At 43.8% G+C, this 144,179-nt stretch overlaps 2 protein-coding genes across 2 annotated transcripts; both read left to right on the forward strand.

Moving 5' to 3' along the window:
• The first annotated feature begins 30,691 nt into the window (after positions 1-30,691).
• On the forward strand, positions 30,692-87,940 carry LOC121571872 (zinc finger protein 40-like). Its single transcript, XM_041883639.2, is given in 9 exon segments — positions 30,692-31,199; positions 61,183-61,239; positions 73,328-79,137; positions 79,345-79,481; positions 79,576-79,751; positions 81,439-81,537; positions 83,145-83,603; positions 83,605-83,690; positions 86,053-87,940. Coding segments are annotated over 9 exon segments (8,124 nt in total). The 5' UTR covers positions 30,692-31,081; the 3' UTR covers positions 87,235-87,940.
• A 4,829-nt stretch (positions 87,941-92,769) lies between these two features.
• Positions 92,770-96,267, forward strand: LOC121572880 (endothelin-1-like). Its single transcript, XM_041884913.1, has 5 exons — positions 92,770-92,982; positions 93,274-93,442; positions 93,541-93,690; positions 94,079-94,201; positions 95,235-96,267. Exons 1-5 carry the CDS (start codon positions 92,922-92,924, stop codon positions 95,353-95,355), a joined length of 624 nt encoding a protein of 207 aa, XP_041740847.1. The 5' UTR covers positions 92,770-92,921; the 3' UTR covers positions 95,356-96,267.
• The last annotated feature ends 47,912 nt before the right edge of the window (positions 96,268-144,179 follow it).

A 144,179-nucleotide genomic window follows, 5' to 3' on the forward strand; every position in this document is an offset into this window, starting at 1 on the left:
GGTTTGTAGGCCTCCTTGCTCGCACACGCCTTTTCAGTTCTGCCCACAAATGTTCTATAGGATTGAGATCAGGGCTTTGTGATGGCCACTCCAATACCTTGACTTTGTTGTCCTTAAGCCATTTTGCCTTTTAAGCCATTTACAACTTTGGAAGTATGCTTGGGGTCATTGCCCATTTGGAAGACCCATTTGCGACCAAGTTTTAACTTCCTGACTGATGTCTTGAGATGTTGCTTCAGTATATCCACATAATTTTCCTTCCTCATGATGCCATCGATTTTGTGAAGTGCACCAGTCCCTCCTGCAGCAAAGCACCCCCACAGCATGATGCTGCCACCCCCGTGCTTCACGGTTGGGATGGTGTTGTTCAGCTTGCAAGCCTACCCCTTTTTCCTCCAAACATAACGATGGTCATTATGGCCAAACAGTTCTATTTTTGTTTCATCAGACCAGAGGACATTTCTCCAAAAAGTAACTTTCTTTGTCCCCATGTGCAGTTGCAAACCGTAGTCTGGCTTTTTTTATGGCGGTTTTGGAGCAGTGGCTTCTTCCTTGCTGAGCGGCCTTTCAGGTTATGTCGATATAGGACTTGTTTTACTGTAGATACTTTTGTACCCGTTTCCTCCAGCATCTTCACAAGGTCCTTTGCTGTTGTTCCGGGATTGATTTGCACTTTTCGCACCAAAGTACATTTATCTCTAGGAGACAGAACGCGTCTCCTTCCTGAGCGGTATGACGGCTGCGTGGTCCCATGGTGTTTATACTTGCATACTATTGTTTGTACAGATGAACGTGGTACCTTCAGGCATTTGGAAATTGCTCCCAAGGATGAACCAGACTTGGCTGATTTCTTTAGATTTTCCCATGATGTCAAGCAAAGAGGCACTGAGTTTGAAGGTAGGCCTTGAAATACATCCACAGGTACCCCTCCAATTGACTCAAATTATGTCAATTAGCCTATCAGAAGCTTCTAAAGCCATGACATCATTTTCTGGAATTTTCCTAGCTGTTTAAAGGCACAGTCAACTTAGTGTATGTAAACTTCTGACCCAGTGGACTTGTGATACAGTGAATTATAAGTGAAATAATCTGTCTGTAAACAATTGTTGGAAAATTACTTGCGTCATGCACAAAGTAGATGTCCTAACCGACTTGCCAAAACTATAGTTTGTTAACAAGACATTTGTGGAGTGGTTGAAAAACAAGTTTTAATGACTCCAACCTAAGTGTATGTAAACTTCCGAATACAACTGTATACACTACCAGTCAATGGTTTGGACACACCTACTCATTCAAGGGTTTTTCTTTAATTTTACTATTTTTTTTTACAATGTAGAATAATAGTGAAGACATCAAAACTATGAAACAACACATATGGAATCATGTAGTAACCAAAAAAGTGTTAAACAAATCAAAATATATTTCATATTTGAGATTCTTCAAATAGCCACCCTTTGCCTTGATGACAGCTTTGCACACTCTTGGCATTCTCTCAACCAGCTTCATGAGGGAGTCACCTGGAATGCATTTCAATTAACAGGTGTGCCTTGTTAAAAGTTAATTTGTGAATTTCTTTCCTTCTTAATTCGTTTGAGCAAATCAGTTGTGTTGTGACAAGGTAGGGTATACAGAAGATAGCAATATTTGGTAAAAGTATTAGGCTTGGTGGGGGACTCAGGTGCAGAGACGGACACACGGACAACAGAGGGTGAATTAGGATGTCGTTTATTCAGCGTGAATTGGCAGAGAGAAACAGTTCAGGGTGGAATAGCTTCAGACCGGGGTAGGAGCTGAGTGGGGGGGAGAGCCAGTAGTCCGGAGAGCTGGATGACGAGGATATCAGACAACAGATGAGCAGGTTGCGGCGTGGGAATGGCAGGTAGGCAGGCAGCAGGAACAGACGGGATCTGGTCGAAGGAGAGACAGGTTACAAAACGTGGCAGAAACAACTATAATGCTGAGATAGTAACAACTAGACTGAGATTGCTGTACGGGGCCAAGTTACCACAGGTAGTGTAGGAACGAACTGGCGCTGGAGAGGTGTCCAGCCCGGGTAGATAACTGCTGGTTGATTGATGACAATGAGCCGCAGCTGGAAGTAACGGAGCATGAGAGAGAATGGCCACGCCCCTGACCTAGATCCTCTGACTGGGCTGCACAGCAGGGGGAGACAGACACAGACAACACACACACACAGGGGAAAAAGGAAAAGGGAAACAAGCGGGAACCGGACCAACAGTGCCGAACCGTAACAGTACCCCCCTCAACGGGCGCCACCCGGCGACCCACCCGGCTTGTCAGGGTGGTCCCTATGGAAGTCAGCCACCAGCTGCGGATCCAGTATAAATCGTCGGGAATCCAGGACCTCTCCTCGGGACCGTATCCCTCCCAGTCCACCAGGTACTGAAGCCCTCTACCACGCCTCCGGACGTCCAGCAGTCTCCGCACCGTGTAGGCTGGATGGTCGCCAATAACGCGGTGGCGGAGGGGGATCCACAGGCGGACACAAAGGGCTGGAGGAGACCAGCTTCAGCTGGGACACGTGAAATGTAGGATGGACTCTCATGGCCTGGGGAAGCTTCAACCGAACAGCCGAAGGGTTGATGATGGAGTCGATCTCGAAAGGACCCAAATACCGGGGCGACAGCTTACGGGAGTCAGTGCGCAGGGGGATGTTGCTGGAGGAGAGCCAGACTCGCTGACCAGGCTGGAACTGGGGGAGCGACTACCCTGTGCCTGTCCGCCACCCTCTTGTTACGCTCTGCTGTCCGTAGAAGGGCCTCACGGGTGTCCACCCACACCTTGCGGCAGCGACGAAGGTTATCCTGAACTGACGGGACGGCTAACTCCTTTTCTTGAGACGGGAACAATGGCGGTTGGTACCCCAAAGCCGCCTCAAAAGGTGAGAGGCCGGTGGCAGATGAGGTGAGGGAATTGTGGGCATATTCGACCCACGGGAGATGTTTGGCCCAGGTGGACGGGTTCTGGGACGTCACACAGCGTAGAGCAGCCTCCAGGTCCTGATTGGTCCTCTCAGTCTGGCCATTGGACTGGGGATGGAAACCTGATGAGAGACTGACAGAGGCACCCAGAGCCGAACAAAACTCCTTCCATACCCGAGAAATGAACTGTGGACCTCTATCGGACACTATGTCCACAGGTATTCCATGGGGACGGAATACATGTAGGACAAAGAGGTCGGCTGTCTCACTGGCAGACGGTAATTTTGGTAATGCAACAAAATGGGCAGATTTAGAGAATCTGTCCACGATGGTGAGTATGGTGTCATTACCCTCAGACATAGGAAGTCCAGTGACGAAGTCCAAGGCCACGTGAGACCAAGGACGACTCGGGACTGGGAGAGGCCGCAGCAGGCCCGAAGGAGCCCTGTGGGAAGCCTTATTTTGGGCACAGATGGAACAGGCCGCCACGTACTCCCGGACGTCAGCCTCGGCGGATGGCCACCAAAAGTGCCTCTTAAGTAGCGACAGTGTACGGTTCATACCAGGGTGGCAGGAGAATCGTGAGGTGTGGATCCAGTTGAGCACTTGCGGCCGCACGGCTGCGGGAACATAGAGAAGGTCGGGGGCCATCGGCCGGTCCAGGTTCCAACTCTTGTGCCGATCGGACGAGGGACTCGATTTCCCAGTGAACAGCCGCCACCAAACAGGAAGCGGGCAGAACAGGTTCAGGATTGCTGAAGTCTTCATTGTCTGTAAACTGGCGAGAGAGAGCATCAGGCTTGACATTACGTGTGCCAGGACGATATGTTAAAATAAACTTGAACCTGCTGAAGAACAGAGCCCATCTGGCCTGACGGGAGTTCAGCCTCTTGGATGACTGGATGTAAGCCAGGTTCTTGTGGTCTGTCCAGACTATGAAGGGTTGCTCTGCTCCGTCTAGCCAGTGCCTCCACTCCTCCAACGCCAACTTGACAGCAAGCAACTCCCGGTTACCCACGTCGTAGTTCTTCTCAGCAGGGGTCAATCTCCTGGAGAAAAAGGCCACAGGATGGAGCTTCTGGTCCGTGGGGGAACGTTGTGACAGGACTGCCCCCACCCCCGAATCAGAGGCGTCCACTTCCACAATAAACTGCAAACTAGTGTCTGGATGAATAAGAACAGGTGAGGTGGTGAACAGTTCCTTCAATGTACTCACAGCTGACTCGGCCTCAGGCGTCCACAGGAATGGCACCTTAGGGGAGGTGAGCTTGGTCAGGGGGCAACCACTCGGCTGAAACCCCTGATGAAGCGGCGGTAGAAGTTGGCGAAGCCCAGGAAGCGTTGTAGCTGCTTCCGAGACGTGGGTGTGGGCCACTCCACAACCGCTCTGATCTTGTCAGGGTCTGGTGACACTTGTCCCCGCTCGATAATAAAGCCCAAAAAGGGGACGGACTGACGGTGGAACTCACATTTTTCTGCTTTCACATACAGTTTATTTTCCATGAGGCGTTGGAGAACCAGACGGACGTGGGAGACGTGTTCATCCTGTGACTTAGAGAATATTAGAATGTCATCCAAATAGACAAACACAAAACGGTGTAGAAAATCCCTCAACACATCGTTAACCATGGCCTGAAACACTGCTGGGGCGTTAGTGAGACCGAATGGCATGACTAGGTATTCAAAGTGTCCGAGAGGGGTATTGAACCCAGTCTTCCATTCGTCTCCCGGCCTGATCCTAACGAGGTGGTAAGCGTTACGTAGGTCGAGTTTGGTAAACACGGTGGCACCATGAAGGGGTTCAAATGCTGAGTTGATGAGAGGCAGGGGGTACGTATTTCTGACTGTGATGTTATTAAGTCCTCTGTAGTCAATGCAGGGGCGTAATGTTTTGTCCTTCTTCTCTACAAAAAAGAACCCAGCACCAACAGCGGAAGATGAGGGACGAATGATGCCAGAGGCTAGGGGAGTCGCCTATGTAGGTTTCCATAGCTTCTCTCTCAGGACGGGACAGATTGAAAAGCCGACTGGACGGCAAAGGGGCTCCAGGCAGTAACTCAATAGCGCAATCGTATGGCCTATGAGGTGGTAATGAAAGTGCCTTGGACTTACTGAATACCTCGGCCAGGTCCAGGTACTCCTCAGGGACTGAAGAGAGGTCTGGGGTTTTGACAGGGGAAGCAGGGGAACCTACCGAGGGCGGAATAGCCGACCCAAGGCAAACAGAATGGCAGTGAGTGCTCCAACTGTGTATTTTGTGGTTTTGCCAGTCAATATGGGGGTTGTGAATGCTAAGCCAAGGGAAACCGAGGATAAGGGGGGAGGCCGAGGAGGAGACTACTTTAAACTGGATGGTTTCTTTGTGATTGCCGGACAGCATGAGAGAAACGGGGACAGTTTGATGGGTGATGTTGGCAAACTGATGGCCGTCAATAGCGGTTACTGTTATAGGCTTAGGCAGGGGCTTAACAGGGATCTCAGCCTGAGTGACCAGGTTAACGTCAAGGGAAACTATCCTCAGCACCAGAGTCGATGAGAGCAGCTAGTGGGAGAGATAGATTCCTGAACTGGACTGTAGCTGGGATAACTAGACGGGGTGCTGTGGGCATTGAGTCAGGTGTAGCACTCGCAAGTATGCCCACTTTTACCTGCGAGCTTGGTCTTTTGGGCGAACCGGACAGTTAACCAGGAAATGAGTGCGGTCCCCACAGTACATGCACTCACCAGCCCGCATGCGCCGTTCCTTTTCGGCAGGGGACAGACGAGCACGGCCCAGCTGCATGGGCTCGTCTAGTTCCGTGGAGGGATCCGCTGCGGTGTGTGGGCGGTGTCCGAGTGGTGGTGTAGCTCGGGCTGCAGAAAGCGAGGGGGCCCCGCCTGCGGTGTGGACCCGACCGCCCCTCTCCTGTCTCCTCTCCCGTAGCCTGTTGTCTATTCGTGTAGCAAGGGAAACGAGAACATGAAGGTTAGCAGGCTCATCACGAACAGCTAGTTCATTCTTAATCGTGTCACTTAGACCGTTAACAAACGCTCCCTGAAGAGCTTCGTCATTCCACTTGGAATCGGCTGCCAAGGTCCAAAAATCAATGGCGTATTCAGCCACGCTACCCGTGCCCTGTCGTAGCTTCAATAGTCTCTTTGTGGCGGTCCCGGCATGGTCCGGGTGATCAAACACAACTTTCAATTGAGAGGAAAAATCGTCAAACGACAGGCTGGCAATCTGCTGAGTAGAACAAGCCGCTTCTGCCCAAATCAAAGCTTTGCCCCTCATTAACCCCAGTGCGTAATGTACCTTTGAGGATTCCGTGGAGAAAGACAGGGGCTTCTGTTGGAACACCAAGCGGCACTGAAGCAGGAAACCACGGCATTTGTTCAGGTCCCCGGTGAAAGGTTCGGGTGAGGTTGTAGGGGGGTTCCCGAAGGGCAGGAGCGGAAGCCGAGCCTGGAGCCACTGTAGGAGGAACAGGCGGAGGAGAAGCAGAGGGAGGAAGGGTAGTGAGTGTTACCAGGTTAGCTACCTGAGAGGTGAGATGAGATACTTGATCCAACAACTGCTGGTTGTTATCCACAAGAGTCCGGATGAGTTGGTCGTGTTGTCCCAATAACATTCCCTGTGAATGGAGGGCGCGTTGTACGCCATCACCCGTTGTTTCATGTGGCATCTCTGCTGAGTCCATGTTTGGCCAGTTCGTTCTATTAGGCTTGGTGGGGGACTCAGGTGCAGAGACGGACACACGGACAACAGAGGGTGAATTAGGATGTCGTTTATTCAGCGTGAATTGGCAGAGAGAAACAGTTCAGGGTGGAATAGCTTCAGACCGGGGTAGGAGCTGAGTGGGGGGGAGAGCCAGTAGTCCGGAGAGCTGGATGACGAGGATATCAGACAACAGATGAGCAGGTTGCGGCGTGGGAATGGCAGGTAGGCAGGCAGCAGGAACAGACGGGATCTGGTCGAAGGAGAGACAGGTTACAAAACGTGGCAGAAACAACTATAATGCTGAGATAGTAACAACTAGACTGAGATTGCTGTACGGGGCCAAGTTACCACAGGTAGTGTAGGAACGAACTGGCGCTGGAGAGGTGTCCAGCCCGGGTAGATAACTGCTGGTTGATTGATGACAATGAGCCGCAGCTGGAAGTAACGGAGCATGAGAGAGAATGGCCACGCCCCCTGACCTAGATCCTCTGACTGGGCTGCACAGCAGGGGGAGACAGACACAGACAACACACACACACAGGGGAAAAAGGAAAAGGGAAACAAGCGGGAACCGGACCAACAGTGCCGAACCGTAACAAAAAGTCCATATTATGGCAAGAACAGCTCAAATAAGCAAAGAGAAATGATAGTCTATCATTACTTTAAGACATAAGGTCAGTCAAACTTTGAAAGTTTATTCAAGTGCAGACTCTTTCCAGGGACATGAGCAATCATGTAGAAGTATCTCATAAGTCTCATCCTGAAGCGTTGGATTCGTGGGGGAAGGGTGTCCAAGGTTTGGTTCCCCAGAAGGCTCAGGAGCTGTTTGTGATCAGTTTCCTGTTGAAAGTGTTGACCAATGAGAAAGTCTCTGAATCTTTCATATGTCCATGTCAGCCCCAGAGCTTATTTTTCCACTTGAGCGTATCTCTGCTCGGTCGGTGTGAGAGACCGGGAAGCATAGGCAACGGGTCTCCATTCCTCGCTCTTCTTCTGCAGCAGCACTCCTCCTAGTCCGTAGGAAGACGCACCGGCTGACACCTTGATCTCTTTGTTTGGGTTGTACAGGGCTAGCACGGTGTGGATGTCAGCTCCTCCTTCAGCTCTTTGATGGCTCTGACTTGGTCGGCCCCCCAGTACCAGTGGTTTTGCTTTGAGAGTAGGTCTCTGAGAGGTTTGTCCTTTTCTGCTAACTGAGGGATGAACTTTCCCAGTTGGTTAACCGTTCCTAGAAAACTCTGCAGCTCGCTGTCGTTGGATGACTCTGCCATCTCCTTGACAGCCTCTGTCTTTGTCGGGTTGGGCTGTACTCCTTTGTACGTGATAATGTGCCCCAGGAACTTCACTTCCTCCTTTGACAGGTCACATTTGTCAATGTTCAGAGTTCAGCCGGCTTTTTCCATCTTCCGCAATGCGGCATGAAGTCTTGAATCATGCTCCTCCTGTGTTTGGCCCCAGATCAACACATCATCCATGTGACAGACCACACCTTCCAGGCCTTCAGTGACCTCTGTCACCATTCTGTTCTGGAAGTGTTCAGGTGCTGAAGCGATGCCAAAAGGCAGACGGTTGAAGTAGTTATGTCCGAAAGGTGTGATGAAGGTTAGCTTAACTGACTCCACGGCTAGCGGGATCTGCCAGAAGCCCATGTTCATGTAGAGCTTGCTGAAGATCTTTACCCCGGCTAGTGAGCCAAGGGTCTGTTCGACAGTGGGAAGTATGTATTTTTCTCTACACACTGACTCATTGATACTGGTGAAATCGACACATGGAAGAAAAGCAGTTACATCAAATATTTCATATCACACCCTCATGCTCTCTCTTTCTCTGAAATAATAAAACATTTAGCTCCGTGGGTGGGAAGACAGTGGTGAATGCAAATTAGGTTATTTATTTTCGAGAAAATGAGACGGATGTGTGGGAGAGTGCCCTTTAGATCATATCGGTGCTGCATTATCGTCTTCTGTAGTCTGTGTTATACAACTGAACTCCTAATAGCATACACCTTATAATATTAGATAGAGAGATCAGCCCATTATTTTCCCCCTAATTATTCAAAGTATTATGCATTTGCTCAAGGTCAAGGAAACACATAACATACTGTACATACTGAATAAATGTACATATGTGAATATATTCACTCAAATAAACTGACCTACACCAACATAAACTTGATATATTTAGCAAAACTTGTCTTTGTCAAAATGTACTAATATCACATACTGTATTCTATAGGCTATGTTCTGTGTGGTAGGATGCAGTGGAAAAAGGTTAGTCATAATGGGTGAGTGGGCTAGTCATGCTACTCTACAGGTAGTCTGAGATGTGATGGTGGGCAGATCTCACAGGACCACCTTTCAATGGACCTTTCAATGGAAGATTGACCACACTCTGTGACTAGTGACACTGGTGTAGTGTCAGAAAGTGTACCAGTGCATTGACTGTAGAAGGAGCATGTGCTTTCTTACTTCTTTCTGTACTTTGACAGAAAACACAATTTGGCCACCATTATAGAAATGAACAAAAAAAAAATTTATGGGAGTAATTCGTAAATCTTTACTGCCTTGTTGAGTTTTCTAAGACCGAAAAGCAATAACGACAGAAACCTAGAGATATTAGCAGGGTCGTTCCACCAATTCGGTAGTCTGGTTAGCACCTAACTATCACAGTCCTTCTGACTTCAGAGTCTGAAATGGCTCTTTGATGTTGTCGGGATGTGGTTTTACTTGTTGGCTCTCTGTGTCTTTCTCAAACACCCACAGCCACACACAGCCCCCGAGCGCCGCCCCCTTCTATTACAACGGTTGGATTTTCAAATTCAAACAAAGAAAGGTCTCAACATTTGAGAGAACCAATCAAACCCGTCGCACAATTTCTGAGCGACTATTGCATTAACAAACACACTCTTTTCCAGACCAGTGTGGTCACAGCTCTTCTGAGATGTGTAACTTGGTGGAAAAAAAAACTTTGCATTTCACCTAGTTTTAACATTGTCATAAAGAGCACATGTTCAAATTCATAAACAACATGTTTATCCCATCTCAAGAAGCAAAAAAAATAAAAAAAATAGCTATAGTAAGTGCCTATGAAGTGCCAAATAAAGTGACAGGGTTGACTGTAACAGGTTTGAGATTTAATCTGAAATCAGCCATACATGGGCGGCAGGTAGCCTAGCGGTTAAGAGCATTGGGCCAGTAGACGAAAAGTCGCTGGTTTGAATCCCCAAGCCGAATAGGTGAAAAATCTGCCGATGTGCCCTTGAGCAAGGTACTTAACCCTAATTGCTACAGGGTTGCCGTCAATAATGTCTGATCCCTGGCTATGACTCCAGTCTCAGAGGGTGTCTCAGGCGGAGTGGGATATGCAAAAAACAAATTTCCAACCCACCCATGTATAATTAACACTTGTACATGAGTGAAATAAGACAAATGTAAGCACCCACCTAATTATTATAAATCTCCTTGTGGCAGGGGAAATGGAAGCTTATTATGTGGCTAACCCAGGCCCTGTAGCCCCCAGTATCACTCCTACTCCCCAGGAGCTATCATTTGTTGACTTCTGTAATCGCAAAAGTCTTGGTTTCTTGCACATAAATATCAGAAGTCTACTTCCTAAGTTTGAGTTATTCACTGCGTTAGCACACTCTGCCAACCCTGATGTTCTAGCAGTATCTGAATCCTGGCTCAGGAAGGCCACCAAAAATTCTGAAATTTCCATCCCCAACTATAACATTTTCCGTCTAGATAGAACTGCCAAAGGGGGTGGAGTTGCAATCTACTGTAGAGATAGCCTGCAGAGCTCTATCATACTATCCAGGTCTGTACCCAAACAGTTTGAGCTTCTACTTCTAAAAATCCACCTTTCCAGAAATAAGTCTCTCACTGTTGCCGCTTGCTACAGACCCCCCTCAGCCCCCAGCTGTGCCCTGGACACCATATGTGAATTGATTGCCCCCATTTATCCTCTGAGTTTGTACTGCTTGGTGACCTAAATTGGGATATGCTTAATACCCCAGCCATCCTACAATCCAAGCTAGATGCCCTCAACCTCACGCAAATTATCAACGAACCTACCAGGTACAACCCTAAATCCTTAAACATGGGTACCCTCATAGATATCATCCTGACTAACATACCCTCTAAATACACCTCAGCTGTCTTCAACCAGGATCTCAGCGATCACTGCCTTATTGCCTGCGTCCGTAACGGGTCCGCGGTCAAACAACCACCCCTCATCACTGTCAAACGCTCCCTAAAACACTTTAGCGAGGAGGCCTTCCTAATTGACCTGGCCCAGGTATCCTGGATGGATATAGATCTCATTCCGTCAGTAGAGGATGCCTGGTTGTTCCTTAAAAGTAATTTCCTCTCAATCTTAAATAAACATGCCCCATTCAAAAATACAGAACTAAGAACCGATATAGCCCCTGGTTCTCCTCAGACTTGACTGCCCTTGACCAGCACAAAAACATCCTGTGGCGTACAGCATTAGCATCAAATAGCCCCCGCGATATGCAACTTTTCAGGGAAGTTAGGAACCAATATACACAAGCAGTCAGGAAAGCAAAGGCTAACTTTTTCAAACAGAAATTTGCATCCTGTAGCACTAACTCCAAAAAGTTTTGGGACACTGTAAAGTCCATGGAGAATAAGAGCACTTCCTCCCAGCTGCCCACTGCACTGAGGCTAGGAAACACTATCACCACCGATAAATCTACAATAATCGAGAATTTCAACAAGCATTTTGCTACAGCTGGCCATGCTTTCCATCTGGCTACCACCAACCCGGCCACCAACTCTGCACCCTCTGCTGCAACTTGCCCATGCCCCCCGCTTCTCCTTCACACAAATTCAGACAGCTGATGTTTTGAAAGCGCTGCAAAATCTGGACCCCTACAAATCAGCTGGGCTAGACAATCTGGACCCTTTCTTCCTAAAACTAGCCGCCGAAATTGTCGCAACCCCTATTACTAGTCTGTTCAACCTCTCTTTCATAACGTCTGAGATCCCCAGAGATTGGAAAGCTGCCGCGGTCATCCCCCTCTTCAAAGGGGGTGACACTCTAGATCCAAACTGCTACAGACCTATATCCATCCTGCCCTGCCTTTCGAAAGTATTCGAAAGCCAAGTTAATAAACAGATCATCGACCATTTCGAATACCACCGTACCTTCTCCGCTATGCAATCCGGTTTCCGAGCTGGTCACGGGTGCACTTCAGCCACGCTCAAGGTCCTAAACGATATTATAACCGCGATTGATAATAGACAGTACTGTGCAGCCGTCTTCATCGACCTGGCCAAGGCTTTCGACTCTGTCAACCACCGCATTCTTATTGGCAGACTAAATAGCCTTGGTTTCTCAAATGACTGCCTCGCCTGGTTCACCAACTACTTCTCAGATAGAGTTCAGTGTGTCAAATCGGAGGGCCTGTTGTCTGGACCTATGGCAGTCTCTATGGGGGTGCCACAGGGTTCAATTCTTGGGCCGACACTTTTCTCCGTGTATATCAATGATGTCGCTCTTGCTGCTGGTGACTCTCAGATCCACCTCTACGCAGACGACACCATTTTGTATACATCTGGCCCTTCATTGGACACTGTGTTAACAAACCTCCAAACGAGCTTCAATGCCATACAACAATCCTTCAGTAGCCTTCAACTGCTCTTAAACACTAGTAAAACTAAATGCATGCTTTTCAATCGAACGCTGCTAGCACCCGCCCACCCGACTAGAATCACCACTCTCGACGGGTCTGACCTAGAGTATGTGGACAACTACAAATATCTAGGTGTCTGGTTAGACTGTAAACTCAACTTCCAGACTCACATAAAGAATCTCCAATCCAAAGTTAAATCTAGAATCGGCTTCCTATTTCGCAACAAAGCCTCCTTCACTCATGCTGCCAAACATGCCCTCGTAAAACTGACTATCCTACCGATCCTTGACTTCGGCGATGTCATTTATAAAATAGCCTCCAACACTCTACTCAGCAAATTGGATGTAGTCTATCACAGTGCCATCCGTTTTGTCTCCAAAGCCCCATACACTACCCACCACTGTGACCTGTACGCTCTTGTTGGCTGGTCCTCACTACATGTTCGTCGTCAAACCCACTGGCTCCAGGCCATCTATAAATCACTGCTAGGCAAATCCCCGCCTTATCTTAGCTCATTGGTCACCATAGCAGCACCCACCCGTAGTCTGCGCTCCAGCAGGTATATCTCACTGGTCACTCCCAAAGCCAACACCTCCTTTGGCCGCCATTCCTTCCAGTTCTCTGCTGCCAATGACTGGAACGAATTGCAAAAATCTCTGAAGCTGGAGACTCTTATCTCCCTCAATAACTTTAAGCATCAGTTGTCAGAGCACCTTACCGATCACTGCACCTGTACACAGCCCATCTGAAATTAGCCCACCCAACTACCTCATCCCTATATTGTTATTTAATTTGCTCTTTTGCACCCCAGTATCTCTATTTGCACATAATCTCTTGCACATCTAGCATTCCAGTGTTAATACTATTGTAATTATTCTGCACTATAGCCTATTTATTGCCTTACCTCCATAACTTGCTACATTTGCACACACTGTATATATATTTTCTGTTGTATTTCTGACTTTATGTTTATTTATTTTTTTTACCCCATATGTAACTCTGTGTTGTTTTTGTTGCACTACTTTGCTTTGTCTTGGCCAGGTCGCAGTTGTAAATGAGAACCTGTTCTCAACTGGCTTACCTGGTTAAATAAAGGTGAAATAAATAAAAAAAAAAAAAAAATGTGCAACAGGAAGGGGCCATTTAATGTAAGCTTCACAATTGTTTTTGTAATTGTTAAAACATTTCTAGCCTGTCTATCTATGGGTAACAGGGTTGACTTGTTATGCTCGACCCACTCAGTTTTCCCCCACAAAACACCAGAAATGTTACAAAAAGAGTAGAACTAGCTCACCTGCTTTTACACTATGATTTGACTATTAGATGTTCAATGTTTCTTTTGAAAATAATATAATATATAAAAAGGAATAGTTTCACCATTTTAAAACGAGAGTTCAGTTCACCTAACAGGGTTGACCTTAATAAAAATATGTTTACCTTACAATGAATCACGAATCACATGAAATAAAAATAATCTGCAGAAATTACTTTGTCAAAGCAACAAAATAACTACGGCTTTACAATGATGGTGAAAAGTTGGAGAAATGTTGGGGTTAAATGGATTAAAATCTTCCTAGAAGTTACAGGAGGTGCATGGAGTGACATGTCAAAATGCTGAATTTTGGCACTTTAGCAAGTCTTTATTCATATAAAAAATTGTATTCATTGAATTCTCCATGTGGTCTATAATAAAGGGAACTTCATGGAATATAACAGGCTTTTAAAATTCAATCGGTGCACAATTTCTACTTAAAATATTAAAGGGGACGCAAAAGTCACTCATTTCGTGGAACGACCCAGCAGCTATTCATACAGTTAACACAATATATAAATTAATATATTTCGCAATGACTGAAGATGCAATTAGGTCGAGTCCAGAAAACATTTATCACAGTGGGCTATTTCCTCCAACAAAAATAGCTTGGCCTGGCAACATGCCCTTAAAAATAGTACATTCACTGTGAAGCTATTTTGTATCCATTCGTTATCTCCCTCCCTCAAAAATGCACGTTAGTGCACATAGGTTGCGTCCCAAACGGCACCCCATTCCCTACATAGTGCCTTACTTTTGACCAGGTTGTTGACCATTGTGTGGGGAATCTGTGCCACAGAGAAAAACTGCCACCTCTGCCACGCACGTTCATTAGTGAGGTATTTCTGTTAGCAATGACAAAAATATACCTTGACCTTTTTCATTAGGTGATGTGTCATAGCTGAACACACAGTGGTAGCCATCATGATTTGAGGCACACAGGCATGGGTTAAAAATAACCCACACACAGCATCATCTGAATTCACATGTATCTTCTCTTAGCAGACAATGGGGTGCTGTGACTCAATTTATTGCAGTAGCAAGAATTCCAACTACTGTATGTTGAAGTATATCTCCATTAGATAAAACTCCCATAGATACAATTCCCATAGTAGCTTATCTTACTTGACCTGATGTGGACATCAAATAGGCAACACATTTTATTGTGTGAGTAAAATGTACTATTTATAAATGTAGGAACCTGGAAAGTCATGTTATACAAAATAATTAGGAAGTAGAAGGCAGACTCTATCCAAAGTCAAGATGTATGTGCAGGATACAATTCCATGGGGAATAGGCCTTCTTAGTTTGCATAAATGCAATTCAGTAACAGTGAAGTATGAAGTATTCTGCTGGGTGCATCTTATACGATTTATTATAGAAGTCTAGTATACAATTTCATTTTTAATTTCATTAAAATGAAAACAAGTTAAATTAAATTGGATTTATACTCTGTCTATGATTGGGGAAAAAACAATAATGCAGGCTATACAAAACCCGACCGCAATCACTGTATGGCACCCTAGTGTTGCTTTGAACTATGCTATATAATCTTCGATTTTCAAACTCACCCTTCCTCAGTACCTCAGGCAAGGTCAAAGTCTGTTAGGCTTTAAAATAAAGGTTTAGTAATTGCTATGGGAGATCTTCATGGGAAAGCCCAGTCGGCAGTGGATGGGCGCAACTTGACCTGACAACAAGGAACCTCCGGGAAAACCGTCAGTCCCAAACTATGTGCGAAGGGAAGATCTTTAGGGGGTGCACGACAAACGACGCTTCAAAGAAACACTATTTTAGACAGGTTTTCAGTCGTAAATGTGGTCTAAACTTACTTGATATACGTTTTAAATATATTTTTATTAATATGATAAAAGATAAGGCCCTGTTGATATTGTTTTTAGTAATTTATCCAGTCGTAGTTCGATCGTCGCATACCTCCCGGTGATGACATCCTGTGGTTGGGAGGCGGAGACGGGACCCCCGTTGACGTCAGTGGGCCTGTCTGTTTCCTGCAATAGAAAGTGAGAGAGAGGGAGAAGAGACAAAAACAGACCTTTACCCTAAGCGTTAAGGTGTGTTACACCAGAAATCCCTGACAATTATTAAGACCTCACTTGTAAGTATATATATGAATTTAGTTTGTGGATATTTATTTGACGTAAATGTGGTTGCCACTTCGGGCTGCATGCATAGGGAGGTGTTCTGGGGCAGTGCTCTCACGGGGCGCTCGTGTAGGCTTCAACGCCTGTCGGTGACGTTCTTGCTGGTTCGGCTAGTTATTTTCTCAATGTATTCACCGTTTTGTTTATTTTAGCTCACGCCTGTGCTTTCTCGTTTGCAAAGAAGGAATGTGAAATTTTAGGATCAAACAAGTCAAGCTTTCAGAACAGTCGTTGCTTACCATAGCATCGTTGTTTTGGTGTAACGTTAGACGTCTGCAGCATTCTAATGTGGTGTGTGTAATGTTGCTATCTTGCTTGCTACGCAAAGTGCTACTGAATGTGCCTGTCTTTTGCGCCAATAGGTAAGCCTGATGTATTGCCATTTATCTGATACATTAGCTAGTATTTACCTAGATATTATGCAACAGATGACAAAGTGTTGAAATAATGTTGAATTAGGGAAGTGCCGCGGTAGTGTTGCAGAGAGCGAGGGGTTTTCCCTGACTCCTCCCTCAGTTAAAGCGCGTTCATGTGTTGTTAGAAAATACGCTATTCCCAGTCATTGTTTTTTATTTAGACTGCATTCCCTCACAATAAGATGGAAATGTTGTGATGTAACATGTATTGTATAAGGACATTGATGAATGGCTACAAGGAAACAGGGTTGTTTACCTGTTTAGATGTGTCACTTGAAGCCAACGGTATTGGTTGGATAGATAGAGGAATTTGATTATGTCACAGGGGTTTGGCTATTCAGTATTCATATTTCATAATGCAGGACCTCATGTCCATTGTTTTACATGCGGTTACAATGTTGCTGCAAGGTGACTGGAAGGAATCCTCCAAGGTGTGTGTTGAATGAGGCGTAAATCTGTCGTCAGGGATTCAATGACAGCATTCATTTCGGGCAGTTATAGGACTAGGCCTAGTGCATCATTTACTCAGCCGCTTATTGTGGCATCCTCATCAAGCTGTCAGTTTCGGGGTGTTTACTCAAATATTTTTCAGCTGACACGCGCGCCGCACACGCACGTCTCGCTCTCCTCCAAATCAGCAGCATCGTCTGAACTGAAGGTATTCGACCTGTCCTTCGTTCTCGCCGCGAGCCAGGTGGGAGCTTCTAAACATGTTTGATTGTATGACTTTCACTGTCGATCATACTGGGCTCCGTGACCTAGTGCATGCGCTGTGTACATTACTGTCGACATATTCTTCGAGCTCAATGATGTCATTGCTGTAGCAACGCACGTGTAGCAGTATATGGTGAAAAATCCTACAGCTGTAGTAAGTGACTGTTATGTAACATTGGTAAACGGAACAGACTGGATGGTGGAACATAATGTACAGTGGATGGGATTGATCTAGGTTGATTGTTATGACCAGGCAAGAGGTTCTTTCAGGAAGATCATGTAGGGAATTATCTATAAGCATAAAACAGAATAGAATATGTAAAAGGTTTTGTCATTTTCAATGCATTTATTTTTATGTATAGATAATATATAGACTAGAGCAATGTATGTGAATTGTATGTAGGCTATAGATCATGTCTATAGCAATGTATCGGGAGGGACTGAGGGAGCTCTGCTGATCGTTCATTCTGCTTGTGCTTTGCTTTGCCTTGGGTTTTTGAAAGGTCGAGATTTGGTAACATTTAGCTTCAACGTACTGCTGATGTTGTCTGCTGATGTTTCTTTTGCAGAGCTCAGATTTGCATAAAGCCTAAAATTAGTCAATTTTCATCCACTGTAAAAAGGGCATCATTAGCAGCAATACAATAAGATCAAACAGATAACGTACATCTATGAGATCACAATGCCCTTTCAGTGTTTGCTTAGGTCTGATGGTGATGCAATGATCTATGGAGTGTTCACTTTTACAAGAAGATCCGTCTGATAGTAGCCCTGCCCGCTAACCGCCTAAGCACCCTGGAGCGCTGACTCCCCGCCAGACACTTATTGTTCGTCATCTGAAACGTGTGTCGTCAAAGCGAAGGGCAGGGCAGCATATCTGATATGAACTTGTCAATCAGTTGTTTACCAAAAATACAGCCATCTCCGCTTGGCTTGGATCAGACTATAGATAGCCACTCCAGGGTTTAGATTTATATGGAGAGAGATGCATTCACATCTCAGTGCCTGTCCAGAACTCACCTGATATCGGTCAGAGGAGCACCCTGTCAATGGTGCTGTATTGCATATTGTTATGCCATGCCATCAAACTTAGCGGGAGCCTCCCTATGAGCAAAATATGTTGACAAGACGTTGATAAACGTCTTTTCAACGTCTTGTGCTCACTGGACTTTGTTTTTGTGTATGTTTGGAATGGAATAAGAATTAAGACTGTACATTTGGACTGGAATTATAATTGATACTGTGTACGTTTGGACTGGAATAAGAATTTAGACTGTACGTTTGGGCTGGAATTATAATTGATACTGTGTACGTTTGGACTGGAATAAGAATTTAGACTGTGTACGTTTGGACTGGAATTATAATTGATATTGTGTACATTTGGACTGGAATAAGAATTTAGACTGTGTATGTTTGGGCTGGAATTAGAATTGATAATGTGTACGTTTGGACTGGAATAAGAATTTAGACTGTATGTTTGGGCTGGAATTATAATTGATATTGTGTACATTTGGACTGGAATAAGAATTTAGACTGTGTACATTTGGGCTTGAATTAGAATTGATATTGTGTACGTTTGGACTAGAATAAGAATTTAGACCGTGTACGTTTGGACTGGAATTAGAATTTAGACCGTGTACGTTTTGGACTGGAATTAGAATTTAGACCGTGTACGTTTGGACTGGAATTAGAATTTAGACCGTGTACGTTTTGGACTGGAATTAGAATTTGGATAGGGACAACTGTTAAACTGACAGACTCAACAACAGCAGTGTCCTTTCTGATTCTTGCCAAGTGAGAGGACGGGAGACTACACACATAGACAGCCACAGACGCACACGCACACACACTTAGTAAGAAGATAAGGGCTGCTTAGTGTTTATTGATCTTCGGTGTGTTGAGCTGACACTGACCCTCTCTGGTGTGTGTATGTGTGCTTTGTAGATTAACCCAGAGGGTGTTCTCGAGGTTCACCTGCATTAGATAATTGACCACCTTTCAGAAGATGTGTCAGTGAAACAACCAACAAGAAAAGATGCCGCGAACCAAGCAGAACAACCCGAAGAACCTTAAAGGTGAGTTGCCAACCCGAATTGCTGCGTTTTAAATGCCTGAATGTGTAGGTCTGTCATTTCATGCTACTGTGTGCTGTGTTGTTTAAAAAAAAGTATATATGTAATGTGTATGTTTTTATAGATTTGATCAAACCCAGGACTCCCTGTAAATTGTTAAGTGTACTATCCTGGGTAAACAAATGAAAGGTCTTTAAAATAGAAAGAAAGGTAATCTTAGTTCAGACTTTAATTTAATATTGAAAAGCGAGAGATGGAGGGAGAAATAGATAGATAGAAGAAGGGATCACTGAGCCACTTGTCCTACCCCAGTCCCCTAGTCCCCTACAGACTTCTGTCCACACTTGCCCCCTACCCACTTCTCTGTCCACACTTGCTGACCAAATGTCTATAGAATCTGCTGAGTCATGGTTGTCCACTTTCCTTATGTGATTTTTCCGTTTTGTCTTTTGTTACACAATTGTCTTCACTATTAGTGCTTAGTTTTCCAATCAGTATGTGCTGTGGAACCTATAGTAAACAACTAGAATCAATTGTGTCATTCTATGGTGGAACCTCCCTTTATGTCGTTGGAGTCCATATGTTAGTGTGTAGGCTATTACGGCTTATGTTTACAATTGCTTTGAGCTTACTTGGCCAAACAACATAAATAATGTAGTTTTATAACAGCAGATTACCCAATGGAGGACTGTGGAATAGTACATTTCCCCAGCCACATTAGACCAGTTACTATTTTATAGAGTGGAAACCGCCCAGTTTTATTAGTAGCAGGGCTAGGTAATGTAAATGTCATGTAATGTGGGTATATCCATGCCAGCTGTCCATATGTGGTACAAAGGTTGGGTTTGGGGCAACATCATTTTGATGAGCTGTGAGAAATGTAGGATCAATCAATGTGAATGAGCAAATTAAAAAGAAGAAATGTTTGTCACTTAAAGGCAGGACCTAATTAATTAAGGAATGGAAGGAAGATTGATCTTTCCTCAATTGTTTCCTCTGGCAAAGTATGGATTTTGTTTTGTTACACATGCAAGTACTGCAGTGAACAAGGATGTCCCATTCTCTCTGATGCATTCCTCTGTTCCTCTTACCCCATAGTCTCCTCTCATACAGAAGTAGGATCTTAATTTGATCACCCTTTTGCAGGAGAACTTTCCTGCAATGGCGGAAATTTAACTTAATAATAATAATATGCCATTTTGCAGACGCTTTTATCCAAAGCGACTTACAGTCATGTGTGCATACATTTTCACGTATGGGTGGTCCCGGGGATCGAACCCACTACCCTGGAGTTACAAGCGCCATGCTCTACCAATTGAGCTACAGAGGACCACCAACTTGTACTGTATTTGAGCCTTCTGAAGTTTGTAATTTCCACTTTGAAATTTCAGACTTGATTTTCCCTTATGAAAAATGTATCAACCCCTACAGAAATATCCATGCATTTTTATCCACATAATAATCCACATTTCCTGATGCTGCAGGATTTTTTTCCTGCTGTAGCAAACTGGCTGAAATTAAGATCCAACATCTGTAGTCTCCCTCTCTTTTTCCCTCTGAAGTTTCTCAATACTAGTTTCAATAGGAGCTCAAGGAAATGAGAGGATCAGATATATTAAAAAGAATAGTGCTTATTACTTGGTGCCTGTAGATGTAAATCCACCATTACAAATAGTAGAAGAGTATCTTACAGCTTCTGGTACTGTATATTGAATAGACATGGGGTAGTTTACAGCTTCTGTATTGTGGCTTTTGACCTTTGACCTGTTCCATCACATCTCCTCTTCAGGGGTTGATTAGTCAGACAGGAAATGCTATGCTGCTCAGTGCGTGGCGTGGCATGCTATCACAGGCAAACTAACATTCTCTACTGAAGTGAGTGTCATACCACTCAGATCCTTGTAACATTCTTCTTGGGAACTCCATGCACCCTCCTCCCATTCCATTTTATTTTGTGCGTGTGCAACATTCAGTAGCGTCTATGAATCACATGATTATGAAGGCAAAAGTTTGAAGGTTTAATGTCACATGCACAGGTACAGTGAAATGCCTTTCTTGCAAGATCTAACCCCAACAATGCAGTAATCAATAACAATGTAATACTGAAAATAATAAGGTAGAGCAAAAACACAAAATATAAAAAAAGAAGAACATGATAAAGTAAGTAAGCATACTATATACAGGGTCAGTTCCAGTACCATATTTACAATGTGCAGGCATACTGGATCGATAGAGGTAGATATGTATAAGGGTAAGGTGACTAGGCATCAGGATATATGATAAACAAAGTAGCAGCAGCTTTTGTGAAAGAACACAGTTAGAAAGATATGGCATATAGAAGCAAACCGGATGGACATCATGAAAATGATCGGAGAGGTTGAGGGTAGAGGAAGTTCAGCAGTAAAAACAAACAAAATATAATTATTGTAAAATTGACTGTGTCCATAAAATGTATATAGTTTGTATAAACTGGAAGTAGAGGCCTAAGCATTGTTGTTCACTAGTTTACTCCAATTAGGGAAGGGGTGGTGGGGTTGGAAAGTAATAAAGGGAAATATATTTAAAAAAAGGATATGTATAGATATGTATGTATGTATATGTGTGTATGAGAGAGAAAAAAACATATGGGGGATTGGAAGTGATGCAGACAATTACATTGATGGAAGTTACAATCTATCTGCAATATTAAAGCTGATCTACCCCCTAAAAGAAAAAAGTAGCAGCAGTGTACAGTACCAGTCAAAAGTTTGGACACCTACTCATTCAAGGGTTTTTCTTTATTTTTACTATTTTCTACATTGTAGAATAATAGTGAAGACATAAAAACCATGAAATAAAACATATGGAATCATGTAGTAACCAAAAAAGTGTTAAACAAATCAAATTATATTTTATATTTTAAATTCTTCAAAGTAGCCACCCTTTGACTTGAGGACAGCTTTGCACGCTCTTGGCATCTTATTATTGGCCAGTAGAATGGAGTGAAGAGGTGGCCGGGTTTGCCTTCGCCTTAATCTTGCCAGGATCCCCCCCTCTTGCCTCTGTAACGTTGGCGTTTCCTTCTGGGTAGCCCGTAAATTGGGTCAGAATTACAGAAAGAGCCCAGGGCCGGTAAGTCGAAGTTGAAGCCGGAATTGAGTGAAGTAACTGCCATTCTAAATTTAAGTAGTTCGGTCCTAGTGATGTACAGTACTTGCCTATTAATGTTATGTAATATGTCATGTTTTGTGTGGAACCCAGGAAGAGTAGCTGCTTCTTTAGCAGTAGCTAATGGGGATCCTAATAAAGTACTAAAATACTCCCCAAACTGCCTCGTGCCATCACATGATAATGCTCAGACCTCAAGGCAACATTACTGTATGTAGCCTGACGGAATTGATAAGATGGCTAGTAAAGTTGCTTCTTTTTAGTCTAATAAAGTGTGATAAAAACATATTATAACAAATATCTAACTCCAGGAAAAAAAACAGTGGCTTTGGCCATTTAAATAGTTCAATATTTTTGAAAATAATCTAAATCAGTTTGTCAGTTTTGAAGGCCAAAGTTCCCTCCATTTTATTTTTGTCTTGAAGCTCTGTACTGACTACTGGTACCATGATTACCAACAATCATGTCAGTGAGGGAACCACCCTTGTGTGTGTGTCTGTGTGTCTCCATGTATTCTCTTTAGGTTCTCACATTGGGTCCTGTCGAGATACACAAGATTCTTTGTTTTATTGACTCTCAACCCAGCTGGATGGGTAGGGTGCAAACAGGTGAAGTTTAAAACAGGGTGAAGCTCCTGTGCGTGTGCGTGTGCGTGTGCGTGTGCGTGTGTGTGTGTGTGTGATGTCAAGATGACAGAAATACTGTGACGCAGTTTGCGGGTAGGCAAGCAAGAAGTCAGGAACTCCGGCCCCCCATCCAGGTCTTCTGTTTACTTCAAACAGCTGGTTTCCAAGCAGCTCTGGCTTGGCATGCGCCAGTAGTTTCCCCTGGTCTAGCCTGCCACTTCCCCCATCACTGACTGACAGATTCACACTCTATGGCAGTCATACATACATTCACCATTGAGACACAGCTCCTCGGGATCTGCTTTTTTTTATGATTAAAAATTCTATATATTTGCTGAAAATCTAATTATTCTCAATAACAAGTGTCCATGACCTTGGATTATTTCTTGTGTTGGATTATTTATGTCACTGGTCTTGTAAACGTTATGATGTGTTGACTGGTACTGTTCAGTTTATGTGGTGTTTTTTGTCTGTATTGACTTGCAGTAGCATAGCACCTCAGCTCACCCTCTAGCTACCCTCACCTCATATTCCTTTTTATTGTGCTGCTGAAAATGCCCAGCCTTGTTAACCACACCAGTTTTTATTATAGCACCTAGCTTGCATTCATTCTGTCATATAAAAGGTTTCATCTCACCAAGGCTCAGTATGTCTGGACCCCTTGCTTTAGCAACCAAAACACTGTCTGCAAAATGGTGAACAATTGCTATGCAGGGGCCCACACATTTAACAAGGTGTTACATTTTTGTACCCTTTTAGAGAGAGAAATCAATTGAATCTCTGCAAACTGTATAGGCTATTGCATTAACTGGGTAATAGCTTAGGTTGATATAGTGTGTGATGTGTGTGTAACGGCTCTGTTAGCCAGTTGAATATTTCACCAATACGGTAGTTTCTGACCATACCAACATCACTCTGGCTGTGTCCCAATAAGCACCCTATTCCCTATATATTACATTACCCTATGGTCCCTGGTTGAATGTAGTGCACTACATAGTATAGGGAATAGGATGCCATTTGGGATGTAGTCTGTTAATAATCAACCCATGGATCTGCAATCAATGACTTAATTCCTGCCAGGTATTTTGGGGTTAGAGTCCCTGATCTAACTCACACGGTAAACTAGAGATATGGGAGAGACACAAACACACACACACACACACACACACACACACACACACACACACACACACACACACACACACACACACACACTCATTCTCACTTGTTTATGGTTTCAAGACTACAGTAATGTGTTTTTTCTTCCTGCTTGGTGCGTGTATTTACAGTATTAAGGGTATTCACTGGGCTTTTTATGGTTTCAAGGACACAGTAATGTTTTTTTTCTTCTTTGTGTAATGCATTTGCTGTAGTTAGGCCTATTTATTTATTTACAGGATTCTATTTCCTTAACCAAAACTAGCACACTCAGAAGGGGGAAGGGGAACATGATATCTTGTCTCCTCTATTTGGTCAAGAGGTTAAAGAGCGACTGCCTTTAAAAGCAACGAATCCCTTTGAAAACATCCTATGTGGTAGCGATATGAGTCAGAAACAGTTATTCTAGTGTCAAAATTTAGAGCAAAGTGTAAATAGGATAATTTTGGTCATAAAGTCAGTCTTGTCTAAAACGGGGTTTGGAACATCCATGCGTCACAACGGGTAAATGAAGGTTGGGTTTTGATTTGACAATGTCCATTTTCCCTCTAACATGGGGTGAACAGCTGCGGTGATTGCTCTCTATCCAATAGCAGACTGTTTACATAAGACAACACGTCACACATTTCTTTACTTGAGAAATACTGCACCACACACCTTAGTTGTACAATTGCGCCACTAAAACGTCAATTAATTACAGATTTCTTGAGTTATGTTAGATTCATTCTGGGGATTTTCAGGAAGTGAAATAGGCTTCTGTGTCTGCAGTGTCTCATGGGGGACAAACATCATTAACCGAACGCGGAATCGGTCAGGAAACAAGTCTAGTTTTGAGCAACAGAAAAACACACGTGCCAATCGGCGTGTTCAGTGGATCTTTAAGAGTGCTCTGTGCTGCTGATCTGGCTCCTCTCCTCTGTTAGCTCTATGCCCTACCAGGCCTCTGCTGACTGCTCCCCTGCCCTGCTCTGTCCTGATCTCCAGTGAATCCCTCTGAATTCTCAGCTCAGGGTCACCGCAGGGTCAGGGTCTGAAAAGTCACTATGGGCCCAGGTCAAAAGTAGTACACTATAAAGGGAATAGGGTGCCATTTGGGACGCAGTCTGGGAGATTCCCTCTCCCTCCATACTTACGTCCTCCTCCAGGAGAGGAGACCCCACCCTGTAAGCACTTAGGTCAGCTTAGTAAGCACTTTCCCCAGCGCTGGATTGGACCCTGGATGATTGACACCAGATTCTTAATATTCTAAATAAATAGCCCAACAAGCATGCCCTATATTACTGGCCAAGTCTCTCTTGTAAAATAGGTCTCATGATCTCAATGAGACGTCCTGGATAAATAAAGGTTAAATCAATCAAACAGTATGTTGTATAGTATAGTGTCTGTCTATCTACTGTAAGTTGAGTCAATGGTGCAGAGAAAGAGCTAACCCTGACTCCTGTGCATGGATTTCTACACGTTGTGTCATGCTTAGGAAGCCAAACCAGTCCCTCTGCACTGTACAGTACCTCCTCCTTCAAATGAGTGTGTTTGAAACTAGCAAGATTCCCACGAAGGGAACTTCTGCCCCAGAGGCAGGAAGAACACAGGGTTTTAGCAACAGTAACTAGTACAACAGACAGGCAGGGACGGGTTCAGGGATGTCTGTTTAACTTAGTGGTGACCTCTGAGAACGGGAGAAGCCTTTCACTTTGAGAGTAAAGAGGAAGGGAGGGAGGGAGGGAGGGAGGCGAGAAAGACAGGGAGGGGACAAGGGAGACAAAATATACTTTTTATGGTCATATTTTGTGTGAATGAAATTGAATACGTTGAAAAAACACACCCCGGCTGTTCACTTTGTCATCCGTAATGTGGGTTAAATTCTAACCCGTCTCCTTTACAAGAGGGAAACGGCAGTGTGTTTTACTGTTCACTGGAAGCCACCACAGAGACCGTAGCCAATGTGATAGATTTATATTCAACAACGGAAAAGTAGACCTATGATTTTCAACATGTAGTTTAGCCGTAACTCTTAACAACATTAGAATACCTTTTTTTCCACCATTTGGTCGGGACTCAAACCATCAGGGGTCTCTCTCCAGTTGCCAAGAGCAGCTTTTTTATCACGATGGGGGTGTTTCTTTCTCTAAGAGGTGGGAGTTCACTGACAAATCACCTAGCCTAGCCTAGAGGAGAGGAGAGGGCAGGTCTAGGTCTGCTCTGAGGACCTCTCCATTACCGGCGAACATCTGTTCTTGAGGAAGCACTTATCCGATGGCCAATTTCCAACAATCTCCGATGACAGCAGTCCATTCAGGTAATTAGATATTTTTGGATGTGAATTTCCAATGAAATAGGCCAGAACTCGTTGGTAGTTACTTGGATGGGAACCCAACCCACGACTTGACTCTAAGGCCCTTGAGCTGCAGTTGAGTTGACTTTCGTACTAGTTCATTTTTTAAGCTGTGGGATTGGAACGCTTGTGTTATTTTATTTCTCTCTCTCTCTTTCTCTCTCTCTCTCGCTCTCTCTCGCACGGTTTGAGGCCTACTTTTGCTTTTATTGCTCCTACCTCCTCTCAAACCATGCGCTCTTTTCAGACGGTTTCGGTTTGAATGTCTTGTCAAACACACTGCCTGTTTATCAGACGCTGTATGGTGACTAATAGCAGTGCTCACACCACCCACATGTCTGCGCAGAGAAGGCCCTGTGTGTGTGCGTCGTACTGAGAAGGCAGTGAATTTTTTTTTCTTCTGTATCTGAAACCAATTGTTCAGTACTTCTCAGAATGTGCCTTACCCTTTAACTGAACTCAAGACAGTTTTCATTAATTGATTACCAACTGTATAATTTACTTGTCAGAGTTGAGACATCCTGTTCTTAGCCAAGGCTGAGGGTACATCCATTTGAACTCAATCCTCTTTTGATTTGAACGAAACCTTCCATACATACAGTATTTTCCCATTGTAGAAGTACTCAGAAAGTTACTTTTTGGACTTGAATGCCAAAACATTCAAGAGATAAAAGTGCTCAAAGTTTACCCTTTTTGCATACCCCACCATACCATGAGACATCCATGTCTTCGTCACTGGACAAGATAAACGGTTGAGATTTGTTATAATTTAAAAGCTTACAAACAGGGTTGTCAAACTATTTTATAATTTCTTGAAAAATGTTTTTTTATGAACATAAATGACATTTTTTAACCATTAATGTCAATTATACTGTCAGTCCTCCATAGAAAACGTGTTGAAATCATAGAAATATAGATAATAGAATAGACATGACCATTTACTCTGAACAAAAATATAAACGCAACATGTAAAATGTTGGTCCCATGTTTCATGAGCTGAAGTTAAAGATCCCAGAAATGTTCCTTACCCACAAAAACCTTATTTCTCTAAAATGTTGTGCACAAATTTGTTTACATCCCTGTTAGTGAGCATTTCTCCTTTGCCAAAATAATCCATCCACCTGACAGGTGTGGCGTATCAAGAAGCTGATTAAACAACATTGATCATTACACAGGTGAACCTTGTGCTGGGGGCAATAAAAGGCAACTCTAAAATGTGCAGTTTTGTCACGCAACATAATGCCACAGATGTCTCACATTTTGAGGGAGCGTGCAATTGGCATGCTGACTGCAGGAATGTCCACCAGAGCTGTTGCCAGATAATGTATTGTTAATTTCTCTATCATAAGCTGCCTCCAACATCATTTTGGAGAATTTTGCAGTATGACCAACTGACCTCACAACCGCATACCACGTGTATGGCATCGTGTGGATGAGCGATTTGCTGATGTCAACGTTGTGAACAGAGTGCCCCATGGTGGCGGTGGGGTTATGGTACGGGCAGGCATAAGCTACAGACAATTGCATTTTATCGATGGCAATTTGAATGCACAGAGATACGAGATCCTGAGGCCCATTGTCATGCCATTCATCCACCGCCATCACCTCATGTTTCAGCATGATAATGCACGGTCCCATGTCGCAAGGATTTGTACACAATTCCTGGAAGCTGAAAATGTCCCAGTTCTTCCATGCCCTGCATACTCACCAGATATGTCACCCATTGAGCATGTTTGGGATGCTCTGGATTGACACGTACACAGCGTGTTCCCGCCAATATCCAGCAACTTCGCACAGCAATTGAAGAGGAGTAGGACAACATTCCACAGGCCACAATCAACAGCCTGATGAACTCAATGCGAAGGAGATGTGTCGCGCTGTATGAGGCAAATGGTGGTCACCAGATACTGCCTGGTTTTCTGATCTACGCCCCTACTTTTTTTTTTAAGGTATCTGTGACCAACAGATGCATATCTGAATTCCCAGTCATGTGAAATCCATATCCTAATGAATTAATTTAAATTGACTGATTTCCTTATATGAACTGTAACTTATATTTTTGTTCAGTGTAAATTTACATTCAACAGTCGGTGTGCAGGTGGCCATCTTTGTGGTATTAATTAGAAATTACGATTTCAATAACATTTTAAATTCAATGGTGTACCAGATAAATTGCAGTTGTCTGAAGGGATATGCCCATTCGAGTTATATTTCTATGATTGAAATGACACCCACCCATTTTTCAAGAGCATGTTGTGTCTCAACCGATGGTGGGCACAACACAAAAACCTCAGATTATGTAAAATAGGGTCTAAGCTACAACATATGCGAATATGAAATCATAGATAATTGACGTTAAAGGTAAAAAAATATATAAAAAGAAACGGAATGGAGCTAAGCACAGGCAAAATCCTAGAGGAAAACCTGGTTCAGTTTGCTTTCCAACAGACACTGGGAGATGAATATACCTTTCAGCAGGACAATAACCTAAAACTCAAGGCAAATATATACACTGGAGTTGCTTACCAAAATGACATTAAATGTTCCTGTTTGGCCTATTTACAGGCTTGAAAATGTATGGCAAGACTTGAAAATGGCTGTCTAGCAACGATCAACAACCAACTTGAAAGACCTTGAAGAATTTAAAAATAATAATGTGCAAATATTGTACAATCCAGGTGTGCAAAGCTCTTAGAGACTTACCCCAGCGTTCTTGAGGTGCTTAAAGTACTTGAATTTGGCACTCTGAAATTCAAGTACTGGAATACATTGAAAATCTGACATTTTCTCAAGTTGGTACTTGAAAAGTACTTGAGTTAAATTGAGAGGAGAACAGAAAATGACCAAATAAATGATTATGAAAAATATTAGAAAAATGTATTGGTCTTGCATTTTATTTCTTCAAGTGTTTCGCGCTCTGGTTGCCAGGCGAGCTTGCTCATTCCACCCAGACTGCCACTCAGCCAGGCAGGTACAGAACTGACTGATTAGGCGCCGCCAAACGTTACATCGAAAGTTAAAATGCCAGGCAAATGTAGATTCAAACCTGCCTTTTGTGCATATGGAAAACTTCTGGGATCTTTTATTTCAGCTCATGAAACATGAGACAAACACGTTTTTGTTTTGTTTTTTAACCTTTATTTAACTAGTCAGTGAAGAACAAATTCTTATTTACAATGACGGCCTACCCCGGCCAAACCCGGACGACGCTGGGCCAATTATGTGCCGCCCTATGGGACTCCCAATCACGGCCGGATTGTGATACAGCCTGGAATCGAACCAGGGTCTGTAGTGACGCCTCTAGCACTGAGATGCAGTGCCTTAGACATGTTGCATTTTATATTTTTGTTCATTATAGTTTACCCACTTTTTTTTACCACTACATCACTGGACCCAACCAAATGCGTCAGACTTTGACATTGCGAGCATGGGTGAATCGGCCCTGAAGAGCCACATGAAGGGGGAAAGACACAACGCTGCATCCTGCGCTGGCGCCAGTTCTACATTATGTGACTTTTTCTCTGCAACAACTTCCAGAACTTTTTTACCAATCGCCCCTTTCACGGGGCACCCACGATATTCCGCTTTGTTAAGCGGCAGCCGTGCTCCTCCGTTCACGTGCCGTTTTCCTCACACAGCCCACCCGCCCTTCTCCCGTCCGGCGACACTAAAGCTGCCAGTCGGAAGCAAGACACTTTTTCGTAGCTATTAAGTAGTAGATTTCCAAATGCCCAATAAAAATACAGTCACTAAGCTGGAATTGTGTAGTAATGCGAATAGGAAATGTGTGTTCACCAGTAGGCATGTCCCAAAACTCTGCTCATCACTACTCAAATTACAACATTATCAGTACTGACTTGCCATTCATGTATGTAGTGAAACAAGGTATTATTGAGTAGAACTTGTAAGGTAGTGATGAATAATAAGTTAAATGTTTTTTTTATGAGGTTGTGGCAATATACTTCCACCTGGTGGCGACTACAAACAATTGCATAATAGGAACTATTACCAATTGTTGGTCCTCGAAAATAAATATTAGTGCTTCAAAAAGTACTTATAAGTCCTTGAATTTGACTTGCCACTGTCTGTATGAACCCTGTTACCCAGAAAGACTCACAGCTGTAATTGCTGCCAAATGGGATTCTAACCTGTATTGACTCAGGGGTGTGAATACTTATGTAAATGATATATTTCTGTATTTCATTTTCAATAAATTGGCAATTTTGTAAATATATTTTTTCACTTTGCCGCTATGGGGTATTGTGTGTAAAAAAATATATTTAATCAATTTTGAATTGAGGCTGTAACACAACAAAATGTGGAATAAGTCAAGGGGTATGAATACTTTCTGAAGGCACTGTATATAACACTATCCTCTGATGCCAGTAGGTCTGACCTCCTGACTGTCCCTCCCTATAGTGTGTGTGTGTGTGTGTGTGTTTCTGTGTCTTCTGATTCTGTGTGGTTAGTAATTGCGACTATTTGTCAATTTCTCAATCCGTTGAACTGAATCATTGTGCAATTGTTTGCTAATTTTAAACTGAAATTCAAGTGAAGAGCTGGCGAACAGGGCCCTCCCCACTACACCCCCCGTTCGCACACACGTACGTAGACATACACACACAGACACAGACACAGACACACGTTCCCTCTTTGCTCCACAGGTGAGCTCAGCAGCCCGGGGTTCCATTCCAACACCACTTCCTGGAACCTTGGTAGAGCGGCATTGATGTTGGCATGCTTAGAAAGGGACATGTTTGCATTTTGACCGACCGGGACTGAGGAGGGGAAAGACCGCGTGGGAGCCGCCGAGCCGCCTTTCAATTGCACCCGTCTGCGTCAGCACCATGAACCTGGAACGGTGGGAGAAGTCCCCTGCTGTCATGAAACGGTCCAATGGTTGGACCTCGGTTGGACCTCGTGTGGTTTTGACACCCGTTCAGGAATCACGACACAGCGGGGGAGGTAAAGTAGATCCTCCCTCTATCTGATCTGCTTTAGAGAATGTGTCATTCCCAGAGAAATGCCTCTTGAACAAAACACTATGCCTCTGTGTGAAGTTCACACACTGCGTTCTGTTTTCCGCCAGGCTCCTTTTATGATTGGGGAAAATGTGTTAATTCACTGAAGTTCAAATAAAAAAGGGTTTGGAAAAACAGCTTCGGGTGAAAAAGAAAGGCAGTAGAACTGACGTATGCCAGCCGGAAACCCTTAATAGGGTGGGTGCGTGGGGGTGCATTTGTGTGTTTTTGTGTGTGAGCGCAGTGTGCTGGCAATGCCTAATGGTTTGCACAAGCGAAGCCTGATGTAGCAGTTGCCAGGGCAACGGAGCAGCATGAGTCTTAGTGTGCAGGTGCTGTTCCTTGTGTCCTACTCCTGGAGCCTCCTACGATGAGAGAACGAGAGAGAGGGAGGGAGGAGAGGGAGCACTGAGGGCAGCTCAGGAAAGACTGATAAAATGGGTTTGATAGAAATAGTGAAGTATATAAACGAGAGAGAGAGAGTGATTTAAGAAAGCCTAGTTACAACACTAGCAGGGGATGAAATAAAGGTGGAAAAATAACAGAGGGAGAAAAAGGGGAAGGGGGTAAGAAAGCAAGAGGGAGAATAATTTCACGCAAAATGACTCCGGAGTCCTTGATGACAGTCCTGGACCTTAGCTGACGCTCGGTAGGGGCCATAACCAAAGTCACACTCCTGCAAAGAGCAGAAAGGGGGGGATGAGGAATAGAATGAGGGAGAGGGAGCGAAGGAGAGAACGGTGGTTAACGGAGTAGGTGCAACAATGCAATAAATTCAGCAAGCCAGAGTGACTGGCGGAAGAATAGCGGTGCGGAGACTGGGGGGGGCGTTATGGCTATTGGGAGGGTTGGCACAGTGACAAGACAGAGTGTGTGGAAGCACGTCAGTTTAGATCTACCGGCCAGAGAGGACAGCCATGCAGTGTTACCCCCCCCACCCCCAGAGTCTCTTTTCGCTTTCCGCTCCACAGTGACATACTGAAGGAGAATAATAACAGCCAGTCTCCTCGCTGGCAACAATGACATGCTCTCTGAGTCCATGGGTCTCTCGGCTGGGGTTTGAATCACCACTGTTCTCCTAATGGTTCCCTCTTTTCCTCCTTTTTCCATTCACCTTCTCTAGTCCAATAATGGCTCTCCTCAAATCATCAAATAGCATGTATTCATTGGCCTGTCAGTGTACCGTGTGGCTTTTTGGTGATAGGGCTCTGGTGAAAAGTAGTGCACTACGTAGGGAATAGGGTGCCATTTGAGATGCAATCCATGTCAACGAGCCATTGGCAGCGGTGGACATTACTATTAATGACACATAGTTAGCTGCCTGAACTTAATAGCTGAGCAGATCATTCATTCAATGTCAACATTTATATTCTGCATTCATACACCGTCTGACGCACCCACATTAAAGTGCCGTTACATACTTGGGTTGAACAACACACACACACACACACACACACACACACACACACACACACACACACACACGCACACACATACACACATACGTTAGCATATGTAGGGCTATATGACTCCTGTCTCTCTTTTTCATGCACGCATGTACACACACATCCCCCCTTTCTCCAGCCTTGCCATACTACCTTGTCCTTGACTACAGGTGACAAACAGGTTTTGGCCGGTGGTGTGTGTGTGTGTGTGTGACAGTAGGTGGTCTCGGCCTACCAGATGTTGGGGCTGACACTGGTTGAGAGGGGCAGGTGGACGGACAGAAGGGTAGTTAGGTGGAGGTTGTGTGGTGGTTGGGTGAAGGTCGTGCTGAAGGCTGAAAGTTGTATTTCTAGCGACGCGGCTGTACCGATGCACCAAGTCTGGAACCAACAGGACCCTGAACAGCTTCTACCCCCAAGCCATAAGACTGCTAAATAGTTAGTCCTGGTAGCTATTGGTTACCTACATTGACCCTTTTTGCACTAACTCTTTTGACTCGTCACATACACTGCTGCTACTGTTTATTATCTATCCTGTTGCCTAGTCACTTCCTATCTACAGTGAGGGAAAAAAGTATTTGATCCCCTGCTGATTTTGTACGTTTGCCCACTGACAAAGAAATGATCAGTCTATCATTTTAATGGTAGGTTTATTTGAACAGTGAGAGACAGAATAACAACAAAAAAATCCAGAAAAACACATGCCAAAAATGTTATAAATTGATTTGCATTTTAATGAGGGAAATAAGTATTTCAAAACATGACTTAGTACTTGGTGGCAAAACCCTTGTTGGCAATCGCAGAGGTCAGACGTTTCTTGTAGTTGGCCCTTCCTTTATGTACATATCTTCCTCAGTTACCTCGTACCCCTGCACATCGACACGGTACTGGTACCCCGTGTGTATATAGCCAAGTTATCGTTACTCATTGTGTATTTATTCCTTGTGTTATTATTTTTCTATTATAAAAAAAGATACATGTATCTCTGCATTGTTGGGAAGTAAGCATTTCACTGTTGTTTACAAAGCATGTGACATATGACATTTGTGTGTTAAGGGGTTGGTGTTGCATGGGCTGTCACCACAACACTGGACTGTAAGCTCTCCTCTCCTCAGCACACCTGTGTGTGTGTGTCTCTCAGGTTGCTCTGAAATGATTCCCTATGTACAGTAGTGCACTACTCCTATTCCCTATTTAATGCACTACTTTTGACCAGAGCCCATTACTTTTGACTAGAGCCCTTGACCAGATCCCTGGTCAAAAGTAGTGCACTAAATAGGGAATAAGTTGCCATTTGTGACACAGCCTCCGTGGTGTGTTGAGAGGGAGGACATTCTGAGGTTAATTGCCTTCATGGTCCAGTTGAAGGTTCTCTATAATAAGCAGCACAACAAGCCATCTATCTGACATTGTGAAGGAATTGTTCTACACAGGTTTTGTTTTGTTAACTGCTGCTGTGTATGTTTGTTTGTTGTAATGTACTGTTCAAGGTCCTGTCGAAGGATGGTCTGAAATTAACAGCACAACAAGCAATCTAACGCTGTTCTCTGTAGATAATTGCTCCATGATGCTTATGTAATGTTAACTGGTGCTTTGTGTGTTTGCTGGTGTAACCCTACAGGTATTCCTGCATGGTTTTGTAAGGATTAGTGCTGAGCGATTAGTGCTTTTTGAGGTTGTTTCGGTTCGATTATAAACAATCTAAAGAATCACGGTTTCGGTTTCAATATTTATTTTTTACATTTAATGCATAATGAAAGAAGGACATTATAACTATTTTTTTTAGCTTTTTAAATGAAATTCCAAAGTCAAAAATAGTGAACATTAAATTGCCAAAACATTGAAAATATTATATTGTCTCTGTCAGGTCCACATTGGGTAGACATCAGTAAAAATATAAGAAATTACTATGAAATAATAAAATATTTCAGTTGTGTATATTACTTTAGCATTTATTTGATGACTATTATTTTTTATTCCTTAAAGTCATAATCTCATCTTTACTCAGGCAGTAGCAGTCAGCCAGCCAGACCATCTTATCTATGTGCTCCCAATACTGTACTGTCTTTAGTCATCCTATTTAGCTAGCCTGCCTAAGTATGCTGCAGAACTGTCTGATGAAATCATTTGACTAGTTCTTCAAAGTAGATAAGACATACTTTCACCAACTGTCTCTGTCCCTCTCGTCGTTGTGTTGTGTACATTCCTAAATTAGTTGTTTAATACCGGTAATGATCGTCTTGTGTGTGTGGATTTGTAGGAAGGGAGAGGATGTGGAGGAGGAATTGAGTGTATAGGCCTGTGGTCTAAAGTGTGTGCTGGTGTCAGCATGGCCCCGTCCTTGGTTGTGTGGGCCTGATGGGTCGATGTTGATAGATTGAAAGACCCCCCACTGTGGGTGTGTGAGTCATCAGGAACATGTGTGTGGGGTCAGCAGGGTCAGTCAGGTCAATATTATACACACACACTCACTCCTGAGGGATCAGACGGTTCCTGACCTTTCACCTCTCAGACAGTGTTCTCCAATGACTGCAGGCAGCAGAGCCCGTACTGCCAGGTGGCAGTCAGGTGTAAGGGGTTGATGTATTGTCTGGACTTTGGAGGATCTGGTTTACGATGGGAAACTCACGCTACACTCCTCCTGACAGGTCAAGCGCTGGCGTCAAGCCTCCATCAGCTATCGTTTGCTTCCCAAATGGCACCCTATTCCCTACATAGTGCACTACTTTTGACCATAGTCCTGGTCAAAAGTAGTGCACTAAATAGGGAATGGGGTGCCATTTGGGACATACCACTTCGGTTTGTTGACCAGACTCAATGTGGAAACAGCCTTTTCTAATGGAGAAGCCAGTCAGCCATGACACCAGGGTTTCTTTCCAAGCTGCCTCCCAAATGGCATCCTATACCTAGTAAATAGTGCACTATGTAGGGAATAAGATGCCATTTGCCAAAGGCAGTCTCCAGAATAAATGTATCCCACTACCACCAGCATTAGCAGCAAGTGAGAGACTGAATCAGTCTGATAAGAGAGTGGGAGAGAAAATGAAAGGGGGCGAGAAACAGTCCAGGACACGGATTGAGAAATGGAAAGATGGGGGAAGAAAAGATGAAAAATGTTGACCAAGGTCCTGGATATTGAGGGTGTGAAAGAGAGCGAGTAGGAGATGAGGTGTTGGAGAAAGAAAGAGAGAGAGAGGAAGCGAGAGAGAGAGTGAGAAAGGGGGGGTGTACTGTTAAAGGGGTCTACACAAACGGAGCCGACTGAGGTCCGTTTGTGTCGCTCTACGTAGTTCTACGCACATTTGTGCGGCTGTGTCTGCTCTGTTTGCATAGACTTTGTTGAGCCCTTAAGGAGGCAATGGAAATAGCCGTATGAGTAAGGGGGGGGTAACATGTGGGCCGTCTTCCTTTAGCAGCTGTTGCCATGGGGAAAAATGGCGAGGGGAGGTGATTTCTGAGCTCACTACGCCTTGCTCGCTAAATCAGGAGGGAGATACTGACTGTCTGGGGATTTCTAAGCTGCCTGCGACTGTCCCTGAACGACTTGTGTTGTTTTCTTTTCCTCTGTTTTCCTCTGTCTCTCTCTTTCTCTCGCTCTCGGGAGGGAGGGAGGGAGGCTGGGAGAAAAGGTGCTTAAATAGTTTTTTCGAGATACTGTAGATCCCACTGAAACTGGATTGTGTTTCTAAACCCTGTCATTTAAATATCCCAATGAAGCTTGTTGCCTGGATGTTATCATGAACTAGACTAGACTTAGTTTATTGTTTTATAGAGCAAGAGAGTGTGTGTGCTCTCACATGTTGTGTGTGTGTGTTTATGACTACAAATTCCGCAATGAAACTGCTGGGCTGTGACTCAATGCTCCCTCAGGTGTGCCTTATAAAAAAAAAAAAAAAAAAATCAAATACAAATACAGTTTGTCTCGTAATTTTTCCATGTTAGTGAGGGTGGGTGTGCCAATGACTAACGGGAATGGGTCTCAGGAGTGTGTGTTGGTGGAGTCACTCTGTAACCAGGTGCCCGACAGACAAACAGACAGACAGACAGACAGAGAGAGGAACACAGCTGAGACAAGGCAGCAGGTACACACACACGCCACACAGCCCTAAACAGCCAGGGTACACGGTACACAATGTTCAGCACTCCCTCTACTGAAACTTCCTGGTGTGTTTCTGTTAGAGAGAGGGAGAGAGAGTGTGTGTGTGTGAGAGAGAGAGGGATAGTGTGTGTGTGCGCGTTTCCCTGTGTCTGTTTCTCTTTCTTTGTGTGTGTGTGAGAGAGAGGGAGAGTGTGTGTGTGTGTGTGCACGTTTCCCAGTTTCTCTTTCTGTGTATGTGTGAGTGTGTGTCTGTTTCTATGTGAGAATGTGTGTTTGTGTGTGTCTGTTTCTCTGTGTCTATTTCCGTCCTGCTATGTGTGTATTTGTGTGTTAGCTACACTCATTAGTCCCTGTTTGTGTATTAGCTACGGATGTCCTCCTCGGCAGGAGCAGATAGGATCAATGCACAGGACAGATCGATCACAGGACAGATCGATGTGTATTCAAAGCTGCTGTGGGGCCGTGGGAGGTTGTTGTGCACCACAAGTGGGTTAGCGGCTAATCTGCTCTGCTGTTGACAGTGTGTGTGCAGAGGCATCATGCCCATAAGGGCACGCTCCCTCAGATGTATCAATTTTTTATGTTATTTTTAAGATGTTAAATTAATTACTAAACTTCCTTTTTAAGCCCACGTTTTATCATAATGATTTATAATCAGATCTGATTCTCCCTAGTAAGTGATTCCTTTCAAGGTGCACCACGGAGAAAAGACACACGTTGTTTGATTTGACTTTAGCTGCCAGTGATGGGCAGGACTCGCAGGAGGTATGCTTGTAAATTAATTTTCTCAAGCTATGTAGCTTATGGATTCTTTCTTGATTAATAAATATAATGAAAATGTTTTGTTGTTTCTCTGTAATACTAGCCACGTAGCCATTTTATGAAGTTGGCTTTAGTTAGCCAGTTAGATAGGTTCCCAATCTCCCAAACTCATAACTAGCTATCAAACCAATTCAGGCTATCAATGAAGTTCGAGTAGCTTGTCTAACTATCTTAGCTGCCATGTCTGCTGGCAAGGTTGCTGGACTTTAGAAAAGCAAGCAATTACTAAATGTACTGAATAAGACTCACATTCCTTTCAATCTTTTACCCAGATTTTACCAGAGATGCAGAGAACCATATTTAGTTTATTTAAAAAAAGAACCACCAGTCAGGAGGATACAGACAGTCCAAGAGGTATGCTTAGATATGGAGATCATACTTGGTTTAAATGTAATCTGGCATTTTATGATATTGTGATATTTGTGTATTAATTAAGATGCCATGATATGTGCCTGTATTGATGATATGTGTTATGATCCCATGTACTGTGTTGTAATGTGGATGTAATATCCTAGGCATGTTAGTGCAGTCTATTGATATGTGTGATTAACAACAGTCAGTATGACACCCTCATTAAAATTACAATTGAACATAATGACTATGGCTCTAGATTGCAGGAAAAAGCTGTTTCAGGTGTTTGAAAAATGCTAAATTCTCCAACTTCCATCCCCCCTCCATCCTCACATACTTCATGCCCCCTCTAAAATAATGGGTGTATTACGCCCCTGTGTGTCTGTGTTTGTGTGTGTGGCTCCCTCTCCCTCCCCGCACATGAAGCGGAATTAGGCACCGGATATTTTTTTGGGCCCTGCATCCTGCTTTGTTTAGATTTCTTTGAGAGAGAGAGAGATAGCTCAGCTGGTAGAGCACGGCGCTTGTAACGCCAAGGTAGTGGGTTCGAACCCTGGGACCACCCATACACAAAAAATGTATGCACGCATGACTGTAAGTCGCTTTGGATAAAAAGCGTCTGCTAAATGGCATATTATTATTATTATTATTATATTATATTATATATTATTATATTATAGATATAGCCAAGTTATCATTACTCATTGTGTATTTATTATGACTTTTATTATTACGTGTTTTACTTTTCAATTATTCTCTATTTATTTTCCTCTCTGCATTGTTGGGAAGGTCCCGTAAGCATTTAGTCTACACCTGTTGTTTTACGAAGCATGTGACGAATAACATTTGATTTGATTTGAGCGAGCGAGAGAGCTGACGCTTTGCTAGGGGTCGGCACAGTGGCAGCCAGGGCTTTCCCTGATTTAGAGCAGGGATTCAAAAAACTGGACGAGAGCGGGAGAGAGAGGGACGAAAAAAAGGAAAGCGACGGCAGAAAGAGAGTGCAGGAAGGGAAGAGTGGCTGCATGCTAGCTGCTGCTCCAGCAAAAGGAGAGGCAGGCAGAAGTGAAAAGAGAAAGCGCCGACTCGTCTCACTCAGTGGAGTTTTGAGTGAGTGAGTTCTCAGACTGACAGACAGACGGTGGCCAGACGGAGGCTCTCTCTGCGTTCCACTCTGCTCCGCTGTGGCATTTCAGGAGTTGAGGAGGGGGCAGGAAGGAATCTCAGCCGGTTATTGGTCTGGAGGAGCGTGTCTGACTGACTGACTGAGTGGGGAATGTTAGGTCAGGTGTTCCCCAGTAAGCTACGTGTTGTCTGACTCCAAGGAAAGACGTGAAGAGAAGACAGAGACTTCAGACTACACAACAGAACAGAGTTCTCTGCCTCTTGCACAGGTATTGTGATGTGTGTGCGTGTTATTGATTTATGGCGTTGATTTATGGCTGCGTGTTATTGCAACAGGATTATATACTCATATAGAGCTGGTTGAGTTGATCAGTTTCCTCTACTGTATCCATGGTTCACATTGATCCCCTCTTTCTTTACCTCATACTGTATCCATTGTTCTCATTGATCCCCTCTTTCTTTACATCCTACTGTATCCATGGTTCATATTGATCCCCTCTTTCTTTACCTGCTACTGTATCCATGGATTTCATTTAGAGAATGACAGATATGGATTTCTTTAGGGCCGATACCGATTTTTGGGGTCAAGGAGGCCGATGGCCGATATTTTAGGCTGATATTCAATAGCATTACATTTGTAAATGTTGATGACATGTTCCCAGAGACAGCCATGTATGCATTAATGCATATATTTCTTAATCAAACAATACATTTGACATTAAAAAAATAATAATGTTTAACTACATAACGTAATGGTAATAATTTTATTTGAATTGTAAATCTCTTGATAAACTGGATAAATTAAGATGGCATAGGCCTACTCACAAAACAGGTGAATGTATATTCAATAGGAGTTTGTGCATGCATTGAGTTATTGAGCTTGTTTTGGCTGATCAGTGGAGTCTGGTGTTACAGATGACAAACAATCTGTTTGCCTTCCATTTGAAACTTACACCGAGTGTACAAAACATTAAGAACACCTTCCTAATATTGAGTTGCTCCCCCCCTCAATTCATCGGGGCATGGACTCTACAACGTGTTGAAAGCGTTCCACAGGGATGCAATCCATGTCTCAATTATCTCAAGACTTAAAAATCCTTCTTTAACCTGTCTCCTCCCATTCATCTTCACTGATTTGAAGTGGATTTAACAAGTGACTCAATTGGCTAGTTCAGCTATCTGTCAAGAAATGGGCGTATTGGAACTTGATCCTACTGCTACATCTCTCCCCATCGCTCATATCACTTGCTGCTGTTTACTGATATTAGCTCAAAGGCAATGACATTTGCTACCAAGCCATAAATGTGCATAATATCTAACAAGCAGACTGTGGGTAGGAAAAAATCTTCAGAAACGATGCACGTTCTGTCTGTGACTCAAATCTGCCCATAGTTTGAGAAGTGAGAATGCACATATGCGCGCGCTGATCTACAGCTTTCTTGGCCCCTAAACATGCAGGAAGATTCTTGGGTTGCTAAACCTATTTCCAACCTTTTATTTAGGCATTTTAAAACACTTCCTTCTTTCCCTATTACGACAATCATCTAATCTGACTATCAACTGTCAATTTATGGATACGATTGCGGCCGGTCAGATCAGCACATCAGTAAATAGCTAACGTTACACCCCAAGTCAGATGGCTCGTTGCCAAAGATTGTGCATGTTCAAGGGGTTGAAGGGTGGTATGTTATGGATGATGGGTAACATCTTAAAGAGTGCCTGTGTCTTTAAGAGTGTGTAATAAGGCATAATAGCCTAGCGGGGATATGTTGTTTTCATTATATCTGCCCATCCAGAGGATGCAGCCTACTCTCGCTGTCTGTTGGCCTTGGCATTGGCAGGCTGGTTGATGTTGGTCAGGGGCTAAAAAGGATAAATGCTAACTCCACTCTCACTAACTCCTCAGTCTGTCCATTCAGTCAGTGAGTGACTCCTTAAGCAGGGCTTACTTACTGCACATGTCTGTGGTGTGTTCTCCATGGGCAGAGTGACGTAGGACCAAGGAGGACGGGGTGAACCCAGCAGGATGAGCTGCTGGATGGGGGGTGGTTACATAACAGACGGCGAAGTCCCACAGATGAGAGATGCGTGTGTTTGTGCTCGTGTGTGCATGTGCGTATGTGTGTGGAGGAGAGGAGGTGGTCTTGACTGACTCTTCCACCCACCATGAGCTCATCAGCTCAGTTAGCTCATTCAGACACAATCCCTGCTATGCATGGTTTAATATTAGCTAGTCCCTATCATAGCAATAGGGTGATGTGTGTTTGTGTGCATGTGTGTCTGTGTGTGGTGCATGTGCACACTCATGTTTGTGTTTCTGTGTGTGTGTGTGTGTACGGTTGCACAGTTATTTGTGTGTGTGAGAGAGAGCGAGAGACAGGGAGAGAGAGATCTCCCTCCCTCAGTGTTTTGTTCCACGTAGCCATGGTCTCCCTGCTTTATTTCATCATGATATTTTAATGACATAATCATCCTACTACCTCTGCTGAAGGTACAAGGACACCTTAATCTCATTTGCTAGACTGAGTCCCAAATGGCACCCTATTCCCTTTATAGTGCACTACTTTTGACCAGGGCCCACCATTCACCATGATGAAATTAAATGGTGAGGAAAACAAGCTTACATATTGTTACGATCTCTTTACCATCTGGGTGCAGTAATACTCTAACAGTGGTCTGATACACGACATCAAAATGATGTTCAGTGGATGTCTTTGTTTTGTTATGCGGGTGCAAAAGAGATGGAGGGGAAAAAAGACAGTGGAAAAGGGAGAAGGCAAGAGAATGGGGAGGGGGAGAGAGATGGAAAGAATGAGGAGTGAGAGAGTGTGGGTGGGGTAGAGAGAAGGCTCTCCTCTGTCAGTGGTGTTCTGCTGGGTGCGATTATGTAACGTTACCTCCTGCCTGCCTGTCGGAGATTGGCAGAGGAAGGCACCGAGTAACAACGTGAGGCTGAGGCATGGCAGCAGCAACAACAACAACATCAAGGTAGCTAGCTAGCAGGGCCTCTCTCCTCTTTCCTTCTTTCCTTCCTTCTTTCATTCTGAATGTGGAATAGTGTCAGATTCCACTGATTTTATGCCATTTTGCAACAGTAACACAAGCTTAATAGTGTACGTTTTCGACACTCGTATTGTCTTCCTTATATCTTTCATATTTAGCTATAATAAGGGAAGAAGAACATGTATTTTTTGTGCACAGTTGTTCAAAAGACAGGATACCTTAATGTTTGATAAAGGTCTTGGCGGAGCAGTTAATTTCAGATGCATAAAGGAGCATTTGAATGTGGCCTTTGTGTCCAATTCATGCAGTTCTGATCGCAAGAGAAAAGACTGATAGAAACGCCTCTCATAGGGAATGTTATTAAAGAAGAAGCAGGCTTCTTCAATATAGTCTTTTTTCATCTGTCCTATTGTCACTTTGGATGGGAGGGAGTCTCCTGGAGTTGTGCACAAAGAGGTCAGAATAATTTACTGTAGCCTATGATGCATGCTGATTGTGTATTGGTCTCAATTCTCAACGAATGCTGGAATTCAGGCAGTTGTAAAATGTAACCCTATGAATATCACACACACACACACACATTAACTCAGATGTTCATGTCCTGCCATGAACCTACCATTAACACACACACACACACACACACACACACACACACACACACACACACACACACACACACACACACACACACACACACACACACACACACACACCCACACACACACACCCACCCTTAATAGTCCATTAACACTCTCATGGATGCACACACACATAGTTCTTTGTTGTTTACAGGCAGAGCCAACCCCTTATTCCTGTCTAAAATTACCATAGTACACTACTGCCAAATGATCCGAGTGTTTCCCTAATTAGTGTTGTGTTTGGGGGTTTGTTTTCACTGTTTGGGTTTTGTTTTGCAGTGATTTATTGGAACACATAAATGCCTATTTATTTACCACCACTTCACAGTGACTTTGCAAAAACCAGTGTGGTTACTCACTAGGGCGGTGTCCCAAATGGCACCTTATTCCCTTTGTACAGTAGTGCACTTCTTTTGATCAGGGCCCATAGGACTCTGGTCAAAAGTAGTGCACTGTATAGGGAATAGGGTGCCATTTGGGATGCAGTCTGTTTGTCCCTGGCCTTGGTAAATATTTCTCTGATTGGGTGAAGCCACTTGTTTAGGTTGGCTGGTTATTTTAGCCTTCAGGACTTCCCATAATAGCCCTTTCCTAAACTGAAACCCAGGGAAGTTCCCTCTTTTTATATAGCCTCTTATTTCATGACCACAGTAGGTAGGTACAGAGTGTGAGTGTGAGTGAGACACAGTCCCCAAATGGCCTGAATGCTACCACACTGTTAAGTTCAGTTCGCTCATTTCCCTGGCAATCAATGTTGAAGTAGTGCTTGGTGCATCCCTAGTTTGAAAGTTTACTTTTTTCCTACATTTCCCCCACATGGGCCAGCCCCCTAGCAATTTGGGTTCTAGCCAATGAGCTTCAGTCCATCGCTGTTTGAGTGACATCTATCAAGATGCACACACAGCAGAGCGAGAGAGGGAGCAATGATGTGGTGCACATATCTGCACAAATGTGACATAGTACACCATTTTCGGGGACCACTTTTGGCTAGTGAGCGCTTCTTTCAGAACTACTGGCTAAAAAGTATACAAAAGTATTGGAGAATCTCTTTAAAGGTACAATGCAGCTGTTTTTATTTCAATATCAAATAATTTTGGGGTAACAAAAATAGCTTCTTGGCAAAGAGCAATTTCTCAAGAAGAATTTTGCTAGGACTGTCTGGAGTGGTCTGAGTGGGGAGGGGGAAACTGAAAACTAGCTATTATTGGCAGAGAGGTTTGGAACTCTCTTTCTTATTGGTTTATTAACTAATTTACCGCCTTGTGATTTCACGAGGCATGCCAAAATTCCATCCCACCAAAACAGACTGAAATTTCAGGTGGTCTTTTCAAACAGCTCTCACTAAAAGGGCATTATCATAATTTTCACAATTTTCAAACTCATAGTGTGGAAATATACAGGTATATTGGAAACACTTTAGTAAATGAAGGATACAATGTATATTGAAAGCAGGTGCTCTCACACAGGTTTGGTTCCTGTTTTAATTAATCAATGAACATCCCATCATGCTTAGGGTCATGTATAGAAATGCTGAGCAGGCCAATATTTTGGCCATTATTTTGGCTACCGTGGCTATGCCCCCATAGGATGACAATGTCAGGGCACGAGTTGTCACTGAATGGTTTGATGAGCATGAAAACGATGTAAACCATATGCCATGGCCGTCTCAGTCACCAGATCTCAACTCAATTGAACACTTATGGGAGATTCTGGAGCAGGGCCTGAGAAAGCGTTTTCCACCACCATCAACAAAACTACAAATGATGGAATTTCTCGTGGAAGAATGGTGTCGCATCCCTCCAATAGAGATCCAGACACTTGTAGAATCTATGCTAAGTTGCATTGAAGCTGTTCTGGCTCGTGGTGGCCCAACGCCCTATTAAGACATTTTATGTTGGTGTTTCCTTTCTTTTGGCAGATACCTGTATATAAAACACAGGAAAATCACGTTTTTGACTATACATGGCCTTTAAGTAGTTTATTTAAGTGTAGATTATGTTTTAGTTGAACAACAAATTGAATGATTCATTATGAAAGATGCCTTTAGGAAGATGCCACATTAATTGTGTATCCCCAGTTTTGCTATAGGCCTACAATCTGTTAGATTTCCCTCTAAATAAGTAGGCCTACCTAATTAATGTTTTTGCGTATATAGTAAGTTTACACCACAGCTGCTAAGACAAAGAACAGAGTCTGAGTTGTTTACCAGGTCTGAGAGAGAGAAAAAAATTAGCTGGCTCACTCAACACCTGTATCTCCTCCTCGTTGAGTCAGAAGTTGGGCTGAAGGCAGTTGGCAGAGCCTACCTCCCCTCCTCCCCCCTCCGCTCCTCCCTCCCTTCCTCTTTCCTTCACTCTCCTCCCACCATTGCCTCTGGCACTTCAGAGGAACTCTGTTGCTCCACAAAGAGAGAGAGAAAGAAAAAAGTGAGAGAGCTGAGAGCCGGAACCCCTGGAGGATACCAGAGCCTTTTCTAGTGACGTCACCATCCTCCACCACTGTGTTTTGGCTGGCGCAGCTCCCCTCCTCCCCCTCCCTCCTCTCCTCCCTCCCTCTCTCCTCCCTCCTTCTCTTCTGCCCTGACAGGAATTCCCCTCCTCGTCGCCCAGTTACTGTGGCTACCGCTGCAGCTCCACAGCTGATTGGCCAAAAATTATGACTTACGACTGAGTGTGTTGACTTATGGATGAGTATGTAAGCTATACAAAGGCTTGTTGTTTCTGTTTGTGCTTCAGGACAAAGGCCAGTCGCCAAGTGTTTGTTTAACGTGAGAGATCAGACTATGTTAAGAGGTGAACATTCTGTTCTATATAGTATCTGGATGGAGAGACACATACTGTACAGTAATCAGGCTAGTGGTTAGAGCGTTGGGCCAGTAACCGAAAGGTCGCTAGTTCGAATACCCGTGCCAACAAGGTGAATAATCTGTCGATGTGCCTATGAGCAAGGCACTTAACCCTAATTTCTCCAGGGTCACCATTGATAACGGCAGACCCTGGCCGTGACCCCACTCTCCGAGGGTGTCTCAGAGGGAGTGGGATATGAAAAAAACATATTTCCATTTCACACACATGTATAATACACACTTGTACATTTGTGAAATAGGACAAATATAAGCACCCACTAATGCTATTATAGAGTGCATTCGGAAAGTATTCAGACCACTTGACTTTTTCCACATTTTGTTACGTTACAGCCTTATTCTAAAATTGATTAAATTGTTTTTTTCCTTCATCAATTTTACCTCATCAATCTACACACCATAATGACAATTTTTGTTTTGTTTTGCAAAAAACGGAAATATCACATTTGCATAAGTATTCAGACCCTTTACGCTGCGATTTTTTTCTTTAAGGGGGTAGATCAGCTTAATATTTCAGATAGATTGTAACTTCCATCAATGTAATTGTCTGCATCACTTCCAATCCCCCATGTTTATATATATATATATATATATATATATATATATATATATATATATATATATATATATATATATATATATATATATATATATACAACATACATATATATATATACACATATACACATATACACATACATACATACACATACACATACATATATATATATATACACATACATACATACACATACATATATATATATATATATACACACATACATATACACATACATACATACATACACATACATATCCTTAAAAATATATATATATTCCCCTTTTTTACTTTCCAACCCCACCACCCTTTCCCTACTTAGAGTAAACTAGTGAACAACAATGCTTAGGCCTCTACTTCCAGCTTATACTTACTATCTACATTTTATGGACACAGTCAATTTTACAATAATTATATTTTGTTTGTTTTTTCTCCTGTACTACTTCTACTCTCAACCTCTCCCATCATTTTCATGATGTCCATCCGGTTTGCTTCTATATGCCATATCTTTCTAACTGTGCTCTTTCACAAAAGCTCCCAATCTACAAACTATATACAGTGGGGAAAAAAGTATTTAGTCAGCCACCAATTGTGCAAGTTCTCCCACTTAAAAAGATGAGAGAGGCCTGTAATTTTCATCATAGGTACATGTCAACTATGACAGACAAAATGAGAGAAAAAAATCCAGAAAATCACATTGTAGGATTTTTAATGAATTTATTTGCAAATTATGGTGGAAAATAAGTATTTGGTCAATAACAAAAGTTTCTCAATACTTTGTTATATACCCTTTGTTGGCAATGACACAGGTCAAACGTTTTCTGTAAGTCTTCACAAGGTTTTCACACACTATTGCTGGTATTTTGGCCCATTCCTCCATGCAGATCTCCTCTAGAGCAGTGATGTTTTGGGGCTGTCGCTGGGCAACACAGACTTTCAACTCCCTCCAAAGATTTTCTATGGGGTTGAGATCTGGAGACTGGCTAGGCCACTCCAGGACCTTGAAATGCTTCTTACGAAGCCACTCCTTCGTTGCCCGGGCGGTGTGTTTGGGATCATTGTCATGCTGAAAGACCCAGCCACATTTCATCTTCAATGCCCTTGCTGATGGAAGGAGGTTTTCACTCAAAATCTCACGATACATGGCCCCATTCATTCTTTCCTTTACACGGATCAGTCGTCCTGGTCCCTTTGCAGAAAAACAGCCCCAAAGCATGATGTTTCCACCCCCATGCTTCACAGTAGGTATGGTGTTCTTTGGATGCAACTCAGCATTCTTTGTCCTCCAAACACGACGAGTTGAGTTTTTACCAAAAAGTTCTATTTTGGTTTCATCTGACCATATGACATTCTCCCAATCCTCTTCTGGATCATCCAAATGCACTCTAGCAAACTTCAGATGGGACTGGACATGTACTGGCTTAAGCAGGGGGACACGTCTGGCACTGCAGGATTTGAGTCCCTGGCGGCGTAGTATGTTACTGATGGTAGGCTTTGTTATATTATTATTTATTATTACTTTGGTCCCAGCTCTCTGCAGGTCATTCACTAGGTCCCCCCGTGTGGTTCTGGGATTTTTGCTCACCGTTCTTGTGATCATTTTGACCCCACGGGGTGAGATCTTGCGTGGAGCCCCAGATCGAGGGAGATTATCAGTGGTCTTGTATGTCTTCCATTTCCAAATAATTGCTCCCACAGTTGATTTCTTCAAACCAAGCTGCTTACCTATTGCAGATTCAGTCTTCCCAGCCTGGTGCAGGTCTACAATTTTGTTTCTGGTGTCCTTTTCCAGCTCTTTGGTCTTGGCCATAGTGGAGTTTGGAGTGTGACTGTTTGAGGTTGTGGACAGATGTCTTTTATACTGATAACAAGTTCAAACAGGTGCCATTAATACAGGTAACGAGTGGAGGACAGAGGAGCCTCTTAAAGAAGAAGTTACAGGTCTGTGAGAGCCAGAAATCTTGCTTGTTTGTAGGTGACCAAATACTTATTTTCCACCATAATTTTCAAATAAATTCATTAAAAATCCTACAATGTGATTTTCTGGAGAAAAATTTTCTCAATTTGTCTGTCATAGTTGACGTGTACCTATGATGAAAATTACAGGCCTCTCATCTTTTTAAGTGGGAGAACTTGCACAATTGGTGGCTGACTAAATACTTTTTGTCCCCACTGTACTTATTATGGACACAGTATGCTTACATTATTAGTTATCTTGTATTCAGACCCTTTACTCAGTACTTTGTTGAAGCACCTTTGGCAGTGATTACAGCCTCGAGTCTTCTTGGGTATGATGCTACAAGCTTGGCACACCTGTATTTGGGGGGATTCTCCCATTCTTCTCTTCAGATCCTCTCAAACTCTGTCAGGTTGGATGGGGAGCGTCGCTGCACAGCTATTTCCAGGTCTCTCCATAGATGTTCGATTGGGTTCAAGTCCAGGCTCTGGCGGGGCCACTCAAGGACATTCAGAGACTTGTCCCGAAGCCACTCCTGCATTGTCTTGGCTGTGTGCTTAGGGTTGTTGTCCTGGTGGAAGGTGAACCTTCGCCCCAGTCTGAGGTCCTGAGCGCTCTGGAGCAGGTTTTCATCAAGGATCTCTCTGTACTTTGCTCCATTCATCTTTCCCTCGATCCTGACTGGTCTCCCAGTCCCTGCCGCTGAAAAAGATCCCCACAATATGATGCTGCCACCACCATGCTTCACCGTAGGGATGGTGCCAGGTTTCCTCCAGACGTGACACCTGGCATTCAGGCCAAATAGTTCAATCTTGGTTTGATCAGACCAGAGAATCTTGTTTCTCATGGTCTGAGAGTCCTTTAGGTGCCTTTTGGCAAACTCCAAGCGGGCTGTCATTTGCCTTTTACTGAGGAGTGGCTTCCGTCTGGCCACTCTACCATAAAGGCCTGATTGGTGGAGTGCTGCAGAGATAGTTGTCCTTCTGGAAGGTTCTCCCATCTCCACAGAGGAACTCTGGAGCTCTGTCAGAGTGACCATCGGGTTCTTGGTCACATCCCTGACCAAGGCCCTTCTCCCCCGATTGCTCAGTTTGGCTGGGTGGCCAGCTCTAGGAAGAGTCTTGGTGGTTCCAAACTTCTTCTATTTAAGAATGATGGAGGACACTGTGCTCTTGGGGACCTTCAATGCTGCAGAGACGTTTTGGTGGCCTTCCTCACATTTGTGCCTCGACACAATCCTGTCTCGGAGCTCTACGGACAATTCCTACGACGTCATGGCTTGGTTTTTGCTCTGACATGCACTGTCAGCTGTGGGACCTTATATAGACAGGTGAGTGCCTTTCCAAATCATGTCCAATCAATTTTGCATTCACCACAGGTGGACTCCAATCAAGTTGTAGAAACATTTCAAGGATGATAATTGGAAACAGGATGCACCTGAGCTCAATTTCGAGTCTCATAGTAAAGGGTCTGAATACTTATGTATTAGGTATTTCTGTTTTTAATTTTTTATAAATTAGCAAACATTTCAAAAAATCTGTTTTCACTTTGTCATTATGGGGTATTGTGTGTAGATTGATGAGGAAAACAATTAATTTAATCAATTTTAGAATAAGGCTGTAACGTAACAAAATACAACCCCCCCCCACCCCACACCCATGACTTGTACACAGTGTGTGTTTTGTGCGCTGTATGGTTGGACTGCTCTGCTGTTAGAGAGAGACAGGCTCCCCAGGGGTTGAGGAACCGTTCAGGGTTGAGTGCCGCTAACTGCCACCGTCCACAGCAACGTGTTTGATGAGAGCAGAGGTGACAGGGAGCAGCTCGACCGCTGTCACTCATAGAGCAACTGTAACAACAACGGCAACAAATAAAAAATGGACAGTCGTATGGTTAAGGGGCCAGAGCTGAGGGAACGGACATGTTAGGAATGAAATAGAGTTCCTGTAGCCTTCAGTTTTTGCCTCAGAAAACTACTGCTGTCTGTTTTTAAAGTTTATCCACAGGAGACCTATCTGAAGCAAATGTTAAATTAACATGCAATGTCTGGGTTTGTTTTAGATAGAACAGCTTGTTAGGCATAGTTTTTTTTGTCAAGTGTGCAGACGACATGGCAACCTCGGGCTAAAGTATCTAATTAATTAATGTGATTACGGAATGCATTAAAAAACCCTTTATCTTAGTCTCAGCCGTGCGACAATCTCCTAGCCCCCATCTTACCTCCGCTGGTCCGAAGAGCTTGTGTGTGTGTGTGTGTGTGTGGTTTGTTGTGTGTGTGTGTGTGTGTGTGTGTAACTGTGTGTGAAGTTTGTTTTCACACTGAATCTAATGAAACATGCTTCCTGCTCCGCGCGGCCCCTGTTGCCTTGGTCGCCTTGGCTGGCTGTCAGTCCGTGGAGTCAGTTGTGTGGAACTGCAGTCTGGATGTTTGTTCTGTCACACACACACACACACACACACACACACACACACACACATGTTAGTTCTGGTTCACGGCCTCCAGAAGAACCAACTGATGGGGAACTTGAGATTTTGACCCGATCAACTTTGACGTGTGGCTTGTTTTGTTTCCCGTTTTGGGGTTTTATGCAGAGAAAGGAAAGAGTGGATGACTGTGTGTATATTTGGGCTGGCTGTAGCATTTCAATTATCATTTCTCTCCCCTGTTGTAATCAATCAGGAAGTGACAACAATCACATGTACTGATTTCTCTATTTTATTTTCCCTGATTTCTTTACTTAATTTGTGTCTTGTTTTATTTGATTGATTGATTTATTTATTTCAATTAGATCAATCTTTACCCATTCCACAGTTACAATATATTTTATGACATTTACATTTGTAAGACACATAGAATCACATACCTATTTGATGTGTTCCTGATTGCTTGTTAATTGAAAATATGAACCAACAATGCAGTTTAGAATTCTCTGTTTTCTAGAGGCAGTCTGAATCATCATTGGGTCTATTTCAGCACCATAATCACACCTTCCATGAACGGCAACTGAGAAAGAAACAAATCATAATTTAGCTCTGCTTGGCCATGTGTTTTGCTTTGGCAGTCTGTCTCTTTATTCACACAGGCCAGATTTTTGGAGGCAAAATGTGTCTTGTCTAATAGCGATGGAAGTTGCAGAATTCACATTCGCCACCACCCGGGCCATTACGCACACGCACACGCGCACACACACACGCACACACACACGTTTTTTTGTTCTTCTATCCTTGTGCAAACCTAAAATTGATTTTCAATCAAAATCCCATTTTCCCTAACTCTAACCCTTACCCTAACCTTAACCCCTAATCCAACCCCTAAACCTAACTCCTAATCCTAACCACTAACCCCTAACCCTAATTAATCCTAACCCTAAACCTAACACCTGAGCTTAAAATAGCCCTTTTCCTCATAGGGACGTGGGAAATGGCCTCACGAGGGACTTGTTTTACAATCCTTGTGGGTCTTTGGGGGATTTTAGGTCCCCACAAGGATAGAAGAACCAACACACACACACACACACACACACACACAGCATATGTTTTGCTGTCCTTGTGGGGACCTAAAATGTATTTCCATTTCAAATCCTATTTCCCGTAGCCTAACCCTAACCCTGACCTTAAGCCCTAACCCTAACTCCTAACCCTAACCCTAATTCTTACCCTAGCCCTAATTGTAACCCTAACCCCTAAGCCTAACACAGCCTTTGTCCTCGTAGGGACCTGGAAAATGTCCCCGTAAGGGAGAATTTTCCTTGTTTTACTATCCTTGCAGGGACTTTGGGGGATTTCCGGTACCCACGAAGATGGTAATACAAGCCCACACACACCCACACAAACCCCCCAACCAACCCATCTCCATCTGACACAAGGAAGGATCCCACCAATCAGTGGATGCCTGTTTGCTGCCTGCCTGTCTGTCGGTCTACTGCCTGCCTGCCTACCTAGTTCCCACTGTTTCCTGTGGGGCCAACCGCACTGTAAAGAACACACACCAAAACCTGTGTGTGTGGTGTGGTTGTGTGTGTGTGTGTGTGTGTGTGTGTGTGTGTGTACATGTTCGAAACCAAACGTGTATGTTGTGACTGGGTGTTTGTCTCAGTTTGTGCATAATGCATGTTGTGTCCATTCACTGCCTTGCCTACACACACCACACCACACCACACCACACCCCAACTGTCTCCTTCCCAGTCTCTCCCAATGGAGCGAGACGCGCCCCAACAGGGAATGCTGCACCATCCCATCCTCCCACACTGCTTCCCCTCCCTCTTTCCTCGCAGAGTGCTTAGTAGTCGGAAGCTGATCCCGTAACTGCAGAGAGAGAGAGGGAGACAGACAGCGGGATTCGCCTGAATGATTTGTTTATGCCGTGCTGCACAGCTTTTGGGAAGCGAAACTCTCTCAGACGTGCACTCAGCACTAAAGTCTGGGTGGTTCCCTTTTTCTTTCTTTATTTCTCCTCTCTCTCTCTCTCTCTCTCTCCATCCCTCCCTCCTTGTCTATTAGGATTGACGGAGAGAGTCGGAGCACTCAGCACAGCAGTGTAGTCTAGCGCAGGGTAGTCTGGGTGGTTATGTCTTTCTTTCGTTCTCATCCTCACACGCTCTCTCCATCCCTCCTGGTGTGTTAAGGCTGATAGAGCCAGTCCCTCCAGTGAGTGTCTGTGTGAGTGGGGAAGGAAGTCACAGCAGTGTGCACTAGCCTGTAAGTCTGCTGCTGCTGCTGCTGATGATGATGATAGACTGTTGGGTAATAGGATACTGTAGTCACTGGGCTTCCTCATCTCATCTATCTGTGTGTGTGTGTGTGTGTGTGTGTCACCCACTGACCGTAACCAGGAGCTGACTGTACTTCCTAGAATACTGAGTGTCTGTTCTTTTTTTGGTATCTTTTCTTGTCTGTGATTGGTTGTTTGGTCTTTTCTAGTCTGTGATTGGTTGTTTTCTCCAGACCATGGGAGTCTCCTGTGGTTTCTTGTAAGGGTGCAACCTAAACATGTGTGTCAGACAGACCATTCTGTACAGTAGCTATATGCTTCAGGAGGCAGAAAAAGCAACATCTCATTTTCAGATGACAGGAAGAGTGCCTGGTGGAGGAGGTAGCTCCTTGAGTTACACAATGTTCATCTCCCTTCGGGGGGATGTCTGTTCCTGTCTCATCTACAGCAGCAGCATCAGTCTCTCTCTCTCTCTGTCTCTCTCACTCTCTCTCTCTGTGTACTCTCTGTTTAGTGTACTCTCTGTTTGGTGCCAGATACATAGTGCCCTATGGGCCCTGGTCAAAAGTAGTGCATTATATAGGGGATAGGGTGCCATTTGGAATGCAGACAATAATAAAACCATCTTCCATACTGTCTGCTCTGCAGCCCACCAGGCATTGTGCTCCATTGTTGACCTGAACACACATATGCCAAGCACACGTGGACTTAGTTGTTTGGCAAGGTGGGCATGGCTAGGCCCAGGCCCCAGAAGGGCAGAGCAGGCAGTTGAGTTGAGCTAAATGTGTTACTGCCTGGCAGGCAGCAGGGGAGGTGGGCAGGCAGGGGACGGGCAGGCTGGTGGTTTTCTAGTAGCAGACTGAGGCGGGTAGCAGGTAGTGGGTGCTGCCTGACATGAGGAGAGCCTTAGTCCGAGCCAGGCCTCTGCTGCAGATGTGCCCTGCACCTCGTGGGCACACTCCTCCGATTGTAGTAATTTGGACCTAATGCTGACAGGGGCCCTGTTTCATTGAAGAAATTGAGTTAGATTAGATAAGGGCTCATTTTGAGAGGCGATGTGAGGGACACCGCTGTACTCGTTTTGATTGTACCGTCCTGTATTGTTTGGGTGTCAGACAAGGAATCTCTTTAAATTCCTTGGTGTCAGGTAGCTAAATGGGTCCTAAACGGGTTTCCCATGTTCCCAGCAAGCTATGCTCCTCCTCCTCCTTGCTGTGGCTTGGGGTTTTGGGAATTCACTTACATGTGGGCATTGTAGCCCGGTCAATTATGTTTAAAATATGGCGCTTGTGACGTCATTATTGGTCCATGGGGACCAGTTTAATCACATTCCACCCCACACTGAATCGAGCAAAGAGGGGGCGGGGTGTGTGTGTGTGGAGGGGGCGGGGTGTGTGTGGGGGGGGCAGCGTGCAATGAGGAGTAGGATTCCTGGTTGTCATGTTAGGGCCAACGATGAGACTCGTTCTAGGCCCACGGCTCTGCAGCTTAATTGACATGCATCCTGCCCACACCAGCCCCTTCCACTACCAATCTGATCCCCAGATATAATCACGTTGCCTGGATCAAAGTTTGACATGAGGGTCCTCTACCTGGAGACACTCTGTCTGCATCCCAAATGGCACCCAAAAGTAGTGCACTAAATAAGGAATAGGGTGCCATTTGGGACGCAGCCTCTATTCGTGGGCTGCTGACTGGGCTCATCCTCATCATATCAACCTTGGTTTCTTCCTCTCCTTTACTTTGTCCTTTTCTTTGAATTTCCTTTCTCTGATCCTTTTATTTGCATCACCGTGTTTCCTGAAGTGCCGTATTAGGTTAAAGAACGTTGTGTGGAGGAGGAAAGAAGAAGACTGAGAAAGAGAGGGAGAAGGAGGAGAGGGAGAGAGAGGGGGGCAAAGGGAAGGAGGGAAAGGGAGAAAGAGAGGAAGAGCAGGAGGTAAAGGGAATAGAGGGAGGCAAAGGCAGAGAGAAATGCGAGGAGAGAGATTTGAGTGAGTGAAAGGTAAAACCGAGTGAGAGGTACTGTAAAGGGAGTAAAATAGGGAGAGAGAGGGGTTAAAGGGAGATGGAGAGAGGGAGGGGAGAGGTAAAGAAATAGGAGGTACAAAGAGAGGGAGGTAGGGTGAAAGAAAGAGGTAAAAGAGAGGGATAGAGAGGGAAGCCACTTGAGGATCAGAAGCCATCCATCACACCTCTGCAGCTGATCCATCTGCCCTGTAGCAGCTCTGCCCCCCAGGATACAGAATTGCAATTCGAATTTGAGTTAATGGAAATAGAATGCATTAGTTTAACCCTCAAGTTGACCATAAAGCCTTAAAAAGAACAAACAAATTAAATGGTTGGTGGAAAAATAATTGGCTATTCTAAGCACAAAGGTTAAAAGAGTATATGAACATTGTTTCCAGATAAAAGTGATTCATTTTTTGGTATCTGGAAGTGTGACCTGGCAGATTCAATGAAACTTTCATGTTCTATGACTGAGCAGAATTTATTTGAATTGCACTGTCACTCAAACTAAAATTCTAATTCTACATCCTGTGGGGGTGTGGACAGTTCAATTTGAATTTCAACTCATGAGTTGAATGAGTTGAATGGGAATCAATTCTGAATTTATCACAACCATGACACACACACACACACACACGTTGGTATTACTATCCAAGTGGTGACCAAAAAATTTATTCCCATTCAAAATCCTATTTTCCCTAAACCTTAACCTAACCCTAACCTTTAACCCCTAACCCTAAACCTAACCCTAATTCTAACCCTAATTGTAACCCTAATCCTAAATCTAACCCCTAAGCCTAAAATAGCCTTTTTCCTTTTGGGGACCGGCGAAATGTCCCCACTTTTTTTCTTCTCCTTGTTTTACTATCCGTGAGGAGTTTTGGATCCCAAAATGATAGTAAAGTTATACCACACACACTGTAGATACGTTATACTGGGTGTTATGTTCCAGTGTTACTGCTTGAATATATGTGGTGAAAGCAGCTGTCTAAGTTAATTATTAACAAATAAAAATTAAATAATGAATCTATGAAAGGATAACCAAAGGGTGGGATAGGCTACTACAGACTGCCTAGGTTGGTGCAGTGCCTTGTGTCAAATGGAAAACAGCTGCATTGAACTGATTTATAGTCTCTGCTTTCTACTGGCTTCACTGTGTCTTGTATGAACGCATCTTATAAACTTCAGATTTCTCTGTTTTCCTTAAACCTGCAGTCAACAGCAGTCCAGTTACTGGCAACCATAACATAGCTTAATGAGTTCAATACCCTAAAACAATGTTGACCCTCCCTCTGTTTAAATTCCAGTAAGGCATGTGTCCCAAATGGCACCCCATTCCCTATATAGTGCACTAGTTTTAGAGGGCTCTGTTCAAAAGCAGTGCACTATATAGAGAATAGGGTTCCATTTGGGACACAGCCCATGTTACAGATGATTGTGCTCTGTTCATCGTCACTGGCAACATAAATGCAGTGTTTATTTTTTATGTTTTATTATATTTTATTAATCATGTAGAAATTGTATGATTAACGTCTCTCTACTGTCTCCCTCTCGTGAAACACATAGCTGTTTGGCTGTCATCCCGACCATGTCAAACATCACATCATAAAAGGCTCTTCTGAAAGCCTGTGTTGTTCACCATGGTTCAGAGACTGTGTTGTTCACCACGGTTCAGAGGCTATGTTGTTTCACCACGGTTCAGAGGCTGTGTTGTTTCACCACGGTTCAGAGGATGTGTTGTTTCACCACGGTTCAGAGGATGTGTTGTTTCACCACGGTTCAGAGGATGTGTTGTTTCACCATGGTTCAGAGGCTGTGTTCACCATGGTTCAGTGGCTGTGTTTCACCACAGTTCAGAGGCTGTGTTGTTTCACCACGGTTCAGAGGCTGTGTTGTTTCACCACGGTTCAGAGGCTGTGTTGTTTCACCACGGTTCAGAGACTGTGTTGTTTCACCACGGTTCAGAGGATGTGTTGTTTCACTACGGTTCAGAGGATGTGTTGTTTCACCATGGTTCAGAGGATGTGTTGTTTCACCACGGTTCAGAGGATGTGTTGTTTCACCACGGTTCAGAGGATGTGTTGTTTCACCACGGTTCAGAGGATGTGTTGTTTCACCACGGTTCAGAGGATGTGTTGTTTCACAACGGTTCAGAGGTTGTGTTGTTTCACCACGGTTCAGAGGCTGTGTTGTTTCACCACGGTTCAGAGGCTGTGTTGTTTCACCACGGTTCAGAGGCTGTGTTGTTTCACCACGGTTCAGAGGCTGTGTTGTTTCACCACGGTTCAGAGGCTGTGTTGTTTCACCACGGTTCAGAGGCTGTGTTGTTCACCACGGTTCAGAGACTGTGTTGTTCCCCACATTTCAAAGGCTGTGTTGTTCACCACTGTTCAGAGGCTGTGTACACTCAGTACTGGGCGTAGTGTATTTAAGTTAATGGGTGTCTGTCAGCAAGAAGTTGTTATTGTGTGTGTGTGTATGTGTGTGTGTGTGTGGTAGGTGTAATCTGATCTATGGCGAATGCTCTCCCTAGTCTCATACCCCATATTACCACTCAGATTGTTCTGTTGTAGTAGTAATCAGTGAAGATTAGATTGCCAGTGTGGTCTAACGCATTACATATACAAACAATAAAGCATAGTAGTAAAAGTCTACCCTCAAATCCCCCTGTATTTATTATTATTTCAAATTAGGTTGCAATAATATAATTTGTGGTATGCTTTAGGGAGCTTTGGGGGGTAGTTATAGTGAATGCCTGGTAGGCAATGTGGTTCTATGAACTGAAGCTGAGGGAAGTGTGTGTGTGTGTGTGTGTGTGTGTCGGAGGGATTCTGTTACTCTGTGGTTACTGATCCTGTCACTGGAGGCGTACCAACCAGGCCTCAGTGCCAAGAACATGCAGTCAGTCTGTATCTCCTGTCAGAGGGTGATCTCAGTTCACACACTCATTCATTCACACACACACACACACACACACCGTATGCACATACATGTGCCACAACATGCTCCCAAATAGTCAGGCAGGGAGGCAGCGCTGGGATGGGGACACTGCATTATGTAATCTGTGGCGTAGAGACGCAGAGAGCGAGAGACGCAGAGAGCGAGAGACGCAGAGAGACAGAGACGCAGAGAGACAGAGACGCAGAGAGACAGAGAGAGAGACAGACAGATTGCTCAGTTTGGCCGGGCGACCAGCTCTAGGAAGAGTCTTGGTGGTTCCAAACTTCTTCCATTTAAGAATGATGGAGGCCATTGTGTTCTTGGGGACCTTCAATGCTGCAGAAATGTTTTGGTACCCTTCCCCAGATCTGTGCCTCGACGTAATCCCGTCTCGGAGCTCTACGGACAATTCCTTCGACCTCATGGCTTGGTTTTTGCTCTGACATACACTGTCAACTGTGGGACCTTATAGAGACAGGTGTGTGTGTGCCTTTCCAAATCATGCCCAATCAATTGAATTTACCACAGGTGGACTCCAATCAAGTTGTAGAAACATCTCAAGGATGATCAATGGAAACAGCATGTACCTGAGTTCAATTTCAAGTCTCATGTAAATAAGGTATTTCTGTTTTTTATTTTTTTATCAATTTGCAAAAATGTCTAAAAAAACTGTTTTCGCTTGTTCATTATGGGGTATTGTGTGTAGATTGATGAGGAAAAAATTGAATAAGGCTGTAACGTAACAAAATGTGGAAAAAGGGAAGGGGTCTGAATACTTCCCGAATGCACTGTATGTGTAACCTCCTACATAGTCGATATGTAGCATATTAGACCTGCGGGAGTGTGGGTGGTGACGATGACAAAGTATGCAGCCCAAATGGCACCCTATTCCCTTTATAGTGCATTACAGTGCCTTCAGAAAGTATTCATACCCCTTATTCCACATGTTGTTGTGTTACAGCCTGAATTCAAAATTGATTAAATAGATGTTTTTGTTATCACCCATCTGCACACAATACCACATAATGACCAAGTGAAAACATGTTGTTGTTCTTTTGTGCAAATTTATTGAAAATGAAATACAGAAATATCTCTATTTATGTAAGTATTCACACCCCTGAGTAAATACGTGTTAGAAACACCTTTGGGAGCGATTACAGCTGTGAGTCTTTTTGGGTAAGTCTCTAAGAGCTTTGCACACCTTGATTGTACAATATTTGCCCATTATTCTTAAAAAAATTATTTAAGCTCTGTAAATTGGTTGTTGGTCATTGCTAGAGAAACATTTTCAGGTCTTGCCATAGATTTTCATGCATATTTAAGTCAGAACTGTAACTCGGCCACTCAGGAACATTCACTGTCTTCTTGGTAAGCAACTAGATTTGGCCTTGTGTTTTAGGTTATTGTCCTGCTGAAAGGTGAATTCATCTCACAGTGTCTGGTGGAAAGCAAACTGAACCAAGTTTTCCTCTAGGATTTTGCGTGTGCTTAGCTCCATTCCATTTCTTTTTTATCCTGAAAAACTCCCCAGCCCATAACATGATGCAGCCACCACTATGCTTGAAAATATGGAGAGTGGTACTCAGTAATGTGCTGTATTGGATTTGACCCAAACATAACACTTTGTATTCAGGACAAAAAGTAAATTGCTTTGCCAATTTTTTTGCAGTATTACTTTAGTGCCTTGTTGCAAACAGGAATATTTTTATTCTGTACAGGCTTCCTTCTTTTCACTCTGTCAGTTAGGTTTTCAGTAACCGTTTACTTGACACCCAGCATCATAAGACGTTTTGACACGGTTATAACCATGTCATAATGTGTCATAACATCTGACATAACTTGTCATAACCTGTCATAATATGGTCATAACACTGTCATGACACATTTATTTTCCCTTATATTTAGACCTGTTGTCACATATATTGCATTATTTTATGGCTGGTTATGACACCTACATAAGAATGTCAAAACCCACTAAACCTATTGTACCGTGGTAGTTATTTTATGGCTGGTTATGACACCTACACAAGAGTGTGTCAAAATCCACAAAACCTACCACACAAGGCAAAACATTCCATTACACCTTAGCCTACTTGTTAACAGTATGTTTATGTTATATATATATTTTTGAAATTGACCATATTAAATTATAATTGTAATTGCGCACACATTGATGTCATACATGCACCTACGCCAATGCTCTGTTTCTGATGACTGCAATTAATGCAGGAGCAGATTTCAAGAGCAGGACAAGACGCCCTCTTTTTGACTGATGACTGACAAAAAGATGGAGGAAGAGAAGTGTTTTCAATTAAATCATCAACCAATTAGTAGGCAATGTCTACTCATAACTGGTTAAAATCACAAGATGCACACTGATGATGTCATTGGAAATACTTACTGTATCTTCCTTCCTCTATATTTTTTACTAAAAAACATAGAAACGTGCCATTTTCACATATGTTGATGCTCAAATGGATATTCATTGTCTACTTCTTTTTTTTTTTTTACCCATCTACCAATAGTAGTCCTTCTTTGCGAGGCATTTGAAAACCTCCTTGGTCTTTGTGGTTGAATCTGTGTTTAAAATTCACTGCTTTACTGAGGGACCTTACAGATAATTGTATGTGTGGGGTACAGAGATGAGGTAGTCATTCAGAAATCATGTTAAACACTATTAATGAATTTTAAATTCGGGCTGTAGCACAACAAAATGTGGAAAAAGTCAAGGGTGTGAATACTTTCTGAAAGCACTGTATATAGGGATTAGCATGCCATTTGGGACAAAGACATACAGTATAAAAGGTCTAATTGAGATGGATGGATACACAGCCCAATGGGTTGTGTTGTGACGTAGCCTAGGTTGTGCTTGATTTTATCAATACATAGATCCTCATGGAATTCCTTCAGTTTCTTAAGGGTACTTAGAATTACATTATCACTGCGTTGATTTGTTTAGCTCATTTCCCCCTAACATTTATTATGCATATTCTGTGGAATTGAGGCATTTTAAGAGCTCTCAACACTTTGTGTCCCAATTAGCACCTTATTCCCTATAGTGCACTAATTTGGGAAATGGCCCATAGGGCTCTTGTCAAAAGTAGTGCACTAAATTGGGAATAGGGTGCCATTTGAGACAATACCTATGTGTACTAGCCCTAAGTGCTGTTCTCATAATGATGGTTTCCGTAATACTCTGGTGTTCTCCCAAACCATGGAAGAATGTCTGGTTCTTATTAGAATAAAAAACCTCTCCATCCCACAATACCAGTTTGGGAAGCATCCCCAGGATCATTAGTTATTTTCTACAATCCTATAGTGTGGATAATAATCAGCCTCTTACTTCTGTGGTTTGTTTCTTTGTGCTGAAAACCAACGGGTATCCTTCCTTTCTTGTGTTGCAGATAAAATCGAAGAAGCACAGAATGAACTGAAAGAAACCAAAGCCAGCGCACAGAAAGGTATGATTTCTAATTGATGAGTAACGATCAAAGGGAATTAATGGAATGCTTTCACTTACAACATATGCTAGTTAGCTAAGTGTATGCTGTGGGGAATTTATGTAACTGTTCATACTCACAGTAACCCAGTGTTTTGTAAAGAACGTACTGTGCCATTTTACGTACTGCTGCAATTGCCGGTGTTCTGTGGTAAATGCTGTAAGTGTCTTTTTGAGCTCTTAATAGGAAAAAGTATTGGTCCTTTGTGCGGTGTGTCAGTGGAGTCCAGTCATTACATTATGGAGATTACATTTTTAACGCAGGAGAAACTGCCTGGATGTTTTCCGTCTGCCTTTCCTCAGGCAGTCAGTGGTTGCGTCTGAAATGGCAACCTATTCCCTATATAGTACACTACTTGAGGTAGCTTAAGTCAACCCTAAAGACGTATGATAATACTGATGTATACATCAGTCAATTCAAAATGTTCTTGTTTTTTGTATGATACATGCAAGGAACATTTTAATTGGTCAATCACAGTAGCTCATGAGGTGGAATAAGGCGAAGGCTTTGTTTTTGAAAGGGGTTATGTGAACTGTAAAAAGACAGAGAGCTGTACAGAAGGGTATCCTATGAAGCAAGCTAGATCTACTCAGTGTTTTCTAAAGCTAACCAGCTTCAGTTAGCTTCACATTCCAGCTCAGGCTTCATCTGTACTCAGCGGTGGATATTGCTCGTCCGCCTGCCGCTAAGTTTAGCAGGAGTGTAACTGCACGTGCATGTCACACATGGCTAGTCGAACACCAAACTCTTCATGGAGACAATGCTGAAACATCAATCCATGGGCAAGTCATTGCCACATTTTCATTTGTGTCGAAATCTAAAAGAAAGAAAAGTTATCTTGCAAATTTAGCAGGGTATGGTGTGAAATAGACTTTTAGAAGTGCCATCTTTATTTTATTACTTAAAGTTAATGTCATTTTTCGTTGTGCCTATCAATGCACAAGCACCTTTTTCCAACTCCTATTGCACCTTCTATCTGTGGAACAGCTTGTTGCGTAGTGGCCATAGACATACAGTGCCTTCAGAAAGTAGTCACACCCCTTGACTTTTTCCACATTTTGTTGTGTTACAAAGTGGGATTAAAATGGATGATCTACACAAAATACTCTGTAATATCAAAGTGGAAGAAAATTTTGAAAAAAATATATATATTAGGAGGTTGAATACTTATCTTGATTAGATAAGTATTCAACCCACTAAGTCAATACATGTTAGAATCACCTTTGGTAGTGATTACAGATGTGAGTCTTTCAAAGTACAGAGAGGTCCTTGATGAAAACCTGCTCCAGAGTGCTCAGAACCTCACACTGGGGCAAAGGTTCACCTTCAAACAGGACAACAACCCTAAACACACAGCCAAGACCATGCAGGAGTGGCTTCGGGACAAGTCTCTGAACGTCCTTGAGTGGCCCAGCCAGAGCCTGGACTTGAACCCGATCGAACATCTCTGAAGAGACATGAAAGTAGCTGTGCAGCGACGCTCCCCATCCAACCTGACAGAGCTTGAGAGGATCTGCAGAGAAGAATGGGAGAAACTCCCCAAATACAGGTGTGCCAATGTCACGCCCTGGCTCTAGGGACTCTTTTAAGTTGAGCCAGGGTGTGTAGAGTTTATGTTTTGTGCTCGTTGTGTCTAGTCTAGTTTTGTATATCTATGTTGGCCAGAGTGGTTCTCAATCAGAGGCAACGAGTATCAGCTGTTGCTGGTTGTCTCTGATTGGGAACCATATTTAGTCAGGTGGTTTTCCCACAGTGTTTGTGGGATCTTGTTCCGTGTTGGTTTGTGTTTTGCACCTGTGGACGTCACGTATCGATTTGTTGTTTTGTTCGTGTATCATTTAATAAATAAGTATGTTCACCTTCCACGCTGCGCCTTGGTCCTCTATATCCGACGATCGTGACAGCCAAGCTTGTAGCGTCATACCCAAGAAGACTTGAGTCTGTAATTGCTGCCAAAGGTGCTTCAACAAAGTACAGAGTAAAGGGTCTGAATACTTATTTAAATGTAATATCAGTTTCTTATTTTTTATAAATGTTCAAAAATGTCTAAAAACCTGTTTTTGCTTTGTCATTATGGGGTATTGCGTGTAGATTGATGAGGGGAAAAAACAAAAAACGTTTTAATCCATTTTAGAACATAACGTAACAAAATGTGGAAAAAGGCAAGGGGTCTGAATACTTTCCGAATGCGCTCCATGTCTATGGTTGGTTTGCAGCTGTCAGTTTGCCTTTAGCAAATTTCTAAATACAATCGCGCTAAAAACATGCAGTTTGGAAAGCAAATGCTGTCATTACTAAACGTGTAATGTGATATGTGTTTTAACATGACCATTTCTTTACACAGAAACAAACATTTGATTAGTAAAATATTTATTCAGTCAAATGAAGGGGATGATGACACAATCTTTGCAACAGGGAGGGTATTTGATTTCATTGGCCCTCAACTCGTGGCTCAGACATAAATGGTCCAAACACACCAACACAGTCGTGAAGAGGGCACGACAATGCCTATTCCCCCCCAGGAGGCTGAAAAGACTTGGCATGGGAGCTCAGATCCTCAAAAAGTTCTACAGCTGCACCATCGAGAGCATACTGACTGGTTGCATCACCGCTTGGTATGGCAAATGCTCTGCATCCGACCTCAAGGTGCTACAGAGGGTAGTCCGTACGGCCCAGTACATCACTGGGGCCGAGCTACCTGCCATCCAGGACCTCTATACCAGGCAGTGGCAAAGGAAGGCACTAAAAATGGTCAAAGACTCCAGCCACCGTAGTCATAAACTTTTCTCTCTGCTATGGCCCGGCAAGCGGTATCTGAGCGCCAAGTCTGGGACCAAAACGCTCCTTAACAGCTTCTACCCCCAAGCCATAAGACTGCTGAACAGTTAATCAAATGGCTACCCGGACTATTTGCATTGACCCCCTTATTTTATTATTATTTATTATATACTTTTTTATTATAATCTCTTGCACAGGCTCGATGTACACTCACTGGACTCTAACCACACACACATTCCTTCACACTCTTCACATACTCTGCTGCTACTCTCTGTTTATTACCTATGCATAGTCACTTTACCCCTACCTACATATACATATTACCTCTACTACCTCGTATCCCTGCACATTGACTCGGTATCGGTACCCCTTGTTTATATCCTCGTTATTGTTATTTTATTGTGTTACTATTTTTCCTTTAGTTTATTTAGCAATTTTGTATTATTTTTTTTAAGCTGCATTGTTGGTTAAGGGCTCGTAAGCATTTCACTGTAAGTCTACACATGTTATATTCAGCGCATGTAATAAATACAATTTGATTTGATTTGAAATTGAGTTATTCCTGAGTTAACCTGCCCTGGAGCAGGTTAGTTCTGAAGGATTCGTTGCCATTCGTAGGATTCCTCTCTGGTCAGATGGTCCTATGGGCCAGTGCACTATATAGGGCAGTAGTTTTCAAGCGGTGTGCCGCAGAACTTTTCCTAATCTAGATTTTTAAAATGTAACACTCACTTATAAACGTAACCTGTGGAATGAATGTGACATTTTGATTTGGGAGCACCAGTCCCGCTAGAAAGAATATCACTCAGATAATACATTGAATGGCACAAATGGTTACATCTGTATAGATGATTTGTAGTATGTACCAGGTGAGAGGGAGGTCATCACCACTAAATAAATTCATAGGGACATTTGGGGGAAGTTTTAGGTGCAGAATATTTATCCCATCAATGTGTGCCACGGTTAAAAAAAGGTTGGGAGCCACTGGTATAGAGAATAGGGACGCAACCATAGACTAAATATTTACTCCTGAAACTGTAAGGCTCCTTGAACGCTGTAAGGCTATGTTCCTTAGCTAGGAAGATTAGTGTTAGTATGCCAAGGAGATTAATACACCAGGAGGGTTCCGGTATTTCCTCTATCCCATTAGATCCCTCTGCTCTCTGAGCAGTCCCTACATAGGATGCATCCCAAATGGCACTCTTTTCCCTTTATAGTGCAGTACTTTCGACCAGGGCCCAAAAGTAGTGCACTAAATAGGGAATAGGGTGCCATTTGAGATGTAGCCTCAGTATCCTTCTGAATGAGGTTGGGTGGGGTTATGTGATGAAGCGAGAGGATTCGGAACTAACAATATATAGAATGTCTAAATCCCCTCTCCAAATACACCGCTGGTGATGTCACCAGGCCTGTCAATCACAGGTTAATCCCCCTGGAAAGGCATTAGCAATAGGTGCTACTAGGACACCATGACACAACTTTTTCAATTTCTGAATGGCCACTCATTTTCCATGCCTTTCAGTCATTTTTCCCCCTTGCATTCTAACTCATGGCCATTCCATGCAATGTACTATGTAATCCAAAATAGAAATCATTGATTTATATATTTAATATTGCAGATAGATTGTAACTTCCATCAATGTAATTGTCTGCATCACTTCCAATCCCCCATATGTTTTTTTCTCTCGCAAATAAATAAATATATATATATACAGCTGTGGAAAAAATTAAGAGACCTCTGCAAATGTTTCTAAAATCAGCATCTCTACATGTATGACATCCATTCCATTCCAGTGTCTGTTGAATTCCAACACAGGCACACCTCATTCTACTGAATTAGGTACTGATTAGGTGATCACATGAACCAAATCTTATTTAACGAGGAAAAGTATAAAAACCACTGCTGTGGTCATCACTATCCTCTTGCAATAGGACCAGCTGGATGGCAAAAACAGTGCTAAAAGTTCCTCAAAAGTAATATTAATCAAAAAATAACTATTGACCATGCCAAAAGAGTTGAAAAGGAAAGTTTTGAGTGAGGAAAAGAAGGGTTCAATTCTGGCTTTACTGGCAGAGGGATACAGTGAGCGTCAGGTTGCTTCCATCCTTAAAATGTCAAAGACGGTGGTTCATAAGAACAAGGTCAAGCAGCAGACATTGGGGACAACAAAGCTACAGACAGGCAGAGGGCGAAAACAACTCTCTACTGACCGGGATGACCGCCAACTCATTCGAATGTCACTCAACAGGATCAAGTGACCTACAAAAAGAAAGGCAAACGGCAGCTGGGGTGAAGTGCACGGCGAGGACGGTTCGAAACAGGCTCCTAGGGGCACGGCTGAAGTCGTGCAAAGCTAGAAAAAAGCCCTTCATCAATGAGAAGCAAAGAAGAGCCAGGCTGAGGTTTGCAAAATACCATAAGGATTGGACCGTAGAGGACTGGAGTAAGGTCATCTTCTCTGATGAGTCCAATTTTCAGCTTTGCCCAACACCTGGTCGTCTAATGGTTAGACGGAGACCTGGAGAGGCCTACAAGCCACAGTGTCTCGCACCCACTGTGAAATCTGGTGGAGGATCAGTGATGATCTGGGGGTGCTTCAGCAAGGCTGGAATCGGGCAGATGTGTATTTATGAAGGATGCATGAATCAAGCCACGTACAAGGTTGTCCTGGAAGAAAACTTGCTTCCTTTTGCTCTGACATTGTTCCCCAACTCTGAGGATTGTTTTTTCCAGCAGGACAATGCGCCATGCCACACAGCCAGGTCAATCAAGGTGTGGATGGAGGACCACCAGATCAAGACCCTGTCATGGCCAGCCCAATCTCCAGACCTGAACCCCATTGAAAACTTCTGGAATGTGATCAAGAGGAAGATGGATGGTCACAAGCCATCAAACAAAGCCGAGCTGCTTGAAATTTTGCGCCAGGAGTAGCATAAAGTCACCCAACATCAATGTGAAAGACTGGTGGAGTGCATGCCAAGACGCATGAAAGCTGTGATTGAAAATCAGGGTTATTCCACCAAATATTGATTTCTGAACTCTTCCTAAGTTAAAACATTACTATTGTGTTGTTTAAAAATGAACATTAACTTATTTTATTTGCATTATTCGAGGTCTGACAACACTGCATCTTTTTAGTTATTTTCTGCAAATAAATGCTCTAAATGACAATATTTTTATTTGGAATTTGGGAGAAATATTGTCAGTAGTTTATAGAATAAAACAAAAATGTTATTTTTACCCAAACACATACCTATAAATAGTAAAACCAGAGAAACTGATAATTTTGCAGTGGTCTCTTAATTATTTCCGCAGCTGTATATACATATACAGTGGGGAGAACATGTATTTGATACACTGCCGATTTTGCAGGTTTTCCTACTTACAAAGCATGTAGAGGTCTGTAATTTTTATCATAGGTACACTTCAACTGTGAGAGACGGAATCTAAAACTATATATATATATACATATCCTTTAAAAAAATATATTTCCCTTTAATACTTTCCAACCCCACCACTCCTTCCCTAATTGGAGTAAACTAGTGAACAACAACGCTTAGGCCTCTACTTCCAGCTTATACATACTATATACATTTTATGGACACAGTCAATTTTACAATAATTCTATTTTGTTTGTTTTTACTCCTGAACTTCCTCTACCCTCAACCTCTCCGATCATTTTCATGATGTCCATCCGGTTTGCTTCTATATGCCATATCTTTCTAACTGTGCTCTTTCACAAAAGCTCTCAACCTATAACCTATATACTTATTATGGACACAGTATGCTTTACATTAGTTATCTTGTTGTTATTAGTTGTTGTCAGTTGTTATTAGTCCCATCCTTCAGCTCCATTCAACACCTCCCATCTATCTCTTAACACCATCCATATTGGATTTCTATTTGCCATATATTTTTCAACTGTACATTGTTTCTACAGATTGTAAATTGAAAATAATTTTTTTTGCTAAAAGTATTATTATATTATTGATCGATTGATTAACTATGACTTTTTTCAGATCACCCAGTAGTGCTATCTGCAGGGTTAGCTCCAGGTAAATATTGCAATCCTTCAGCCATTCCTTTACCTGTGACCAAAAACATGCTACAAATGGACAGTACCAAAAACAAATGATCTAATGATTCTGTCTCTTCGCAGCAAAATCTGCAGAGCTGGGAAGATTGTATCCCCCATATAAATAACATTCTATTGGTAGCAATAATTTTGTGTAATAATTTAAATTGAAAAGTTCAAAGTTTTGAATGTATACTTATTCATTTATAAGACCACCAAGCGTTACTTAGTGTCTTTTTAGAAAGTATTCACACCCCTTGACTTTTTCCACATGTTGTGTTACGGCCTGAATTTAAAATTGATTAACTTGAGGTTTTGTGTCACTGGCCTACACACAGTACCCCATAATGTCAAAGTAGAATTATGTTTTTCGAAATGTTTACAAAGTAATAACAAATAAAGCTGAAATGTCTTGAGTCAATAAGTATTCAACCCTTTTGTTATGGTACATTCAGGAGTAAACATTTGCTTAACAAGTCACATAAGTTGCATGGACTCACTTTGTGTGCAATAATAGTGTTTAACATGATTTTTGAGTGACTACCTCATCTCTGTACAGGTCCTTCAGTCGAGCAGTGAATTTCAAACACAGATTTAACCACAAAGACCAGGGACATTTTTCAATGCCTCGCAAAGAAGGGCACCTATTGCTAGATGGGTAAAAATAAAAAAGCAGACATTGAATATCCTTTGAGCATGGGGAAGTTATTAATTACACTTTGGATGGTGTATCAATACACCCCGTCACTACAAAGATACAGGAGTACTTCCTAACTCAGTTGCCGGAGAGGAAGGAAACCACTCATGGATTTTACCATGAGGCCAATGGTGACTTTAAAACAGTTACAGAGTTTAATTGCTGTGATAGGAGAAAACTGAGGATGGATCAACAACATTGTAGTTACTCCACAATACTAACCAAATTGACAGAGTGAAAAGAAGGAAGCATGTACCGTAATTTTTCGACCCTGCGGCGTATATAACGGTGCGGCTAATCTATGGATTTTTACAGCTAACGGCCACTAGAAGACCTCCTAAATCTATGGATTTTACAGGTTACAGTCCACCAACTTTAACTCTATGGGCTCTATGACCGGTCCGCGCCCCCCACCTTTAAGCGGCGGGCTCCAGCAGGAAAAGCTGGAGGCCGGAAAAGAGTGAGAAAGGTAGCGCGCAAAAGTAAAAGTGGAACCGAGAGTGGTACGAGAGACAGAACGAGAGCAAGACAGACAGACATTACGAGAGCGAGACAGTTTGTCTCTTTCCCGACAATCCCCTCTGTGCACGAACCCTTACATATGGTAATTAAACATTAAAACACCTACGGCTTATAGTCCAGTGCGGCTTATAGTCCAGTGCGGCTTATATATGTACACATCATTCAATATCATTCAATTTAGCTGCTGCGGCTTATACTCCGGTGCACCTTATAGTGCGGAAAATACGGTACATAATAAAAATATTCCAAAACATGCATCCTGTTTGCAACAAGGCACTAAAGTAATACTGCAAAAAGTTTGGCAAAGAAATGAACTGAATACAATACAGCACATTACTGAGTACCACTCTCCATATTTTCAAGCATAGTGGTGGCTGCATCATGTTATGGGTATGCTTGTAATCGTTAAGGACTGGGGAGTTTTTCAGGATAAAAAATTAATGGAATGGAGTTAGGCAAAATCCTAGAGGAAAACCTTGTTCGGTCTGCTTTCCATCAGACACTGGGCGAAGTATCCACCTTTCAGCAGGACAATAACCTAAAACACAAGGCCAAATCTACACTGGAGTTGCTTACCAAGAAGACAGTGAATGTTCCTGAGTAGCCGAATTACAGTTTTGACTTAAATTTACTTGAAAATCTATGACAACACCTGGAAATGGTTGTCTAGTAATGATCAACAACCAATTTGACAGAGCTTGAAGGATTTTGAAAAGAATAATGGGCAACTTTTGCACAATCCAGGTGTGGAAAGCTCTTAGAAACTTACCCAGAAAGACTCACTGCTGGAATCGCTGCCAAAGGTGCTTCTAAAAAGTATTCACTCAGGAGTGTGAATACTTATGTAAATCTGATATTTCTGTATTTAATTTTCTATAAATTCAGTAGAAACATGTTTCATTATGTGGTATTGTGTGTAGATTTGTGAGAATAAAATATATTTAATCAATTTTGAATTCAGGCAGTAACACAACACAATGTGGAGTAAGTCAAGAGGTATGAATACTTTCTGAAGGCACCGTAGGACCAATATCTATCTATATCAGGGACTAATAGGAATCCTGACATCATCTTATGGGTAATGGGGAATTTTTTTTTAAAAGCCAGGAAATCATGACAGGCCTATAGGCCCTGGTCAAAAGTTATGTAATATATAGGGAACAGGGTGCCATTTGGGATGCACACAGGGTAAAGCTAACCTTATGTAATGGGCCTCTAAAACCACACTCTCTTTACCCTTTTGATGCATACAATCACATATTTGTGATCATTGTTGAGTGGTCCCTGCAGCGTACGATCACAAATATGTGATTGGAACAGTAGCAACAGAACGTATGATGCAACAAACGCGTCTAAACAACATTGTTGTCTGAAAAGCATATAAACAATGTTTTGTACTGATGGGAAATAAAGGTCTTCACAAATTTATTCCTCAATTTCACCTTTGTAAAAGATAAATGTGAACTTCATCGTCCAAGCATCACATGGAACACATCCACAGCCAAACTCATTCCATAAACCAGTCTAAATAACAGGTTGTGCTGAACATTTTTTTTCTCCGTAAGTTAGTGACCTAACAGCTAGACTTGTTTACAATGTACTACATCTCTGGTGAGCACAAGATAGAAATGTAATTTTGTTTAGAAAAAAGATGTGTCAGCTAAGCTAACAGCGGCTAAATTCGTTATGATGACAGGAGGAGATGGCTGCTGTTTTACGGGCTCCTCACCAATTGTGCTATTGTGTGTTTTTATGCTTTATTTCGAACTTATTTTGTGCGTAATGTTTCTGCCACAGTCTCTTACGACCGAAAATAGCTTCTGGATATCAGGACAGCGATTACTCACCTTCAGACACACGACAAGGCCCAAATCCCTGTCTTTCGCAGGAGAAAGAGATGGAGATATCGGGGACGTAGGTCGGGGTGCCTTTTAAGGAGTGGGTAATCGGCGAGTGGGTAATCTGCCTCTTCCATCAGTCCTATTAGCCAACGTACAAACATTGGATAACAAAATTGATGAGCTAGGATCACAAATATCCTACCAACAGAACATTAAATACTGTAATATCTTATGTTTCACCGAGTCGTGGCTGAACAACGACGTGGATAACATACAGCTGGCGGGGTTTACGCTGTATCGGCAAGATAGAACAGCCGCCTCCAGTAAGACAAGGGGTGGCGGTATGTGTCTATTTGTAAACAACAGCTGATGTGCAAAATCTAATATTAAGGAAGTCTCAAGGTTTTGCTCGCCTGAGGTAGAGTATCTCATGATAAGCTGTAGACCACACTATTTACCAAGAGAGTTTTCATCTATATTTTTCGTTGTTGTCTATTTACCACCACAAACCGATGCTGGCACTAAGACCGCACTCAATGAGCTGTATAAGGCCATAAGCAAACAGGAAAACGCTCATCCAGAGGCGGTGCTCCTAGTGGCCGGGGACTTTAATGCAGGGAAACTTACATCTGTTTTACCTAATTTCTACCAGCATGTTAAATGTGCAATTATGTTGAAATTTAAACATCTCTTTCAAGGCCAGATTTCGGAGTTATGGGACAGCCCTCTGGTGTATCTGGTTTAAACAGTAGAAGCTTTATTTGGTTGGGTAACTGACTGACAGGACACCCACAGGATAAATGCTGCAATTTCACTGAATTGTGTGGTAATGTAGTAATGAAATACACCAGTTTTTTCCCGTTACTGTATTTTGTGTTATGTAATTATCTGGCACAATAATAATTAGCACTGGTTCTCTCTAGGATTAAGTGCAATTAGGGATTGACTTCATTACTTGTCACGTTTGCACTACATATTTAATGTATGCATATGCAATGTATTTACAATAACATTGCATTAAGGTACACATTTATAGAGAACAGTTAGCTTTTTATTAATCTATCCTCAACAAATCCACATCATCATTATGAAAGGGAACATTTTAAGGAATGGTTTGAAACGGAGTGGGAATGAGGAAGAGAGCGACGGAGAGGGTGGGTTTTATACATACTGTAATGATGCGTGGGCCTCAGTGGCTTCAGACACACAGCTAGCGCGGCTGAGGAGAACTTCCAGAGCCCAAAACAAGAATCTGTGAGAACGAGCTGTCGGAGACAAAGGGCAGTGAGCGTTAAAGGTTGGCTAGTGTTGTTGTTGAGGATGGAGGTTTTACAGATCAAACGTCCAACATAGACAAGTTATTTGCTGTTGCGTTAAAAACCTTGATGCACAAGAAGAGTACAGCCATTTATATTTGGTAGAAAGACAGATGGTTAATGCAACTGGTGATGATGATTTGTTTTATTTTGTGAAATACCCTAATTGATTCATGCTCTGAATATTTTGTGCAAGATAAAAATTAACTAGGAATATGTCTGCGAACAGAATTGTTTGGATGAAACTGTCTGAAAAATGTGAGAGGAATTCGTGCATTGGGGAGTGTTGCATAACAAACTTCACTTCCAATTGATCAACAAACGGATGCTTTGGTAGCACAGTTCGCAGGGTGGTTTCTTCTAACACAGGCCTAACTATATTTTTATCTGGTTGGTGACTCTCCATGTAGTGAATCAAATCTATTGTTCTCAGTGAAGATCCTCATAGCATATCGGAATATTTTTATTTTGCATCAACTATAAACTGTAGCTCAGTCGGTAGAGCATGGCGCTTGCAATGCAAAGGGTCAGGGGTTCGATTCCTGCTAGGGCCACCCATACGTAAAATGAATGCACGCATGACTAAGTAGCTTTGGATAAAAATGTCTGCTAAATGGCTTATTATTAACATTTGACATTTAGCAGACACTCTTATCCAGAGCAATTAGGGTAAAGTGCCTTGCTCAAGGGCACATCGACAGATTTTTCACCTAGTCGGCTCGGGGATTAGAACCAGCGACCTTTCGGTTACTGGCACAACGCTCTTAACCACTAAACTACCTGCTGCCCATGCTAATTTCTCTTTTGTTTGCTTTACAGGGATTCATGAGGGCGGTCGTAGAAGTGCAGATAACATAAAGGCACTGAAGAGGAAAAAGGTTGTGGCAGAAAACCAGCTGAAGAAAATACCCAAATCTCCTGTGAAGAAGCCCTTGCAGTCCAAGACCTCCGTGGCAACACTCCAAGCAGCCTCGTCCAAGGAAGCCGCACCCTCTTGCTCCTACCCCAACAGCCCTTCTCAAAACCCAGCCAGCTCACCAAGCCAGAACCAAGATACGGAGTATGTCCAGCCTGTTGCTGAATCCTCTGAGGGAGTGACATCCTCCATTGACAATGATAGGCTAAAGCAGAGCGAGGCGTCCTTCTCAAAGCCACAGTCTCTCGATCCCATCAGTGGTAAAGAGGAGTCTGTCTCTGGTGTTGGGGAGTCTCAGCAGCTCAAGGACAGTAAGAGTGGCGAAAAGAGCTGTGAAGGTGACTCTCCTTACCAAGCTAGCGCTCCCCTTGAGGTCTTGCTCAAGGCTATGGAACCGGACTTCAGCTCCTTGGCAGAAAAAAAAAACTCCTTTCCAGTCACAGCCGTTGAAAAACCTGGCCGAACTCTTTCTGCTCAGTCTATTAGTGAAGTAAATGCTATGCCAGCTATACATTTTGGACTCCAAACTCAGCCTGTACATATGCAGAATTACTTTGTAAATAAACAAGAGAACTACACAATAGAGTCCTCTACCCAGGCTGTTCCCTTGCAGACTTTGCAGCATGCTACACAGCATTTCAGCAACTGTGGGGAAAAGCCTGGCTTGCAGATGATCTTCAGTACTGGCTCCTCCGATACCCTAACTCATGCACCTGTTCCCTCAGGCTCCAATTCCTTGCCCCAGAGCCAGCCACCGGTGGTGCACACATGCCAGTCCCTATCTGCTAGTGTCCCTAGCACCAATCAAGTCCCTGTTACACCTGGTTCCAACCCAGTCCAGATGGCCACGGTTGTGAACTTTGGGCTTGAACAGATGTGTAGCATCTCAGCAAAGGACCAGAAGCCTAAGAAGCAGGGGAAGTATGTGTGTGAATACTGCAGTCGGGCATGTGCAAAGCCCAGTGTGTTACTCAAGCACATCAGGTCTCACACAGGAGAGCGGCCCTACCCATGTGTTACTTGTGGCTTCTCGTTCAAGACCAAGAGCAATTTGTACAAGCATAAGAAATCCCATGCTCACACAATAAAACTGGGGCTTGTGGCGCGTTCCGACTCTGGAAGTGGGTCCCTCTCCGTTGATTCTGACAAAGCACTCGGAACACATTCAGATGTGGAGGAAAGTGGGGACAGCGATGAGGAAAGTAGCACAGCAGACCTGGACCCTGACTCGTCACAAAGCAGTGTTGCGGCGTTCTCTGAGAGCAGCACAACACAAGGCAATCATGGGGATGCAGGGGACCCATCAGCTGTTTTCCCCCTGAGTCAGAGGGGCTATGAGTCCAAAGGGACAGCTGGCCTCCCAAAAGTGGTTGTCTACCCTGTCAATGTCTCCCCTCAGCGGGCGGACAGTCCAAGAGTCACAGACTCCAGCCCTGACCAGGCTACTGCCCAGCGGCAAAGGGACTTCCAAACGGCACATCTCAGATCCAGCATCACCGTCCTGTCGTCCTTGAAAGAGGTGGATTGCACAAGCCCCCTACAGGATGCAGGAAGTGAGGACGAGGATCAGCTGTGTAGGACTCCACCAGGAGGCGGACATGGTCAGCTTCAGAGGCAGCAAGCCACAGACTTTTCTCAGCAGCAGCAGGGCAAGTGTCTGCTTAGTCCCCGCAGTTTAGGCAGCACAGACTCTGGGTACTTCTCACGTTCTGAAAGTGCAGACCAGGCCATGAGTCCCCCAAGTCCCTTTGTCAAAATAACCCCACCAACAGACATGGATGTCACCAAAAATGCACTTCCTAATCTCCCTGCAGTGGTTGCCACTGCCATGCATGTGGCTTCCGTGGAGAAGCTATGTGTTGTGCAAGGACAAATGCGCCCGCCGTTAGAAACAAAAGCACTCTCTCTCGAGGAACGAATCTCAAAGTTAATATCAGACAATGAGGCAGTGGTTGACGACAAACAGCTGGACAGTGTCAAACCAAGAAGGACTTCTCTTTCCAGGAGAGGTAGCATAGACTCCCCCAAATCGTATATATTTAAAGACTCTTTTCAGTTTGACCTTAAACCAGTGGCGAGAAGGTCAAGTTCCAGCTCAGACATACCCAAGTCCCCCTTCACCCCCACAGAAAAATCTAAGCCAGTATTTCTTCTATCTGTACCCAATCAGTATACACCAATGGACTGTTTACCAATAACAAGAAGTAATTCTATGCCCACAACTCCAGGGCACTCGGGTCTCCCACCAAATATTTCCCAGCAACCCCACCCACTACGGATCTGCCAGTCTTTTGATGACAAAATGAGTTCCTTAAACGATGATGTGTTTTCATCTGCCCCCTCTACCCCAAATCCAGCAATACATTCTCGTACTCTTGTACGACAAGTAGCAGTGGAGGATTTCTCCACAAGTGAGGGCCTTACTTCAATCCGTTCCATGGATGAAGGTTACCATGGGTCTAGCATCTCCACTGAGTTAATGCAAAGAAGCAGGTCTTTTGAGCATGCACAAGACCGAAACCGAAAGCCTCAGCAGAGCAAAGGCACAATGTATGAATGTGAGACCTGTCGCAATCGTTACCGAAAACTAGAAAACTTTGAAAATCACAAGAAATTCTATTGTTCAGAGCTTCATGGTCCGAAAAACAAGCCGGTATCTGTCAGAGAGACTGAGCAGGATGTTTTTCAACATGGTATGCAGCAGCCATTAGTCCCCAGAACAGGTATTTCAGGCATAATGGACCAACAGCAATCATTTAGAAAAAGAAGGAAAATGAAGAGTGTTGGTGACGATGATGACCAATCACCAACTGACACCAATCCCCCATGCTCTGTCAGTTTTGATTCTTGCCAACTATCAACAGCCAGTTCAGGTCGGCCATTTTCTCAGCACTCTATCATGGTTGATCTACAGCCTAAAAGCAACCCACCGCAAAAACCTCAAATTCAGCTAGTAGCAAGAGGTACAGATGCAGCAGAATCAAGACTGTCACCGATCAGAGAAACCCAGGTTAACACCTCTGGTAAAGTGAGAGGTGACCTACAGAGGCAAGGCAGCGGTACATCAGTTATTAGACACACCAACTCTTTAAGCAGGCCCAATTCCTTTGAGACCTCTGAATCTATTGACAGGGCCTCTCCTGTTGATTTCATGGACAAAGATGGCCATAGCACAGGAAAAACTAAGGCCGATGCTACTGTCAATCTTTCATTAGAGAGCTACCATGAAAAGATGTCCATACCTAAATGTGCCGACCAGGGGAAACAAGGGATGGAAAACCGTGTCGACAGTACATTAGCAGCAGTGGCTGAGAGCTGTGCTGCTGTCCAGCAGTCTCGTCTGGTTCGCCAAAACAACATTCCTGAAATCCTGGTCACAGAGGAACCTGATCGGGAGCATGACGGTCAGAGCACTGAGCAAGGGGAAAAGGCTGCAGATACATTCAACTGGCCCCAGAGGAGCGAGAGCCTGTCCAAGCTACCAACAGAAAAGCTTCCACCCAAGAAAAAGAGAATTCGTCTGGCTCAGATGGAGCACTCCTCTGGAGAATCCAGCTTTGAGTCCTCACTGTCTCGTAGCCTCAGCAGGGACAGTAGCCTCTCAAGATGCTCCAGTATCTCAGCCTCCTTCGACCGGGATGAGTCATCCAGATCAGAGAGCCCCTCCAGAGGAGAATTTGTCAACAAAATATCTGAGCCTCAAGGGCTACCAAAAGCCTTGAACACCCTGGGGGTCCCTGGCATGATGAGACGTGCTGCCTCAGAACAGATCAGTTGCACTCAACCCTCTGTGGAGATCTTGTGCGACTATCGCAGCAAGTCCTTCGACTGTGGCAGTGTGTCTCCCAGCAGGTCTATGCCACCCAACAGGTCAATGTCACCAATGGAACTGCCAAAGTGTGCTCAAGCCTCCCCGTCTGTACAGGTACCTCTCATTGAAAGGCGAAGGGGGCCCTTGGTTCGCCAGATGTCTTTAAAGATTGGGCCGGAGAGTCAGCAACATGTCGGGAGGCATGCCATACCTCTCCAGAGACTCCCCACTGTATTCTCTACATCTCAGCAGAGGCCTCAACAGATGCAACAGACTGCCGACAAGCCTCCCCTTGCCCAACCCTTTATTGTGCATTCTGGAGAAACTCTCCCGCAGAAGAATGAAAAAATGGTGCAAAGCATTAACTTGGGCAGCCAAAGTCAACTGCCTCAAGTTCATGGCCTTCCACACCCTTGGCACCTAACGTCGAGGGTTCAGACATGCCAAAATCTACAGAAATCTGTGGTTCATGTCGTGGTCGGCCAAGGAGATGCTCAGTACAAATCTGCTGACTCTCAAGACAAGAAAAGCTTTGTGCCCAAATACCAACTGCAGTGTCCTGCTCTGAGACCAAGCCAAACATACTCTTTCTCTAGCACACAGGGTACTCAGACAACCTTGCCAGTCTTAACAATACCTATTGCCAACCAGATGCAAAGTATTTCAAAGTCTTCAGATGTTCTCCACAATGTTTATGTGGCACAACCGTGTTTTCAGATTGTAAGGAATAAGACACAATCAATAGTATTGCCTCTAGGCCTACAAAACAACCCACCTTCTCAAAACCAACCAGGTGCTCCCCAGTTGCCACAGATACTGATAACCCATGAGCAGATGCACCCTTCCCCCTCTGTGGCCAGTAACCTGTATATTGTAGATACTGACACAAAGACTGTACCAGAAATGAACAAGGACAGGCCTCCAGCATCTGCTGGCCTTCAAGTAAAACATGGTTTAGTTTCCAATACTCAGAACCATATTGGTAAAATTCAAAGATCTCCCTCCCTGGGCTCCTTACACTGCACCCAGAAAATGGCAGCTGTGACCCTCTGCCCACAACAGGAGCCCATTGCCTCAAGCAAGAGAATGCTCTCCCCTGCCAACAGTTTGGACATCGCCATGGAAAAACATCAGAAGCGAGCAAAGGATGAACATGGTGCTGCATGCCTCACTGATGGCAGGTCAGTCAACTACCTGAACTCCAAGATGGCGGAGGTAACTAGGCAACGGAAGCTGATGCTAGTCCGGCAGGTGTGCACCACTGAACCAGTTGACAGTCCCATTGAAACTGAGGCCCCTCCACAGCAGCACGAGAAGCCAGTAGGGGAAAAGGACGCACAGACTCCTAAGAACTGCAAGACTATGACACCTGAAAGCACCGGACAGGATGAATCATCTACTGTAGTTCCCCAGGAACAGCCATGCTCTACATTAAACACCACTCCAGGAAGTCAGGTCTCCTCCTCTGTGCCAGCTAACGCCTCCCTGAAGCCTCAAGAAAAGAGTGAGGAACAGAGATGCTCTCTCGCCAAGTCTCCCATTAGGCCCTCGACTTTTCATGGACAGGTGAAATTATCCTCATCTGTATCTGTCGTCAACACACGAGACAGCCACCGCCTGTCTTTCCCCAGCCTGAAAACTGCCACCACCTTCACTTGGTGTTACCTGATGAAGAGGAGGCCTCTGCATGTTCCCCAGACGGACCAGAAGGTCTCGGCCTACTCCACCTGGGCAGTGAGCCCCAACAACCCCAACCCACTGGGCCTGCCCACCAAAGTGGTGATGTCTCTCTTTGACTCCAAGCAGAACTCCAAGAAAATACACTACACAGAGGCCATAACGACAAGTATGAAATCCGACATCTTGGCTTATTCAAGCAAGCTGAAAGACGTCATGCCTAATGTAAGAACCAAACAATATTTGTCAAACGTTAATTGCATTTTGCACATTTATTTGTAGAATTATCTGTGTTCAATTTTTCATAATTTAATCTCTTAATCCAATCAAATGTATCCATCATTTCATGATAGGAATTTGTGAAGGGCATGTTATCACATTATCTTTGTTGTCTTGTACTTAGCTAACTTCTCAAATCAACTTACTCCATAGGTCCTAAAGCCTCAGAAATCTGTAACAACTGAGAATAACAGCAAAGTGCAACCTGAGAGTCAGGTGAGCAGCGAGTCAGACAAGGATTCTTCCTTATCCAAAATAGAGCCACGGAGAGTCAAGATATTTGATGGAGGGTAGGTGTCTTAACCGTAATATAAATTATTGTAAGGATTCAGTCATGTTGAGCGATTGCACTGATTGTTTTTCACCTTCTTGTCAACCCTGCAGATTCAAATCTAACGAGGACTATGTGTATGTGCGTGGGCGTGGTCGTGGTAAATACATCTGTGAGGAGTGTGGTATCCGCTGCAAGAAGCCCAGCATGCTGCGTAAACACATCCGCACCCACTCCGACGTCCGGCCCTACCACTGCACCCACTGCAACTTCTCCTTCAAGACTAAAGGTCAGAGCTTACGGCAGCAGTAGCGTGGTTTGGTTTCTAAGAAATTAATCAATAACTGTTATATCTGTAAACTACTTATAAACCCTTTATAAATATAAGTTATATTATACCGTAATGTATATTTTACATTATACCAGCAGCAGTAGCATGGTTTGGTTTATAATCAATTAATCAATGTGATATTGCTTTTTGTAAATTATCTATAAGCATGTAATAAATTATAATCATAACAATTAATAATAATAATAACTCTAAACTATCTATAAACTAATATGTTTTACAATTTGTGTTATTTATAAACCATTTATAATGTGTAACATAATGTAAACTGTTACCATTATTTGTAACTCAAGATATCTACTTTTTATTTGATCATCAAACCCCTTTTTAAATGTTAGGAATATTATACCTTAATGTATACCTTAAGGTGTATCTTAATATATAAGGTACTCCTTATATACCTTTGGTTTACAATATATTTACCAATGGGTTACAGCTTGTTTATTACAGATTTATAAATCAGTAATATCTTAAAACAAATTATCATAAAGTACTTATAAACTTTTTGTAAATATAAGATATAATATATATCTTAAAGTGTTAACATTATTTGTAACTCATGATAGCTATTTGCTTATCTACAGGGCTGGGATCAATTCAAATTGAAGGCAGTCAATTCAGGAAGTGATTTTAATTTAAAATTCAAAAATGGAATAACATTTGAAATTATTAGCTTCTACTCCTCAGTTTATTGAGAAGTCATTTTTTATTTAAATGTACTTCCTGAATTGACTGCCTTCAATTTGATTTGACCCCAGACCTGTAGATAAGCAAATAGCTATACTGAGTTACAAATAATGCCTAGCAGTAGCTGCTGGCTATGTCAGGCTTTGCTGTCATAAGAGATATGCACTGAAAACAGTCATATGGTCATATTTCATTGGGCAAGAAAACATGCATTGTGAGGCCAATAACGCAAGGTTCAATCAAATTACAGGATAATAAATCTTAAATTCCATATGTGGGCAGACATTAATTGCCCGCCAGATATTGCACTTAATTCCTTTGTTTCTACTTTTTAAGGCACTTTTTAATTTCAATAGCTCACAACTGAGTTTACTCTAATCTTTTTCCTGTTAGAAGCCTCTATGGTTTTGAAGACTTTGTCTCTCTCTCTCTGTCTTCTAAAAGAGGCAGGATGATTCACCATTCTCGAACCTGACTGCCCACACGACACTGCAGAACAGAACTCTGTGTCAGCGCATCATCCCACGTTCCTTTAAAAACATTTCTTTATCAATTACTCACCCTTTAGATGCAGCCTGCCTAGAGACAGTGTCTGCATCTCAAATGGCACCCTATTCCCTATGTAGTGCACTACTTTTGACCAGACCCCTATCGGCCCTAGTAAAAAGTAGTGCACTATGTAGGTAATAGGGTGTCATTTGGGGCACAGACAGTGTTCTCGGACTTACGTAAGCTCCTCCTGTGGTGTGTAAGCTTCTCTCACCTTAACGACCCTGAGGCCTTCTTTCTCAAAAAAAAGAAAAGAAGCCCTGTATCTTTGTGGTTGTGATGTGATTTTTGGTTTTTATTTCAGAATGGTCCTCCACTTGTAAAGAGCATCTCATTTTATATTGCTGCTATGCAATGATGTTTCCATTAAAACTTAAATCTCTTCTTACAGGGAATCTGACCAAGCACATGAAGTCCAAGGCCCACAGTAAGAAGTGCATGGAGATGGGGGTGTCTGCAGGCCTCGAGGACCAGGATACAGAGGACTCAGGTACTTCACATTTCAGCATTGACTCACTGTCGTATGGCCCCTATGTGCTGGGAAGACATACTATATAGTTGTTCTGCCTATTTATAAAGTGAATTCACCACAGGTCTGTAATACACACAGGCAAGGATGGGCAAAAATTACAAAATACAATTACAAAATACCATAAATATCAATGTATCAAAATAAACTACAAAATACTTTAATATATTTTGCATTTTTAAATAAAGAAATACATTTGCTAGTAGCCGGCCCGAAGAGCAACAACATTCTCAGTAACGGTTACAGAAACGTTTTACCTGCGATGACTGTGATATGTTGTTGTTCATCTACCTTAGTTGAATGCACTGAATATAAGTCACTCTGGATAAGAGTGTCTGCTAAATGACCAAAATGTAATGTGAAAATGAACATACCAAAATGAACTGCAAAGCACTCTGCGTATTATTATTGGCCTTGTTTTGGGGCGGAGCTCATTAGAATAATACTCAGAATGCTTTGCAATTGTTAATTTTTACATATACATTTATATTTAGTTCATTTAGCAGACACTCTTATCACACCATAGTGCCATCAGACTTCTGATACCAATGCAGGGTGAAAGGGGGGCAGAATATGGTGAACCGCTAAAAACAATTGTATAGGAAAGTATTTTGTATTTAGACATTTGTAGTAATATTTTAGCTTTTTTCACTTTGTGTCAGATCCCTTAATCAACACAGATCCGCTAGCTAAACTGGGATGCACTAACATTCAGATTTAAGCCTGTGTTTATAACACAAAATGTGAATTTGATTAGGAAGGTTTTTAAAACAGCTTTTGGTTAAGAGGTGGCTGTTACATTCATTGTCTCCCTGTCATTTTGATTTAAACAAATAGATACTGTGGGTTTGAGACAGAATGTGAAATTGGATAATACACACAAAGAAAAATGTATGCTCAAACAGAAACTCAATGTGTCATCATCATTGGGTGTACAGCACTTCTCTCTCCCTATGTTTACACCAATCTCCTATGGATTCTAACAACAGAATCACTCTTTCCTTTAGTTCCTGATAATGACTACACACAGCTATGAAATGTCAATTCCCTGTCTGCGTTGTGTAGCCATGCCAATCAATAGCCATGATGCAACTGTAGGGTTCTAATTAGACATTCTAAATGCAGCTTCTTTACCAGTTAACTGGGAGTGCACGTGGGCGGCATGCACAGCCAGCGTTTAGAGGGGAAATTGCTGCGTCTAATTTTAGAAAAAGAGAGAGAGAGAGAGAGAGAGAGGATAAAAGGCTTTCTATGGTCCCAGCAAAAGAGCATATTTGTTTTTCTCCTTCTGCCTCCTTCAATGCTAGGTTGCATCCCAAATGGCACTCTATTCCCTATATAGTGCACTACTTTTGACCAGGGCCCTATGCCCTTTCGGATGCACCCATTGTGTACTCAATCTTAATGCTATTCATTGCCAGATTTTCTTACTTTAGGAGTGGGATACATGGAAACAGTGCCAGATATCTGATTTCCAAAGCCCCCATGTGACTGTGTTAATGTTGGATAATATCTGTACATATTGACACTGCTGTCTCGGATACTAAACCTCTACCTCTCTACCCCAGGAGACCGTAGCCAGGTGGGCAGTGCAGACCGCCCAGATTCAGACGGAGAGGACTCGGAGGGCGCTGACGATGACAACGACGATGACAATGAAGAAGAAGAAGAGGACAGCCAGGCTGAGTCGGGCCTGTCCACCAACCCCTCGGTCTCGGCCAGCCCCCAGCACATCCCCTCCTCTCTCCAGGCTGAGCTCCCTCCCAGCTCACTCCTGGCTCAGATGTCCATCCACCACCACCACCCAGCTCCCCTGTCCCTCCCCCAACTCCCCGCCTCCGACTCCCACACCCACCACACCCACGTCGCCTCAGACACAGAGTCCGTTCCCATGCTGAGCCCCGTCTCCCTGGTCAAGCAGATGTCAATCTCCAGAGGGTGCTCAAGCCCCGGCCCCCCTGCCCTACTCCCCACCCCCCCACACCTCAGACACAGAGTCGGTGCACATGATGAGCCCTGTCTCGCCGTGCAGGCAGATGTCCATCGACTACCCCGACTTTGACATGCCCCCTAGTCCCCCCGTACCGGGCAAGGGCTGCTCCAAGCATGGCCAGGTGAGACCCACCATGTTCTTCTCCTCCCATCCTCTCTCTCTCCATCCCTCCCTCCATCCCTCTGTCCCTGTCTCTCTGCACTTTCATACACAAACCGTTTGCTGTGAATCCCTCATGCGAGACACTTCAGCAAAGTTGCTCTGAATGCTTGAAAAGGTGAATGCATTTCTGATGAGCACCTTGTTAGATGGCTTGTTTTCTAGTAACAGATTATCTTCTCATGTTTTTCCTGTGAAAAGATACAGTGGGGAAAAAAAGTATTTAGTCAGCCACCAATTGTGCAAGTTCTCCCACTTAAAAAGAGGGAGTTGAAAGTCCGTGTTGTCCAGCGACAGCCCCAAAACATCACTGCTCTAGAGGAGATCTGCATGGAGGAATGGGCCAAAATACCAGCAACAGTTGTGAAAACCTTGTGAAGACTTACAGAAAACGTTTGACCTGTGTCATTGCCAACAAAGGGTATATAACAAAGTATTGAGAAACTTTTGTTATTGACCAAATACTTTATTTTCCACCATAATTTGCAGATAAATTCATTAAATATCCTACAATGTGATTTTCTGGAAAGAATAATCTCAATTTGTCTGTCATAGTTGACGTGTACCTATGATGAAAATTACAGGCCTCTCTCATCTTTTTAAGTGGGAGAACTTGCACAATTGGTGGCTGACTAAATACTTTTTTTCCCCACTGTATGGGGAGTATGTCCAGTGTTTGTCCTGTTTCCAGTGATAAGACATGTACAGTCGTGGTCAAAAGTTTTTAGAATGACACAAGTATTGGTCTTCACAAAGTTCGCTGCTTTAGTGTTATGAGATATTTTTGTCAGATGTTACTATGGTATACTGAAGTATAATTACAAGCATTCCATAAGTGTCAAAGGCTTTTATTGACAATTACATTCATTTTATGTAAAGAGTCAATATTTGCAGTGTTGACCCTTCTTTTTCAAGACCTCTGCAATCCGCCCTGGCATGCTGTCAATTAACTTCTGGGCCACATCCTGACCATTCTTGCATAATCAATGCTTGGAGTTTGTCAGAATTTGTGGGTTTTTGTTTGTCCACCCGCCTCTTGAGGATCGACCACAAGTTCTCAATGGGATTAAGGTCTGGGGAGTTTCCTGGCCATGGACCCAAAATGTCGATGTTTTGTTCCCCGAGCCACTTAGTTATCACTTTTGTCTTATGGCAAGGTGCTCCATCATGCTGGAAAAGGCATTGGTCGTCTCCAAACTGTTCTTGGATGGTTGGGAGAAGTTGCTCTCGGAGGATGTGTTGGTACCATTCTTTATTCATGGCTGCATTCTTAGGCAAAATTGTGAGTGAGCCCACTCCCTTGGCTGAGAAGCAACCCCACACATGAATGGTCTCAGGATGCTTTACTGTTGGCATGACACAGGACTGATGGTAGCGCTCACCTTGTCTTCTCCGGACAAGGTGTTTTCCGGATGCCCCAAACATTCGGAAAGGGGATTCATCAGAGAAAATGACTTTACCCCAGTCCTCAGCAGTCCAATCCCTGTACCTTTTGCAGAATATCAGTCTGTCCCTGATGTTTTTCCTGGAGAGAAGTGGCTTCTTTGCTGCCCTTCTTGACACCAGGCCATCCTCCAAAAGTCTTCACCTCACTGTGCGTGCAGATGCACTCACACCTGCCTGCTGCCATTCCTGAGCAATCGCTGCACTGGTGGTGCCCCGATCCCGCAGCTGAATCAACTTTAGAAGACGGTCCTGGCACTTGCTGGACTTGCTTGGGCGCCCTGACGCCTTCTTCACAACAATTGAACCTCTCTCCTTGAAGTTCTTGATGATCCGATAAATGGTTGATTTAGGTGCAATCTTACTAGCAGCAATATCCTTGCCTGTGAAGCCCTTTTTGTGCAAAGCAATGATGACGACATGCCTTTCCTTGCATGTAACCATCGTTAACAGAGGAAGAACAATGATTTCAAGCACCACCCTCCTTTAAAAGCTTCCAGTCTGTTATTCTAACTCAATCAGCATGACAGAGTGATCTCCAGCCTTGTCCTCATCAACACTCTCACCTGTGTTAAGGAGAGAATCACTGACATGATGGCAGCTGGTCCTTTTGTGGCAGGGCTGAAATGCAGTGGAAATGTTTTTTGGGGATTAAGTTCATTTTCATGGCAAAGAGGGAATTTGCAAATAATTAATTAATTACAATTCATCTGATCACTCTTCATGACATTCTGGAGTATATGCAAATTGCCATCATCAACACTGAGGCAGCAGACTTTGTGATAATTAGTATTTGTGTCATTCTCAAAACTTTTGACCACGACTGTAGAGTATGTAAAGGTCATAATTACTCATTTTTATAAATGTTTGCTCTTTCCCAGGATGGCTCTTCGGCTCCACCCACCCTGCCAATGAGTGAGCCAGGTGTCCCTGTCGGCACAGACGTCAGCACTCAGACCGCCTCTTTCACCCCCCAGACCTCTTCCTACAGCCCCTTGCACTTTCCCTCCCAAGGCCCAACCCAAGGATCAGGGGCCACACAAGGGACACACACCCACCTCTTCAGCCACCTGCCACTGCACTCCCAGCAGCCCACCCGCTCCCCCTACAGCATGGTCCCCGTGGGGGTCATCCAACTGGTGCCCGCTGGCCTGCCAGCCTACTCCACCTTCGTGCCAATCCAGGCCGCCACTGTCCAGCTCACCATCCCCGCAGTGAGTGTCATCCACCGGAATACCAGCCCCCTCCCATTCCCCAACTCCTCTATCTCCCCCCAGCCTGAGGGCTCTGGCTTGTCCCCCACCAACCAGCCCATGGTGGTTCAGGAGCCCATCAGCAGGATCATGCCCTGCTCCCACCAGACACTGCAGTCCATGGGTCTGGAGACCCTCAACGTAATGGGACTGACCAGCTCAGGAGGCCTGACCTCCACTCAGCTGCTGTCCCAGCATGGCCTGACGCTTAACGCCACCCTGGGTCTGCAGGTCCTGACTGCCAGCCCCAGCTCCCAGAGCAGCACGGGCCCCCACCATCACCACACCTACCACACACCTATCCCCGGCCTGCAGATCCTCAACATCGCCCTGCCCGCCCTCATCCCCTCCCTCAGCCCCCTCTCCGCCCTCAGTCCCCTCCCCGGACCCTCTGAGAGGCAGGGCAGCCCTGAGGCCCCAGGGACCACTCGGCCCTCCTTTCAGTCTGAACTAGGACCCTCGGTCAGCTGTCCATCTGTTGCATCATCCCCTCCCACCTCCACCCTGAGAGGAAGTCCCACCCAGGAAGTTACATCATCATCGGGCAGCAGACCCAGCAGCTCTGGGCACGGGAGCTCCGGAGGCTCTGATCACACGCAGACTCCAGAGAAGGAAGAGAGGGTTACAACATCTCTACCACAGCCCTCCCCGGCTCCAGCTCCTGAGGGGGGTGTTGAGGGGGCAGGGGGAGCCAATGAGCCTGTCACGCCTCAGAGGCAGCCGATGCTGTCACGGCAGCAGGTGACGGAAGACTACATCGATGACTCAGCGTCCAGCGATGACGAGGATAGACTGATCATCGCCACCTGAAACCCCAAATTGAATAGCCTGGTCAAATCAAACCGAATGTTGAGCTACAATGGTGATCGCAGTGTTCAATCTGGGTTACCAGGCTACCTATCGAAAAGCTCTTTCTTTGTTCTCTTTTTGTAATGCTTGTCACTTTCTAAGACTGAAAACACTTCAGGGCGGGTTTGTTTCTCTGCAAATCGCCTTTCAAAGCACAGTTTCTGACATTCATATTGTATGTGCAATCATAAATGATGATTATTGATTATTATGATGATGATGACCAATCATTTTTTTCTTTTTACTTTTTTTGTCAGCTCCAGACAATTTCTTTTTTTGTACATGTTGTATAGACAATTGTGCCTTTTTGGAGTTACTTGTTTTAGTAACCTGTAAATAATACCTTAAAAATTCAGCAGTTGCTTGTGTTTATTTCGATGACATGGAAGTAAAAATAGAAGAAAATGGAGAATACCAGTTTTATTTTGGAAAGTTTTATGTCAATCGTAAATTTATGGAGAAAGAAATGTGTTGTATTGGTATATGTACATTTCTATGGATATGGGGCATTGTTTCTGTGTACAGATGTTGTGTTCAACTATTTATTATATTCCATGTAGTGCCCATGATGATTCATACGTCCATAGGTATGTGTAATATGGTAGCTTTACATTGCGGTATCAATATTATTATCAACTGTATCAGTAAAACTTTGTTTACAAATGTACAAGTGGTATTCATGTTTTTTGTCTCAGATGCACTTAACCACGTTTTCACAATTAATAAAATGTCATACTGTTTAGAAGATGGAGAAGAGTTCTGGACCACATTTGACAAAAGCATTTATCTTGATTTTATGTACAAACACTACGAGAACACTTTATCTCGCATGCAACATATTTTCACGGATTAAAAACAAAATGTCTACATCCATCCAGATGTAATTCAACACGCAATCATACGGTAACAGACTCATTTAACAGTTCAACATTAGCCTCTTTAACGCCACGGTACCCAATGCTGTACATCATTTCCAAATCAGCCTAATAGTGGCTTTCATATTCCGTGGGAAATAACCATTTTCATCAGGAACGAGCAGCTCTCGGAGGGCACTGACCAAACAGATGCAATCAGACCTCTATCACACCAGACCAGAGAGAGAGGGAACATCAGTGAGGAAGAGGACTTATTGCTAATCTCAAGAGGTTTTACAGTAAGACTCCTCATTACTCCAGTAAAACTGTGGATGCGTCCCAAATGGCACCCTATTCCCTACATAGTGCACTACTTTTGACCAGAGCCTCATGGGCCCAATATAGAGAATAGGGTGCCGTTTGGGATGCAGATGGTGACTTATCTGCCTGTCAGGGTTTGAGAGAGAGAGTCTGCCTCTGTTATTCAGTTAATTAGTCATTTTTGGGGCCTGATGAGGATCCTGGATCCTGGGATGAGGCAACAGAGACGCCTAGAGGGCAATAGCCCTCACTGCTAGAGCCGTGGGTGTAGTGTAGTGGAGCGGGTGGGGGAGATGTTGCCAAGCTAGAATACCCACCAAATCAGAGACGCAGAGAGAGAGAGGTTTAGAGGGGGCTACAAAAACTCAAAAATATCCCTAGCCTTTTTCCTTTCAGAGCCTGCCTTGTTTGTGCAACACCAAAACAGCTTCACGGTCTGTTATGCTAGGTCCACTCCAAAGCCCTTTGAGATGGCGGCTATAATAAGGCTGAAAGAAGCTGCTTTATAGGGCTCTTATGAATAGGAAAATGAGGTTCTGCTCCCTCCATCACAGGCTGATGTCCTGACTGGAAAGGGGCCAGACAGGCTCTCCTGTCCTGCAACCATTAGCACAAGCTTTTCCTTGGCCAATGGAAACTGTCTAACACCAAGCCCTTGATTAGGCCTTTCAGAACTGTGTGACTCAGGATGTTTTACTTGAGGTTTTTCCACATTGCACCGCTTTGTACCCCCGTCACTTTCCATCATTAGTACATGTGTAGCTCGACCCCCCATCAAATAGGTTACAACAGTAAAATGTGGCACAAAAGCCTTCCATAGGGCTGTTCAAATTGGGATCAAATGGAGCTCAGTTGGTAGAGCATGGCTCTCTAGTGGGTTCGATTCCCAGGACCACCCATACGTAAAAAATGTATGCACGCATGACTAAGTTGATTTGCATAAAAGCGTCATCTAAATGGCATATATTATTAAATGGCATAGATAATCGGTGGTGATGTCATCATTAAACATCAACTTTGGGACCCGCCTTTGCCTAAGGTTACAAACAAGCACTTGAGATTAATTGCATTCTTTGATAACTTCTTTAATGTATCTATTTTTATTTTGGCTAACTGTTGCTAATAGATTGCCATTTTAACTGCCTTAATTGCCACACTCAAATGAGCATGCACAAACAGGTTGGCATACTGCAAATATCCTATTGCTAACCTTTATAAATGTATGTAAAGTAGGCCTACAATCAGACAGGACAAAGATGAATGAAACCAGGATAAAGTGTACAGGGGTGTCAAGAACACTTTCCATTAACACTGTTTTCCACAATGGCAGTATAGCCAGGATAAAGTGATGGCAGAGCACGCCCCAGCTGTGATAGGGCCTCTCTCTACCTTTTCACACCATCTTCAGATTGGCAGAGGGAAAATGCACTTCGTACCATTTTGGCCAAACCATGTTTCAGAGGTAACTTTTTGTGACATTATGTTATGTGTCATGCATGTGTAATCCTGTATTTCAAATACATTGGGTCAAGTTGGCTCATTATTTCTATAACATTCCCCTTGCAGTTTGGGGTCTACATGCAGAAGTCAAGCTACTTTAGTTTGAAATATTAGTATAGGTTAAATAGGTCTACACAGAAATCCCTGATGGACCGGGGTAGCCTAGACCCAATTTACACATCCATGGGTCTCCCGGTCGTGGCCAGCTGCGACAGAGCCTGGACTCAAACCAGGATCTCTAGTGGCACAGCTAGCACTGTGATGCAGTGCCTTAGACCACTGCGCCACTCAGGAGTATGGAGATTTAGAGATTTTTTAGTAAGTAATACTTAAAAGTGAAGTCTAGTTGTCTTATTTTAATTATTTAAATAAAATATGGGGGGGTGGTGTTGCACATTAATATCTGCACTATGAGGAGATTTGATGTAAAGTCCCTCTTTTTAACTCACATGCACATTATTTTTTTTTGTTCTTTCCTTGTTGTTCATTTTCTATACGATCAATTATGTACAATTGCACTAAATATTATTTGAATAATGCAAGATTTAAAATCCCAGCAGTCTTTAAAATGACATTCAGGAGCAAAAGGTTTTCAATAGTTGTTTTTAATTCATTAAAGAAAATATTTATTGGAATATAAAATTGGAATGGAATATAACTAATAACATTAAAATATAATATTTAATAACAATAACTTAACTAATTAATTTAGTGTAACATTGATGTGGCTTTTGCTATTGCACGATTCTAATTTGTACATAGGTCACAAATAAAGCTCTCCCCAGTAAACTCATGAGTCCACCTCCTGAACTGCTCACACCTAATCCAGTCCCCACCTGTGACTGAAAACAGGGTGAGAAATGCCAATTGAAAAGCTCTCTTAAAAACGTAGCTATCTAGCTATATGACACAAAATGCTGTGTAAAATAGCTAAAAGGCTATAAAGTAACATTAACTGTAAAGCTATCAGTCACTAGTGGAAACATTTACAACTGCAATTAAGTGATGTTGCCCCCAACACACTCAAAAAGTATCTAGATTTTACTCTCTAAACAAGAGGATTATTTATCTTAAGGCTTTCCTACTTGTGTATTTAAAAAACAATTATAGATCTAAGTTAATTGGAATATATCTACAAACATTTTATCAATTTACCTCAAAATCGTTTTGTTGAAATATCTCCAAAAGGTGTGATGACACAGAGGACATTTTTGTTGAGCAAGAGCAGTTGCAGCCAGGGCAAGTGTTGGGAAAATAATTTGGTGACATCTTGTGGTCTTAATGTGAATTTATGAAGTGTGGGGGGGGATATTATATTATTTTAAAACGAATCTCATAATGATATGTCAAAATGATTGGCACCCCTGTTTTCAATAGCCTACTCTAGCATCCTCCCCTTGCGAGGATAATGACACCGAGACTTTTTCTAAAATGTTGTATGAGATTGGAGAACACGTTGTGAGGGATCTTACACCATTCCTCCATACAGAATCTTTCCAGATCCTTGATATCCTTCATCTGCTCTTATGGACTGCCCTTTTCAATTCAAACCACAGGGTTTCAATGGGGTTCAAGTCCGGAGACTGAGATGGTCATTGCAAAATGTTGATTTTGTGGTCAATTAACCATTTCTTTGTGGATTTTGAAAGGCATTTTACTTGGGGTTATTGTCTCACTGGAAGTCTGATTTTCAACGTCAAACTCACCACAGGTGTGCGTGGCCGAGGATATCTATTTTCATGTAATCTGACCATTGCACCGCCTGGAGTTTGATAAATGGCATTGGCACTTGGATTGGAACCGGTGCCATGGTCAGATGACATTAAAATATAGCTATTTTGGTTACGCACAGCAGTGGTGGGTTTGGCGTTGAAAAACAGAAGCTTATGCAGAAAAGTAGGCCTACCTCATACCTAAGGTAAAATATGGTGGTGGATCTTTGATGTTATGGGGCTATTTTGCTTCCATTGGTCCTGGGGCACTTGTTACTTTACCATTTTAGCCAAAAACCAGGTTGACTCTGCCATGAGGCTGACAATTGTGGATCTTCCAGCAAGACAATAACCCGAAGCACTAATCAAAATCCACACACACACACACAAAAAAAGGTACATTTACCACAAAATCAACATTTTGCAATGTCCATTTCAGTCTCCGGACATGAACCCCAATTCAAAACCTGTGTTTTTTCTCCAAGCATTTTTTAAAAGCCTGTGTAGTTATCCTCGCAAGGGGAGAGTGCTAGAGTTTTGAAAACAGGGGCACTAATAATTGATCCCTAGAATTATGTGATTTTTAAAAAAGTATTAGTTGTTAAACAAAATATTTTTCTCTGAGCAATTGTATATTATATATTTTTTTTTTACATACAATACAGGTCAGTATTTGTATTATTTATTGTATACAGTCTTTTTTGCTCATCTTTATCAAGGGTGCCAATAATTATGGACCTGACTATACATTTTAGGGAAATTAAAACGTTTTAGAGGATTGATGCGAATGCGATTGTAAAGCTCATCTATTGATACTTTGTCTCCATCTACTGTAAAATGTGTGCATTTACGTCTTCAGAACATCCCTGGTCAAAACTTGGCTCGCGTCGCCGCCCGCCACCCGGCGTCTCCATCCACAGTTCTTATCTTGGGCTGCACGTTGCTTGTCGGTGATTATTAACAAACAGCATTGTCTACGAATAAGTCAAAGGACAAAACTGTTTACACGCCACTGCAGGGGGAGAGGGGGGAGGTGGTGAGTGCGTAGTATATAAACGGCAGAAGGTGCACATGTGGAGCCACTGACAGAACGGTGCAAGTGGAATACTTTTGCACTCCTTTGTGAACTTATCTTGTATACGAACGTACGCAGTTGGCACCGTGTCGCTTTTTGCTGGCTTTTTTGAGCTTTTTCATTAAAAAGGGAATATTCCATTTTGTGAACAAGATTATTTTATCTATACTAAAGAAATATCAAAATATGGATTTTAGAATAATTTTCTCCATGTTGTCAATGATGTACTCTGGAATTTTACATGCAGGTAAGTTCTTGGAAAACGAGTTTTAGCAACTTTGGAATATTTTGTGTTTTCAGTATTATTTGATTCACTTTCTTAACATGAATGGTCACCATAGGCTAGGTAACAATAACTATATTTTACACTGTTTAATCCTGAAGCAGCATAATGAATCCAACACAATAACTGCGCAATCGTAGTCGATAAATAACAACAGCCTATGCAATAGCATCTTATGTTAGAAATTCTGTCATAGGTTTTTAAATATAATAGTATTCAATTTAGGTAATAATTAGCATAATTTCTCCCTCACAGTCTCATCCGCTCCTATGGCAGAGGAGACAGCGGCTGCCACCACAGCCACCACAGCCACCCCGGTGCCAGTGCGCCACATCAGGAACAAGCGATGCTCCTGCGCGACGTTCCTGGACAAGGAGTGCGTTTACTTCTGTCACCTGGACATCATATGGGTCAACACGCCTGAGTAAGTCTTTTCCGACCGATAATTGATTATATTCTATTAATATATGTAATGTAACTGGCTTGGTTACAGTTGGCTAATCATTTCGTTCATTTCTTAAGGCGCGTGGTTTCCTACGGTCTGGGCAACGCTTCTAGAAAGAAGCGCGCCATCAAAGATCCCGCCGTCTCCAAGCAGGACCCTCGCTGCAAGTGCGTCCATGAAGATGACAGCACGTGTACAAACTTCTGTCAGCTGGAAAATCACCTGAGGTACAACATATTAGATAATATTAGCCCAATAACTTTAGTTAAAACCTGCCAGAAACGTCTTACATAATGTTATTAGCCTAATATTTGGGGTAATTACGCGCGTTCCATTCTGCTACTGCTATGTGGATGTTGCAACATTGTAGCCTATACACCGTATGATAAAGAAATCACCTGTGGTTGGTATTTCAAAACGCCTTCTCTATTTATCTTGGCAATCTATTCAATTCGATTCTCATTTGAGCTGCCAACAAAGCAAATCACCATAACCTGTGTGAACAGGTTTACACGTAGTCTTGTTATTTTCCCCCCTTAAATGTTTCGAAACTATATGATTAATGGAAACCCGGCTGACTATGTTCATGTCTGGTGTACTTTCGCTCTTCTTCAGATACGCTGCAGCAGCAGCAGCAGTAACGCCAGACACGGCGATCCACCCCGCCGAGGGCGCTGACTGTGCTGAGAGGCGTCAGTGCAAACACAAGCTGACAGCCAAGACGAGTAGGATTAAAAGGTAAGAGAATACCACAGGTCTATTTCCAAAATAAATGGACATGGTAATTATAACCTCACGAAAGATAGATGTATCTTGGGAGACGCAAATAATTGCTCCATGCTTAAAACTGTAAAAGGATCAGTGCGGCTGTGATGTGAATTAGCTCAGGGAGCACGCGCTGCTGTAGTCAAAGGGGGATATGAATACATTATTTGAGAGAGAGTGCTGGCCCTCAAGCATAGTATATTATATTATGGGAAAGAGTCTCACTGAAATATGAAATGTAAGAATATGAAAATTTAGAAACAACAAAGAAATATCGTTTTCTTTCTATCATTTATTTATGTGATGGAATTTCCCCACTCAGACTACCAGGGCATGTATCACTTTCACTTGCATAAATGTCATAGGGATCCCTGTAATGGAGCCTTCACCTGGCACAGCTCTTCTCATGTAGCATCAGGTTTGGAAACCTACATACCCCCCCTCCCTCCCTCAGTCAGGCGCCAGTGTCTGCTCTGTTTGACACATTAATAAAATGGAAACATATATGGCAAATTGCTGAGCAACTTTGTTTGATGTGTCAAAAGAAACCTGCAGGCGATACAGATGTAGGATCTTCATTTGAGCCAGTTTGCTACAGCAGGAAAATAATCCTGCAACAACAGGAAATGTGAATTACTGTATGTGAATTATAATTAATGGACATTTCTGTACGGTGTTGATACATTTTTCGTAAAGGGAAAACACAGTCTGAAATTTCTAAGTGGAAATTACAAACTTCAGAAGCCTTTTTAAACCTCAAATACACTACAAGTTTACATTTATTGCATTGCAGGAAAGTTCTCCTGCAACAGGGTGATCAAATTAAGATCCTACATCTGTATGACAGGCCAGGCCAACCTTGTAGTTTTAGTATGCAAATCACCATCAACTTCATCTGAATTCAACTGTCTTTATAGTCTGTCAGGGGATAAATACAGTTGTATTGAATTGAATTGAGTTAAGTCTGATCATTGGTGTCTAATGGGTCTCTCCTATTTCTCTCCAGGGTGAAACACAGAGACCAAAAAGCAGTGGGCCCCTCAGCTCTTAGGGCCACAGTCAAAGCTCGCCTGCTGCTGGAGAAATGGATGGTGAAACAACAACACAGGGCAAGAGAAGAGAGATGAGAAGGGAGATGTCCACATACTCTGTCTCTCACACACAGAGGGCAGAGATTCATCCATCTCTCTCTATCCACCTGCCATTGGGGACTCATATGCTTTGGTCCCTCGAGATGCATTGGATACTCCACAGGAAGCCTGCTACTGGACCCCCATTTTGGCTCAGTCACGGTGTGGGTCATTAAAGGGGGTGAATGGCAGTGATGGTGGATGCAGTGTCATAACGTCTCCACTGGACTCAGAGAGATGCAGATGGTTGGAGACACATGCAGGAGAAATCCAATGAACCTGAGTCAACTTTATTGACACCACATCCTAAAGATAAGGACGGACACTTGATGGTCCTCCTGTGTACTGTATGCACTCTCAACCCTCAAACAGAACTTCAGATCATAGCTAATAACTTGAATGGCTGAAACTTTACTCTATGCATGCCTCTGATTATCACTGGATTTGAGGGACAGCTACACAACAGCATCAGAAGCACTGTTGCTGCTACAGCGTGTCCTGTCCAAAGTTCTTGTGTCTGCTCTCTCAAGAAAGTGTTGGATTCAAAGAAGATCACAATCTCATAGACTTATTGAATTGACTCTATGACCTGGTATAAGAGACACAACTGATTGATTTCAGGCGTGATCACAGTTTGACTGAGGTTCATTATTTTGACAACAGACCTTTCCAAATGATCTTGTGGCTATCCATTAGAACTTGAGCGTTTTCTGCTGATATTTGGTTCTATTTATTGCTGTCTGAGATTTCTCTATACACATTGTATAATAATTAATGCACATTGTTCTGTCCCTATGTTTTATTTATTCAATTTATTTATAGCCATATTGGCCCCATCCATGTGATAATTGTATGTCATTTCTGTGAAATGCTTTTGTCGCCAAGATACATTTGGCAAAACTTAGGGAAATAAATTGTCACACTTATTTAAAATCATTAAATCTCTCCTGGTATTCCTTCTGTTACACTCACATCACGCTCAGATTCTCAAAACACCAAATGAGTGGGTTCAATTCAAGTAGTTATAGAGATGCATTAAAGTGGTTAGTGATAAAAAAGGTGATCAAATCTGATTTATAAGTAATCCTTAGAACGATTCATTTCAGATCAGTGACCTTTCACCGAGTCTGAGCTCTTGCCTCTTTGTTTATCATTTGAATTACGGAGCAGCAGAGAAACCACTGCACTGGGAATGGGATCTGTACTCACAAAGCTGTTTTAACATGCACTCCCCTTCACCGCTACAAAAAGCCAGGTAATACCAACCACAGGCAGCCTCTGAAGACTAGGGTTGCATCCCAAATGGTTTCCTATTCGCACTACTTTTGATGGGCCTGGTCAAAAGTAGTGCACTGTATAGGGTATAGGGTGCCATTTGGGATGCATGTTAGCATTGAGTCAACAGTGAATAATGAGATCCATTAAGAACAGGAATAAACATAAGTCCTTTGAGCCCCAGTCTGCATCCCAAATGGTACCCTACTCCCTAAATAGTGCACTACATTTGACCAGCGCCAAGTAGTGCACTATAAAGGGAATACTGTGCCATTTGTGACGCACACCGAGACTGTTGTAGACCTGGGATAATGAGAGAGAAAGCACTGTGTCAAATAAAAAGTGATTGTATGGAAGCTTACCAAAGTGTGATATGAAAAATAAGGCTAACCTCAACCTTTTATCAGCTTGCTAAACCGATGCAAACTTCACAATTTGTCAAACAGCTGCAAGAATCCCTTGTGTGAAAACCAGGATAAAAGTTACATACGTTGCTTAGCTTACTGCATAATTTTAATGAGTCAGAGGTGCTTTTCCTCTCCATTTCAATCAAAAAATATGTCAATTTTAGGACCATTACCTGTACGTTGAAGTCCTTCTTAGGAATATTCAAGCATTGCTTTCATTTTACAGACACTCCTATCCAGAGCGACCTACAGGAGCAATTAGGGTTAAGTGCCTTGCTCAAAGGCATATCTACAGATCTTTTCACCTAGCCAGCCCAGGGATTCAAACCAGCAGCCTTTTAGTTACTGGCCCAACCGCTAGGCTACCTGCCACCCTTTCTCTGAGACAAGTGACTTGTGACTAAGCAAAATTTACACATAAACAGCTTAATAAAACCTTAGTCACTCTGAAGCCATTCTCTAACACCAGCCCTGGCCTTAGAGACCCACCTTCCTCCAGTCTCTCTGTTGAGGCATATAGGCCATTATTTACAGCTGGCATCTCTTAATCAGCCTTTACCACGCCTGAAAGGCCTTAGTGTCCTTGTTCCTCCTCCACAATACACCCCAACGTCCTGACACCACAGCAGATACCCTTTACATTCCTTTTCTTTTCATTCTAATCAGCCCTGCTATTATCCCCTCCACTGACTGCCCTATCCTAAATGGAACCTTATTCCCTATATAGTGCAATACTTTTGACCAGAGCCCTATGGGAATTTTGTGGGGAATAGGGTGCCATTTGTGACGCAGATTCACTCCGGCCCATAGAACTCAATAAGAGCAGTGATTGGGGCCAGTGTGTGAGTGTGACCCAGGACTAGATTCAAACTGTCCTCCAAACTCTGTTGTTTTTCACTGGCTGATTGACAATCAGGGGCAGCTCTGCAAAGATGAACTTACAGAGGAGAAGGATATAGTTGGCTCACTGAATGTAATAGCTGTTCTTTAGTGTTGTAACGTACATGTATGTGGGTTGTATGTAAATTACAACATTAGAACATAATATGTGACATTTGACCAGTGGCCTACACTAAGTGTACAAAACATTATGAACACCTGCTCTCTCCATGACATAGACTGACCAGGTGAATCCAGGTGAAAGCTATGATCACTTATTGATGTCACTTGTTAAATCCATTTCAATCAGTGTAGATAAAGGGGAAGAGACAGGTTAACCTCTTAACGATCTGACCCTTTTTTTTTTTTTTCACCTAAAATGACACACCCAAATCTAACTGCCTGTAGTGCGGGACCTGAAGCAAGGACATGCATATTCTTGATACTATTTGAAAGGAAACACTATGAAGTTTGTGGAAATGTGAAATTAATGTAGGATAATATAACACATTAGATCTGGTAAAAGATAATACAAACAAAAAAACATGCGTTTCCAATTTTTTTTGTTCCATCATCTTTGAAATACAAGAGAAAGGCCACAATATAATATTGCAGTTTAGGCGCTATATTGATTTTGATAAAGGCGAAAGAAACGCACACCTATTTAGGCGAGGTGCTGGCTGACAGCGTAAAACACTGATAAAGACAGCTTGTCTGTCGAAACGTTGGTTATTAGGACATTAAATTATTGCATCTGAGCTCCTAGAGTGTGCGGCTTTCCTTTTCTTTTTCAAGCTATTTAGATTTTGGCCACTAGATGGAAGCAGTGTGTGTGCAAAGTTTCAGATTGATCCAGTGAAGCATTGCAATACTGGACTATTTTATATCAAGTCTGCCCAAATGTGCCGAATTGGTCAATTGATACATTTTCAAGTACATAACTATAGAGAACATAAAAAAATGATATGGTAATACAAAATGTAAGTTTACACACTCCCAGCAATGTCATACATGATGGATCATTAGCTTATACACTAACTTTCACACATCTAGATGGCCGGGCGGGGTGGGTGTGGAGCCAGAGACAGCAGGAGTTCAAACTGTAGAACCCAGTTCCTACATTTGAATATTAAAATTGATTTTATTAAACAAAACTATGCTACATTTTATCTCTGGGACCCTCAGGATGACAAATCAGAGCAAGATTACTGAATATGTACATTATTTACCTTCAGAGGTGAATGTATCAAACCAGTTGCCGTGATACGTTTTTTGTTGTTGTGCACTCTCCTCAAATAGCATGGTATTTATTCACTGTAATAGCTACTGTAAATTGGACAGTGCAGTTAGATTAACAAGAATTTAAGCTTTCTGACCATATAAGACATGTCTATGTCCTGGAAAGTTTGCTGTTACTTACAACAGTCATGCTAATCACATTGGCGCACGTTAGCTCAACCATCCAGAATGTGTGCCATTTAGAGGGTGAATGGAAGATAAAAGATAAAAGATTGAAGTGCCTTTGAACGGGGTATGGTAGTTGGTGCCAGGCGTACTGGTTTATGCGAAGAACTGCAACGCTGCTGGGTTTTTCACGCTGAACAGTTTCCCGTGTGTATCAAGAATGGTCCACCACCCAAAGGACATCCAGCCAACTTGACACAACTGTGGGAAGCAATGGAGAACATGGGCCAGCATCCCTGTGGAACGCTTTCGATACCTTGTAGAGTCCATGCCATGACGAATTGAGGCTGTTCTGAGGGCAAAAGTTTTGTACACTCAGTGTATATTCTGTATTGAGTGGTATACTCTGTTGGATTATCTCAGGGTTCAACTTCAACAGACCCTGTAGAAGTCTATTGAGATGTCAAAACATCTTGGCTAATTGGGTAATACTATGCTCGTTACACTGTGAAATTCTCGCTACATGACTCCTCACTGCATTGCAGAGATCACTTACTGTAGTTTTCATGCCATTAATAACTGAGGAGGTTATGCCACATGCCAGCCTATAATAGCCTAGAGGCTGGAGTGTAGAACTGGATAGCTCTTTGATGGCATTTTCAGCACCTCGGGCACTTTCTGGATCTTTTGCAAAGCAGAGATTACTGTGCTGAAATTGCTTAGCTTCAAACTGTCAGAGTTCCCCCTCTTAAATCTCAGCCTTGCACACGATGCGTGTTACACAACATGTGTTTGTGGTGAATGACAAAAAATAGACGTTATTCTATGTATGACACTGTTCTATGTTTTAACAAAATCTACAGCAATATCTTAAAGTCCTTTACTTCCAAACCATTCGATCTCTCCTCTCTAGTTTGTATCTGTCAATCAGATGCCTGCTGCAACAGGTGCTAGAGACACTCCACGCAAATAGGAAGAAAAATCTACATTTCCTAACCAACTTATTTAGTAAAATAACAAATCAACAGCAAACATTGTGCATCTGGCCTGTTCAGAAGAACTGTCTCCACTTTGATGGTGTTTTGCAAGGATTTCCTGTTGACTACAGGGGAAAGATTTATCAGAGATCAATCTGCTGATATTTACACTCTCTTGGGGAACGCAAATTAACATGATATAGATGAACTGATCGGATGTTTGATAACTGTTATGTTCATTAAGCCAGTAATGATGGTGGTGGTGCCCTTTATAATTGCATTATCACCATTTAAACTTCCCAAAAGCCCTCCAGCCCCTAAACCCTGATAACTAATTTCAAAAGACTGCCTGGGTCTTTGTACTTTTCCATTCAGGTTCCAAACTGTGGATCTGTTCACCCAAGACAGAGAAGATGACCTTTCAAGACGTCAGTGTGCAGAAGTTATGTTAACCCCCTAATCCTTTCTCTAAAGCGTTGCTGTGTTGTGGTGGATAGCAGTTAGTTCCTCAGTGTACCTGAATGATTAAAACAGGTTAACAACTCGTGGACAGGCCCCAAGGCCCTAGCAGCCCTAGCAACAATGGTCCTCACCTTCTGAGCTATGCAGCCTCTCTGCACGGGACTCCCCAGAGACATTAGCTTTGGCGTAACTCATTAGGCTTTTGAATAGTTCCAGCATCTAACATAATAGCCCATTACACCGCAAGGAATCTCCTCGACTCTACAGGAATTTGCGAGTCTATGAGGCAAACAATGGGACTATGTGCTAGATACGTCAGGGAGGGGTGGCCAGACTTTAGCCTCTGACGTCCCACCGCCTGCCTCAGCCGCCCTGCCCCAGCCAGCCGCTAACTCCACACACCCTGTTATCCAACTCCCAGCCCCGCCAGTGCCAACGGATCTCACGAAACCCTGCTCGACCACTGCGACTAACCTTACTGATCCTCTATGGGCCCTGATGCACACTTCTCAGACGTGATTATGGGAATTTGCAGACAGCTATCATTCAGCACTCTGTCAGTCTGTCTGTGTGCTGCAGTAATCCTTCTCTCTCTCTCTCTCTCTCTCTCTCTCTCTCTCTCTCTCTCTCTCTCTCTCTCTCTCTCTCTCTCTCTCTCTCTCTCTCTCTCTCTCTCTCTCTCTCTCTCTCTCTCTCTCTCTCTCTCTCTCTCTCTCTCTCTCTCTCTCTCTCTCTGCCTCCAGTCATTTCAGCTAGGAGCACAAAAACTGAGGAGCAGTTCTATGGAATATTCCTAAAACATTTTCAGAATTCTTCATAAACAGCCACAGTACTGTAATGGCAGTGGTTCTGTGAGATCAACAATAGGGCAATGCCATCTTGTTCAAGCATTCTATATTTTAACATGCAATCTTGTGAAAAGTTTGAAATAGGCAACTTCCTGTACAGTACTCTGTACTTTGAGCGGCGGTTTCCCGGCCACAGATTAAGCCTAGTCCTGGACAAAAACTATTTTTGATGGAGATTCTTAATCTGTGTCCGGGAAACCGCCACTGAATGTACAATATCACTTCGCATTTTTGCTTTACAGGTTTTACATAGGCCATACATATCGACAGGCATTACTCATGAAAGGTTCCAGATTTAATTATTCATCATCTGTAAAGTTCATCAATGCCTCTAGGCCTATTATCCAGAGAGAGCAACGCCTGCCTGCCCTTCCTGCCTGTCTTCTCTCAACAAAAGCCCCAACCAGAGGAATTAGCTGCAGGTAGTCGTATTTTTGGATCAGGAGCGTCACGCCATAGAATGTTAATACTGTGTAGAGCAGGAATACCTTTGCCAAAACCACAGGTGAAATGTAGTTCCCTGTGCAGTTTAGTGTTAGCCTAGTGTTCTGTGTTAATGTAGGAGACTGGCTACAGTTTTAAGAGAAAGGGATTCTTTGCAGGAACATAGCTAGCTAGTAGCACAGACAAAAGGGGTTAGTTACCAGTATCTTTTCTAGCTAGTTAGCTAAGCTACTAGCTAGCTAGCCAGTGTAGCACATGTTTAAAGGTGACAGTTAAAGCACAAGCAACAGTGGTTGCTTGGTCGTAGTGATTTTTGGTGTTAACATTGTATAAAAAAAATATAAAAACTAAATTAATCCTGAACACATAGCTAGCTAGCTCTCCCACTTCATATATACAGCAATTGCTCTCCCAACTTCGACCACTACGATACTAATGTACTAATATAACACCCTGGATCAGAGCTAGTGTGCAGACTGGTATGTGCATACCACACTGACACCTTGGAACACGTCGCGAGTTCAGGTTGCGTGCGCACATACCGACCAGGCAGCATCAGCGCGCATAATCTGCACCTGGATGCTTCTCCCTGGTGGAGGTGTAATCTTGCTTTTCTCACACCAGGGGAGACTACTTGACCCGTGTTGTGTCCTCTGTCAACATTGAGTCTGATTAGCGTATTGTAACTAAGTGTGCATTTCGCTATCTACAGTAAATCACCCTTGCAAGCAAATAGATATCATTTCGGGATTACGTTTCCGAGAGTCATTTAGCACGCATGGCAACACTTGGCCTGTGTCCCAAATGACACCTTATTCCCTTTATAGTGGTCAAAAGTAGTGCACTATAAAGTGAATAGGGTGCCATTTGGGAAGCATCGACTTGGTGGTAAAAGTGTGCTGCATGATTCATACTACAAATATAGGTGGATAACCTCGTCCTCAGGCTCAATTGCGACAGAGAGATACAGTAGCTGGCTGGTTGGACCAGATTAGTAGGTAGATGATGCATGCGCTGTTTGTGTATTATATCAATATCAGGTTAATTCCAAATATGAATCACAGAGCATGCTAAATCTGCTATGCCACCACCTGTTATGAAAGTCAGTAGCCTATTAATTAGGGCAAAGGTGAGCACCTGTTATAATACCAAATGGGGGGATAAACATGCTCTGTTATGACCTCACGAAGTACTGTCTCACCTAAAGAGCTGGTGAAAATCAGGACTTCCTCATTGATTTCTCACAGCTACCAATTGATAAATGTACACAAAACAGCAGTAGTTAAACTGTGCAGTAACAGCAACAGCGCCACCTGCGCCAAAGGACCATGCCGGGGAAGATGCAATATTGACCCAAGACATACCTAGGCCGCATCACAAACGGCACCCGATTCCCTATATAGTGCACTACTTTTGACCAAAGCCCTATTGAGCACTGGGAATAGGTTGCTGGGCTCTGTTGCAAAGTAGTGACCTATATACGTAATGGGGTGCCTTTGGAACACAGCCCTAGGCTTGTAATCAGGGCATGGACGGGGCACAAGCTCAGAGCCTCCTCTATCACACTGCCAGCGGCGGGCGGCCCGGGACAACAACACTAAGAACCATGGGTAGTTGTTATGACAGGACTGCTGCCAAGTGATAAACTAGTGGGTTAGACTCATTGTGTACTCTTTCTCTCCTCTGTGTTCTTTTGTGTTAGTGGCCTTTCATTGTTTTGGTTCTTGCCAAGGGCTGCGTCCCAAATTGCACCCTATTCCCTATATAGTGCTCTATGGCCCCGGTCAATGTAGTGCACTATATAGGGAATAGGGTGCCATTTGGAATATACACTAAGTGATTGTTAATGGTAGGGTTTGGATTCACAGCCCTGGCCAGGTGGTGTTGCCCTTACATTGTCCCACAAACAAGTTGTGGTTTGATATGACATTATTTGTGATTTAGTAAGTGATAACAGCTATTATTGATGTCAGTGCCTCACTAGACTTTCTACGTACACAGTCAGGAGTTCCTGGCAGCATTCTGGCAGTATTTTTGGATTCTCATGAACTCTGACAGCATTTGTTTGGGACTCATCTTTTGTGCCAACATTGTGAAAAACGAACATTATTTCACCATAAATCAAACAATATTTACAGTTTAGTGACACTCTTATCCAGAGCAACTAGGGAACTTAGTGCCTTGCTTTAGTGCACATCAACAGATTTTTCACCTGGTCGGCTGTCACGATCGTTGTAAGAGGCAGACCAAGGCGCAGCGTGATAGGCGTACATCTTTTAATGAGTACTTACAATATGAACAAAACGATACGTGAAGTCTAAAGGTTCACCAACACAAACCTATACAGAACAAGATCCCACAAATAACTAGTGCCAACAGGCTGCCTAAGTATGGTTCCCAATCAGAGACAACGAGAATCAGCTGCCTCTGATTGGGAACCACCCTGGCCAACATAGAAAACACGAACTAGAACACAACATAGAAAATCACACATAGAAAATCCACACCCTGGCTCAACATATAAGAGTCCCCAGAGCCAGGGCGTGACATCGGCTCAGGGATTCAAACTAGTTACCTTTCGGTTACTGGCCCAACACTCTTAACCGCTAGGCTACCTACTGCCGTATTTGACATTTAATCTCAGCCAATCAAATGAGTTTGTCTGGTGATGCGTTTAGGCCTGTATCAGTGGAATATTGTATTAAAGATGAATTTGTCACTGACTCTGAATAGACCCACTGTCAAATGTGTCAGTTCCTCAGATGAATTCAGATATTGGAGCAGAAAGGTAGAGAGACATAGCAAGAGCAAGAGAACATCAATGAGGTAATTCATTAGATAGAGTTGATAGGGTAGGCCTAATAATATGCTTGGTCCTGTAACACTCGATGAGATTGGGTTCAGAGGAAGGTCACAAGTTTGTGACACTCAGATCCAGAGGGAGCCAGGGAAGGGAAATATGGGAGTAACAACAATACGGGTGCTGTCTTGGGAATGGGATCTATAAATACTGGATCCTTCCAGGAATGATGGGTGCGTTGACATGTATGCACTGCTACAAAGTAGATGCATGCGGGATGTAAACATCAAACCGCTTTGATCTGATTTGTGCAGGCCTAGTTAAAAGATGTAAGCTCTGCATGCCTTTTACTACAGGTCTGTACAAAGAAGTGAAAAGCCCAGAAAGGGTTTAGCTAGTTTTAAATGGATGAATATTTTGTTGACTACAGCTTATGAAGATCATATCCTTGGTGATGTTCTGTAGATTATATGCTACTTACTGCCTCTGCAGCTCAAGGATCTTTGTGTGGGAAACTGATGTTTAGTTGCCTAAAGATGAACAATATGTTGATGACAGCCATGATAAACATGCTTAACATTTTATTGTTTCCATGGGGATGTTCTATTGCCTCCACGTTTCAAGCGTCCTTGTGTGGAAAACTAGAGTTCTGGCAGAGAATGATAGTCCGGTGACCCTGTGTCTCAATGACAGGTGATACACGCGCACACACGCTCGCATGCACACACATGCATACACACACCCACACTTACTACTAATAAACACTGGAGTGATGCCAGTTGGTGTGCTGCGTGAGTGATCAGAATTAGTGCCGCACACTTTTGGATGAACCTCTGGATGTTGCTGTTGTAGAGCAGACCTACTAATTCTAGTCACCCTCAGCCAAATCGATTGGAAAACTCAATGAGCAGTAACACCTGGTTTTGACATCACATTTTGAACCCATGCCTAGTATTCATCATATCCATCAGAGCCGATTAAAGAAATATGCTATAAATAGCTTCACCTGTGCGCTCTCTCTCTCTCTCTCTCTCTCTCTCTCTCTCTCTCTCTCTCTCTCTCTCTCTCTCTCTCTCTCTCTCTCTCTCTCTCTCTCTCTCTCTCTCTCTCTGATACCTGAGAAGGAGTAATGCTATTTTCCAAATGAGAGGTAACACATTCCTGGCTGTGTTTTTTTTCAGGCCAGTGCAGCTTTTCCAAACCTAGCTGCCAGTCTCAACTTAAGGCCCCTGTTCTCCCACTTGACACTGCATACCACGCTCACAAAAAAACAGAAAACAAAAGAAAGACGACATGTTTCATTTGGTTCTTCTGTGATTCACTCTTTCACTCTCCTCTAACATGAATACCTCCAGTTTAATTTCATTTATTTTTACATTTGTTGTCAATTGTATGATTAATACGGTAATAAGTCTCAAACCATTTTATGCAATACATAACTGTAATCCCTCCATGTACAGTAAAAGTATAGTAAGAGAATCCCACTGTGTCTGCATGTATTGTTACAGTTACGTTTGAATCTCCCCACACTGGTTTCAGGGAAGCTATCTGGCTGCAGAACCAAAACAACATTGTCTGCACCTGCACTATGTAGCTGTACATTGAAGTCCCAAAATAAAGAGCCACTTTGTCAACAGCAAATGGGTCAGATGATGAACAACTCTGTGTCTGTCACACAACTAACACAAACAACTCACAGGAACACGATAACCCTAAAGAAATTGCAAATGAAGTTCATTTGTGATGTTGCGTTATACAGAATCTCTATGTGTATGTCTGAATGTATAAGTGGGTACATGTAGGAGGGCATATTACTTCATTTGAGCCTTTCTAACACTTTGAAGGCTTGAAGAGAAAGAGCAGAGAGGATCAGAGAATAGATCACCAGGGTACACACAGAGAGAGAGAGGAGGAACTGGAGAGAGAGAGCGAGAGCGAGAGCGAGAGCGAGAGCGAGAGAGAGAGAGAGAGAGAGAGAGAGAGAGAGAGAGAGAGAGAGAGAGAGAGAGAGAGAGAGAGAGAGAGAGAGAGAGAAAGAGAGAGAGAGAGAGGGGAGAGAGCGAGAGCGAGAGAGGATGAACTGAGAGAGAGAGAGAGAGAGAGAGAGAGAGAGAGAGAGAGCTCAAAGACATTGCTCCTGCATTTTTCAGCATGTTTTTACAAATAATATAGATTTAGAGTTAGATAAACTAGAATTTTTTGGCAGGGACATATACAGGATGCTACCCTCTAAAACATAACCTTCATTCCAAACCAAAACTCTAAACCTACAACCTGATTTTGGACAGAATTACCTGGAAGGTAATGGAAACATAAGCAACCTTATCTTCCACACAGATCATCCCCTGGCATGGCACAGTGCTATATTAGCACATTACCCCTCTGTTAAGAGGGGGGGGGGGGTGTTAGCGATGGGTGGAAACTTAGGATACTAGACAACGAGGACTCTGAGTCAGCTAATATCAATCTCTATAAATCTGGAACAGTATTGGTACAGGGCAACCCCAAACAGTTCCAGCTGGACTTTCACCTAATCAAAGAAATAGCTCAACAGGAGAAGCTCACCCTTGAGAAAGATACCCCCACCCCGAGCGGGTCAGACCAGACCTCTTCATTAAATAACGCCACAGACGAACAACTCCAAGCAGAAAGTCAACTTCCCAGCACAGAGTACTACTCCCTCATTGAAATGAAGGACACATTTACCCAGCTGGAGGTAAGGCAGGTGGAGCTGGAATAGCAGGTGATTACAGTCCAGTCAGCACAGACCCAGACAACAGTCCAGCACAACAACACCCCCTTAACTAGATCTGGAGAGCTGGAGGTGGAGAGAGACATATCTGCACTCTGGACTGTGGTGAGACAACATCAACAGGAGAAAGAGCAGGAGCAGGAGAAGAACAGAGCACTAGAGGAGAGGATCAGAGTGCTGGAGGAGAAGGTGACAACGATGATGGGTGACAGAGAACAACCCATGCAGAGAAGCCAGTGAAACAGCCCACCTCAGATCCTGGCCAAAGTCTCGACACCGCAGCAGAACAGTACACCCTAGACCCTGACCATAGCCTCGACATCACAGCCGGACAAACAAATGAAGAACCCCAAACCCAGTGGATCCCAACCCCTCTGAGCACCCCCCCTGTCAGCCACCCTGATAGCCCTCCTGATGACCCCCCCACACCCACTGAGGACATTCACAAGCCACAGATTGTACTCCTTATGGACTCAAACGGGAAATACATACAAGAAAATAAACTTTTTCCCAAAAACACAGTGTCTAAACTCTGGTGTCCAAACACCCAACGTGCCCTAGACCTTCTGTCTGAGGACCAACTAGGATCACCCAGCCACATAATACTACACACAGGCACAAACGACCTGAGAACAAGGCAGGAAAGGGTGGCCACAGCACTCAAGAGAGTGATAGAAAAAGCTTATTCTACTTTCCCCAACGCACAAGTGGTTATCTCAACCCTGCTACCACGAAAAGACTTCCACCCTGCTACCATACAGCAGGTAAACACAAGTATTTCCCGTGACTGTGCCTCAAAACCAAATGTCTACCTGGCCCACCACTCCACCCTGGACTTGAACAGCCTTTACGACCAGGTCCACCTATACAAGGCAGCAGTGCCCAACTTCGCCCGGACCCTAAAGGATATCGCCCTCAACCGCAGACCTAACACATCACATAGGAGCAACAGATCAACAGACACCCCGCCCAGACCAGCGAGACACTCTCCCAGACCTGCGCCCCCCCACCCCCCAGGACCTACACATAGAGGACCCCCGCCAAGAGGACCTACATCCAGACCACAGCACCACCAGCCACATCCACACACATCCAGACCCAGGGACATGTACTAGTCTGTGGTGACCTAAATGCCAGAACTGGACAAGAACCTGACACCCTCAGCACACAAGGGGGACAAACACCTACCTGGAGGTGACAGCATTCCCTCCCCCATATGCCCACCTAGGCACAACTACGACAACATAACCAACAAAAATGGGTCACAACTCCTGCAGCTCTGTCGCATGCTGGGTATGTACGTAGTCAATGGTAGGCTTCGAGGGGACTCCTATGGTAGGTACACCTATAGCTCATCTCTTGGCAGTAGTACTGTAGACTACTTTATCACTGACCTCAACTCAGAGTCTCTCAGAGCGTTCACAGTCAGCCCACTGACACCCCTATCAGACCACAGCAAAATCACAGTCTACTTGAACAGAGCAATACTCAATCATGAGGCATCAAAGCCAAAGGAACTAAATAATATTAAGAAATGCTATAGATGGAAGGAAAAAACAATTAGGCAACAACAAATTCAATCCCTTTTAGACAACTTCCTGGACAAAATGTTCCACTGTAATAGTGAAGGTGTAAACTTGGCAGTAGAAAACCTAAACAGTATATTTGATTTCTCAGCTTCCCTATCAAATGTAAAAATCTCTAACAGAAAACCAAAGAAAAGTAACAACAATAACAAATGGTTTGATGAAGAATGCAAAAACCTAAGAAAGAAATTGAGAAACCTATCCAACCAAAAACATAGAGACCCAGAAAACCTGAGCCTACGCCTTCACTATGGTGAATCACTAAAACAATACAGAAATACACTACGGAAAAAGAAGGAACAGCATGTCAGAAATCAGCTCAATGTAATTGAAGAATCCATAGACTCCAACCACTTCTGGGAAAATTGGAAAACACTAAACAAACAACAACACGAAGAGCTATCTATCCAAAATGGAGATGTATGGGTAAACCACTTCTCCAATCTTTTTGGCCCTATAACAAAGAACAAACAGCAAAAAAATATACATGATCAAATGCAAATCTTAGAATCAACTATTAAAGACTACCAGAACCCACTGGATTCTCCAATTACATTGAATGAACTACAGGACAACATACAATCCCTCCAACCCAAAAAGGCCTGTGGTGTTGATGGTATCCTCAATTAAATGATAAAATATACAGACCACAAATTCCAATTGGCTATACTTAAACTCTTTAACATCATCCTTAGCTCTGGCATCTTCCCCAATATTTGGTACCAAGGACTGATCACCCCAAACCACAAAAGTGGAGACAAATTTGACCCCAATAACTACCATGGGATATGCGTCAACAGCAACCTTGGGAAAATCCTCTGCAATATCATTAACAGCAGACTAGTTCATTTCCTCAGTGAAAACAATGTACTGAGCAAATGTCAAATTGGCTTTTTACCAAATTACCATACAACAGACCACAAATTCACCCTGCACACCCTAATTGACAAACAAACAAACCAAAAACAAAGGCATAGTTTTCTCATGCTTTGTTGATTTCAAAAAAGCTTTTGACTCAATTTGGGATGAGGGTCTGCTATACAAATTGATGGAAAGTGGTGTTGGGGGAAAAACATATGACATTATGAAATCCATGTACACAAACAACAAGTGTGCAGTTAAAATTGGCAAAAAACACATAGGTTTCTTTCCACAGGGCCGTAGGGTGAGACAGGGATGCAGTTTAAGCCCCACTCTCTTCAACATATACAGCTCTGGAAAAAAGTAAGAGACCACTGCAAAATTATCAGTTTCTCTGGTTTTACTATTTATAGGTATGTGTTTGGGTAAAAATAACATTTTTGTTTTATTCTATAAACAACTGACAATATTTCTCCCAAATTCCAAATAAAAATATAGTCATTTAGAGCATTTATTTGCAGAAAATGACAACTGGTCAAAATAACAAAAAAGACGCAGTGTTGTCAGACCTCGAATAATGCAAAGAAAATAAGTTCATGTTCATTTTTAAACAACTCAATAGTAATGTTTTAACTTAGGAAGAGTTCAGAAATCAATATTTGGTGGAATAACCCTGATTTTCTTGGCATGCTCTCCACCAGTCTTTCACATTGATGTTGGGTGACTTTATGCCACTCCTGGCACAAAAATTCAAGTAGCTCGGCTTTGTTTGATGGCTTGTGACCATCCATCTTCCTCTTGATCACATTCCAGAAGTTTTCAATGGGGTTCAGGTCTGGAGATTGGGCTGGCCATAACAGGGTCTTGATCTGGTCGTCCTCCATCCACACCTTGATTGACATTGTCTTGCTGGAAAAACCAAACCTCAGAGTTGGGGAACAATGTCAGAGCAAAAGGAAGCAAGTTTTCTTCCAGGACAACCTTGTACATGGCTTGATTCATGCGTCCTTCACAAAGACAAATCTGCCCGATTCCAGCCTTGCTGAAGCACCCCCAGATCATCACCGATCCTCCACCAACTTTCACAGTGGGTGCGAGACACTGTGGCTTGTAGGCCTCTCCAGGTCTCCGTCTAACCATTAGACGACCAGGTGTTGGGCAAAGCTGAAAATTGGACTCATCAGAGAAGATGACCTTACTCCAGTCCGCTACGGTCCAATCCTTATGGTATTTTGCAAATCTCAGCCTGGCTCTTCTTTGCTTCTCATTGATGAATGGCTTTTTTCTAGCTTTGCACGACTTCAGCCGTGCCCCTAGGAGCCTGTTTCGAACCGTCCTCGCCGTGCACTTCACCCCAGCTGCCGTTTGCCATTCTTTTTGTAGGTCACTTGATGTCATCCTGTTGTTGAGTGACATTCGAATGAGTTGGCGGTCATCCTGGTCAGTAGAGAGTCGTTTTCGCCCTCTGTCGGTCTGTAGCTTTGTTGTCCCCAATGTCTGCTGCTTGACCTTGTTCTTATGAACCGCCGTCTTTGAAATTGTAAGGATGGAAGCAACCTGATGCTCACTGTATCCCTCTGCCAGTAAAGCCATAATTGAACCCTTCTTTTCCTCACTCAAAACTTTCCTTTTCAACTCTTTTGGCATGGTCAATAGTTATTTTTTGATTAATATTACTTTTGAGGTACTATTAGCACAGTTTTTGCCATCCAGCTGGTCCTATTGCAAGAGGATAGTGATGACCACAGCAGTGGTTTTTATACTTTTCCTCGTTAAATAAGATTTGGTTCAGGTGATCACCTAATCAGTACCTAATTCAGTAGAATGAGGTGTGCCTGTGTTGGAATTCAACAGACACTGGAATGGAATGTCTGTCATACATGTAGAGATGCTGATTTAAGAAACATTTGCAGTAGTTTCTTCATTTTTTCCACAGCTGTATATCAACGAATTGGCGAGGGCACTAGAACAGTCTGCAGCACCCGGCCTCACCCTACTAGAATCTGAAGTCAAATGTCTACTGTTTGCTGATGATCTGGTGCTTCTGTCACCAACCAAGGAGGGCCTACAGCAGCACCTAGATCTTCTGCACAGATTCTGTCAGACCTGGGCCCTGACAGTAAATCTCAGTAAGACAAAAATAATGGTGTTCCAAAAAAGGTCCTGTTGCCAGGACCACAAATACAAATTCCATCTAGACACCGTTGCCCTAGAGCACACAAAAAACTATACATACCTCGGCCTAAACATCAGCGCAATAGGTAACTTTCACAAAGCTGTGAATGGCAAGAAAGGGCCTTCTATGCCATCAACAGGAACATACAATTCTACATACCAATTAGGATCTGGCTAAAAATACTTGAATCAGTTATAGAACCCATTGCACTTTACGGTTGTGAGGTCTGGGGTCCGCTCAACAACCAAGAATTCACAAAATGGGACAAACACCAAATTGAGACTCTACATGCAGAATTCTGCAAAAATATCCTCCGGGTACAACGGAAAACACCAAATAATGCATGCAGAGCAGAAATAGGCTGATACTTGCTAATTATCAAAATCCAGAAAAGAGCCGTTAAATTCTATAACCACTAAAAAAGAAGTGATTCCCAAACCTTCCATAACAAAGCCATCACCTACAGAGAGATGAACTTGGATAAGAGTCCCCTAAGTAAGTTGGCCCTGGGGCTCTGTTCACAAACACAAACAGACTCCACAGAGCCCCAGGACAACAACAACACAATTAGACCCAACCCAATCATGAGAAAACAAAAAGAGAATTACTTGACACATTGGAAAAATGTACAAAAAAACTGAGCAAACTGGAATGCTATTTGGCCCTAAACAGAGAGTACACAGTGGCAGAATACCTGACCACTGTGATTGACCCAAACTTAAGGAAAGCTTTGACTATGTACAGACTCAGTGAGCATAGCCTTGCTATTGAGAAAGGCCGCCGTAGGCAGATCTGGCTCTCAAGAGAAGACAGGCTATGTGCACACTGCCCACAACATGAGGTGGAAACTGAGCTGCATTTCCTAACCTCCTGACAAATGTATGACCATATTAGAGACACATATTTCCCTCAGATTACAGAGATCCACAAAGAATTCGAAAACAAACCCAATTTTGATAAACTCCCTTATCTACTGGGTGAAATACCACAGTGTGCCATCACAGCAACAAGATTTGTGACCTGTTGCCACAAGAAAAGGGCAACCAGTGAAGAACAAACACCATTGTCTGTGTCCCAAATGACAGGGGTCCTGGTCAAATGTAGTGCACTATGTAGGGAATAGGTTGCCATTTGGGACACACATCTCAGGGCTCAGAGGGAGGCAGAGGGGAGGGACGGAGGCCAATGAGGTCATTCTTATCCTTCTCCCCCTTGTTTTGTGTCCGTATTGCCCAGCCTTCATATTTCACCCAGAGAAATATGGCCGCCACACACGAGGGCAGCAACCTTCGGCCCTGTAAAACAATTGAACACATTTAGAGACCTAAATTATGATGTGGTAAAGGATGAAGGGGACATTGTTTTATTTGTTTAAACTAAACCATGAACCAGATTGAGTCAGTATGGTCAAATGTTTAGGCTCATTCTGTGACGCCCCATTTGTACCTGTTACATGTGTGTTTAGCCAGGATAGTCCATGCAGTAACAATTGCCACTGTTTTCCAGGTGTTTCGGATCAGATCAAATCACTGATTTGTCATTTACTCGATTTGCGATGTCTAGAGTCCTTGATATAGGAAAACCAGACCCAGTAACCTAACCCAGGTCTTCTCAAACATCTCCTCGGAACCCCCAGCCATTCCATGTACAGTGAGGGAAAAAAGTATTTGATCCCCTGCTGATTTTGTACGTTTGCCCACTGACAAAGAAATGATCAGTCTATAATTTTAATGGTAGGTTTATTTGAACAGTGAGAGACAGAATAACAACAAAAAAATCCATGTCAAAAATGTTAAAAATTGATTTGCATTTTAATGAGGGAAATAAGTATTTGACCCCCTCTCAATCAGAAAGATTTCTGGCTCCCAGGTGTCTTTTATACAGGTAACGAGCTGAGATTAGGAGCACACTCTTAAAGGGAGTGCTCCTAATCTCAGCTTGTTACCTGTATAAAAGACACCTGTCCACATAAGCAATCAATCAATCAGATTCCAAACTCTCCACCATGGCCAAGACCAAAGAGCTCTCCAAGGATGTCAAGGACAAGATTATAGACCTACACAAGGCTGGAATGGGCTACAAGACCATCGCCAAGCAGCTTGGTGAGAAGGTGACAACAGTTGGTGCGATTATTCGCAAATGGAAGAAACACAAAATAACTGTCAATCTCCCTCTGCCTGGGGCTCCATGCAAGATCTCACCTCGTGGAGTTGCAGTGATCATGAGAATGGTGAGGAATCAGCCCAGAACTACACGTGAGGATCTAGTCAATGATCTCAAGGCAGCTGGGACCATAGTCACCAAGAAAACAATTGGTAACACACTATGCCGTGAAGGACTGAAATCCTGCAGCGCACGCATGGTCCCCCTGCTCAAGAAAGCACATAACCAAAATGGAGCTCTTTGGCATCAACTCAACTCGCCGTGTTTGGAGGAGGAGGAATGCTGCCTATGACCCCAAGAACACCATCCCCACCGTCAAACATGGAGGTGGAAACATTATGCTTTGGGGGTGTTTTCCTGCTAAGGGGACAGGACAACTTCACCGCATCAAAGGGACGATGGACGGGGCCATGTACCGTCAAATCTTGGGTGAGAACCTCCTTCCCTCAGCCAGGGCATTGAAAATGGGTCGTGGATGGGTATTCCAGCATGACAATGACCCAAAACACACGGCCAAGGCAACAAAGGAGTGGCTCAAGAAGAAGCACATTAAGGTCCTGGAGTGGCCTAGCCAGTCTCCAGACCTTAATCCCATAGAAAATCTGTGGAGGGAGCTGAAGGTTCGAGTTGCCAAAAGTCAGCCTCGAAACCTTAATGACTTGGAGAAGATCTGCAAAGAGGAGTGGAACAAAATCCCTCCTGAGATGTGTGCAAACCTGGTGGCCAACTACAAGAAACATCTGACCTCTGTGATTGCCAACAAGGGTTTTGCCTACCAAGTACTAAGTCATGTTTTGCAGAGGGGTCAAATACTTATTTCCCTCATTAAAATGCAAATCAATTCATAACATTTTTGACATGCGTTTTTCTGGATTTTGTTGTTGTTATTCTGTCTCTCACTGTTCAATTAAACCTACCATTAAAATTATAGACTGATCATGTCTTTGTCAGTGGGCAAATGTACAAAATCCGCAGGGGATCAAATACTTTTTTCCCTCACTGTATTTGATCTATTACAGAGCTACAGTAGCACACTTGAATCCACTTGTTAACTAATCATCAAGTCCTTGACTAGGTGAATCAGGTGAGCTAATTTAGGGCTACAACAAACTTGTGAAATGTTTGGGGGTCCCCGAGGAGAGGTTTGAGAACCACTGGCCTAACCTGAATATGTTTGTACAGCATAGAATTGACTTGAGACACGCTAACCATAGTGTTTGGGTTTTTAATTTTTTGGAAATTTGGAAATTTCTTAATAAACAAAATATGAATGCACACAAACAGTAGCAGCATGACATAACATACTGTATCAAAACATGTATTTCAATCCAGTGACCCTTGTTTAAGGAGTATTTGTTATTCTCCAGTGCCTTAGAATCAGTGAGCAGCCAGTACCATCATATTGAACCTTACTGGTTTGAAAACCTACCATTTCTCCCATCCCAAACAACACATGGCAGCCTTATGTTCCACATAGGAAAGAAGAAGATTAAGTAAGTAAAACAGACAAGATAAGGGCTATATTAACCTATTAATGGTTTCACACAAATATACTATAACTATGACATCAATAATGCACTTACGTGTAGGTCTACACCACAACATTTTAGATTGCATCCCAAAAAATAAATAAATTTAATATTTATTCATGAAAAATCTTGAATTATTTAGAAAATGTACAAATAAGATGTTAAATGAATCCATAGAAGTAGATTAGTACCAACATTTTGCATGTTTTGCATAATTGTTTTTTCATCCAGTTTGTGTGCTTAGACAAAGCGCACAGACATAGGGTTTATTTAATGATAGTGCAGTCGCTGGTCCTCATCTTCCTGTCAGTCAGTCAATGTGTTCTGGTGCATTACGTGTCGCTCAGTGGTGGCTGGTGGCACTTTAAATGGGGAGGACGGGCTCATCGTAATGGCTGGAACGAAGGGATGGAATGGTCTCAAACACATCAAACACCTGATTTCCATGTGTTTGATATCATTCCATTCACTCCCATTCCATTCATTATTATGAGCCGTCTTCCCCTCACCAGCCTCCTCTGGTGTAGCTATACAAGAATAGCTAGTAAAGGTAGACTCAGCTATATGACATAGATGCAGAAAGTAAACAGTATAGTGGGTCAATTTCCGCAACAACTATGAGCATTGAAGCGCAAGGCTGAACCAGAGACGGTAGAGAAAGCGAGGCACCCCACTCCCTCATTTTTTTTTATCGTGGCGGGGCCACTCTGGTCTAGTTATTGCCCCCGCCCCGCAGATGGTGTGCCCCAGGGTGAGACATCTCACTGGCAAAAAAAAATGTCAGGTCGGGAAAGGTGGGGCAAGCCGGAGGGGGCAATAAGTAGGCCAGAGCCAGTCCTGTGGCTACCACGATGTAACCGCGTGAAGCGAACCCGTGCACATGCGCAGATACTATGTGTGACTGTGTGAGAGCGAAGTCTTGCATCTCGCTCATCTCAATATCTGCAGTGCTGCTCATGGCAACGTCATACCTTTAACTACTACCTCTCATTACTTGTAAATTAGCTATAGCCATTTACCAGGATGTCACGAGTGTCAGTGTAATGCGGTGGATCGATGTCAGGCGCAGGACACAGAACTCAATGAAAACGTACTTTACTGACAAGTAAAGAAACAAATAAAAAAATACCTCCACACAGGGAGGAGCAAACCCGCTCACCAAACGACACAAAATAACAAACACGCACAAAACACAATGGGAGCCACCGGGTTAAATAGGGAAGGAGTAATTACACGATGGGAAACAGGTGTGAGACAATCAGAAAACAACAGGTAGAACATAGAAACATAGAACATAGATCGGCAGCAGCTAGTATTCTGGTGACGACGAACGCCGAAGCCTGCCTGAGCAAGGAGGAGGGGCAACCTCGGCAGAATCCGTGACAGTACCCGCCCCCCTGACGCGCGGCTCCAGCCGTGCGTCGACACCGGCCTCGGGGACGGCCAGGAGGACACGGCGCGGGGCGAGTCGGATGACCTCGGTGGAAATCCCTCAACATGGAGGGATCGAGGATGTCCCTCCTAGGGACCCAGCACCGTTCCTCCGGACCGTACCCCTCCCACTCCACGAGATACTGCAGGCCCCCCATCCGACGCCTCGAATCTAGGATGGAACGGACCGAGTACGCCGGTGCCCCCTCGATGTCCAGTGGGGGCGGAGGAACCTCCTGTATCTCAGACTCCTGGAGTGGACCAGCTACCACCGGCCTGAGGAGAGACACATGGAACGAGGGGTTAATACGATACTCAGGAGGAAGCTGTAACCTATAACATACCTCGTTCAATCTCCTCAGGACTTTGGATGGCCCACCAAACCCACCGACCCAGCTTCCAGCAGGGCAGGCGAAGGGGCAGGTTTCGGGTCGAGAGTCAGACCCGGTCCCCCGGTGCATACACCGGAGTCTCACTGCGGAGGCGGTCGGCGCTCGCCTTTTGCCGCCCGATGGCCCGCTGCAGGCGCACATGGGCAGCGTTCCAGGTCTCCTGCGAGCGCCGAAACCATTCATCCACCACAGGTGCCTCGATCTGGCTCTGATGCCAAGGTGCCAGAACCGGCTGATAACCTAATACACACTGGAATGGAGTAAGGTTAGTGGAGGAGTGGCGGAGTGAGTTTTGGGCCATCTCTGCCCAGGGTAGGAAAACCGACCACTCCCCCCACCGGTCCTGGCAATACGACCTCAGAAACCTACCCACCTCCTGGTTGACTCTCTCCACCTGCCCGTTACTCTCGGGGTGAAACCCTGAGGTCAGGCTGACCGAGACTCCCAGATGTTCCATGAACGCCCTCCAGACCCTTGAGGTGAACTGGGAACCTCGATCGGACACTATATCCTCAGGTACCCCATAGTGCCAGAAGACGTGTGTAAATAGGGCCTCAGCAGTCTGTAGGGCCGTAGGGAGACCGGGCAGAGGAATGAGGCAGCAGGACTTAGAAAACCGATCCACAACAAACAGGATCGTGGTGTTCCCTTGTGAGGGGAAATCCACCGATAGGTGGGACCACGGTCGTTGTCGAACGGGTAGGGGTTGCAATTTCCCTCTGGGCAGGTGTCTAGGAGCCTTACACTGGGCGCACACCGAGCAGGAGGAAACATAAACCCTCACATCCTTAGCTAAGGTGGGACACCAGTACTTCCCACTAAGACAATGCACTGTCCGACCGATGCCAGGATGACCAGAGGAGGGTGACGTGTGAGCCCAATATATCAAATGATCGCAGACCTCCAGCGGGACGTACATACGACCCTCTGGACACTGGGGAGGAGTGGGTTCATTACGTAACGCCCGCTCGATGTCCACGTCAACCTCCCACACGACCGGTGCCACCAGACACGACGCCGGAAGTATGGGAGTGGGCTCCACGGAACTCTCCTCCGTGTCATACAGTTGGGACAGAGCATCTGCCTTAGCGTTCTGGGAACCTGGCCTGTAAGAAAGGGTTAAAACAAAACGGTGAGAAACATGGACCACCTTGCCTGGCGAGGGTTTAATCTCCTTGCCGCCCGGATGTACTCCAGATTGCGGTGGTCAGTCAAAATGAGAAAAGGGTGTTTAGCCCCCTCAACCAATGTCTCCACGCTTTCAGGGCTTGGACCACAGCCAACAGCTCCCGGTTCCCCACATCATAGTTGCGCTCCGCCGGGCTGAGCTTCTTCAAAAAGAACGCGCAGGGGCGGAGTTTGGGTGGTGTGCCCGAATGCTGGGAAAGTACAGCACCTATCCCAGCCTCCGACGCGTCCACATCAACCGTGAAAGCCAAGGAGGGATCCGGATGAGCCAGCACCGGAGCCGAGGTAAACAGGTCCTTCAGGTGACTGAACGCCCTGTCCGCCTCAGCTGACCACCGCAGACGCACCGGTCCCCCCTTCAGCAACGAGGTAATGGGAGCCGCTACCTGACCAAAGCCCCGGATAAACCTCCGGTAGTAGTTGGCAAACCCCAAAAATCACTGCACCTCCTTCACCGTGGTTGAAGTTGACCAATTACGCACGGCCGAAATGCGGTCACTCTCCATCCTCACCCCAGACGCGGACATGTGTTACCCTAGGAAGGAGATGGACTCCTGAAAGAACAGGCATTTCTCCGCCTTGGCATACAGGTCATGCTTCAACAGTCGTCCAAGCACTTTACGCACCAGGGACACATGCTCTGCCCATGTAGCGGAGTATATGAGAATGTCATCAATATACACCACTACACCTTGTCCATGCAGATCCCTGAAAATCTCATCGACAAAGGATTGGAAGACTGATGGAGCATTCATCAACCCGTATGGCATGACGAGGTACTCATAGTGTCCTGAGGTGGTACTGAATGCCGTCTTCCACTAATCTCCCTCCCGGATACGCACCAGGTTGTGTGCGCTCCTGAGATCCAATTTTGTGAAGAAGCGCGCCCTGTGCAATGACTCCGTCATACAAGCTATCAGAGGTAGTGGATAGCTGTACTTGACGGTGATCTGATTAAGACCACGGTAATCAATGCACGGGCGTAACCCACCATCCTTCTTCATGAAAAAGAAACTTGAGGAAACAGGTGAAGTGGAAGGCCGAATGTATCCCTGTCTCAGAGATATATGTTTCCATAGCCGCCTTCTCCTCCTGTGACAGAGGATACGCGTGACTCCGGGGAAGTGCAGCGCCCACCTGGAGATTTATCGCACAATCCCCCGGACGATGGGGTGGTAATTTAGTCACCCTCTTTTTACTGAAGGCGAGAGCCAAATCGGCATACTCGGAGGGAATGTGCATGGTGGAGACCTGGTTTGGACTCTCCACCGTAGTAGCCCCTAAGGAAACCCCTACACACCTCCCTGAGCACTGACTGGACCATCCCTTGAGAGCCCTCTGTTGCCATGAAATAGTGGGGTCATGAATGGTTAACCAGGGAAGTCCCAACACCACAGGATACGCAGGAGAATCAATCAGATAGAGACTAATCCTCTCCTCATGACCCCCCTGCGTCCTCATTAAGAGTGGAGCGGTGACCTCCCTGATTAGGCCTGACCCTAACGGGCGACTATCTAATGCATGTACAGGGAACAGCACATCAACACGTATAGTGGGAATCCCTAAACTAAGTGAATACTGACGATCAATAAAATTCCCAGCTGCGCCTGAATCTACTAGCGCCTTATGCTGGGAATGAGGAGAAAACTCTGGGAAAACAACCTCAATACACATATGAGCAACAGGGAGCTCTGGGTGAGTTGGGTGCTTACTCACCTGAGACGGTCGACCAGTGCTCTGCCTACTGCCTCGACTCCTTGGGGACCCTCCCCAGCACCGACCAGCAGTGTGTCCTCTGCGGCCACAGTTGGTACAGGGGACGGCCCCTCTCCTGGTCTCACTAAGCGCAGCACCTCCGAGCTCCGTGGGGGTAGGGTCGGAGGTGCTGTGGGATGGAATGGACGGGCCCCGATCAGAACATCCGCGGGTTTCCAACAGGTTATCCAGCCTGATGGAAATATCCACCAGTTGGTCCAGGCTGAAGTTGGTATCCCTGCAGGCCAGTTACCGACGAACGTCCTCCCTTAGGCTGCATCGATAGTGGTCGATCAGGGCCCTCTCATTCCATCCTGCGCTGGCTGCCAGAGTCCTGAACTCCAGCGCAAAATCCTGCGCGCTCCTCCTCTCCTGTCTTAGGTGGAACAGACGTTCGCCCGCCGCTCTCCTCTCCGGTGGATGATCGAATACCGCCCGGAAGCGGCGGGTGAAATCCTTGTAGCAGACTGATGTAGCGTCTATACCTCCCCACTCGGCGTTGGCCCACTTGAGCGCCTTCCCCGACAGACAGGAGATGAGGGCGGACACGCTCTAGTATCCCGAGGGCACCGGGTGAATGGTTGCCAGGTAGAGCTCTACCTGGAGAAGAAAACCCTGACACCCGACTGGTGTACCGTCATATACCCTCGGGAGCGAGAGCCGAATCCCACTGGACCCAGGTGGCAAAGGGGTGGACAGTGGTGTGGGAGGTTGAGTGGTTGGAGGAGATGTAGGAAAGCCACCTCTCTCCCATCGGTCCATAGTTTTTACCACTCTCTCCATAGCGGTGCCGAGAGCCTGGATCATGCTCTCCTGTCGTTGGACGCGTTCCTCCATCGATCCTCCATACTGGTGCGTGTTTCTGTCACGAGTGTCAGTGTAATGCGGTGGGTCGAAGTCAGGCACAGGACACAGAACTCAATGAAAACATACTTTACTAACAAGTAAAGAAACAAATACAAAATACCTCCACACAGGAAGGAGCAAACCCACTCACCAAACGACACACGAAACGAAATAACAAACACGCACAAAACACAATGGGAGCCACCGGGTTAAATATGGAAGGAGTAATTACATGATGGGAAACAGGTGTGAGACAATCAGACAACAACAGGTAGAACATAGGAACATAGAACATAGATCGTATTCCGGTGACGACGAACGCCGAAGCCTGCCCGAGCAAGGAGAAGGGGCAGCCTCGGCAGAATCCGTGACACAGGAATCAGATTAGTTCAGTTTTCCTGGACAAATAAACTAAATTATAGGCTATTATAACCATATCTGCAGGTAACTGTGATTGTTTGCAATTTTATTTTACCCTGACACACAGGAAACCCAACACTTTGACAAAACGTGAATGGTCAAAAGAAAGGCCTATTCTCCTCCACTGTGTGATGTTTCGGTAATTGACCATTCATGTCCTCCTCTGAATCAGTCAATAATCTCTCTTTACCCAGAAAAGTGCAAAGAGGAAACGCCTTGATCTATATACTCTGTGTCTAGTTTAACTCTAGTCAATGATTGTGACAACATTTTCCCACACAGGAACACAGTCAGAACTACTGTGAATTACTAGACAATTAAAGTCGCTGAATCTCTCCCATCTCCTCAGCATTTACAGTCTTTACTGTGTCTCGCCTAGAACAAAGTTTACTGGAGATGCACTGTTGAGGCCCTCTGCTCTACTAGGAGCTGAAAGGAATAAGGAAGTTACCTGTTTCTCTGTGTTGTAGGCCTCTTACAGAGCCCGGTTGTGGGTCCTCTCCTTCAGTTATAATGTCCATTGTCTTTCCACAGAACTGGCAGGGTGTCATCCTGGCCCCACACACACCTTTCATACCCAGCAGGTCATCTCTTCCCGGTCCTACAGAGGCTATGGCTGTGTCCCAAATGACACCCTATTCCCTATATAGTGCACTAGAGCCCTATTGGCCCTGGTCAAAAATAGTGCACTATATAGGGAATAGGGTGTCATTTGGGACGCTGTTTTAGGCTTAGAAACCTGGGTGGCAAGCTAGGAAACCACCATCAATGCAGGATAAATCAGTCACGGTTCAATCAGGATAAGATGAGAAACTCTACCTTTAATTTTCAAAGGTGATATCACAACTAATCTCTCGTGGACAGACTACGTAAATGAGCATCTGACAAAATAACGGGAGATTTTAGTTATGGGTTAACTGAGATTCTCTCACAACTAACCAGACTGGAATCAGAATGGATTTTTCTTTATTTACCAACAATTATTGTTTATGCCAAGTATCTTGTTTGAGACATGTGATAAGGAGATCTTAGACAATTGCTTCTGCCGTATACACTGGATAAACGTAGGTTTTACAGTTCTATAGTGTCTCATAAAAGCTTATTGAAAGGGCTTTCTCTGTCTGTCTGTAGACAAGGAACTTTAAGCTAGAGGTAGAGGTCAGGTCAAGGTTTTCCAGTTATTTCTTCAGCCATCTATACAGCCACTATTTACTTTACCAGCTTCTCTTGGTTGACTGAGGATGACATTTCCTGGTTTTGACAGGTGCATGTACTTACTGTGGATTGGACAGGTCGTTAAAAGAACCAAGAGGTGGCCTGTGTGGTTCAGCGCTTAGTGCCATGGTCGACATGGGTTCGAATCCGACCACTGCCCTTTGAATGGAACTCCTCCTGTCCTTCCTATTGGTTCAATAAAACCACTACTCAAAAAAGAGCTAAGAGAATGTCTAAATCATTATCTCTTGATGATCAGCCCGTGGCTGTACTTAAACCAGTGCCCTTATTGATAAAGTGTCACAGAGTAGGGGTGCTGATCTAGGATTGGTTTTGCCTTTTAGATTGCAATGAACGGGCAAGGGGGAACTGATCCTAGATCAGCACTCCTATCTGAGACTCTTCATGAAAACAAACCCTGATGCCAATGTGTATGTGATGTAATGTGATCTCTTACTGTCAATATATGAGTCAAAGGTGCTATTGGTTTTTAGTGCAGATTCAAGCTGCAAATATATAGTAATGTATCACTGGAGTTCGTCAAAACTTTGTCAAAATGTCTTCAAATCCATTGTATTAACTTCTAATACTGGATTGCATACACTGAGTGTACAAAACATTAGGAACATCAGTTATATCCATGACATAGACTGACCAGGTGAATCCAGGTGAAAGCTCTTATCCCTTATTGATGTCACCTGTTAAATCCACTTCAATCAGTGTAGATGAAGGGGAGGAGACAGGTTAAAGAAGGATTTCTAAGTCTTGAGATAATTGAGACATGGATTGTGTATGTATGCCATTCAGAGGGTGAATGGGCAAGACAAAATATTTAAGTGCCTTTGAACGGGGTATGGTGGTAGGTGCCTGACGCACCGCTGCTGGGTTTTTCACGCACAACAGTTTCCCGTGTATCAACAATGGTCCACCACCCAAAGAACATCCAGCCAACTTGACACAACTGTGGGAAGTATTGGAGTAAACATGGGCCAGCATCCCTGTGGAATGCTTTTGACTGTAGAGTCCATACCCCGATGAATTGAGGCTGTTCTGAGGGCAAAAGGGGGTGCAACTCAATATTAGGACAGTTTTGTATACTCAGTATATGTAGAGGTGGAGAGTATGTTGGCCATGTCTACACAACATCCTTTCTGGCTTCAGCTCATATTTGTTTGAGCTATTCAGCTCATATTTGTTTGAGATATTCTACATCCGAATCTCTGGCCACATAAATGCACTACTAGACAACAACCTGCCAGCCTGTGCCAGATCTTTACAAATACATCTCAATATCAAAACTTTGGTTTTCATTCCATATCCAGAATGATACAATATACATTACGAAGATGGATATATTTTATTTTTCAATGTGAATTTGTTTGGAAGCTGATGGTATTCATTTGATTTATTTCTACAAACCCAACAAACAATTTGGGCCCTGTAGCTCAGTTGGTAGAGCATGGCGCTTGCAATGCCAAGATAGTGGGTTCGATTCCCAGGACCATTCATACATACAAAATGTATGCATGCATGACTGTAAGTTGCTTTGTATATGTCTGCTAAATGGCATATATTACTACATTAAGGGGGAAACGCTGTCCCTGACACAGTGAGCTGGAAGTGAAGAGTGGTGTTCTGACACATTTATCAGAGCACTTGCCTCATTTGTTTAACAGAGTGTATCCTGCCGCAACACATTGCCCCCATTCAACCCTCTTATCTAATATCCTCCCCCGTCTGCTGTTTGACTGACTGGCCTAGCTAGGGACGGACAGGGACCAAAAATCGTCACGGGCATTTTTAACACACCAGCCTATTATATTCCTTGATGGCCCCACACCCCATATGGAAAACTCATGTATTATAATATACACTGAACAAAAATATAAATGCAACAAGAAACAATTTCAAAGATTTTACTGAGTTAAAGTTCATATAAGGAAATTAGTCAATTTAAATAATTTCATTTCACATGACTGGGAATACAGATATGCATATGTTGCTCACAGATACCTTAAAAAAAAGTAGGGGCTTGGATCAGAAAACCGGTCAGTATCTGGTGTGACCACCATTTGCAGCGCAACATCTCCTTCGCATAAAGTTGATCAGGCTGTTGACTGTGGCCTGTGGAATGTTGTCGCACTCCTCTTCAATGACTGTGCGAAGTTGCTGGATATTGGCATGAACTGGAACACGCTGTCGCAAACGTTGATCCAGAGCATCCCAAGCATGCTTAATGGGTGACATGTCTAGTCAGTATGCAGGCCATGGAAGAACTGGGACATTTTCAGCTCCCAGGAATTATATACAGATCCTTGCGAAATTGGGCCATGCATTATCACGCTGAAACATGAGGTGATGGTGGCGGATGAATGGCACGACAATGGGCCTCAGCATCTCGTCACGGTATCTCTGTGCATTTAAATTGTCATCGATAAAATACAATTGTTTTCGTTGTCTGTAGCTTATGCCTGCCCATACCATAACCCCACCATCACCAAGACCCACATGGAGCCATAATGCCATCTGCCCGGTTCAGTTGAAACCAGGATTCATCAATGAAGAGCACACTTCTCCAGCATGCTAGTGGCCATCGAAGGTGAGTATTTGCCCACTGATGTCGGTTACGACGCCGAACTGCAGTCAGGTCAAGACCCTGGTGAGGATGATGAGCACGCAGACGAGCTTCCCTGATACGGTTTCTGACAGTTTGTCCAGAAATTCTTTGGTTGTGCAAACCCACAATTTCATCAGTTGTCCGGGTAGCTGGTCCCAGATGATCCCGCAGGTGAAGAAGCCGGATGTGGAGGTCCTGGGCTGGCGTGGTTACACGTGGTCTGCGGTTGTGAGGCCAGTTGGACGTGCTGACAAATTCTCTAAAATGGTAGAGAAATTAAAATTAAATTCTCTGGCCACAGCTCTGGTGGAAATTCCTGCAGTCAGCATGCCAATTGCACTCTCCCTCAAAACTTGAGACATCTGTGGCATTGTGTTGTGTGACAAAACTGAACATTTTAGAGTGGCCTTTTATTGTCCCCAGCACAAGGTGCACCTGTGTAATGATCATGATGTTTAATCAGCTTATTGATATGCTACACTTGTCAGGTGGATGGATTATCTTGGCAAAGCAGAAATGCTCACTAACAGGGATGTAAAAAAAAAAATTTGCACAACATTTGAAATAAATATGCTTTTATTTTATTTTCAGCTCATGAAACATGGGACCAACACTTTACATGTTGCATTTATATTTTTGTTCAGTATATGTACATCAGTGGAGGCTGCTGAGGGGAGGACGCCTCATAATAATGGCTGGAACAGAGCAAATGGAATGGCATCAAACACATGGAAACCATGTTTATGATGAATTTGATACCATTCCACGTATTCTGCTCCAGCCATTACCATGTGTCACCAACCTCCTGTGATATACAGTGCATTCGGAAAGTATTCAGACCCCTTGACTTCTTCCACATCTTTTTACGTTACAGCCCTATTCTAAAATTGATTAAATTAATTGTTTTCCTCATCAATTTACACACAATACCCCATAATGACAAAACGAAAACAGGTTTTTAGAAATGTTTGCAAATGTATTAAAAATAAAAAACAGAAGTACCTTATTTACATAAATATTCAGACCCTTTGCTATGAGACTCAACATTGAGCTCAGGTGCATCCTGCTTCCAATGATCATCCTTGAGATGTTTCTACAACTTGATTGTGGTCACCTGTGGTAAATTCAATTGATTGGACATGATTTGGAAAGGCACACACCTGTCTATATAAGGTCCCACAGTTGACAGTGTATGTCAAAGAAAAAACCAAGCCATGAGGTCGAAGGGGTTGTCCGTAGAGCTCAGAGACAGGATTGTGTCGAGGCACAGATCTGGGGAAGGGTACTAAACATTTCTGCAGCATTGAAGGTCCCCAAGAACACAGTGGCCTCCAGCTTTCTTAAATGGAAGAAGTTTGGAACCACCAAGACTCTTCCCAGAGCTGGCTGCCCGGCCAAACTGGGGGAGAAGGACCTTGGTCAGGGAGGTGACCAAGAACCCGATGATCACTCTGTCAGAGCTCCAGGGTTCCTTTGTGGAGATGGGAGAACCTTCCAGAAGGACAACCATCTCTGCAGCACTCCACCAATCAGGACTTTATGGTAGAGTGGCCAGACGGATGCCACTCCTCAGTGAAGGCACATGACAGCCTGCTTGGAGTTTGCCAAAAGGCACCTGAAGGACTCTCAGACCATGAGAAACAAGATTCTCTGGTCTGATGAAACCAAGATTTAACTCTTTGGCCTGAATGCCAAGCGTCACGTCTGGAGGAAACCTGGCACCATCCCTACGGTGAAGCATGGTGGTGGCAGCATCATGCTCTGGGGATGTTTTTCAGCAGTAGGGAATGGGAGACTAGTCAAGCTCGAGGGAAAGATGAACGGCGTAAAGTACAGAGAGAGCCTTGATGAAAACCTGTTCCAGAGCGCTCAGGACCTCAGACTGGGGCGAAGGTTGACCTTCCAACAGGACAACGACCCTAAGCACACAGCAAAGACAACGCAGAAGTGGCTTCGGGACACAACTCTGAATGTCCTTGAGTGGCCCAGCCAGAGCCATCTCCATTATCTCTGAAGAGACATGAAAACACCTGTGCAACGACGCTCCCCATCTAACCTGACAGAGCTTGAGAGGATCTGCAGAGAAGAATGGGAGAAACTCCCCAAAGACAGTTGTGCCAAGCTTCTAGCGTCAAACCCAAGAAGATTCAAGGCTGTAATCGCTGCCAAAGGTGCTTCAACAAAGTACTGAGTAAAGGGTCTGAATATATTTTTTTATAACATATTCAGCCCATGGCAAGAACACCGACCACATTTTACATTTTAGTCATTTAGCAAATGCTCTTATCCAGAGCGACTTACAGTTAGTGAATGCATACATTTTCATGCTGGCCCCCCGTGGGACACGAACCCAGAACCCTGGCGTTGCAAGCGCCATGCTCTACCAACTGAGCTACAGGGGATATACCATGTAAATGGGATACTTATGTAAATGTCATATTTTTATTTAGTTTTTTGTAAATATCTCATTTACATAAGTATTCACACCCCTGAGTCAATACATTGTAGACACACCTATGGCCACGATTTCAGCTGTGAGTCTTTCTGGGTACGTCTTTAAGAGCGTTCCACACCTGGATTGTGCAACATTTGCCCATTATTATTTTCAGGTCTTGCCATAGATTTTCAAGTAGATTTAAGTCTAAACTGTAACTCGGCCACTCAGGAACATTCACTGTCATGGTAAGCAACTCCAGTGTAGATTTGGCCTTGTGTTTTAAGTTGTTTTCCTGCTGAAAATGTGAATTCATCTCTCAGTGTCTGTTGGAAAGCAGACTAAACCAGGATTTCTACTAATGTTGGAACATTGCTGGGGGGACTTGCTTCCATTCAGCCACAAGAGCATTAGTGAGGTCGGGCACTGATGTTGGGCGATTAGGCCTGGCTCGCAGTCGGCGTTCCAATTCATCCCAAAGGTGTTCAATGGGGTTTAGGTCAGGGCTCTGTGCAGGCCAGTCAAGTTCTTCCACACCAATCTCAACAAACCATTTCAGTATGGACCTCGCTTTGTGTACAGGGGCATTGTCATGCTGAAACAGGAAAGGGCCTTCCCCAAACTGTTGCCACAAAGTTGGAAGCACAGAATAATCTAGAATGTCATTGTATGCTGTAGTGTTAAGATTTCCCTTCACTGGAACTAAGGGGCCTAGCCCGAACCATGAAAAACAGCCCCAGACCATTATTCCTCCTCCACCAAACTTTACAGCTGGCACTATGCATTGGGGCAGGTAGCGTTCTCCTAGCATCCGCCAAACCCAGATTCGTCCGTCGGACTGCCAGATGGTGAAGCGTGATTCATCACTCCAGAGAACGTGTTTCCACTGCTCTAGAGTCCAATGGTGACAAGCTTTACAACACTCCAGCCGATGCTTAGCATTGCACATGGTGATCTTAGGCTTGTGTGCGACTGCTCGGCCATGGAAACTCATTTCATGAAGCTCCCTACTAACTGTTCTTGTGCTGACGTTGCTTCCAGAGGCAGTTAGTAGACACGTATTCAAAGAGACTCATGGCTGTTATTCAAGCAAAAGGTGGTTCCACCAAGTATTATCTCAGAGGGGTGTTAACTTATCCAAATAGGGTATTTTACTGTTTTAATTGTAAATAATTTTCAGATTTTTTCAGATGTATTTTTCTCACTTGGATATTGTGGGTTACTGTGTGTAAATAAAGCCGTAAAAAGTCTGATTTTATGTGTTTTCATTTCAGGCTGTAAGGCAACTAAAGGTGAACATTTTGAAAGAGGGTGGTGACTTTCTATACTCACTGTATAGTGTAATGGTACAGTGATGAGGTAGTAATTAAAAAATCATGATAAACACTATTATTGCACACAGAGTGAGTTCATGTGTCACGTCTACTCCCGCTCCCCCTCTCCGGCGCTCGGTGTAGCCTGTTTACTAATCACTGGCTCTGACAACCATCATTACGTGCACCTGCGCCTCATCATGAGACTCACCTGGAATCCACCACTTCACTGATTACTTCCCCTATATCTGTCACTCCCTTAGGTTCATTCCCCAGGCAGTATTGATTATGTGTTTCATGTCCAGGCGCTACTGCTGGTTTGTATCGTTGCATGTTCATTGTTTTATTAACCTTACCACCTGCTTCTCGACTCCAAGCGTCATTGTAACAGAATACTGCCTCAACAAATGGAAGCAGCAGGAAATCAGGACATCTCCCAGACGGTCGACGAACAGGGATACCTACTTCGTCAACTCCACGATCAGCTGGCACAACTGGGGATGGCTATGGAAGAGGCTCTTCGCTGTCTTCACCATCTCAAACATACCTGAGAGGCGTTGCCTTCAACTAGCGGAGGATACTCTGCCACCAGTCGAACCAGCGAGCCAGCACACCAGTCCATTCAGCAGCCCGCCCAGGTCAGCGATGCCCGTTTGTCCCTCCCGGATAAATATGACGGAACCCCATCTAAATGCTGTGGCTTCCTACTACAGTGCTCCCTCTATTTTGCGCACCAGATGGGAGCCCCCACCACAGAGAGGTCCAAGGTTGCCACAGTTATTTATCTGCTGACTGGGCGGGCGTTGGAATGGGACGGCCATCTGGGAGAGAGGAGAGGAGGCGCTGTCTTCGTATGAGGGGTTCATAGCTCTGTTCAGAGGGTGAGCGCCTACTCCAACTACGGCAGGATGACCAGACCACTGCCGAGTACGCGCTCAATTTCCGGATAGTAGCAGCATCCAGCGGATGGATTGAGCCGGCGCTCCGTACGCTATTCAGAAGAGGACTGCACGAGGCGGTCCAGACGGACCTGGTATGTCGAGACGACATCCTCTCCTCGGACGCACTCATCACGATGGCCATCCATCTGGATAACCTACTTTGGGAGCGTCTGTACTCTCATCGCTTCTCTCCCTCCCTCACTCTGTATCAGAGCCTGAACCCATGGAGGTAGGGGTCTCACGCCTCCCTGCGGTGGTGCGACGCAGATGGAGACAGCTGGGACTATGTCTCTATTGTGGTCATGGAGGGCACCAGCTCCAGCACTGTCCATTACGTCCAAACTCGGAATCCACGAGAGCAGAGGGACGGTCATGTGATTTTCCACCTCCTGGGGCAGGTGTGAGTATCCCCTCTTCATCCCTTTCTGCCAAACCCTTTTTAGTGTCGATCACACTAGCTGACTATCCCTCATCTACTGTTTCTACAGCGCTAGTGGATTCCGGTGCCGCAGGGAACTTTATTGACCAGACCCTTGACTCCTCTCTTAACGTCACCTCATACCTGTTCTCCTCTCCATTTCCGGTTCAAGCCCTTGATAATCGGCCACTGGGATAATCAGCCACTCACCCACACCGTGGAGTCCATCCATCAGGAGAACATTCCCTTCTTCATCACTAGTGCACCAGCTCACAAGATCATCCTCGGCCTCCCATGGCTTCAACGCCATAACCCCACCATCTCTTGGTCGAGGATGAAAATCATGGACTGGGCACCCGAATGCCGGAGGACCTGCTTTCTCGTCCCCTGTGGTTCCACGTCGGTTGAGAGTCCTGTGGTTGCCCTTCAGCCCAACATCCCGGATGTATACCAGGACCTGCGGGAGGTATTTTCCAAAACCCGCTCCACCTGTCTCCCTCCTCATCGCCCCTGGGACTGTGCCATCGACCTGCTTGCAGGCTCTGCACCCCCGCGCAGACGCATCTACCCTCTGTCGGTGGCTGAGACCAAGGCCATGGAGGAGTACATCCGTGAGGTGCTCCAACAAGGTTTCATCTGCACGGCCACCTCTCCTGCGTCTGCAGGCTTCTTCTTCGTGGCTAAGAAGAGGATTAGACCCATGTATTTATTAGAGAGGACTGAATGAGATCACCACCCAGTACCGTTACCCTCTCCCGCTGGTGCCGGCAGCCATCGAACAGCTCCGCAGGGCCCGGTTCTTTACCAAATTGGACCTGTGGAGTGCTTACTATCTCATCCACATCCGGGATGGGGATGAATGGAAGACAGCTTTCAGCACGATGTCTGGTCACTACGAGTATTTGGTGATGCCTTTTGGCTTAGCCAATGCTCCGTCAGTGTTCCAGGCATTCATCAACGAGGTGTTCCGGGACATGCTCGGACATCCTGGTCTACTCTGCCACCTTGGAGGATCACATCGCTCACGTCCGTGTAGTCCTGGAATGCCTCCTGGCCAACCAACTACAGTTGAAGTCGGAAGTTTACATGAACTTAGGTTGGAGTCATTAAAACTTGTTTTTCAACCACTCCACAAATGTCTTGTTAAAAAACTATAGTTTTGGCAAGTCGGTTAGGACATCTACTTTGTGCATGAGAAGTAAGTTTCCCAACAATTGTTTACAGACAGATTATTTCACTTATAATTCACTGTATCACAATTCCAGTGGGTCATAAGTCTACATACACTACGTTGACTGTGCCTTTAAACAGCTTGGAAAAATCCAGAAAATGATGTAATGGCTTTAAAAGCTTCTGATAGGCTAACTGACATCATTTGAGTCATTTGGAGGTGTACCTGTGGATGTATTTCAAGGCCTACCTTCAAACTCAGTGCCTCTTTGCTTGACATCATGGGAAAATCAAAATAAATCAGCCAAGACCTCAGAAAAATAATTGTAGACCTCCACAAGGCTGGTTCATCCTTGGTAGCAATTTCCAAACGCCTGAAGGTACCACGTTCATCTATACAAACAACAGTACGCAAGTATAAACACCATGGGACCAGGCAGCCGTCATACCGCTCAGGAAGGAGACGCGTTCTGTCTACTAGAGATGAACGTACTTTGGTGCGAAAAGTGCAAATCAATCCCAGAACAACAGCAAAGGACCTTGTGAAAATGCTGGAGGAAACAGGTATAAAAGTATCTATATCACAGTAAAACGAGTCCTATATCGACATAACCTTAAAGGCCGCTCAGCAAGGAAGAAGCCACTGCTCCAAAACCGCCATAAAAAAGCCACTACGGTTTGCAACTGCACATGGGGACAAAGATCGTACTTTTTGGAGAAATGTCCTCTGGTCTGATAAAGAAAAATATAACTGTTTGGCCATAATGACCATTGTTATGTTTGGAGGAAAAAGGGGGTTCCATGCCAGCCGAAGAACACCATCCCAACCGTGAAGCACAGGGGTGGCAGCATCATGCTGTGGCGGTGCTTTGCTGCAGGAGGGACTGGTGCACTTCACAAAATAGATGGCATCATGAGGAAGGACAATTATGTGGATATATTGAAGCAACATCTCAAGACATCAGTCAGGAAGTTAAAGCTTGGTTGCAAATGGGTCTTCCAAATGGACAATGACCCCAAGCATACTTCCAAAGTTGTGGCAAAATGGCTTAAGGAGAACAAAGTCAAGGCATTGGAGTGGCCATCACAAAGCCCTGACCTCAATTCTATAGACCATTTGTGGGCAGAACTGAAGAAGCGTGTGAGAGCAAGGAGGCCTACAAACCTGACTCAGTTACACCAGCTCTGTCAGGAGGAATGGGCCAAAATTCACCCAACTTATTGTGGGAAGCTTGTGGAAGGCTACCCGAAACGTTTGACCCAAGTTAAACAATTTAAAGGCAATACTACCAAATACTAATTGAGTGTAAACTTCTGACCCACTGGGAATATGATGAAAGAAAGAAATGCTGAAATAAATCATTCTCTCTACTATTATTCTGACATTTCACATTCTTAAAATAAAGTGGTGATCCTAACTGACCTAAGACAGGTAATTTTTACTAGGATTTAATGTCAGGAATTGTGAAAAACTGAGTTTAAATGTATTTGGCTAAGGTGTATGTAAACTTACGACTTCAACTGTATATGTCAATCAGAGAAGTGCCAATTTCATCAGGAAGCAGTCTATCTAGGCTACCAGATCAGCCCGCAAGGAGTGATGATGGACGTTAAGAAGGTAGATGCGGTCATGTCAAGGCCAGTTCCAACCACCATAAAGGGGTTACAACGGTTTTTGGAGTTTGCCAACTTCTACCGCCGTTTCATCAGGAACTTTAACTCCATCGCCTCACCTCTCTTCTCAAGGGTCGCCCCATAGGTGGGTGTGGGGTCCAGCAGCTGACGAGGCCTTCTGCCTGCTGAAGGGACGTTTCACCTCCGCCCCATTGCTCAAACACTCAGATCCTACTACCCTTTGTAGTGGAGGTGGCAAAGGTGGGCGTGGGGGCTGTCCTGTCTCAAAGACAAGGTAATCCACAAACATTGTATCCTTGTGCGTATTACTCTAAGAAACTGTCTCCTGCAAAGAGGAATTATGACGTCAGTGATCGAGAGCTCCTGACTGTGAAGTTGGCATTAGAGGAGTGGAGACACTGGCTGGAGGGCGCCAAGGACCCATTCGTCATCCTCACCGACCATCGGAACCTGTGAAATATATGAGACAAATATGGGCATATATGAGTAATAGATGTATTTAGATATATTTATTTCAAATATTAGTACATATATTACATATATGTGTTTGAAATATATGTCAATATATTAGGCTTCAGTATGGGACCAGTCAATTTCTTTCCTTGATGGTCATTCTGCCCCCACAAAAAATATGATTTAGACAGGCCCACTTGCCTAAAGATGGATCAGCCCATCTGACATTTACATTTAAGTCCTTTACAGTGCATTCGGAAAGTATTCAGACCCCTTTACTTTTTCCACATTTTGTTATGTTTCAGCCTTATTCTAAAATGGATAAAAAAAAAAAAATCCCTCATCAATCTACACACAATACCCCATAATGACAAAGCAAAAACAGGTTTCTAGACATTTTAACAAATGTATAAAAAATTAAAATAAACTGAAATATCACATTTACATGTGTTATATCTGGTGTTATTCTCCTGTCTTATCCGTTGTCCTGTGTGAATTTAAGTATGCTCCCTCTAATTTTCTCTCTCCCCCGCTCTCCCTCCCGGAGGACCTGAGCCCTAGGACCATGCCTCAGGACTACCTGGCCTGATGACTCCTTGCTGTCCCCAGTCCACCTGGTCGTGCTGCTGCTCCAGTTTCAACTCTTCTGCCTGCGGCTATGGAACCCTGACCTTTTCACCGGACGTGCTACCTTGTCCCAGACCTGCTGTTTTCAACTCTCTCTCTCTCTACCGCACCTGCTATTTCAACCTCTAAATGCCTGGCTATGAAAAGCCAAGTGATTTACTCCTGATGTATTGACCTGTTGCAACCTCTACAACCACCGTGATTATTATTTGACCCTGCTGGTCATCTATGAACATTTGAAGATCTTGGAGAAAATCTGGCCTTAATGGCCATGTACTGTTATAATTCTGGCACAGCCAGAAGGGGACTGGCCACCCCTCAGAGCCTGGTTCCTCTCTAGGTTTCTTCCTAGGTTTCTGCCTTTCTATGGAGTTTTTCCTAGCCACCGTGCTTCTACATTTGCATTGCTTGCTGTTTTTTGTTTGTTGTTGCTGGGTTTCTGTATAGCACTTTGTGACATCTGCTGATGTAAAAAGGGCTTTATAAATACATTTGATTGATCGATTTACATAAGTATTCAGACCCTTTATTCAGTACTTTGTTGAAGCACCATTGTTTTTGGCACTTTTTTGTCACCATTCTGTTTTTTTACTTTTAATACATTTGCAAACATTTCCAAAAACCTGTTGTGTTTAGATTGACGAGGAAAAACATTCATTTAATAAATGTTAAATTAAGGCTGTAACGTAACAAAATGTGGAAAAAGTCAAGGGGTCTGAATACTTTCCGAATGCACTGTAGAAGACACTCCTATCCAGAGAGACAAACAGTGCATTCATCTTAAGATAGCTAGGCGGGACAACCAAATAACTAAATCATAGTAAGTACATTTCCCTCAATAAAGTAGCTATCAGCAAAGTCAGTGCTAGTAAGGGGGAAAAAGTGTGAGTGTTAGTTTATGAAAGGCAAATTTTTGGGGGGGAGGGGTGAGGAGGGGGTGTGAGGGGAAGTGCTGTGGGATTATGTAAGATACTCTTTGAAGAGGTAAGGTTTCAGATGTTTTCGGAAGATGGGCAGGGACTCTGCTGTCCTAGCTTCAGGCGGAAGCTGGTTCCACCATTGTGGTCCTGTAGCTCAGTTGGTAGAGCATGGCGCTTGCAACGCCAGGGTTGTGGGTTTGATTCCCATGGGGGGCCAGTATGGAAAATGGATGCACTCACTAACTGTGAGTCGCTCTGGATAAGAGCGTCTGCTAAATGACTTAAATGTAAATGAAAGAAAGAAGAGCCTTCACTGGGCTGAGCGGGAGCTCCCACCCGTGAAGGTAGGGAGGTGCATTTCCTCTGGCTGCGGCGTTCTGGATAAGTTGCAGGAGTTTGATGGCACAAGTGGGGAGCCCAGCCAACAGCGAGTTGCAGTAGTATAGACGGGAGATGACAAGTGCCTGGATTAGGACATGTGACGATTTCTGTGTGAAGTAGGGTCGTACTCTGCGGATGTTGCATGAACCCGTTCTCTGCAAACACTGCTTTGATGTTTGCAGAGAACGACAGGGTGTTGTCCAGGATCATGACAAGGTTCTTTGCACTCTAGGAAGGGGACACCATGGAGTTGTCAACTGTGATGGAGAGGTCTTGGAGTGGGCAGGCCTTCCCCGGGAGGAAGATAAGCTCTGTCTTGTTGAGGTGGAGCTTGAGGTGGTGGGCCGACATTCAAGCTGAGATATCTGCCAGGCACGCAGAGATGCGTGTTGCCACCTGGGTGCCAGAAGGGGGGAAGGAGAAAAGTAGTTGAGTGTCACCCGCATAGCAATGATAGGAGAGACCATGTGAGGATATGACGGAGTTGAGTGACTTGGTGTACAGAGAGAAGAGGAAAAGGCCTAGAACTGAGCCCTGGGGGACAGCAGTAGTGAGAGTACATGGTGCAGACACAGATCCCCTCCATGTCACCTGGTAGGAGCGGCCTGCCATGTAGGATGCGCACAAGAGTGTGTAAAGCCTGAGACGCCCAGCCCTGAGAGAGTGGAGAGTGAGATCTGATGGTTCACGGTGTCGAAGGCAGTGGATAGATCTAGGAGTATGAGAACAGAGGAGATAGAGTCAGGTTTGGCATCGCAGAGAGCCTCAGTGACAATGTATCTCCTTACTCAAACACTTGATATCGACGTGTTGGTCACTGCAATGCAGACATCCGGACGAATCCCAATGAATTTCCCTTTCGTGCTCACTTGCCAAAAAGCACAATGGAGAGGATACAGATTGTGATTATCTGTGTTGTGAGGGAGGCTCATAAACAACTCTCTCTCTCTCTTTCTCTCTTTCTCTCTCTCTCGCTCTTTCTCTCTCTCTCTCTCTCTACTTCTTATCTGTTATCGATCTTTACCAACACATTGCTAGGATCACTTCGCTGAATGATAAAAGAGCAGCTTTGCGACCAAGAGAAAAATAAACCATGATACGATTTATATTTACAGGGTTGTTTGTTATTTCTAACTAGGCAATTTATGTTTAAAACAATTATAATATCCCCCTTTGTACATAGGCGCAATTCCAGCAGAATCTTTTAAATCAACCTTTCAAGGAATGGCGACGCGACCAGAAGTATGACTTCACCTGAGGGATGTGTGTTGTTCCTGGAGCAGCGGAGTATGAAAGATGGCCGATGATGTGACAGTTATAGGGGCAATCTGCCGTTCAAACAACAACAAAGCAGACACTCCGTCACTGTTTTGATTAACAGCTGAGGGATAGGGCTGGAGAACTGTAACCACTCTCAAATACATAGACAGAGCTATGGATGGAGGCACTGACCGTCCATTAGATCAAAATTATAGTTCTAACCATGTTTTGAGGCAATATAGTGTTTGTTTACAATATTTTTTTTTACAAACTATTTTGGAGTAAAACAAGCTTACATTTTGGGTTCTGATGGGGTACTGTAGTTGAACAATGCTCATAGGGTATTTATAAATTATATTATTCTAGAATCAATGAGTATACAGTGGGGAATAAAAGTATTTAGTCAGCCACCAATTGTGCAAGTTCTCCCACTTAAAAAGATGAGAGAGGCCTGTAATTTTCATCATAGGTACACATCAACTATGACAGACAAATTGAGGAGAAAAAATCCAGAAAATCACATTGTAGGATTTTTAATGAATTTATTTGCAAATTATGGTGGAAAATAAGTATTTAGTCACCTACAAACAAGCAAGATTTCTGGCTCTCACAGACCTGTAACTTCTTATTTAAGAGGCTCCTCTGTCCTCCACTCGTTACCTGTATTAATGGCACCTGTTTGTGTGACCTCAAAAAGTCACACTCCAAACTCCACTATGGCCAAGACCAAAGAGCTGTCAAAGGACACCAGAAACAAAATTGTAGACCTGCACCAGGCTGGGAAGACTGAATCTGCAATAGGTAAGCAGCTTGGTTTGAAGAAATCAACTGTGGGAGCAATTATTAGGAAATGGAAGACATACAAGACCACTGAAAATCTCCCTCGATCTGGGGCTCCACACAAGATCTCACCCCGTAGGGTCAAAATGATCACAAGAACGGTGAGCAAAAATCCCAGAACCACACGGGGGGACCTAGTGAATGACCTGCAGAGAGCTGGGACCAAAGTAACAAAGCCTACCATCAGTAACACACTACGCCGCCAGGGACTCAAATCCTGCAGTGCCAGACGTGTCCCCCTGCTTAAGCCAGTACATGTCCAGGCCCGTCTGAAGTTTGCTAGAGTGCATTTGGATGATCCAGAAGAGGATTGGGAGAATGTCATATGGTCAGATGAAACCAAAATAGAACTTTTTTGGTAAAAACTCAACTCGTCGTGTTTGGAGGACAAAGAATGCTGAGTTGCATCCAAAGAACACCATACCTACTGTGAAGCATGGGGGTTGAAACATCATGCTTTGGGGCTGTTTTTCTGCAAAGGGACCAGGACGACTGATCCGTGTAAAGGAAAGAATGAATGGGGCCATGTATCGTGAGATTTTGAGTGAAAACCTCCTTCCATCAGCAAGGGCATTGAAGATGAAACGTGGCTGGGTCTTTCAGCATGACAATGATCCCAAACACACCGCCCGGGCAACGAAGGAGTGGCTTCGTAAGAAGCATTTCAAGGTCCTGGAGTGGCCTAGCCAGTCTCCAGATCTCAACCCCATAGAAAATCTTTGGAGGGAGTTGAAAGTCCGTGTTGCCAAGCGACAGCCCCAAAACATCACTGCTCTAGAGGAGATCTGCATGGAGGAATGGGCAAAAATACCAGCAACAGTGTGTGAAAACCTTGTGAAGACTTACAGAAAACGTTTGACCTGTGTCATTGCCAACAAAGGGTATATAACAAAGTATTGAGAAAGCTTTGTTATTGACCAAATACTTATTTTCCACCATAATTTGCTAATAAATTCATAAAAAATCCTACAATGTGATTTTCTGGATTTTTTTTCTCATTTTGTCTGTCATAGTTGACGTGTACCTATGATGAAAACTACAGGCCTCTCTCATCTTTTTAAGTGGGAGAACTTGCACAATTGGTGGCTGACTAAATACTTTTTTTCCCCACTGTATATGATTAATTTAAAAAAATGGATGTACAGTTGAAGTCGGAAGTTTACATACACCTTAGCCAAATACATTTAAACTCAGTTTTTCACAATTCCTGACATTAAATCCTAGTACAAATGCCCTGTCTTACGTCAGTTAGGATCACCACTTTATTTTAAGAATGTGAAATGTCAGAATATAGTAGAGAGATTGATTTATTTCAGCTTTTATTTCTTTCATCACATTCCCAGTGGGTCAGCAGTTTACATACACTCAATTAGTATTTGGTAGCATTGCCTTTAAATTGTTTAAGTTGGGTCAAATGTTTCGGGTAGCCTTCCACAAGCTTCCCACAATAAGTTGGGTGACTTTTGGCCTATTCCTCCTGACAGAGATGGTGTAACAGTCAGGTTTGTAGGCCTCCTTGCTCGCACACACTTTTTCAGTTCTGCCCACACATTTTCTATAGGATTGAGGTCAGGGCTTTGTGATGGCCACTCCAATACCTTGACTTTGTTGTCCTTAAGCCATTTTGCCACAACTTTGGAAGTATGCTTGGGGTCATTGTCCATTTGGAAGACCCATTTGCAACCAAGCTTTAACTTCCTGACTGATGTCTTGAGATGTTGCTTCAATATATCCACATAATTTTCCTTCTTCATGATGCCATCTATTTTGTGAAGTGCACAAGTCCCTCCTGCAGCAAAGCAGCCCCACAGCATGATGCTGCCACCCCCGTGCTTCACGGTTGGGATGGTGTTCTTCGGCTTGCAAGGAACCCCCTTTTTCCTCCAACATAACAATGGTCATTATGGCCAAACAGTTATATTTTTCTTTCATCAGACCAGAGGACATTTCTCCTAAAAAGTACGATCTTTGTCCCCATGTGCAGTTGCAAACCGTAGTGTGGCTTTTTTATGGCGGTTTTGGAGCAGTGGCTTCTTCCTTGCTGAGCGGCCTTTCAAGTTATGTCGATATAGGACTCGTTTTACAGTGGATATAGATACTTTGTACCTGTTTCCTCCAGCATCTTCACAAGGTCCTTTGCTGTTGTTCTGGGATTGATTTGCACTTTTTGCACCAAAGTACGTTCATCTGTAGGACACAGAACGCGTCTCCTTCCTGAGCGGTATGATGGCTGCGTGGTCCCATGGTGTTTGTACTTGCATACTATTGTTTGTACAGATGAACGTGGTACCTTCAGGCATTTGGAAATTGCTCCCAAGGATGAACCAGACTTGTGGAGGTCTACCATTTTTTTTCTGAGGTCTTGGCTGATTTCTTTAGATTTTCCCATGATGTCAAGCAAAGAGGCACTGAGTTTGAAAGTAGGCCTTGAAATACATCCACATGTACACCTCCAATTGACTCAAATGAAGAAGCTTTAGAAGCTTCTAAAGCCATGACATCATTTTCTGGAATTTTATAAGCTGTTTAAAGGCACAGTCAACTCAGTGTATGTAAACTTCTGACCCACTGGAATTGTGATACAGTAAATTATAAGTGAAATAATCTGTCTGTAAACAATTGTTGGAAAAATGACTTGTGTCATGCACAAAGTAGATGTCCTAACCGACTTGCCAAAACTATAGTTTGTTAACAAGACATTTTTGGAGTGGTTGAAAACCGAGTTTTAATGACTCCAACCTAAGTGTATGTAAACTTCCGACTTCAACTGTATCAATCACCGATTGCTCCTTTAAGGCTATACACAAACAGGTAAAGAGGCTTCACTCACCCACACCTCGATGAGAAAGAAAACAAAACCCCAATCAACTTTCCATTACCAAAGACGTTAGGATGTCAAGACATTATGAAACTATTTTTTTCAGTCAATAAAGGATAATCACAATGAATTGATTAACATTATTTTCTGCTTTCATTGGCGATGGCCGGGAGGTAACACATTTTGCCTAACAGACACATTGCCGTGAAATTGTTTGTCTCTTCCTTTCTTCAGTGGAATTAATCAGTGGACTGAGGCCACCAAAGCAACAAATATAATCACCCAGAGAGGAACACTCCCCCCTCTCTGCCGCTAAAATGGTTTGACTCATCCTATTGTGTTATAGGCTACCCTTTCCCCTGGTAGGCACTGAACCAGAAATGTGTAGCTTTAGGAGGGAAGAACGGCACAGACAACAGGGACAAAGAGAGCAGAGCGCGAGATGGGACAACGGAGGTCTATTCAGTGAAAGTGTCCTAGTGTTAAGTGACACCCTGGAGGTGAAGCAGAAGGCTTTGTGGAGATCTGGTGGGCTGGGCAGGTCTGTCTTTGTAAAAAATAAATAGAGCCCGCACACTCATAAGCTCCACAACGTACCTTTATTAATAAACACACAACGTTTCCATCCTCCAAGGATCTTCGTCAGGTCATTTCACCGGAAGTGTACCACACCCTATTGATAGACATAAGACAAGCACCAATTAGGTCTGTACATATTTAAGTTGAAAAGGGAAACACAAAAACAATAATATATACTTCTCCAATATTATGATTGTATAACTATTCGTATCAGGTAGACAAAACTGGTCTGTCTTTGGTCATCATGATTCATCCTATGTAAACAGTACAAACAACAGACATTTCACCCTGTTCCCTTTGTAGTGCACTACTTTTGGTCAGAGGCTCTAGAAGGAGGCGTAGTGGAAATCTGGTGGGCGGTGGGCAGGTCTCTCATCATCCTGTGTGAACAGCACAGATCATAGACCTGGTCTGTGTCTGAAATGGTAACCTATTCCCTATGTAGTGCACTACCTTTGGCTAAAAGTAGCACACTATAAAGGGAATAGGATGTCATTGCTTGCAGGCACAGCCCTGGATAGATTCATCATTAACTTTCCACATGTTTAGCTACACCTGTATATCCATTCCATTCCACTCCATTCCATTCCATTCCAAGAAGACCACACAGAATCATTTTAGAACGTAAAGCTGTTTATCCTTGGATTCCATGGCAAATAATGAAAAACAATAGATAACAAGAACAGTACTTCTGAGTCTGTCTAATTTATCTCAAAATGTTCCTTTATTTAGACACATTATTTGACTGCCTGAAAAGGAGGCTGATGTCGAGCTTAGTGTAATAAATTAAACACTTATTGTACGCATCCCAAATGGCACCCTATTCCCAAATGGCACCCTATTCCCTATATAGTGCACTATTTTGACCAGGGCTCATAAGGCTCTGGTCAAAAGTAGTGCATAATGTAGGGAATATGGTGCCATTTGGAACTCAACCTTGTGGTTGCCAACCACTCTGTTGACTCTTCTGTTATTTAGCTACCAGTACCATGTTTTGATGCTGCAATTCTGCACACACACACACTACATTAATTTAAACAACCCACACTGAATTATGTTTTGATATGTGGGTTTGTTTTCACAGTAGGGTCATACAGTGGGGGAAAAAAGTATTTAGTCAGCCACCAATTGTGCAAGTTCTCCCACTTAAAAAGATGAGAGAGGCCTGTAATTTTCATCATAGGTACACGTCAACTATGACAGATAAATTGAGAAAAAAAATCCAGAAAATCCCATTGTAGGATTTTTAATGAATTTATTTGCAAATTATGGTGGAAAATAAGTATTTGGTCACCTACAAACAAGCAAGATTTCTGGCTCTCACAGACCTGTAACTTCTTCTTTAAGAGGCTCCTCTGTCCTCCACTCGTTACCTGTATTAATGGCACCTGTTTGAACTTGTTATCAGTATAAAAGACACCTGTCCACAACCTCAAACAGTCACACTCCAAACTCCACAATGGCCAAGACCAAAGAGCTGTCAAAGGACACCAAAAACAAAATTGTAGACCTGCACCAGGCTGGGAAGACTGAATCTGCAATAGGTAAGCAGCTTGGTTTGAAGAAATCAACTGTGGGAGCAATTATTAGGAAATGGAAGACATACAAGACCACTGATAATCTCCCTCGATCTGGGGCTCCACGCAAGATCTCACCCCGTGGGGTCAAAATGATCACAAGAACGGTGAGCAAAAATCCCAGAACCACACGGGGGGACCTAGTGAATGACCTGCAGAGAGCTGGGACCAAAGTAACAAAGCCTACCATCAGTAACACACTACGCCGCCAGGGACTCAAATCCTGCAGTGCGAGACGTGTCCCCCTGCTTAAGCCAGTACATGTCCAGGCCCGTCTGAAGTGCATTTGGATGATCCAGAAGAGGATTGGGAGAATGTCATATGGTCAGATGAAACCAAAATATAACTTTTTGGTAAAAACTCAACTCGTCATGTTTGGAGGACAAAGAATGCTGAGTTGCATCCAAAGAACACCATACCTACTGTGAAGCATGGGGTTGGAAACATCATGCTTTGGGGCTGTTTTTCTGCAAAGGGACCAGGACGACTGATCCGTGTAAAGGAAAGAATGAATGGGGCCATGTATCGTGAGATTTTGAGTGAAACCCTCCTTCCATCAGCAAGGGCATTGAAGATGAAACGTGGCTGGGTCTTTCAGCATGACAATGATCCCAAACACACCGCCCGGGCAACGAAGGAGTGGCTTCGTAAGAAGCATTTCAAGGTCCTGGAGTGGCCTACCCAGTCTCCAGATCTCAACCCCATAGAAAATCTTTGGAGGGAGTTGAAAGTCTGTGTTGCCCAGCGACAGCCCCAAAACATCACTGCTCTAGAGGAGATCTGCATGGAGGAATGGGCCAAAATACCAGCAACAGTGTGTGAAAACCTTTTGAAGACTTACAGAAAACGTTTGACCTGTGTCATTGCCAACAAAGGGTATATAACAAAGTATTGAGAAACTTTTGTTATTGACCAAATACTTATTTTCCACCATCATATGCCAATAAATTCATTAAAAATCCTACAATGTGATTTTCTGGATTTTTTTCTTCTCATTTTGTCTGTCATAGTTGACGTGTACCTATGAT

The sequence above is a fragment of the Coregonus clupeaformis genome, chromosome 8 (assembly GCF_020615455.1).
Source record: "Coregonus clupeaformis isolate EN_2021a chromosome 8, ASM2061545v1, whole genome shotgun sequence".
In the NCBI taxonomy this organism is placed as follows: Eukaryota; Metazoa; Chordata; class Actinopteri; order Salmoniformes; family Salmonidae; genus Coregonus; species Coregonus clupeaformis.

Bases quoted from the DNA above. Each gene is read 5' to 3' on its own strand.
- LOC121572880 (XM_041884913.1), top strand. From the start codon at position 92,922: ATGGATTTTAGAATAATTTTCTCCATGTTGTCAATGATGTACTCTGGA. The intron at 93,691-94,078 runs GTACAACATATT...GCTCTTCTTCAG, and splicing joins CAGCTGGAAAATCACCTGAG to ATACGCTGCAGCAGCAGCAG. The intron at 94,202-95,234 runs GTAAGAGAATAC...ATTTCTCTCCAG, and splicing joins AAGACGAGTAGGATTAAAAG to GGTGAAACACAGAGACCAAA.